The following is a 142521-nucleotide window of genomic DNA, read 5'->3' on the forward strand; positions in this document are numbered from 1 at the left end:
TTCTTTTTAAACACAGAGCGATACTGCGCCTGAATGATTTGCAAGGCTGCCTGGTGTGGACTACTGCCCGAGCACTTAATTAATGGGTTATTCATAGCCTTTTCGTCTGACAGTTCAGTGAACATGTGCAATAACCATACAGCACAGCACACCTGCAGGCTTCGCCTAATCACCAAACCAGATCGCTGGGGTACTCTTGGTGGGGGGGTCGAGGTCCTTAGCTTTGACTAGGGGGAGGCATGTTCTGACCCGCTCTTAATTGCCTTACTGGATGTGCTGAAACTGAAAGAAGTTCAGCCCGAGGCAGGATGATAGTGAATCAAAGTCCCAGACGAAATGAACTAAAAACTTAACAGTGCATATCTGCGGACAAAGGCAGTAGTCGCGGTTATAACACTACCACGGATCTGGTCGTACTAATTAATAGTAATAAAGGATTTGCAGGCGTTTGTCACTTAGAGCACATTGTTTTGAAAAATAGGCATCTTCTGTTTTCCAAGTAGCGTTTAATACGTGATGGAGTTGGTAGTGGTGATCTGCTAAAATCGCCCTTTGTTAAACCACAAAACATCTTAAATATTAGGCCTATACGTTGTAAAATCATCTGCGAATATGTCTTAGTTTATAGAAACAAATGCAGACGCTCCCCGGGTTACGATGGGTATGTTTATTCAATAAATTACATGACATATTCAACACTTTATTATAAATTAGGCGTTGTGTAAATGATTTTGTCCAAGTGTAGGTTAATGTAAGTGTTCTAGGCTATGATGTTTGTTAGGTTAGGTGTGCTGTATTAAAATACATTTTTGCCATACGATATTTTCGGCTTACGATTGATTTGTCTGTATATTAATATGGTATGGTACTCATTAGAAAGCCAAAACTACATCCAAAAGGCCCACACTGTGCACTGTACAATGTTAGCGATACCTGATGACGAGGCGGATATGGACATGTTTCCATACATTCCATATTCATTTCTCACGTTTTTATATGATCCAGGTATATAAGATTTTAACATTTCTGGATGCTGTCCAACCAGAGAGTTACAATATTAGTTCAAATACAAGTCCTCGTGGTCATAGGTGGAAAACAGAGGTAGAACATTTTAAAATGGATTTGAGAAAGAACTTCTTTACAGATGGTGTAGTTAGAGTATGGAATAGTCGTCCTGTTAGTGCAGTGAACGCAAAAACCTTGGGTTCCTTGAAATCAGAGCTAGATAAGATTTTAACAACGTTAAGATATTAGTTGAGTTCTCCCCAAACGAACTTGATGGGCCGAATGGCCTCCTCTCGTTCGTACAGTTCTTATGTTCTAATATCCACTACATGAAAACATAATTGGAAGTTTAGGCTGTTTAATTACCGCACACGATGCACCTAATAATAGTATGGAGCGACATCTAGTGGAATATCTGAATATGCGCAGATTTCCTATTACGTTTTCCTATCACCTTTGCAAGATACAGGTCGGCACTCCAGCCTTGTAGAGCAGCTTTCACTGTATTTCAACCCCTTACACGCGATAGCTTTGCCAGTATTTAACCCAAAATCTCAGGTGTAAGTTCTACGTTGATTAAATTCTGATACCAAACTCAGTATCTCAGGTATAAATCAGTCGTACTCTGGAGGGAAGTACGTGCAGGGATCGTCGACCTATATATAAACCATCTGCCTTGATCTCTCAAGCACATCCTATTGTGTTATTTATTTTTTATTGTATAATTTCAGAACATGGGGATTTAATCACTGAGCATATCTTCTCTAAGTACCCGAGGACAACAAAACCATTTGTTTCAAACGGAGAAATCTAACATGATTACATATTGACTTTTGGCTGCTGTGATTTCTGAAACACTCGACTAGACTTTCTTACGATGTGATTCAATCGGATTGTTTTCCTACAGAGTGATAAAATAGTGTCGCGTCCCTCTCTAGCTATAATTTTTTATGAGGGGCTGTTGCATGGCTATTTTTTAGTGTGCCCCCCAAAAAAACTATTCTTGAACCAGGTTTCAGAATCCGATACCCTCTTTATGAGAAAGGCATTGAATATGGGCACGAGGTGCCAACATGAGAGGTGAGAATGAATAATCAGATGAGTTTGAAAGAGAAAGATAAGGGGGGGGGAAGCACGAGGTGACAAACCTACGTAAGCTATTATTGTCGCTATCACCACTGGAAATACTCATACTATTGGGATATCTCATACCGTGGAAACTCACTGAGCTTGAAGTTGTTTTCCCGCTGCCTGTTCTCGATCAGGTGAGAACTGCCTCACAGCCCCCTGAAGCGGCAGATATACGTTTTCTTTTCTCCGTTGTAGTAGTTAATATTATACCAGCAGAGGGCAGCATTCTCACCACTATTTGTGTTCATTGAGGTCTCTCTAGAATATCTCACGCAGAAACGGCCGTTGGATATGCGTGTTTTCGCTGCAACTCCCTAATCAGAAGACTGATTGCATGAAGAATGCTCGCACCTGGGTTTGAGCAGCTGACCTAAAAGTTATCCCAAACATCTTCATACACACTGGCTCTTTACGGATAGGATGCCCACCCCTGGTATAGTCAGCATGCATTGCCCACCCTTAATATAGATAGCATGTATGCATGTATGTTATATATATATATATATATATATATATGCAGTATTGTCAGTACTGCCAGTTTCAAGAAACAACTCAAGACCTACATGTTCCAGGAATTCCTCTACTAGCCTGATGCCTCTTTACGTTCCCTGAATGTTCTTATTGCACTTCTCTCCCTGATTAGTCTTATTCGCTTCCCGCTTGGTTAGAAGCTGTTGTGCAGCTCCTGCTCCCATACTGCTTACACGTGTACCTGGACTTTCACTGGAGGATCAGCCGAGCTGCACTCCTGCCGATCGCCTCCCTGACAGCCGTATGTTTGTAATGTGCTGTTTGTCTGACTTGCACATCACTTTGGACTAAAGCATCTGTTAAATAAATGTAAATGCAAACATACTACTACTACTACAAACAATTGAAATAATAACAACAACAACAACAATAATAATAATAATAATAATAATAAAATTATTATAATATTCCCAGTCCCCCTGCAACCCCGATCGATGTACGTAGTATTATAAATTAAACTGAGGGATGAAGTAACTGAGGGCTAATGGAAAGAATATATCTATTAAGAAATGATGTAATAATTTTATAAAGAGTGCATTCTCTACTTCCCCGAGACGCCCCCCCATTTCCTACGCATTTCCTGTTCCTTTCCCGGGCTGGTGCCGAAACTCGCGGTTCCCTGTGAGACCGCATTGCACCCGAGACTTTCCGTCTGCTTTCTGAGCCAATGTACACTGTGCCGAGGCACTGTGAGACACCCGAGTAGCGACTTACTTAAAGCACCATGTGCGCCCCCCCTCCCCCCCCGCATCCCCACCTCTTCAATCCACGCCGCTCATCCGGAAGCCCTGTCTCACTTAAGAAGGGAGCGCTTTGCTTGTTATTCCGGGTCTCGTGATGGCATTTCAGAAATTTGCACATTCCATATTCTATCAGTCATATAGAAAAGTTAATAATACAATATTTCTATTAATAAGAGAACTTAATATAGAAAAAAATCATTCTCCACCTTTATATGAATGACTAATTTCAGGTAAATTAAGATAATCTTGACAGACCGGCTGACTTTATCCCCCCATGCACCCCCAACACTGTGCCTATTTCTTTGTATGGTAATGGCGGGGGTTCTTGATCCTTCAGTCCCCAAAAAGCTTAGGCTACGGCCACTTACATATCCATCTTTCCTAGCAGCCCCCCCCCTCCCCCGGATAATCTGGATAATCTGGTTCTGAACCCAGCGGCGAGTAATTGGTCTGAGCATAGGGCAGGGTGGGCTGAGTGATCCGTGAGGAATTTATGAGACGGCTGTGATGTTGACCATGCTGGACCCCACATGCGTCACGGCGGGAGTGAGCTGAGGCGCTGGCGGCGCAGCAGGCTGGGTATGGATTCAAGCCCCCGCCCTCCCCATTCACAAAACGCATGGGCGTGTCAGGAAGTACAGCAGAGGCTGAGGCCAGTGAGGTCGATGGTCAGCTAAGCATGAGCGATGTCATAAAAGCCAGATAAGCGTGAGTTTCTGTTACATCATCCGTGCTGTTGGAGAACAAATCATCCAGCATGCTAAATGGGCGCAGTGTCCAAGCTGATACATGAGCAAATGTGTTGGTCTTACAGCCATTGGTCTTACAGAGCAAAACATCCATGTTGTGATGGAAGAGAACTACTGCCAGGGTACAGGGTGAGGAGCCTCAAATATGCATCAAATAATACATTTTATTTTCAGAGGGGGTTTATTGGGAAGCAATTTGTCCTAATTTCTCCCGGGTTCAGGGTTCAGATCCAACCTCTTTGTGTGTGGTGTTTGCATGTCCTCTAAATGTGTGGAGTTTGCATGTTCTCTCCATGTGTCTGGAGTTTGCATGTTCTCCCCGTGTGTGTGAAGTTTGCATGTCCTCCCCGTGTGTGTGAAGTTTGCATGTCCTCCCCGTGTGTGTGAAGTTTGCATGTACTCCCTGGGTGCAGCGGTTCCCTCTCTCAGTCCAGTCACATAGGGTTAGTTGACTTTGTGTCGCTAAATGACCTTTAGCATGTTATGACATGAGTGGGTATGCAGCCTGTGATACACTGGCAGCCTGTGATGCACTGAATAATAAAGGCAGCTCTCAACTTACATGAACCCGATTTAAATAAATCAGATCTTACATAAAAAAACATCAGAGATACTTTACGTAAAAGACGTGCAAGTAAATTTACAATGTATCGTTCCAGCTATTGAATATGTGTTCTTTGGTAGATATTACTAGCATATTTTTGGGTTATGTGTTTTTTGCTATAAGGGATCCAGAATGGTATAGGAAGGTAGATCTGATTTACGTAAAATTTGATTTCTGTAAGGGATTGTCAGATGGATTAGTTACGTCAGTAGAGAACGCCGAATATAAGCCTCAGACTCACTGTGACCCAGTGTGGTTGGATGAGATGGATGCCTATTCATTACTAGAATATTTTGAAAAACACATTTAGAACATATCTGTAATAATATTTTAGAAATATTATTCCACGAGTTAAAGCAGCAATATAATACATGCGTATAGATTGTTATATTACTATTAAAAGGTCTGAAAAGAAAAGGCAGCTTGTGACTGATTAGGGGATCCTGCGAGATATACGTCAGAGTCTAGCGGTTTTACTGTGCTTCAGGGGCCCCCTAAAGAACTGTGACATCATAGGGTGTGAATCTGCTCCAGAAAAGGGAGGGAATGGACATAACAATAACTTACAGAGCCGAAGACGGCGTCTCAGTGTGATGTCTAGTTACACAAGCCTGCTGTTAGCACAGCCTTTCGAAAATGTTACTTTATCCCTCATGCTCAATGAAAACGGTCGCAACTGTAGTACAAGTATTAGAAGGTAGGTGTCTTTGGTGTGTATTTGTGTGTTTTTGGGTTTGTATAGATCACGTTTGTCCCCAAAGTGCGGAAAAGGGTTAAGGGTGTCTTGATTGAAATTAGGGTTTTCCCCATACAAATTAGTGATACGTCCACATTTAGAAAAGTACATGTGTGTGTATGTGTGTGTCTGTCTGGATGTTTTTAGCTGAAATAAATTAATCAGACTCCGAAAGGTTTGTATACATCATCTATTTCTGTCCGTTAGAAATGTTGACACAGACATGCCTAAAAATTATTTTTTGCAAAAGAATAATAATACAAAAAAAAATAAATATTTTGGGCCCCTTGAAAAATGAGGCGAACTAGAGCAACGACTGTTTCACCAAAGGTGAATACTGTACAAAACACGACAAGGTAGGAGAATTCACACAGAAACACATTTTGCTTTTCATTTCAACCAAAGCATTTGAAATTATGAGGTAAATATACAAAATATATGTACAGAGGTAAATATACAATATATATACAAGTATATTTCTACAGGTATGTGGTATAAGTTTTGTGCGATGTAGACACCCTGCCTTCCAGGAAATGGGAAGGGGAAAGTGTGGGGGGTGTGATTCAATTGCTGGAAAAGCTTGAATTTTACTGTTACTCTCAGATGGAATTCAGTTATAATTTTCTTAAATGTTATTACACAAACATAGGACAAGCACATTAACCTAAGTCCCTAAACTTTTAATACATATAATTAGCACAGACGCATCCTTTATTTTAATCACTATCTTTGTGTGCATATTTTTGAGCTTTTAGCCCAGAAATATGAGGACTGCCTGTGTCATAAAAGGCAGAAACATGGGTCATTCACACAAATGATGGGCGCCCTCTTCAGTACTGGAGGGCAGCTACACACAGAATCTTCAACCCAGGTAGGAGATGGGTCACATCCAATTCTTTCCAGGTCCTTTCCAGCCCAAGCCATTGTGGAACCTTCCAGAAGAGTGGCTGTCTTAGTGATCAAAGGTGTGAATGTCGCTGGGAAGGGTGGGGGAGGCTGAGGGGGCGGGACCAGGGCAGGCCACATCGCAGCGACACTGCTGGATCCACATGATGTCTCTCGTGAAGCCCCCACTCTTGGGGCCAGGGCAGAGGAAGTGGAGGCGTATGGTGCGGGTGACAGAGGGGATGCAGCAGCGCCCATCGTCACAGGAGCCACAGAACCGTGGCCGGTACTGCCGTGCCGTGGAGCAGCCCGCAAACGTTAGTCGGATGGGCTTCCGGGGTCTCACTGTCCGCTCACACTTCCTCCCCGCCTGTGTGAGAGCAGCAGGGTTACTTCGCAACTTTGGTTACTTCGTTACTACCTGTGTTAATTCATTAACCAGCTGCCTGCCTAGGTGATGAGTGACGTGATGCAGAGTTTGACAAGGCTTGTGTCACATGGCAGGGAGTCTCCCAGTTATCGTCTCAACCATTTTGTACTGTCAATGAAAAGTGAAAGTGAAAGTAAGGGGCACAGTGAAAGTGAGGAATGGAGTGAAAGTGAGCGACAGTGTGAAAGTGAAGTGAAGAACAGAGTGAAAGTGAAGAACAGCATGAAAGTGAAGAACAGAGTGAAAGTGAAGAACAGCATGAAAGTGAAGAACAGTGTGAAAGTGAAGAACAGCATGAAAGTGAAGAACAGTGTGAAAGTGAAGAACAGAGTGAAAGTGAAGAACAGTGTGAAAGTGAAGAACAGAATTAAAGTGAGGGATAGTGTGAAAGGGAAGAGCAGAGTGAGGGACAGTGTTTTTGTCCTTGAAGACTATGCTGTGTGCTAACTCGTAGCATAAATATAAATATTACATCTGAGTTTGAAACGAAGTTACCACATGTTTATAAAAAGACAGTTTAATGTGCTCATGAGCCTCTTACCCGGAGAGGTGGCGTGAGCTCCATATTACATGGCCGGACCTGGCAGAGACGCGTCTCTTTGATGAGTCTGCATGCCACGTTGTCATTGGTCACCCTGCTGGACACGCCCATCCCACAGGTGGCAGAGCAGGGTGACCAATCCGTGATCTGCGGGAAGCAGCCAGAGGCGAGCAGGGCATGGGATTGGGGGTCTGTGGAGAAGAGGGTGGAGAGAGCCATGAATGGGGAGGTGGGGCTACACCTACACAGACACATACACTCACAGACACTAGGGGGCAGCAGCATGTTATTAACTGTCCTGCCCCAAAGCAACCAATTAATTGAAAAATAATTTAGGCATAATATCCACCCACAGGATCCATGCCCAGCTCACTTTGCATGGGGGCTCCCACACTGAATTCCAGGGGCGAAGACGCCAGCAGCTCGTTGCTGGCGGGATCGGGGTGTGGCCTCGGTGCCGATGGGGCCCCCGGCCACGCCTCTGGGAGTTCCTCGGCGATAGCATTGTCGTCATCGCAGAGCCACTCCTCGCAGCAGCGGCCCGGGGGGCGGGCGAGACGAGGACGGGCGCAATGCCAGGTGGGCAGGGAGACGCGGTGGGGGCAGAGGGGCATGCAGCCCACCACGCCGTCCATGCAGCTGCACTGGTGCTGGCAGTTGGGCTCGAAGTCCTCGCCGTGCTGGTAGAGGCGGCCGTCAAACTCGCAGGGGCGTCCCTGCGCTTCGGCTGTGGGATTCGGGGAAAGGAGGGCGGCGTGTTTTAATCATGTTCTCACAGGATCAGACTTCATGCAGCTAGGACATGTTATATGTTTACATAGCCTGGGCTCTCAGAGGTTCTCCAAAGGGAAATTGTACACACAGCTCCAGTCCCTAAGATGAGGTCATGGGGAAGGTGACATCATCATGTGAAGGCCCCTCCCTGTTCTTACCCCGGCACAGCCCCCGCCCCGGGTCCCCCCCGGCACCCATCTGGCAGCGGAGGCCCTTGATGTGGTCGCAGGGCTGGTCGGGGCCACAGTCCTGGTTGAACTGGCGGGCACAGACTCTGCAGCAGCCGCAGGCATTCAAGACCCAGCTGACTCCGGGCGGGCAGGCGGGCGGGGCAGGGGGGCACGAGCACTGCTGTGGGCAGGTGCCGTCCACCTGGGGTGGGGGGGAGCGGGGAAGGACAGGCATCAGGGTCAGCGGTGTGCCCATAGGGGAGCCAAAACATGAAAGGTCAAAGTTCACAGTTGTATAGCTCATCATCAGCTGTCATTGGCCATATTAGTCAAATCTGATCTCATTTAGTACATTCTTATGAAGATTGCTAAGAAGTTATTATAAATAACAGCAAAGAGAGAGAGCGGACGGCCTGGTAAACTTGTCAATTGTCAAATTGAAAGAAAGAAGTAAGTTGGTCAATAGATGTTTGACGTCTCAGCCGGCACACGGCAAGTGATTCCTGCACTTACTGAAGAGAACCGCCCAACCCAGATGGGCGTGACATCATCAAGGGATGGCAGTCAAAATAATGCTTTATTTTATTGATGTTAACAAATCATACTGTCATTAAAAGGCAGGAATCTGGACTGAATTAGCAAAAATATGCATTTTGGGGTAAAATTAAATGAATGGGATGGATGGATGGAAGGAGGACCTCTGAGATAACATCCTTCCCAGAGCAGCACAGCCCATGAATCCATGGAACCTGCCCTTCTGTGAGCTACCTCATCAATCCAAGGCACATTTGGATCCACTCACAGAGCTGTGCAGGTTATTTAACAGCTTCAATTTGGATTTAATGCAGGTCTAATTGATAGCATTTCCTTTCCTTTAACATAACCGAAATTACCTGACAGACGCTACCTTTTGGACCGGAATGAGAAACAGGTATGGGTCACCAATGGCATTTCGGTACTCACCCCCAAGGCAGCGCAGAGCAGGAAGATCAAGGCGCAGAAGCCAGTCTGCCTCCAAAGCATCAGAGCAAACATCTTCGTAAAAATGCCCGGGAAAGAATGTGGAGTACTGAAATCCCAGAATGCACTCCAGCTGGTGTGTCTGACCCGTCCTTGATAGAGGAGGATGACAGCACTCGTGTGATTGGAAGCCAGGTACTCTGACCTCGTTCGTCTGTTTCGTTACTGTGGCGTCTTCTCGGCTCCTGTCGGAGTGGGGTGTCGCGGTTTCCTGCCGGCTCTCCCGTCGTCTAACACGAATCTAGCACACTTCAGCCTGACTGTGAGACTCCCAGCCAGGCCACACGCATTTATAGAGGAACCTCCTGTGGGGGGGGGAGCGAGAGAAAGAGAGAGAGACTGTGCGGCAGAGCACAAGGGAGACACAGGAGTGAGAAACACACACGCCCCGATAGCACTTCTGATGATCCGTAAAGGATGAACTCAGCTGTGGTTAATGCCGCCTCACCTATATAGGCCCCCCACCACCAGCTGAATAAACCCAAAACATCATCCTCCTTTTGTTTATCGCCCAGGACCCAATTTTCACCTGCCGCAAATTCAAGGAAGCGCAAGTTCAACCCACTTGTTTTCGCAGGAAAGAAAAACACTTCAGCGGTCGCGATTTGGAGATTTTGATTCATACTGTAGCCATTCGCATGAAAATAATAACATATTTTTCCTTTTGGTCCCAGAAAATCTCACTTCCTGAAGGGAAAAGTAACTTTTACACATGTTAGTTATGTCAGCCCAGTGAAGCCAAACTTCACTACAGGCTCATGTCTCTGAAGTACCGTAAACATTTGCTCCATCGCGGGCGTCCTTAGGCAGTCTGAGACATTGCATTCACATGACACATCTCTTCAGCGGAAGATACTTATGGACCCATCTTACATTCAAAGTGTGCACACAGGGCACTAGTTTGTAACATTTCAGTAGTAACTAACATGGCTCCCTCAACAATATTTGGAATGAGATGATACTGGGAGAAGATGTAAATGTTGCACAAGGAAAACGAGGCAGGAAAAATACCCAATGCATTGTTATGGAATGGTTGGTCTTTTTTGGCTTCCCTTGGTTTCTGGCTGATGAATGCAATCACGTGGCTAATGATGTTTCATCGATGTTAGACGGCTCAGAAATAGGGAGATGACGTGTGTCTCTTTGTGTCTCTGTGGGAACCTTCACGTAATTTATGATTCCTAACTGCAGGCCTGCAACACTGAAAATAAAAAATAATGGACATTTTAGGAAAGGGCTCCTCAAATTCTAAAAGAAATTACTGCCCCAAAGAGGCAAAACACAGAAGCTATGCCGACACTAAAACTGAGAAAATGAGCTTTTTGACTGTCCACCCATATGTGTATTAGGTGGGTAAGTGATAGCGTACCAAACCTAATGCTAATGCTAACTATGACAAACTTAACCCCTACCAAGCCCAGTTTTTGCATTTCTAGTTTTTTCATTGCTGTCACAGATTTTTATAAAATAAAACTGGTCCCCATAAGGTGAAAAAAATGGGTACTTATTACATTGCTGGGACATCTGGTCCCCACAAGGTAAGGTGTATCTGGACCACACACACACACACACACACACACACACACACACACACACTGAACACTGCTGTGTTGACTCTTACCTATCAGAGCCCAACCTGCTGCTTGAAGGAGCCCACGATGCGATAACCTGCCATATGTTCTGGGTAATTCAACGTGCAGCAAACAGAAAACTCCACGTCAGTCCCACAACACCTGTCAGGGGTGTACAGGACAGCCTCAGTGTCACACCTATAGGGCGGTGCTGATGATGGGGGGAGGGGGGGGGGTCCATACCAGAGGTTCTGCTGGAATCCTGCCAGCTGCTGTCAATCCGCTGCCCACCTGGGGAGCAGTGGACGGGATCTCACTAGTCATGTGACATATTTGGGCAGGGGCTGAGGTTTGGACACTGTTACCTCCAACCTGTAGGTTGAGCGTGTGCTTTAACAGAATGGCAATCTGTTAAATCCATTTCCAGCTCATGCGTAATAATGACCGTCTAAATGCTTCAGTATTGTTCAATATGAGTCAAAGTTTACGATTCTCGCCTCCTTCCTTTGATGAGCGGCACGCTTTGACAAATTAAATTTATTTGCATATCTGTGGTGGAATTTCGTACGGAAAAATACAGCATTCCTGGCATTTGTCTCCTTTACCAGGAACAAAATAACTTCCAAAGTGTACAAAGAGTATTGTGAAACATTGAGGGGGGCAGGAGGGGTATTTTATTGTGCATTTTTGCATGTTAATGAGCACCTTTCTGGGAAGCTGAGATGCGGCAGTTCCAGGGATCCGAGTCCCACTCTGAGAAATCCCCGAAGCCCAAATGAATCTCTCCAATCCCAGAAATGAGGCTCGCAAAAAATCGCTCTTTCTACATTTTGAAAATTCCAGCAACTGAGTGTACATCCACTGACCCCCCTGGGGATTCAGTGTACCGCATTGCTTGCACAATTAGTGTCACGGGCCAGTGCTGCGGTGTCATACAGCACCATGCCTGTCAAAAATGGTGAAGCATTTCAGCTTTCCACGCTGAGATGAAACCTGCACAGAGCACATTTGGCACTGGGGGGGGGAAACCCCCAAACCCCCTCAGGGGGGCTCAGGTAAGACTGAAATGATGAGACGCTGATATATTGTAATGTGGAAAAGTGATAATCTTCACATTAATCTTCATATTGATGTCAAACTATGATATGTCTGTCAAAGTTCATTTCAAAACCTCTTCTAGATATTTGCAGTATTTGCAGTAACTATTCAATACACCCAGTTATTAGTTGACTTGACCACTAGCACACCTGGTTTGACTAATCAGTACCTCATTGAGTTACTTAAGTTGATGAATTCAGTGAGCTGGTGGTGAAATTTAACAAATACATGGATTGGCTGAAGTGCCCTGAGCAGCTGTGTTCTTCTAACCGTCCAGTAAGACATCAGCAACCCTTAGTAGAACAGAGGGAATTCTTGTTATTTTGTATTATGTTACTCTTCATTTTCATATTTTCTAATGTTATTTTTCTTCCTGAAAAAATATACGCCTACTACTGAGATAAAAAGCTTTAAACATTTTCTTTACGGTAGGATCTCAGACTTCAGGCTCAGTCTCCATGACTTCTGAGTCAACGTGGAACACCTGGGAAATAGACCTTGGGGTCGCAAATGACGCAGCCCCATGCAACTGACGCTAACAAATACAGCGTCTCTCCGTCACTTGCAGAGCATAAGCGTGGTCAGAATGATGCTGAGAAGCTGTCTGTCGCATTCCTTACCTCTGCACCAGATCACTGTAACATTCCGCTATCCGGCCACAAAAATGCTTCCCTAAAGTGTCATCGGCTTCCATGGGTTTTAGAGTTCTTGCTAGAACTAACAAATGCATTAGTCCTATAATCATCCATTTATTCATCTTCCAAATGTTTATCCATGACAGGCCCACGGTGTAGTCCCACAACCCCACCTATCAAATTCAGGATGTAATACATTATTTTTGCCCCCCTCCCTCAAGGATGACATCAGTGAGTGCATGTACTCCGTATTGTACCTGATTAACTGCTTCAGTATTGCTTATTAATAAGAAGCTGTGTCCAAATTCAGGGGCTCCATAGTCCCGCAACCCCACCTATCAAATTCAGGATGTAATCCATCATTTCTGCCCCCCTCCCTCAAGGATGAGCAAAATCAATGAGTGCATGTACTCCATATTGTACCTGATTAACTGCTTCAGTATTACTTATTAATAAGAGGCTATGGCCATATTCAGGGGGCCCATCCTTCTACGACTGTTTTCAAAGACCGAATGCGTCACAGTGGTCCGATAAGGCTGTCCTACTTCAAAGGCTCCTTCAAATGCGGTCTAGAAATGCGTCTTTCTTTTAGCGAGTCGTAAAGGATGTGCCCAGTGAATCCTTTGCAGCCTAGCATATCAGAAGATTTATCGCGTAAAGGTAGAGTGGGCGTGTCCCGACTAGCCGGCAGGAGCAGTGATTTGTGACTTAAGGGAAAGGGCGGGGTCAGCTTGTGACGCAAACAGGAAATTTTCCGTGGGCCAGACCATCCCATGTGACTACGCTTTCTATCGGATCATCGAAGGCCGCAGCCTACAGACGCTACACCTTCATGAAGTTTTTTGTCCAAATTCAGGGGCACAGCCAATGAAACAGTCCGGCCTTCCTTTGCGGCCTCTTCCTTCTGGCCACCCGGCCTTCATCCAGCCGCTAATCACCTGGACGCAGTCGGCTGGCCCACAGGAGTGTTTAGAGCAGGGATCCATGCAATGAAATAACATTGTGCTCTCACACCTCTGCCTGTAGCTGCCTTTCTTTTAACCTCCCTGACTTCAACAGTTGGGTCACCATCATCCAAAAATATGCCTTTTTTTTTTTTACTGACCTATAAAGGGAGAAACAGAAAGAGAGGATGGGGTTCAACGTTCTTTGACTGTCCACCTGTATGTGTAGTAGGTGGGCAAATGATAGTGATAGAGCCAAAGAGCACTTTTGTATAGTCCCGCCTAACTCTTTTTTGAAAGACTTCACACCTCCTTATAACCGAAATGAAAATGAAAGTGAGGTACCCAGCTAAGATTGCCACGTATGGTGAGTAAGACTTAACGACATTGGACATTTCCAAGCAGATGGTCAACTGGCAGTCAATATGACATCAGCGAGTGGGCGGAGCCAACAGAACCAACAGATTATAGAACACGGGACAAACAGTGTTCTGATACAGCATGCCAGCAGACCCCTGAAAGACCACGCGTACGAGGCAGGTTCTCCTCCCTGTACCTCCCACCTTCATAGATATGACTTTTTACGTTAGTGCTCCTTTCAATATTTATTTCCTTTTGCATCTTTTCACCTGATTCCAAAAACCCCATATTGAATTACAGGTTCTTCCTGGTGATCGTATTTGAAGAACTAGATATATGAATTCAGATGTTTTGAAATGTGACGACTTTAAGGTTTCATTTGCTGTGCGGCTGAGTGATCGTGCCTTGACTGATGGGACAGGTGTTATTTAGAAACATGACACACACAAGTACATCAACACATGGGGAGCTGCTTATAATTCAGACTCCCCCCTGAGATATGAACAGCAGAGTCTTGCTTACAGAGCACAGACACCTGTGCATCTTGTCCAAAGGCCACAGAAAAGGGTTTTTGAGCCCAAAAACCAAGATCCAGGTGTGGCTGGGCCAACCCACCTGAGCAGACAATAGCCCCCGTTCAGAGACTCGTATGGAGGCCATGGTGGCCCCATCTCTCCGGCTTCCACCAGAGTGTCCTCCATCCACAGAACCAACCTCCACTGACCTTAGTGTGTTTAAAAAAAAAAAGCCCCATCTCTTGCTTGTTCCAGCTGCTGCCACCCCCATCCCCCAATTGATAAATTCCCCATTGTGCGACCAGGTGGGTTCAGGGTATAAATACATAATACATATGAAGTAATTTATGAATTATGTGTCTCATTACGCTAGTCAGGTGCGGCGGCCATATTGAACAGCACCAGCCTTGTAAAGGGGCAGGGAAGTTGCTGGAAGTCTTCAGGATGTGCAACAGATAAACAGATTTGCATATCCCAGCATGCCCATGGGCCATGTATACCGCCCTTGAATATGTCCTGTTAATAGTTGTTTGCATTTGTTAGTGTGAACGTTTGTGCTCCTGATTATGACCCACCGTGTGTGAGCCTCCCCGCATTTCCCTGCCATTCATGGTCTCACTGTGTTGATACTTGTGTGTGACCCTTTTAACGATTTGATATAAAGAGCAACTTTGATTGAATCCGTCGCTCCCCATCTTTATTCGCTGCCACCACAATGCCTCGTTCTGCCTGGTGCCAGAATATGTTAATAACAAACAAACAAGCAAAAACACAAAATGGGTAAAGTGATATAAAATGAGCTCAATGACACACAGTGTGTGTTCCTTTAGGTGGGTGTGTGAGTGAGCTCGCTCACTTTACCTTTCTTTGGGTTAGTGTATGTGAAAGCAGACTATCCAGCCTCCCTGGGCATAGAATAAAATATAACTCTCTAAAATTCCTGAAATTATTTCAGGGATGTGGCGCCGGGGGTGGGGGTGCTGTTTGTCCACATTGTAATATGGACAAACAAGATAAATGCACAAGCTTTGGTTTGTTTGGGTTAAACATCAGCTTGTCAGCACATGCATCCGCACACCAATCTGTTTTCAGAACCATGGTGTGAAGAGGGATATGTGGAGAGAACACAATGTGAGATATATAAGCCAAATGTTCCATGTCGGACCGGCCTTCTGCAGACCCAAGCGGCTTGGGGTGCAGGGTAGGGGGCTGGGAGAGACGGGGGGGTTGGGGGGCTGCGGCCATAGGGGATCAGCAGGATCTCCAGCTCCATCACAAGGACTGTAACGTTTACACTCCATTTCACAGAAAGCTCCTTCCCCGCATTCCTGCACGGGCCTGGAGGAGAGGGTGTGTGCAGGCTTGCACGTCAGCCCCCACGTCAGCAGGGGGCCATAGGAGGCAGAGTAGCTATGTGCTTTAAAGCCAGATGTGGGATTTCAGTCAGATCAAATAGGTTTGCGCCAGCAGTTGCTATTCCTCAATCTTTGCTTTCTCTCCTCCTCAACACCCCTGATCAGTTTGGGACTATATGTAGCCCAGTAGGTTAGGAATCTCATCCCATGTCCAGAAGGTTGTGGGGTCGATTCTTGTGGCTTCTAGAGTGATCATTTTATTGTTGGGACCTTCAAGAATGCCTTCCTAAATACTCCAGGTATCCTAAGTGTTGTCTTTCCTCAATTGTACATTGTTAAATAAGTAAATGTAAGTTTGGGTGAATTTGACTGAGGATTGAGATGGATCTGCTACTGTAGCCTGGATCCGACATTCACCAGTTATATAACCACAAATAAAAGCATGGGCTGAGCACTAATCAGAATACCTCTCATTTGCAGACAGAATGGGCTACTTATGTACCACGTGCGTGTTCCATCTGAATAAGTGAGGTGGAACAGACAGAGAGTCCATAGGATACTGCTGGTGAGAGGAAGGTGTGGCTTCCATTGTGAATACAGCCGTTCATCGCGGATGGATGGCTTTCTGCGGAAGAGCTCACATGCAGACGTCAGCAATGATGGAAGAGGTTGCTTCTCTGTTTGGTTTCTCCTTTTGATGGCGTGCTCAAACCCAGGGTCATCAGAATTAAACCTTACATTCTCAGTCCATCCATGATGGGCAAGGAGGCAGACCAGTGTTTCATAGAACCACAGCTGGGGTGGCAAGGGGGGGTGGGGGTGGTGGTTCCATGGTAACCCCCCAACCCAGCAGGACAACCTACACCCTGACAGAGACCTTAAACCTGGTATTCTTGAATTCTCAGTTGAAATGTTCAAAGTCCAAACGAACGGCACATAAAGAAGATGAACCGTTTGTCGAGGATTCACTTCATTGTATTGTTTTATTTGACACTTTTAGCGGAGCAACATGCAGTGGAGAGAAACGGGGCCAGCCAGCCCCCCCAAAGCAGTTAAGGGTCTCCTAAAGGGCTCAACAGTGACATCACTCAGGCAACCTTGGGATCTGAACCTTGGGATCTGAACCAGTCACCTAACGCACTGAGCCGCACATCATCCCTTCCATAATCTTACAATCACTTAAACAAAAAACTTATAGACTTATATAAGAAGATGAAAGAAGGAGACAAAGTAACGTGGGCGACTGATGCAGACGAAACAAATGCCAGGAAACTTCCTCTTATCGAAAATCCCAGCTAGGTAAGGCTAAGGACGCCAAGAGCGGCTGCGAGAATAACGTGAGCAACTGCGGATTGGACACAGAGTGCTTTAGGAAGGTTTTTTCTCACATTCGGAAAATTGCTAACAGAAGTGTAATCGGATTCATAGTTTACAAGTGAAACAAACCATTAAAAGACTCATACTTGAGGTTCCTTATCTCGTGTCTCCATGTGTTGCTGCATTTTCTTTTCCAAGGGGGAAGAAGACTGACCTTTGCTTCACCTTGACTACCGTTTCTCACAGTTTTATTTCCGCTTAAAAACAGCAGTCAAACAGGAGAAATGTATTAACAAATTCCCGCTCATCGTCAATGTTGAAACTGCCCCGATTTTCCTGTTCTGAATGAGCCACATATCTGAGACAGCAAAATTGATTAATGGAAGTTTCAGGAGGTCAGCGCGAGAGACAAAAAAGTAGAACTTAAATCTAGTATTTCGCTATAACCGAATAATTCACCATTTCATTAAATGCAAGCCATTCTATTTTAAACACTGTGATTCATCTTTTAAATTCCATATAGACGGAAGCCGCGGTTATCTCACTGTTTCTACATTATCTCACACCCTTTCTGTTCCAGCTACATTCAAAACTGGCTCCATTTTTACCCACATTTTCCTAAACTTCTCCTCTGTCTGCTGTGAATAAGTCAACGAGGACATTTAACGGAATGGTTTTATGTGGCTTGTTTCCATTGTGTTCCACAAATTTGACATAGGCTCAGCCCAGTTTATTTTATAAAATAATCTGGAATTTGATATTTCACTTTAGGGCTACAGATCAGTCCCCAAGGTCAGAGAGACATCAAAATAGGGGGATAGGCAGAGTCTCACGGGGTAAGAGTAAAACTCAGGAATGGCGTTTAGTTCTGAGCGCCTCTTTATAACCAGCAGAGTAACTGTGCCTGGTGGAAAACGGGGGGAAATTTTAGTGCATCCACCCAAGATGTGACTCCTACGGGAGCAGCCCCGAGAAGCAGGCACCGAAAAAAACAGCATGATAGACTGCAATGGCACTCCTACTTCACTGGAATAACGTAACGATTTTATGAGGCAGTTGCACTGCCAATGATGGCTTTCATTCTCATGTGGGGCCTGTGTTGTGCCTCACCCTCATTGAAAAATTGCACAATACCGAATGGCCCCACTGACCAGTGCTGGCAACTAATGAAATATCATGAGAGGTCAAAGGTCAGATGTGAGAATTTATTCATACTTTTCTGCACAATGACACCTGTTGGACACAGGAGTACATAAAAAAAAACAAAGTTTCTTCAAAAACGGAAAGATTCTGCATTTTTTATGTGACCAAATACTTTTAGTTGGTCAACACATGCAAATGCCTGGCCTAAAGAAATCCAATTTGTCAGTTATGATTAATGTTATTCTTTATTATATTAATACTATTAATCAAACACCATTTTATTCAATTTAAGGCAAATGCAGCTACTGTGGTTTTTGTTTTTAAAAGAAGAGGCCAAAAATGGATTTAATTTTAATTAATTTCTTTTGTCAAGGAACGTGTTCAGGGTCTATATCAAATAATTTTCCATATTATTAATCTTTCCTTAATTAAAATCATGAAATTGATTTTCTTCATAGAACAAAAGCACTTACTGTCTTCAAACAAATTACAGACAAAATGATGGAACCACTTTTGACATCTGGCGTCTGACACATCAAACAATCATTGTCCACCGACTGTAAGCACAGCACATAGTAGACATGCAATTAAATAATGTGATGTGTACTTTTATTCACAGATAATGTTAGCGAGATTTTCTTGTCATCCCTGTGTCATCATGGGGTTTCCTGTGGGCAGGGACGGATTACGGACCGGGCCAGCGGGGCCGCTGCCCAGGGGCACTTGGGGTGCAGGGAGCCCGTGGGGCCCCTAGCCCAAAACAATTTGCAACGCTTATCAACAATGTATTTTCGTTTGTCTATTTTAGAGGGCCTACATTCTTTGATCCTCTGCCTACAAGGGCCCCTGACCCTATAGGGAGGGCGTTTGGCTGCCAAGGGCCCTTGAATTGTGGTGGTTGTGGTGGTGGTGATGGTGGGGGGGGGGCCTCGCGAACGTTTTGCCCAGGGGCCCACACAACCCATAATCCGTCCCTGCCTGTGGGTGCTCTGGTTCCCCTTCCTTTGGTCTTCCAAAGACCAAAAACATGCTGAGGTTGACTGGAGTTACCAAACTGTGGAGAGAGTGAGAGTCAGAGAGAGAGAGAGAGAGAGAGAGTGTGCATGTGTGTGTGTGTGTTTGTGCCCTGTGATGGGTTGGTGCCCCATCCTGGGTTGTTCCCTGCCTTGTGCCCTGTGATGGGTTGGTGCCCCATCTTGGGTTGTTCCCTGCCTTGTGCCCTGTGATGGTTTGGTGCCCCATCTTGGGTTGCTCCCTGCCGTGTGTTCATAGGCTCCAGGCCCTCTGTGACCCTAAATAGGATGAGTGGTTACAAAAAGTGGATGGATCTGTGGTCAATCTGTAACAACCTGAAATGTCAGCCTGACATCCAAATATTATACTGAAAAGAAGGGGAGGTACTTGTCTCACCCCTCCAGCCTACACCCAACATATTTTCTCCCAGGGTCATTAGTGACACCTTGTGTTACTGAAGGGAATGATATCACGGTGAATTACTACAGTACAGAAACCTCAATCGAGGGGTTTATGGAGTTTTATTCAACTGCCTGAATTTAATTCATGTGAGCAGATGCGTACTTTACTGGCTAGCAAACGGAAAGCAGAGTGTCTTTTAAGCTTTGCAGATTACAGATGTAATTAGGGGACAGTCCCTAAGTTATTCCTTATAATTAACATTAACAACACAGATTATGGCATACATGACTAACTGCCAAAATCTTGATGGTACAGGAGACAGATAACAAGGTGCCAAAGGTGCAAGAGTGGGATAAATATATGATTTATGGATAAGTCTGGGAAATACAGTGCCTGTTGAATGTAGCACAATTCTTGCAAGAGGCTGGAAAATGTAGATTTTATATAAAGGATGGAAATAATTCTAGCCACCAAACCAATTCAAACCCAACAACATAAATTCCAACAGAATCGTAACCACGGGATACAGGAGTAACAATGATAAACATCTTATATCGTTTGATAAGAATCTTCTTACATTTATTTGTTCCGTGTTTGATGCCATATTATTAAAATATAAGAGAATGTGGGAAAGTCTGAGAACTTCCCAACTTGAGACAGAGTTATTGGTATCCAGAGAAATTGAAATTTTGCTTCCTCTCTGGAGACACGTGGAGGGGATGCATGTGTCTGAAAGAATTGAGGGTAATTTACATCAGGAAAGAAGAAGGAAAAAAGCAAAATGCTCTTTTAGTGCGGAAGGAAAACAAAACCCAAACCACACAGCAGCTATATGTCCAAAGGCCTTTGCGGCATCCTGTAGGACTGATTTTACTGCAGAAGCAAACAATACACATAAGCCCAGATACAGGAATGAGGGAAGGTGATGTGAATCATGACAAAGACTGGTGGTCACCTGACACATGGAAAGTCATGAGCCCCCCCTGCATCATGCTGCACAACATGAAGAAAATGAACCACGATGCTCATAAAGACCACACAGGCGTAAACGCTGCTGTTTTTACAGTTGTGCTTGATGTAGAGGTTACATCAGCATCTCCAACAAGACCCAGCGCAGATGAGCACACAGCTAAATGAGCAAAACATCTCACAAAAACCCGAAAGCACTAAAGTGCCCTTAGTATATTCGGCATGACATCACTCTGTTGCCATTGACTGAATGGAAAAGCACACAGTTCCCATGAAAAATAAAATATAAACATAAAATGTCTTAAAATTGAATCTTAAGCAAATGTAATTAAACCAAACTCAAGTCATTTGTATAAATGGCACTGCGAAAACCAATAAAGAAAAACCGCAAATAAGTACAGTGAACAGTGCTCCACTCTCTGCTGGAATAAAAAAATAATGCAGTGGGCTGTTTGGATCAAAAGAACAGATCTTTTCTTTCCCTAGAATTACAGGGATTCAGTTTCTTGGTTGCAAGCGGTTCAGATGTAAATAGTTAAACTATATAATGGTGGGGAGGCCACACACGGCTGTGTACTGTGAGCAAACTTGGGGCACATGCAAGGGATGCTTTTATTCTGTGAAAGCAAGGCTCCCGAGCTAGATAGGTGTCTGTGTTGAGGGTGAGTAGTCTTCAGCTGAGATCATGGACTCTTCTATTCTCTACAGCTCTCTAGGATGGGCTGCCTAAATTGTTCCACTCTGTATGCACAAAGACTGGAAGCTGCCAAGCCATGGGCTGTGGTCATTCCTAGAGTGATTCACAGTTGGCAGCTCTTTTCCTGGGAGGTGATGGCTGGGTGCTGTTATTTTGCCATGCCCAGTGGTTCCCCTTCTTCTGCACTGAGGACCAGGAGGTACTTGTGATGATGCCATACCAATCTCATGCTTGTCCATCATTAATGAATCATGATGCATCTGTTCTCTCAAGTAGCGACTATATTTGTTCATGATTTGCACTTCAGTAGTAACTAAGTTATTACTAATTAGTATTTGTACCAAATAATCCAATCTTTAAAACAATCACCCCTATCTTACTTCAAGCAAAATTACCACATCGTGATTTTTTATTAATGGTAACAAGCCATCAAAGAATCTAAATGCATTTCTGAAACACAAACAAAATGCTGATATCGGGAAATTGTATTAAATCAGTTCATGGATGCATTATAACCGCTTGCTTGGGCAGAAAGCATTTGCGCTCACATTCTTTTCTATAAAGAGACTGCAAACGACAAAGAGAATGTAAAAGATAAACTTAACATCTTTTCCTTTTTTAACTAAACTTTTTTAACGAAATGCTTTTATTCATGGGTAAACTCATACGGACCACATACGGTAAAACACGCCTCGTGCAAAACTTAAACACCATGTTACAGCGCGCCTCCTTAAGAGAAATTTGATCTGAGCATGCGCAAAGCTGTCCTCAGTTGCATTGTGGGATCGATTGATACCGTCAAGCACAGTTTTACAAAATGTATATGTTAATAATAATACTGATAAACGTAATCGATTTCAAATGTAGAAATGCACAATAGTACCGCAGGATGTGTCTTTTTTACACAGATGTTTTACACATTCTTGTTGCCACTGAATTGCGACAAGGGTGAAAGTTGAAAGGTCAAAACGCGCGCTGGGGCGCGAAAGGTCACGACTCGAGTGGATCGGAGTTACAGTGAAGAGAAGCCGAAATTTTATTTGGGACGTTTGTCTTACGTCTGTGGAGTATCACCGTAGAGTAATTAGTTAGGCGGTAATTTAAACACGGTTAAAGAACAAAACGTGGTAATTAATCCGCCTGTACACCCCTCGCAGAGCAGACATATATGTGTACCTGATACACACGCTTAAGCCAATATACAATACTTCTTATTTTTTAATCATTTTTAGTGGCCAAAACGGTGGAGTAAACCATGGCTGAGAGACCAGAAGACCTGAACCTTCCGAACGCCGTCATCACCCGCATCATCAAAGAGGCGGTGAGAGACCCCGCTTCATTTTTGACCTCATTTTTATACGATCTGCGCGAATACAAATTATACATGCATTAAAAACATTTAAAAACTATCCATTTTGGTTAACATTAACTGACCCTGGAAACATTTTACTCAAGTAGATTATTACCATCAGTCAGTCCTGTGTTTTTAATTTGAGAACATAGAATTTCTGTGAATCCGCATGCCAGTTCGTACGATATCAGAAACTATATTACAGTGTCGAGTGTAATTAAAGTCCAAGCTGAAATACATTAGTCGGACGTAAATGGTCACTTTGTGCTGAGGTGATTGAACACACTTTGACGCTGTCACTCTGTGTCGTTCTACTCGTCCAGCTGCCGGAGGGGGTGAATGTGTCCAAAGAAGCCAGAAGGGCCATTTCTCAGGCTGCCAGTGTCTTCGTGCTCTATGCTACTTCATGGTGACTTTTTCATTGTCCAGCATTTGTCTTTGCAAACTAAACAAAGGCTCTGTTAACTAACCTTAAGTTTGGTGTTTTTTTTCCTCATTCCTTCTTGTCTCCCATGGCATTAGTGCCAACAACTTTGCCATGAAGGCCAAGAGGAAAACCTTGAATGCAGCAGATGTAATGGCTGCCATGGAGGAGATGGAGTTTGAACGGTTTCTCCAACCACTGAAGGAAGCTTTGGAGGGTGAGCTTGGGATTTATGATGAGGGTTAAGGGCTGGGCATGAATTTAGCTGCGTATTTTGCTCTTGGGCAAAAACAAGCCTACTGCTAAAGTACAGTCTCATTCCCCAATCCTTAACCTCTGCGCCCCTCACAAACTGACTGTGCCACGTATTTTTCCGGGCAGGTTTCAAGAAGAGCCAGAAGGGAAAGAAGGTGGCATCTGAGCAGAAGCAGAGAGAGAAAGAAAAGAAGGCCGATGCAGAGAATGGCAAGGGCAAGGAGGAAGACAATGAAGATGAGGAAGAGCGTATGGATGAGGAACAAGAGGAAGAAGACGAAGAGGAGGTGGAGAATTGATGGTCGGTTACATGTCAATATAGTCTGCTGTCTGTTGTTGGACATTCACCTGTTATGGATGGTAATAACCATTATTATGACCTGATTGGTAGTTCCAAATGCGTATGAAAGTCATCTGACTTGGGTGAGAGAACTGGTAGGTCAGAATGTGGGTTCTCTATGTGTAGCATTTTTTTTCCTGAATGTCGTGTGTTTGGGATACGGAGGCAAAGGACCTGCCAAAACCTACATTTGAAATGGTGTTTATGATGGGTGCTTTGACGATGCAGCTAAAAGAGGCTAACCCACCTTTGCTTCCGGCTCTGTGGAAAAGGACCAAAAGCCTTTTGTACAACTGCCTTAACCTGGGGAGTAGCTGGATTAAATGGTTTGTAATATTGGCATACAGCTCAGGGAACTTACTAAAGGCACAGGCTGGGAGTTGTGCGAGGGATCTGTGCCGATACCTCCAAGAGGGCTGCATTACTGCATCAGCTACATTTTTTAAAGGCAAACTATAAAATCACATTGGAAATTCAATGAGGAAAAAAAGAACCTCAATTAACCAAACATAACTGAAGATCTGCATTTGTGATACCAGTGGTTCATAGGGACTTTATTCAACTTCCTTCAAGGTGCTTTTCCTAAATTTGTATATATATATGACTAAATAAAGTTTGATACTTTTGGAAATGTGTGATTCCTCTCGTTACAAAATCCATCCAATGCAAATGTGCCATGGGAGACTAAATCTGCCAAAGCCGAGGGGTGTATATCAAGCCAACTTGACCCAATGCTGCCTCATCAAAACGGCACCTGTTGGTGGTCTAATGCCAATTAAAGGAAGTGTACAAGTCCACTTCTACCTTAAATTTCCATGCTTCAATAATCTGAACACACGCCACATAATAAATCGTGTTACATGAGGGGTAGGCAGCCCTGATCCTGGTGTGCTGGTATCCAGCAGGTTTTCTATTATACCTGATGAGTAACTATCTGCCTGATAGGAGACCAGGTAGGACAGAAAACCTGCTGGTTATGGGCACTCCAGGATCAGGGTTGCCTACCCCTGTACTACTTCAGACTAATATATTGGTTCTCAATCTTGTTCCTGGCACCCCCCCCCCCCCAAATGTTTTCATTGCAGCCCTACCTTAAATCAGGCTAATTTGGTCCTTAATAGGCAGGAGGTGGCACCAGAACAGGACCGAGAACCACTGGACTAACAATCCCTGTTCTCACTGCAACAAGTGAGCAAAATGCTTGCCGGTGTCCACTGGTAACAGTTCATATCACCGCCCATTTTCACTTTAATTCACTCAATACTCTACAGACCAAGACCAGCATTCACTCCATGCCAAACAACAAAATGAAAGTTCTCATGAAGTTTCCTTTATTTTCACACCCCTATATTCCACCATGTTTACTCCTGCAAAGAAAGAAGAGAATTATTAATCAATCATGAAGATAAGCCAAAAGAAGTCACAACAGAGCAGCTAAAACACAGCAAGGCCACTCACAGAAGGACACTCCAGTCTGCCGCTGTTAATCTCGTCAATGACATCGTGGGGGGGGCGGCCGTCGATGGTGCAGCCCACAGACTGTGCAGTGCCCAGGATCTCCTTCACTGTTCCTGTGGACAGCACACCATGCCTTCATGTCAGTCACAAACTATGGGTTCCATTTTTGGGGTTCATTAACACTCAAGTTAAAGATCTTTGGAACAAAGGTCAAATTTAAAGTTGTGTGTGAATTTTTTCCCCACACACATCTAAACTGCTGAAACGGCCAGGCAAAATCTGGCTGAGTAAGAATTATGTTAAGACTTAGGACTTTGGTGGGTTGTATTAGTTAAACTGAACTCTTTCCTTTTTAAACCCCAACCCCTAGTACTTACCAGAAAGCTCTCTGGCAATGGACCGGTTCCTCATTTGGCGAGCAATGGTAATGATCTCCTCAAAGGTCACGCTGCCATTGTGCTTGACTGGGGGGGACAACAACCACATGCGTTCAGGTGACATTCATCAGAATGGGGGAGAATCCTCCAAATACATTAAACGCTATCCAGGGGGCCATGTTTAGGCCCCCGGAGCAGGCATGTTCCAGACCTTTTGGCACAGAGTTGCCCATCAGTTGGGGCAACCCTGCTTCCTAGAGCTGGGTCTATCCAGGCCCCCACTGGAACATACCAGTCACCATGCAGGCAGGTATAGTGGCGGAGGGACTATTCTATCACTCAAGTGGTGTGCAAGTTAAATTATAGAAATGTAGCCCAAGGAGTTCATAAGCAGCTATGGAAAGTGGATCGCACTCACTGTTCTTGACCTTCTTCCTGTCACGAGGAGGCTCCTTCAGTGCCTTGATGATCAGAGCCGACGCAGAGGGTACCACCTCGATCTGATGGAGAATGCAGATCCGTCAGTCAAACTGCACACTCGGAGGACTAAACATCTGAGCCGAAACGGTGGTCGGGCTCTCTTAGGACATACCGCAGCCTGCCTGTTCTGGATGGTCAGCTTCACCGTGATCCTTAGACCCTTCCAGTCACCGGTCGCCTTGGCGATGTCGTCACCCACTTTCTTGGGAGACTGTAAGGGGCGGCACATCGTTCAGTAACCTCAGTTTGATGTGTGAATCTGATTAGTAAGACCAAGAGCTAAAAATCGAGGTGCAGAATCTCCGGGATTGGTGGCTTGTTCCAGGTCTTTCGGCACAAAGCTGCCCACTGTTTTGAGCATCTCTGCTTCCTAGAGCTGAATAACTCTGTGTCCCCACTGGAATATGCCAAATCACTGGCACAGACAGGCATAGTGGCGGGGGACATCAGTTTGATCCCTTCCCTTTCCCCTTCCCTCACACAATGATGGTATTAAACACACACTTACCAAACCCAAAGGACCGATTTTGGGGGCCAGAGCTGAAGTGGCACCAACTTCTCCTCCTGTGCACCTCATGTACACTGCAGAACACAGCACACATTAAGTGACCTGAACTCATTTCTCAGTTGTTCTATAGCAGGGTTTTCCAACCCAGTCCTTCGGGGCCCATGGACATTCCATGTTTTTGCTCCCTCCCAGACAGTCCACTAGAAGCAGGGAGAGAGTAAAAACGTGGACTGTCTGGGTGTCCAAGGAGCGGATTGGGACTATTGGGACACTATTACACAATCTAAGCAGTTTTACAGTAACAGCAGCAACAAGAAACTCAAAAGCTGTCAAATCTCCAGATGAGCAGCTGGCATCAGAGGTAGTGTGTAGCTCAACAGCTACATCTCCATTTTGAGCCCCAGCAGAATAGCCACATGTCTCTGGGCCCTTCAAGGCCCGTCACTCCCCGTTGACCCTGTGCTTCATTCTTTTGACCTAAATACATCCTTTAGCTAAATCTATAAAAAAATAAAAATACTAACTAAAAGATGACCATTTCACATGAGACTTCCTTACATAAAACTGAACGTAATGCAGAATTCGCCCCCCATCAGCCTTTTAGTTACACCTGTGTTCTAGCAAAACACACCAAGCTCTCTTATGGCTACAGAACAGGAACCTTGTGAAGTCCACGTAATTTTGAAAAGTTCCATGATGTTCAGAACTTTTGCTGTATGGAAGTCCGGAAATCAACCTTCTGAACAGTTATTGCAACTTAAATTTAACCAGCCAGACTAGCTTTGAGACTCATTTTCTTGACTGTTACGTTCCACATGTAAAAGGCAATACAGCTGCCAGCACACCTGTACCGGGTATTCAGGGTTCTTGATTGTTTGGTTCAGGTGTGCTGGGAGGGAGCAAAAATGTGGAGTGTTGATACAACCAGTGGAGGGCATCACACTTCTGTATGCCGTACATTTACACATTTTCAACCATGATTAAGACCTTTAAGTACAAATTACGTTTTAATATTTGAGACCAAGTCTTAGCAAGAACAGTCACCGTTGCCCACTTACCTTTCAGAGCACACTACGCACACCGGCTGCATGTATCCCGTAAATATTAAAGGCCTTTTGCGTTTATAGATTGGGTATTGTGCGGAAAGCTTGCCAAGAAAGCAGGTTAGCGATCCACGTTTGAAGTACTGCAGTTACCGGTTAACTGCGATAACTAGTTTAGATCACGCCTGTGAAACCAGGCCGCTCTGCCCCCACGTGGGATTATTCCGGAGGGTAAAACGGCCGTACAGCCGGTCCCCCACCCCCGATGCGATTAGACAGCCACTAGATCCTCTAGGATCATGTACATTTTATAAGCTACTAGAGGCCTGGTGCTTAATGCTAGGCCTCAAAATGTCCGATATAACTATTATTCATATACAGAAACGCCGATTGTCACACCAATATTCAAATCAAACTTGTTACCTTACTAATGTAATATCCATCGACTTATAGAGGGTTATTCATTTTATTTACAAGTATTCAAATGCTAAACAAGCACCCATCAGCGAGCACTAAGGATATCCGTGGGATGACTGCAACATGAATTACACGTACCAATTTTAACTTCAGTCGGGTCAAACTTGGGAGCCATGGTGTCGCTGTGGAAGTTGAGCTCAGACCAATTTAAGACAGGTGAGGGTGTCGGATGAACCCGGATTCGGGACGACCGAAAAGAGTTGCACCTTCACCGCGTGTTACGAAAAGAAAGGAAGGCAATGCGGTCATGCTGTGCTTTACTTGCTTGCAAATGTCGCGAGAACAAAAGACGCCATCTTTATTGTGGCACTTCCACGTCCATTTAGGGCATACATGATGAGTGTGGTTCAAAGGTGTTTAGGGACGTATAATATCGCGGTGTCAACACTGAAAACGTGAGAAACCCGAGAGAAGGAAGCAAATTCTAATAATTCCGATGATCATTCCGGGAAGTTGAATAATAATACATTACCTTAAAGACTCGGTGTGCTTGTTGAATGCAGGCCCGGGGTGGCCGTATGCTTTTAGATTTCAGATAGTTTTTTTCCGGGTCTTCTGGATCTGTCAACTAATCAGGAGCAGAAAGAGGTACCGTTGCATTGTTTATTTGGAATTCAATAGAAAAAAATGTGTCACAGTTAGTACCAGTCACATTCATCCACATCAAAACATTAAGTTAGTTGTATTTTTGTTGTTAATTGTGAAGTTGATTTATTATCTTGTTTTTGTTGGCCGTCATACTATAATGGGTACAGCTGAAATAAATATTTCACGACTGCAATAAAAACAGATGGCTCAGACTGGACTGGTCTCACCAGGACGCGGCTTATCAGACTCGGACCCTGGGCTTGGACATGCTGCGATACTCCATCCACTGTCTGTGTTCGGGTGGCAACACCTTGGCGAATATAGACGGAGATATAGACGATATATCGCGTTAAAAAAATCACGGACATGGTATTTAAAAACGCAACCTGCCTAGTGGTTTTCTTAATAAAAACATTTTGCCAGGAACAGGATAACGATCGCTTGTGCCTAACAGACTGTGGGCGTTGTTGGCATTACGTTATCATTTAGAAAGAAATGTGATTCATCCTACCATCCTGAGGAAAAACAATAACACTGTTTCCTTTTTAATGCCTGTATATTTAAAAATGTTTGAAGACTTGCGCAGTGAAAGAAAAATCAGTTTAAGACGTTGCCCATCCCTCCATATTTTACGCCAATGGTTCTGGAAACCCATAGAAATTTATTTTGAATAAAGTTTGTTTGTTAAATATGTCAATGTCTTCTCCCCTGCATTAAGAGCTCCAACAGTTGTTGTGAGACATATAACCTGTCCACCAGCGCCGTGACACCCCTCGGAGGTGAGCCGACGGGACAGACTGCGGGGGTTGAGACGCAACATGAAACTCAACATGCCGCTGTTTTTCCGTAAGAAGAAGCCCAGCGATGACTCCAAAAAACGCCTGGAGTATCAGTTGTGCCTGGTGAGCCTCCTAACCTTACACATCTGCACTTGCGGAGCCCCACGTATGATTAGCGAATCCCACATCTTCCGAAAATCGTGTCATTCGTGAACTATACCTTATTTTAAGCAAACATTTAGAGTGAACGAAATGATCTCTGTCACCACACTGACTCGTACCTTAAATGAGAGATGTCTCGTCCACTACTGAGAACGTCTGAAGGAGTCAGCATGGGAAAAAATGGCTTAAAGTGCAGTGTAATATATATCTATGTGAAGTATGCAGGATTTTTTATAACGTACACACTCATCAAGTTAAGGTGTGCAATCAGTAAATAAAAAAAATGCTCAATTGTTTTAATGAGAAATTATAAAAATGTTTAAATAGACAGGCATGACGGATGCATCAAACTGTTATGCCTAGTAACGTAAAAGTTTACTGTGGGAAAGCTGGTCAGTTAATGCTGACATACTTGGGGGAACCATGGAGAGATTCGTAGCTGCTAGTCTTGATGTCAGCCTTTGATTTATGAAAAACTGTAAGTCTCTCTCTTACATCAGAAAGTCACTTCCACCCTCTACCTGACTGGTTTCTGGTCGTTCCCAGTGTCTCCAGCTTCACCTTGTTCTTGTGTACTGATGTCTTACAAATTTTGAACCTGGAAGCAACCTGCTGCTCGGTGTAGCCTTCTGCTAGCCAAACCAGGATTAATCCAGGATTTAAAAATCCAGATCCCTAAAAAAAATGGAGTAGTCTCTTGATTTTTCCAGAGCTGTTTAATATAAACATACCGGTCCAGATCTTTAACTTAACTGCATGTCTGCAAAGGTCATTTGTCTTTTCAAATATGTCTTTTACTGCTGCCATGTTCTGCCACACAGCTCTTCTGCTTCATTTTTGGGGCAATGTGTCTGAAAATGAAGCCTGGTGTAGATATTCATCCATATAATATTTTGGTGAATCAGTAATAAAATTCATCAGATACTTTATGACTCACTTTATGCTTTTACCCCTTTGCTGCCACTAAGCGACATTGCTTTACTTTTTGGGGTGATCTGTTTCACAGTTTAATCAGTTCCAATCTGCCGCCACCCACACAATGCCTCTGCAAAGTTTGAAAATCTCCATCAAATGCTTATTGAGTTATCTTCCTAATGGGATCAAGTGTCAAAAACTGTCCCTTTTTTGGCTATCACTATACGGCGCTGCTTCAGTTTTGGTGCAGTCTGTCTCAAAATTCAAACCAGTTTTAGTTTTTCACTGATACAACGCCTGTGCAAAGAAGCAGGTTTTAAGTAATTAGCTTGCATAACAAATTGTCTGTGGTGGTGGCGGTAGACTGCAGAATACATTTTCCTGTAACTTTTCTAGACAAATGGATGAACAGCAAGACATTATAGTCATAATTATTGATTAAAGTTGCTGTACGCAGAATGCGATGGCAATCTGTGTTTTTCCTCTTCAGACGGCTTCCTGTATTTAACAGCTTACCCCCCCGTGCCCCTTCCCATGAAAATCATCTGGTTCCACCCCCTGCCTGCTTCCTTAATGGAGGCAGCTGATGTTACATTATAAACAAAACTGATCTCTCCCATAGTGCATAGGACTTAAATGTGCTTTCTCTCTTACTGAAGTCTAAAGAAGCCGGGGCTGATGATATCTTGGACATATCGGACTGTGAGCTGACTGAGGTGAGCAGATCAGCTCTGTAATATAGTAGACTCTCTTTCCCAAAGCAAGAGTCATTGTGCAATGTGTTTGATTGTGAATAATGGATGTGGATTGAGTTTCTGCATTAAAAATCCATAGAGAATACCACAAAGAAAGTTGGCGTCCTTAGTATTGTAGGCATTAGATTTTGGTACACTGTTCGTAGATTGATGTTTACTTGATACCGTCTACAAACCTAATGTCAGGGCAGGGTTTCAGTTGTAAGGACAGCATATAGTGCAGCTTGTTGTACATATAGGGGTGTTTCTCAATATCCGTACTTGACCGTACTTGTGTTCTCGTGTACCTGTTTTATGTCATCTTCCATTGCCAAAGACCAGTTCCAATACTCAAGATCCCTGGATGATGTTCTTGCCGCACCCCAAATATCAAGGGCACATCAGTTGCATTATCATTGCCAAAGGAGATCAATCCCATGATTCATTGCACCCAAAGTTTCTTGGGAGGCAAGTTAGCAAGACTGGTCTTGCCAAGACCACAAGTACGGTCTTTGCATTTTTGGTATTGGAAAAACACCCCCGGTCTTTTAGTTTAGTGACTCTGTTGCGTCATTGGCTGGATGCAGTAATGTAGATTAGGGTCAAAGGTCTGTGCCTTACCTGGTATTGTTTGTATGCTCTCCCTCAGGTGCCTTCCACAGCCCTTTCCATATGTAAGGTCCTGCAAAAGAAGGTGAGGTTAGGGGGCCTTGGACAGAGCTTCTGGATTGTGGGGTTAAAAGTGGTCTTCTTTGGCTATTTAGATATTCAGTTTGTAATCTTCTGACACCATCTCACTATATGCAGGTCTTCATCCTTCATGGAAATGAACTGAAATCTCTCCTGCCCAAACGATGCTCCATCACGTCACTAGCCACCCTCAAGGTGCTTGGGATCAAACCCATTTTATTTACATTAAAGTTTCATATATTGGTATTCTCTTCAAGTTTGAGCTGAACAGTCCAAGGCGACTCGTATACCTTTGTATAGACATTTGTGTAGCTAGTTGAGACTACAATAGCTAATCCTTCCTGCTGAGACTCAAAACTTAACTTTATGATTTGCCAGTTTAATGTTAACAACCGGGGGCGGCATGATGGTGCAGTGGATCGCACTGTTGCCTCACACCTCTGGGACCCGGGTTTGAGTCTCTGCCTGGGTCGCATTTGTGCGGAGTTTGCATGTTCTCCCCATGTCATCGTGGGGTTTCCTCCGGGTACTCCGGTTTCCCCCCACAGTCCAAAACCATGCTGAGGCTAATTGGACTTGCTAGGTTGCCCGTAGGAATGCATGTGAGAGTGACTGGTGTGTGAGTGTGCCCTGCGATGGGCTGGCCCCCCATCCTGGGTTGTTCCCAGCCTCGTGCCCATTGCTTCCGGGATAGGCTCCGGACCCCCCGCGACCCAATAGGATAAGCGGTTTGGAAAATGGATGGATGGATGGATGTTAACAACCGGGGGCGGCATGATGGTGCAGTGGATCGCACTGTTGCCTCACACCTCTGGGACCCGGGTTTGAGTCTCTGCCTGGGTCCCATTTGTGCGGAGTTTGCATGTTCTCCCCATGTCGTCGTGGGGTTTCCTCCTGGTACCCCGGTTTCCCCCCACAGTTCAAAAACATGCTGAGGCTAATTGGAGTTGCTAAATTGCCCGTAGGTGTGCGTGTGAGAGTGAATGGTGTGTGAGTGTGCCCTGCGATGGGCTGGCCCCCCATCCTGGGTTGTTCCCTGCCTCATGCCCATTGCTTCCGGGATAGGCTCCGGACCCCCCGCGACCCAGTAGGATAAGCGGTTTGGAAAATGGATGGATGGATGTTAACCACTGTGCTTCCTACTGGCCAGACGCATGTTTCATTCTTCAGTAAGGAATTTACTCTCCCACAGTGGGAGAATTCTCATTTGATAGGTGTAGTTAAACACTTGTAAAATAAATTGATTGGTATGGTTCATACCAATCAATAAATCTACTGTAATGTAAGGATCTCAAAGTCAGGATTTTAGTTTCACACATTGCGTGATAGATTCACAAACACACATTCTAGGTGTCTTGTCTCCCTCAGTGGGTGTGGAGGAGTTATTAATCACCTGCTCATCTTTTTGATATTCTTAGGTTCTGGATCTCCATGAGAACCATCTGACATCGCTTCCAGAAGATATTGGACAGTTGAAGATGTTGAAGGTCTGAATACAATCTCATCAGGTTCCAGCAGCCAAAACAGTTCAACAATAAAGAAGGTGACGCCGATGACATGCTGAACATTGTCATCATTGGAGGCTCTCCTGTTTGTCATGATAGGTGCTCAATGCTGAAAAGAACCAAATCAAGGTACTCCCAGAATCCATTGGGGATCTTCGGCTTCTGCAGACGCTCAACGTGAAGAGTAAGTGCTGGAGGGACACGGTGCAGAATCTGAATAATGAAAAATGGTGGTCGGTCATGTTGAGTTGAGTCCAGCAAAGATGACATTTTATAGCGAGCATCACCTGTGAATTACTGACTGGGCATAGGGCACGTTTACAAAACAGATGGATGAATCAATGGATGAATGTCATAATACATGAAGGAAATGGGGACTGTGTGTTTTGAGCTTGATTTTCAGAACCGCCCCTTTCAAGCTTGACTAGAAGGACCTATAATGTCATTATACTTAATGGATCTCAGAGTTATGAATCTCCTGATCTCTTAAAATCACAAAGTACAATTTTCTTTGGGATAGTAAGTCTTCTGATTCTGATATTGGCACTTTGTTATCAGGCAGGCTTAGTTTTTCTTGAGGGCGGACCTTTAGGTGGAGAACCTGGATCAGTTTATTCATTTCCTGTTAAGGAAGCTTGCGGTTAGGCATGGATCATAGCAATCTGTTTTGGGATCAGTGTTCATGTCTGACCCCCTGTGTGCAGGTAACCTCCTGAGTGAGCTGCCCTCCGCCTTGGGTGGCCTGTCTAGCCTGCGCACACTGGACATCAGTGAGAACCACGTGCGGGAGCTGCCCACGGTGCTGGCGCACATTAGGACCCTGGAGGTGAGTTTTAATGTCTGGGGGGCGGGGCTTAGAGGAGGCGTCCAACTGTTTAAAGAGAAAGAACTGCTCCTGTTGTACCGAAGCATCACCTTAGTCTAATACACGGCTGGGAAACTCCCAGCCTGCAAGACAGTTTGATTTGGCCCTCAGGCATCTCAGAAATGCAGTTTTTAAAAATGTTAGATTTTAGAACCACTGTCTACCATGAATCTTTGCGTGTAACTTATTAATTAAATATCGATAGTGTTTTTTTTAGAATTGATACCCGTATCACGAAATATAATTCACAAGAGGTTAGAGTGATGTATGTGTTCAGTTAGCATGGCCCTTGAACGAAGTTCAAATGGTTCCCGATAGAAGCAAGGTTCCCGATAGAAGTAAGGTTCCCCATCCCCCTTTCTAATGCCTAATCTACAACAGGAGGCTTCTTTAAAAGTCTGGTAACTGACTATTAGTAAAAATCCCCTGCTGACTTCACTTACCCTCAGGGTTCCACTAACTGCCTCAATAGGAAGCTACAGTTAAATACTTGTGCAAGACACAACAGTAAGTCCTCCTGGGATTCATACAGGTAGGCGTGAGAAGGACAAAAGGCGTGAACATAGTAAGGCAGAAGCCAGCCTGCCAGGCTCCGAGCTCGGTGTGAGATACCCGGCACTATCATCGTGCGAATCGTGAAAACTAAGCGGTGCAGCTCATGCGACTCGCAAACAGACTGAGTTTGGACCTGTGCTGTGTGTCCTGGACAGTGCCTCACACTGGATGTTGCCCAGATGATGTTCCCACCCGTCTCCATCTGCGGCGGGGGCACTGAGGACATCCAGCGCTTCCTGTGTGCGGGTAAGGGCCTGGGAGGGGGGGGGGCTGGGAGGCTGGGCAGTTTTGGTGGGATGTCATGTGCCTGGTATAGCTCTCGTAGTCCTGGAGGATTACGGAGAATTGCTGTTCTACAGTCAGAGCGCTTCCTTGACTGGCTTTATATACAAGGGCGGAAAAATGACAAAATGATCAGACCTGACATGACTGCGTGTTTAGGAATGAACCTGCATAGATTTGAATCTTGGGTCTTGAATTCTAATGTGGCTTTGCAGTAGTGTTGTCAAAAGTATCGAAAGCACAGAAAGTATCAATTCTATTGTGTAAAAAAAAAAATTTTTTCAATGCTCATTGTTTGTGGTATTGATTTGAACAGCCTGCACTTCTGCTTCACTCTGACCACTGAGGCTTGTAGGTATCAATGCTCTTGCCTAGACCTGATGCAGTATCACGCACGGGTGCTTTGTCCCATTTTCCCCACCAAGTACACACACAGTTTGTCGACATCAGAGCACGACGTGCCTCCTAAGACGTTTCAGTTTAAGTGTTCAAAGTTGCATAACTAATGTTTACATAGTCTAGGCCAGGGGTGGGCAGTCTTATCCAGAAAGCACCGCTGTGTATGCAGGTTTTGGCTGCAACTCCCTAGTTAGATTACTGATTAGAGGGCTGATTGGCTGAGGAGTCCTCATACCCGGGTTTGAGCAGCTGACCTAAAGGTTATCCCAAAAACCTGCACACACAGCGGCCCTTTGCGGATAAGACTGGCCACCTCTGGTCTAGTCACTTGGGCTCTTCACAAACACTGGTGCACTTTGCATTTACGTCAACATGCGTCACCAGAGTGTGTAGGATCTCGGTGCGCTCGCACTTAAGGGGTCAATGGGACGAAGCCAGGGTGTTACTTAAAATCACTATTTCAGAAGCGGTTTTCATCACTGCACTTTGTGCTAAGTGACGGCGGTAAACCACAGGACATACACAGTCCGTAAACTTATCTCAACATTTTAAATCCGGATGAATTAAATCTAAATATTAATCTGTCTGAGCCTCTTATGTTTATAGAGATGTGACTGTTTTCTACGGGTTAAGACATTTTTTGTAGTTTGTTATATATTTTCACATTAAGACGACAGTCTGCAGTTATTTTACCTGTCAGTTGTGTTTGGTCTTGTGAGGTTGTGTTGATTAGTGCTGATCATTCAGGTGCAAGCTTTTTCACGTAATGGAATTGTTAGAAGTGTTTGTGCTTTGAGACACAAGATAAAACTGTGAAAAAGTAATATATTTCTGTTCTGTTATGCATTATAATAATTATCAAGTCAATAATTATTGTACAGGTACATAGAGAGACGAGATGACGTGGCTCCAGTTTTTTTCCAGTGCAGATGAGATAAAGACACGTAAGAAATAGGCACGTGGTAAAATAAATAAATAAATATACTTTTTTTTTTTTACTGCAACAAAATTGCAAGTGTCAAATGGTATCAAATTTCCATACCTTTCTTGGTATCGTATCACAGTTTGAATTTTGGTATTGTGACACTACTTTGCAGTCCTGCAACTTTCATGCATGTTTAGCATGAGTATTTAAATGCAGCTTGGTTACTGGGGTGTGATGTACAAATGGGTTCCTCACGAGTTAAAATGATTGTCCTCTTTGATCCTGGTTCGCTGGTTAATCGTCTGGGTCTCATTAGCAGCCCCCCAACATCCCCCCCTCCAATTCTGTCTGTCCACAGAGATCGGTGTGGAATACTGTCCCCCCTCTCAGTACCTTTTGCCAGTTCTGGAGAATGATATGTGGCTCCCGGAGTATGATTGCGTGGATGGGGAGCAGGACGCTTGGCAGGTGGGGGCCCATGATCCTGTAAGAATTCTGCCACCTGGGGGATTTTAATTTAAGATTCACTATTTCCTCTGTTTTTCTCTGTCTATAGAATAAGTTCCAGGACTACGCCAAGAGGAAGGTAGGCTTTCCGTTAATTAATAACACCTGTCCTGACTCCGGGCCTGGATATGATGTTCACTGAGTTCATGAAGGTCTGACCTCTGACCCCTTCCTTCAGGAGCAGAAGCAGCAGGAGAAGCTGGAGTTCGAGCGGCGGCTTGAAGTGGAGCAGCGGGAGCATGCACAGCTCCTCCACCTCAACAACTTCCGCAAGGATGACATCCTGCAGTCAGTCAGGCAGGTGAGCCCTGCCCTGATTGGCCCCACTCACCCCTGCTTAACTACACCCATCTGTAAATAACTCCACCCACTCTAACATATCCCCGCCCATTCCTCCTCAGCCCCGCCCCCTTTGCGCTGCCCCACTCTTCCAAGAATAGAATTATGAGAAGCTGCACTACTCTTGAGACATATAGTCTCCTACTCACATTGTAATGAAGTTTATATTGCATTAAGTAGTTAAAATCCTCCAGTGAAATATCCCGCTTCAGCTGATTAAGCTCTGTGCCCCCTGTTGGTCCTGGGGTCCGCAGGAGCAGGAGCGGCTGGAGCATGGCGTATCCCAACAGCAGAGGGCGCTAGAGGCTGAGAGGTTACGTCTGCTGGGACAGCTCATGTTGGCAGAGAACAGCCTCACCTGCCGCATTGCACACCTGCTCCAGGAGAACAAGAGGTGCGTATGTGTGCATGTGCATACATGTCTGTGTGTGTATTTGCTTGTGTCTGCTTTAGTCCCTGCTTTAGTGTATTGTTTCTCTTCTTGATCTCTAATGGCTGTTAATGTCCTATCAAAGTGTGGTGTTTTGCATGGTGGCGTTAATTATTGGTAGTTTATAAGATGGCAGGGAGTGGGGGGTTTTAAACACTGTTTTGTTCCTGTTCTAGTCAGAAGAAGAGCATGGAGTTCCTGCAGGCCCTGGAAGAGGACCGGTAAGAGGCTGAAGCAGGGAACATTCTAGGAGTTTTGAATGTGGGGATGCAGAATAGGGACCATAATTCATACAGACGGGTGAATGATATTGCATCTGTAGCCCCGCCCTTGAAGGGTGGAGACTGCCAAACCAATTCTGAGCTCTGACCTCAAACATTTAGAGATGCTTTGCAAGCTGAAGACCCCTCTCTCGCTCCCTAACCCACAGGATACGTTTAGAGCAGCTAACCTCCATCACCCAGGAGGAGGCCAACTCCCTACGCAAGAAAGAGGTGGCAGGTGTGCTCTTCAATCCCATAATGCCTTTGTGGGGGCAGCTTACTGTATATGTTTTATGATGCATGGGGCTCAAGTAGGGAAGTTTGAAATTTTGTTTAAGCCCAGAAAATAGTTCCACACAATCTACATGTTATGACTACAGCAAACTGAAAGTTAAATGAAGAATTATGCCTGAAATGTCTTCCTGGACTCTGAACTAGTAAGCTTTTAGTCCAAGTTCAGTCCCTGACCACTTTTATATCCAGGAAGCAGGTATCAATTACCTATATGCTTATATTGAGTTTTTTTTGTTGCATTTTAGTATTTTTATCCCAAAATAAGTAACATGAGAAGAAATGGCAGACTGCCAATTTAACTGCTACGCCATCTACTGGCCATCTGTTTAAGTCACTGCATAGCTTCAGATTCTCAGGGGGACGATATAAATGCATTGAACCTAAACTGGTGACTCTCTTTTTCCCTATAAACCCTCCTGTCCTGTAGCTGCGATGCAGCAGATGCTGTCAGAGAGCTACTCCATGCAGCTCCTGCAGGAGGCGAATGAGGCCCGCAGGCACAACCTAGTGACAGAGACATGCAGGAGGTGTGAGCCCCGGGCGGAGCTCGACCGGCTGAGCAGTTTGGAGCACGTAGCGTCTCCTGGAGCTTTGCTAGCTAACCCCATGTGACCAGCGTGATCGTCAGCCAGCGCTTATGAGCTCTGTGTTGCACTTCATACCACTTGTGGTGCATTAGATCACAGCACAGTGGGGTTGAGTGTAAAATTCACTTTGGGGCTGGTTATTGCTGGGCGTAACCCTTTATCTCAACCTGTTAATGACTCGCTGACCTCATGCGTGGGCCTCGGTGAGAGAGACATAAGACAGCAGGGTGCAAAATGAATCCCGTGACTGAGAAACCCAGCGTCTGAATTGTTAAAATCACGGCTGTGATGTAATGGACCAGGAAGTGATGTAATACAGAATGAGGTAACCGATGTATGGGCCAGAGAAGATCCCAAGGGGGTGGAGTCATTCTATAGCACATTCTCACTCTCACTGTCCACCTACTCTGCAGTTTGGAGAGTTTGGATAAGAAGTTTGACCAGGTGCTGTCCCTGCAGCAGCTCGACAAAACCAAGGCTATCGCGCATATCCTGCAAGAGGTACAGGCACAGATATACCGGCGAAACACACACCTTTTGGTCATTACCAGCCATGGGGCAGGCCTCCTGGTCCCACCTCTGTGCTGTGACAGAGGGCCACAGTCACATCATGGGGTGTGTTATTAAAATTGTACTTCTTCCCAACTATAACAAGCTAAACCCTCTTACAAATGACAGAAACATACTGTGGAACTGAAAAAATATTATGGGTGTGTCTGAAATCACATACTTGTTTGCTGTGTAGTAGGTGAAATATAGTATGCAACACTAACAGTATGTCTGAATCCAGTGGATACTACACTATCCCATAAGGCCACTGGAGCAGCAGCCAGAGATCAAGAACATTTCACACTCAGAAATTTGTTGTCAAGATGGTGGAGGAAGAGGCATCGCTGTATAGATTTAACTAAAAACAGTCTTAACAAAAGTCGCCTCGTATGTATTAATCCGTTGATAGTTTTTAATAGTTTTGACTTTTGGGGGTCGAAGTACATCATTGTTAAACATCCAGGTCAGGTAACATATGAGATAACAGCCGCAATGTGTCCAGTTGCATGCATACTGTTTTCATGAGTACTTACTGTCTATGTATGTACAACATTAATAGTTGAGTAGTAGGCTTCTGATGAAATCCAGTACCTACTGTATATGCGTGCAACTTCAGATGCACCCTATTACTATCATACTGATAGTAGCTTCTAACTAAAATGTCCCAGGCAACCAAAATAACAGTTTTGCTGAAATTCCAGGATCAGTTTTACTTATAAATGAAACAAATGGGCATCTGTCACCATGGTGACCGTGTCTGAGTCACATGTCACAGGATTCTGAATTATCGCCCCCTGCAGGAGGAGATGCAGAAGGCAGCGTTTCAGGCGTTGCAGCTGCAGAAGGACAGCATGCATGGCTTCATCCGGAGCCAGGTAGGCGTGTCATCCCTGCCCATGGGGTGTGCTGGGCGGGGCCCGATGGTCTGCACACAACTTGCAACATAATGTACGAGAGAATTGTCACGTCCATGAGACGTCTGGATGGGACAGTGACTATGAAGAGACGCCACATGGACCATGCCCATCCTCCCACCTCACCCGGGAAGGGAGGGGTCGGGTGGGGAAGGGGGAGGACCCATCCCCTACACCTCCACACATTGCTTATCAGTTCTCATCGGTGCCTTTTTGTTTTCGCTCTCCTTATCCCGTCAGCTGGTCTTTGCGGCTCCTCATCTCTTGCCTCCTGGATTTTTTACCTTTTGATACAGTTGACGGTCTTAGGGAAGCTTGTATTTCTGGCTATTAACCTTAACCCTGAACTTGGCAGATTAGCTTAACTCACAAATTTGATCACCGATGAATGTGAGTCTACAGTAGTTGCAGTTGCATCCACACCAAAATGTGAAAGAGTACATGACACTGCTATAGAACTTACCCTCCCTTTACAACAGTGCCCCCCTGTGGTCACATCAGGATCATTCACACCTTGTATTTTCATGTTTCTAGATTAGGCTAATAGAAGCTGAGTTAATGCAGCTGACTAAACTGGAGGTAAAGCGACGCAATCTGGATGCCGAGAATTTGCAGGTATGTGTTAGGGCGGGGCTTGTGGACTAGCCACCAATCTGTGTTCCCATTGGCCAAAGACTGGGCAGCACTGGCTTCCAGCTGCCTTACCTATATGGTTATGTGTGTTTCTCATAGGCAGAGATGAAGGTCACAGGTACAGAGGCTATCCATAAGTAGTGTAGGATCTCTATTACACCATCATAAACACATGGCAGGATGTTCATACAGAAAATCCTAATGTGAAGGTTCAGATTCTTGTGTTAATAAAGGTGCCAATTACTGTAATGTACCTCTGTGCCACCTAACTGCCCCACACTGTCCTTATTTGCTGTTCCCTGCTTAGCTGAGTGTCATTTTGCTCTCCATCACTGGCTACTCCCTCGCTCCATTGAACTTTTTCATTAGAACACAGGGGTACCATCATCACATTAACTGACTGATTCACCACTGGTGAGGGTTTCCATACCCCCAAGACTGGACTACATACACAGCCCCATGTGCCCGTCACCTGGGAGCCATGGTCGATTTTGTCCTTATAGCCCAGCAAACATAGGATGCTAGCCCCTTGCGAGATATTGTTTCCTGGCTCGTGTGCTTAGAGGGTGCCCGGAAGGGCGCCACCCCCTGGCAGCTTGTGGGATTGACCGCTGTCCACATGCCTGCCTGTGTAGGAGATCCTGTGTGAGCAGCGGGTCGCCCTGACGGACCTGCTGCAGCAGCTTCTCAAACAGAAGGACCAGCGGGAGATAGAACTCAGACACGTCCTGGTGAGTGGGGGGAGGGGCTGTTTGGGGTGGGACCGCACTGAGGTGTAGGGATGAGCAGATGAGATGGAAGGTGGGGGGGCAGGTACCTGATAGGGATTAAGGTGGGGGGGGTACTGTTTGTAACTAAGATGGCAGGTGGGCTGGACAGGAATTCTAAGCCAGGGAGGCTAGTGGGTGGGATTGTCCTTCATTATACTGTCAGTCAGGAACTGCTTTTACCTATTTCCTGTAAAAGAATTTGATTGTTACCTGACATGGAATTCCATGTTTCACGCATCAGGATCCCCGAAGCTCGAATTCTGCATGAATGTTTAATTTTGCCTATCAGCCGCAAGTTAATGCTGTCATTGACGAGTGCTTCTGCTCGGCAGGCGGAGCTGGAGATGAAGAGTGAGTCCAACCAGCAGAACTACTGGATGATTCAGTACCAGAGGCTCCTGGATGCCAAGCCGCTGTCACTGCGCATGCAGGTCGGTCCAGCACTGCCTTAGCATACTGATGGTCTGATGGCAAAATGGAATGTGTTCTCTTTGCTTCCACCAGAGGGCAGAGTTAACCTGGTATTATATGTATTTTTAGATACCCAGATTTGGAACAGTTTATATGTGATTGATTGCATTTTCATTGAGCATATGAGTCTGCAGCTAAGGTAAAAGTACCATTAGCTTCTTGGTTAAAGAGTGATTTTGATTCCAGACAGCCATCCAGTGTTATTAGAATAGTGTTGCTGATATGTCATTAGATTTAACCTCTCCAACCCTAATCTTATTTTTTTCTTTCACACTGACTTACCACTTAATCCCACCTGACCCCGTGTGCATCTCTTATCGGATCTCGCCTCCGCTGCACCCCCAGGAGGCTGGAGTGGAGCAGGAGCTGGTGTCTCTGCTGTGCAAGCTGTCTGCGGAGCACTACCTCCCGGTGATCGCTCACCACCGTCTGACCGCCGAGGCACTACGTCACATGACCGTGGCCGACCTGGCCAAGGTGCTGCCTGCGTCTCTCTGCATTGGCGATGCTTATGATGATGAGCATGTTACTGTTTTGTTGCTTTTCTGTGGTACCTGCTTGCCTTCTCTGACACCTTGGTTATGTCTGCATCTGCAGCTGGGAATCAGAGAGGTCGGGATCCAGAAGGCTCTTCTCAACTGGTGCCAAACACAGGAAGTCTCTCCCACTAAAGGTACTGGTTAATCCCTAGTTATCCACCAGCTCAGCCACAGGAGAGGCTAGCTTCCCTGTTCTCCTGGTGGCCATACGTATTGGGGCGGTATGTGTATGTTTGTGTGGCTCGTAGCTCATGTCGTGTCGACCTCACTCTAATCACCTTCCCACCCTACAGCTGCCCAGCCTGCAGATGCGGGTGCCAGCTCCCTTGCGCCCAGTGCCCCCCTCCTGTTTCCAGAAACCCAGGTGCCGCCGTGTCTCCCTGGCCAGGCGGTGGCGGTGGTCCCATCGGCCCCCAAGCCCCAGGATGAGGCACCCGGGAGTTCGGAGTGTGTTGTATGCATGGAGATTCAGGTAATGTCAGACGGGGCCTACATTCCCACCAGCCTGAAACCACAGCAGAGTTTGACATTATTAACAATGACCAAAAGGACACTTCATGAACCATTGTGGTATTTTTTTGACCCCCATTAGATGGTACTTTTGGCTTGCTTTGCGGCATATTTTGAGCCCTTTTGTGAACAGACAGCACCATCTAGTGGGGTAAAAAACATACAGCAAATGGTTCATTTTACAGTAACTCTCTTCCTTGGTTGTGAAATAGCTTGGCTTCCCTGGGACTTGAATTTTTGTTTTAATTATTGCCTGAATAATTACACTGATAAAGTGATTAAAGGGTGATGCAGACAGGGAATGCAGCCTGCGTGTGGTCCCTGAGGTTCTCTGCTTGTTGGTTGACTTGATCTCTCTCTCGCTTGCATCTTCCCAGTCCCAGGTGGTCTTCCTGCCTTGCGGCCACGTGTGCTGCTGCCAGACGTGCAGCGATGTCCTGCAGAACTGCCCCCTCTGCCGCAGCCATATCTCCCAGCGCGTCCGCATCTACCACCATTAGGGGGCGTTACATGTGCCCCACACAAGCTGCTTGCCATTCTGCTATGAGGAAACTGCTCACCCAAAGATGGAATTATTCTAAAAGAGACCCCTCTTATGAAACCCAGCAAGCTCTCAAACCCTGTGCCTTTCCCGTCATGTAATAATCTTACTGACTGGTCAATGTGAGTAACATACTTCCTAATGAATGTTTCGTGGTTTTGCTGGCCTGGTGAATTCTGCGGCCTGGTTCCAGGGACTGCCCTCGCCTCTCCTGGATCTGGGTGGTGCTCCCCATCTCAGCAGCATATGGTCTGCGGAGCACTTCCCACCTGAACTTACTGGGATGGAAAGCTGGCTACCTGTTGGATGGTCATCACAGCTGTTGGCCTGGCGAATTCTCCCGCACAGCCATTGCTGCCACCTCTACACATCTCAGAACTCGTAGGAATTTCGCTTGTGTAAAGCCCCTGAGCTGTGTGTTTTCCATCCATGGCCCAAGGTCCAGGATGTTTCTGGTCAGTGCATCCATAGACATTTTCACAAGTGCATACTGCATGGAAACCATTGAATCGCAATGAAATATTTATCACAGCAAATAATGTTTCACAAGTCTCTGTTACATTGCCGTAAGTGTCCAAGTGGTCCAGTCTCTCGCGTCAGTTATTTAAACAGTGCCTGATGGTGAATGTTGATAGTACCATGCCGAACTCTGTCTTCTCATTAAATATGCAAACGTACTCCTGATTGATATGGCATGCACGTGATTGGTTTCAGAATAAAGACATCTCTGTGTGGTGTGTTGTGGTACTCTTTTGCTGTGTTGTTTTGGTGGCCATCTGTACACTGGACATGATTCATTAACCTTTCAAACATGAAAACTAAATAGTGATAAATTTTCCACATTAAGAAAATGGTGCATCAGTCTTGACCAAAGGATGACATGAGCCAGACACTGGTACACAGAAATGCTTTATTAACAACGGTCCTCAATTAAACATCCCATAACACAGGCTTGAGCTACTAAACCGGAAAACCAGCTTTGAAAGGCTACTCTGATTGGTCAAATGCTATTAATGTCATGGCTCCTTAACTTCAGTCAGCTGTGGTATTGGCTATTCATCCCATGTTCCAGTTGACACTGCAGCACTCTCTTCTTCTGATTGGTGTTTTTGCCCATCCATCACCTGGATACAGCCCTTGCTCGTCTGAGGGGCCTGCAACTTCTCCTCGGTCTCTCCATCTGCCTGTCGACCATTCAGACTCTGCTGAGGGCCGCCCAGGGCTTCCTGATCTTCCTCTGCATGTTGATGCACCTCCTCAGAAGATTTTATTCCCTCCTCTTCCTCGCCAGCGATTTCATGACCTGGTGACTCCCGAGTGTCAGCCAGAACCTGCAGTGTGACACTCTGGGGGGAGACAGACATTTGACACTTCTACCAGACAAGGAAACAACGTGCTGATCGCAAATAAACTGTCATGAGGAGATATGACCCTAAGAAAGCTCACAAAATAGTTTCAAAGAGGAAAACAGCTTGTGGCAAAGAGATGGACAAAAGCAACAGGAAAGGGAGCTGGAGTTGGAATTTAAATCTCCCTGAATTCAAATTCATTTCCAGTTCTGTTCCCCATAGTTTTTTTTTCCAATCCCAACTCCTGTTCCATTTCCTGAACTGGATTGGAATTGACGAATGCATTCTGGAATGACCCAAACCCTGGAAAGCAGGTATCTGGGCTGTATTTCCGGTGGTTTTCTGGGCAGTACCTTGATGGTGTGAGCGACAGTCCCCAGCACAGCTTGCCCACTGTAGGTCTCCTGGGGGTCAAACTCCCACCGCAGGCCGCGAAACACACTATTCATCACACACTTCACCTGGCCAAGAGGGAGACAGAACCACAGGGACAGCGATAAAACATGTGTGTATGCCAGCTCACTACAGAGTCAACATATCAGATTCATTTATGTTGTTTTGTCAGGGAAAAAAAACTTTGATAAAAACGAGCATGTTAGAGAGTACCGTGTCCCCCAGTCTCCAGAGCTCTGTCCCCAGCGCTTGCTGCCGCGGCAACTGCTCCGCCAGCTCACACTCATCACACACCTCCTCCTGCTGGTCAACGAAGTGCTTTTGTTCACTAGGGCCAGTGGTGTACTAGCAAATGAGGGGGTTAGGGTTAGAGTACAATTGCCTTCACAGGCTGAATCACTATCTCTTTATTTACTTGTATTCATTTATCAGACGATTTTACCCAAAGCAATTTACGATTAAGACAAAGATTATAGTTGGTGTGTGCTCCCTGGGATTCAAACCCACAGTCTTTGGACTGTTTGCATAATGCTCTACTTGTTAAGGTACAGGAGCTCACGACACATGCCGAACAAGGAGGGGCCGGACCACATGATGAGTGGATTCCCAGCGCACCTTTTCCAGACGCAGCCTGTCCACCCTCAGCCCCTGTAGCTCCGCCTCTAAGCCGCGCACCCTGCATTCCGCCTCCAGGTGGCGCTGTTTCTCAGCCCAGTGCTGTGCTCGCGTCAGTGCCACTCTGTCTTTCAGTTCTGCAGACAGTAGTATGGGATCTCATAAACTCTGACATGTGACCACTTTAAGGCACAGCTTAATTCCACAAACCTATGACCTGCTCCTCTAGTGAGGCAAGCTGAGTCGCATTTCTATCGTTGTCCTGCAGGGCGGCGCTCAACCTAGCCTCTAGCTCTGCAGATTTCTGTTGGTGAACTGTGACCTCCTGCTGCAGCTGAGACAGGCGTAAGGTGGAGGATGCCAGCTCTCCTGTCAACCACACCTGTGCAGCAGCAACAAACAGGAGACACACACAGACCATGAGTACCGAGTGCCCCGTGTGTCTGACATGAGCTGCCCCCCACCCGTTTTACCTTGTCCCTTTCAGCTTGCAGCAGACGCGCCCGACCCTGTTCGCTGGCTACCTGAAATGACTTGTTCTTCTCCTCCAGCAGCAGAATGTTCTGCTCCAGGTACCTTTGAGGGCATGAGTGAGAAGGTATGGAGAGTCACACCAGTAACCAAGCAGATCTATCAGATATGAAAAGAGGTGATATTTCAGAGCAGTACTGTGGCTGGCAGACAGGGTTGTATACAAGGGGTGGGGCCACATGGGGTGGGGCGGCATGGGACCCTGGTCCATCTGAAAGTCGATTGGACTCCTGGAATCACCCCTGCTGATGGCGGTGATTCTTTGCACAAGACCCTTAACGCCAATCACTCAAAAGATAATGGATGCTAACTGACCCCAAAACCATAAAAACAGTGGAGACCATTTTTTTCAGCCCCCAACAAGAGGAAACTCAATTTTATACAAATCTGGGACTGCAAGCAAAAAACTACAATACTAATAAAGTTTTGTATTTTGTTTGGTTACTTATGGATACGGTTAGGGCTGTGTTCAAGTTAGGGTTAGTGTTATGCCCATAAAAATGAATGGAGAGTCCCCACAATGATAGGAATATATGAAACGTACGTGTGTGTGTGTGTGTGTGTGTGTGTGTGTGTGTGTGTGTGTTTCACTTGCCTCTGGTTCTGGTGGATCAGCTCCCTGATCTTCATGTTCTGCTCTGTGATATGCAAGTTCTTCTCAGACACATCCTTCTTCAGACCTTCATTCTCCTTCATGGGACACAGGGAGGGTCACATCTCAAGGTGACAATTGCTCATTCCGACGTGGGGACATCCTCACCCCCCCAGGCATGGGGTGGGGTGATATTCACCTGGATGATCTTCTGGATGCTGTGCAGCAGTGCAGGCGTCTCCAAGGAAACAGCAGGCATGCCTAGTAACAGGCTCCTCTGCTTCTGAAGGCTCTCCACCTAGCAACAAACTGGGTTGAAAAACAGCAGAACAGAACCGGACTGAACAGTATGAAAACCAGAGCGGTTCTTAATCACAAACCTTTGAGGCCAACTGGTCAATTCTGTCTTTCACTCTCCCGACAGCGTGTCGCATTTCTGTGTTCTGTTGCCAGGCCTCAGTTATCAAGAACGAAGGGACACTACAAGCTGTGGGCAGGTAAGGCATTGACCTTTAGGTTTAATGGAACTGTTTACTGGAAAGAGGTCTTTGCTCGAAGGTGCTGGTGACAGAACAGCGATATGCAGTGCGCTTGGGGTGCTCGCAGAATTCTGTAAAAACGCTACAAATTTTCTTGTTTCATAAAAAAAGGTTCTGTAACAAGCAGTGTTTACTACATCTGCACTTATTTTCCACACAGACATTTTCATTTTATTGCCAGTTTTCTGACTGACTCATTCAGTTCTGTTCTGGCCATTTTCCTACCAACTGCAATCATAGGCATTGCCTCCCAAAGGGGTACTAAACACTGTTTGGTGTTTTATGTTATTGCAAAGGTGTTATTAATTAAAAAAGCCACCCGATGAGACCACCTGTCAATTAAATTTTTAGCTCAGAACAGTTCTTTTAGAACTATAATTCGGGTTTCAATTTATTGCTACTTGAGTTGAATGATTTACTTAAAGCTACTGCTTCTAAAGTGATACATATTTTTTTTTGTAAACAAATGAATAAAAGTGAAGATTTTTGTTATAAAACCAATAAATGTACAGTGTTTTAATGAATTACGCAAGAGTCCCAAGACTTTGGGGACGCTGTACTTACCTTGGTATGGCAGAGTCTCTGTGGGGGGCTTCTGAGCCCCCAGAAGGCATGGGGGGTCCATCGGAGCAGAGTGGGGACAGCTGGAAGTGACCTGTGCACAAATCAATAGACTGATTAGTGTCTGGGCCTTCCAGCACAAATCAGGAATCTTTTGACACAAAATATCCATTTTTGAAGTCATGATAATCTAAAATCTGTTTACATCACAGCCTCAAGTCGTAATCACAATGTCTGCAAAGGTCGAGTGATGCAATTCTCATCAGCCGAAACCACATGGTCACCCGCTACCGCAAACGCGTGCCACCAGAGTTTTGTGCCTGCACTGACCCGTGCACGCCGGCTGCCCACGCACAGCAGAGGTGTGGAGTCTTCCGGCTAAAAGTCACCCACATCTATACAATCCACCCGTAAAATTAAACAAGGACGCCCAAATGTGTGCCAGTTTGTGGCGTGAGATCGATCAAAAAGTTAAGAAAAGAAGCAGCATTCTGCAAACAGAAATGGAAATTCCACGAACATGTACATCGTAACCCTTTCCTATACCGTAGGATGCTTTGGAAAAAAGCATCAAGTAAATGAATAAAATGTAAATGAAAGTATTTACGAGACCGATGCCACTGTTCATGTGAGGTAGGCATCCATGTTCGCTCATCTCCGTTTGTCTTATAAACAGAACTGGATTCATACCTGCTATCCATGGCCGGGCCCGCAACTGTATGCATTCGTTGAGTATAAACAAGGCTTCAGTCCTACACTGCGGTCAGCGGCTATGGCACTGAACCCCCATCGTCCTACCTGGAATGCAGGATTAGCACCAGGAAATTCAGGCTGCGGGTCGGCAAAAGCAGGGGGCGGAGCCACTGAGGATGCAGTCGCCATATTTGGAGAGTGGGAAGTCACTGCCAGTACATGTAGAAATAACTTCCAATCAGGATGGTCAAATGCTTAAACTTCATTAACATTTCCCTTTATTTACAAGCTACCCCAGACCCTTCCGGCTCAATAACGTTTAGTTCTGTCAGACAGATCCTCAGCTTCGTTCACTTTCCATTAAATAACCAAAGCTTACTCCAAACAAATCCACAGGACGCAAAACAAAAACAGCAATTTGGCATTTACAGTATATTTCACAATACCGTCTCTTCAAAGTAGCCAGGTTCAGACTACAGTGATGAACGAGTACAGGTCGAGGGGCTGTGCACGGGAGGGGCCCATGTGTGAGCTCACCTTGTGAGGAGGTCAAGGGCTGCGTGGAGAGCCGGGCAGCCTGTTCTTTCGGGCTGGGATCCTGGGGAGATGGAGCAACAGCAAGCAAAAGTTCACTACTGAGGCTTCACAAATGGAAACAGAGATAACTTCCTCAAACAAAAGTATTTAAATGTTCAGTACAATGTCACCCCCCCCCCCCCCATCTTCCATAAGATCCTATGTCCCTGCCATCTTAGACATCAGATCTGTTGGGAAGTCACTTCCACACTGGGGCAGGTATGGGGGCGGGGCCACAAGCCCCAGATGAAAGCTGATTGGCTCTGTAAGTGCCCCAGTCCTTGTGACTCACAGATTAGAAACATATCATTGGTTAATAAGGTGAACCCGTTTATGTGAATTATGGACACTTCCCCAATACCCACCACTGTCCTGGGGTCACTGAGTTTTGTCAGGGTGGATGTAGCCCCCATGAGAGGTGGCAGAATGGGCTGTCCCACCCGGGCCACACGTGAGATCAGGTCACCCTTGGAGGCAGCAGGGTCCTAGAAGACCGAGACGTCAGCTTGAAGGAGATACACTAGACTGTGGCCACATTGAGCACATTTCGGGAAAAACAGACTTACGATTAACTGCTCAGTTTGGGAATCAAAGTCTGCAGTCAGGGGGAGGTGGCTGAAAGATAAAACAGTAGTCAAGCCATTGTCAGGTGTGATCAGGGTGAATAGAAGTTGCACAACTACTTGCACACCCCTGTATGGTGGAGAATGCGGCTGTAACTGGTATAAACCTTTCACAGTCAAGACCATCGAAGGCAGAGATCAGGGCCTCTCCAGGTACCAGACCCGGTCCATTATCCTTGCCAGACTTGATCTGAATATGAGAGAAAGGAGTGAATTTGTCAACAATATCCAACATAAGCAGGGTATCAACAAGGTCCACCCCTCCCCAAACACCGAACCACCACCTCACCCGGTGTAGCTTCGTCTCGAATATCAACGTGCTGTTGGCAGGGACCAGATTCGGGATCCCCTGCGACCCATAGCCCAGGCTTGGGGGCACCACCAGGAGGCGTCGCCCACCCTTCTGCAATCCCAGAATGCCCTCCTCCAGACCCTGTATCAAAGAGCGTTGGGTACTCAGTCAGTCACTCATCCGGAAGATTTCCCTCTCCGTCGGGAGACAAAAGCAGGCGCACCTTAACTGCTTTCCCAGCACCAAGCCTCAGCCTTAGTGGCTTGCCCCGCCCGTGGGTGGAGTCAAATACCTGGATGGAGACAAAGGCATAGCACTTAGTGCCTCCATCCCCTGCAAACTTTCGGGCAGGAGTAGAGGGTGAAGGTGTCCAGCAATGCCCAGGAAAACCGCTAACTTAAAGGACAGGATTTTCGCCGTCTACCGATCTGCTCATTTACCATGTTTTAATGCCTGTCTATGTGGACTTGTTATGTACGTCTATGCCTGTGTTGCCTATCTATGTCTGGGTGTGTCAATACATACATGTCTATATGTCCGTGTTAACGTTAATGTTGTGTTATTGCTTCACTTAGAGACAAACCTATTCCTCACCTGTCCGACAATGTGGTTCTGCAACAGACAGCCAGTGTAGGACACCTCCAAGGAGTCGCCACGCTCCACCCCGCGGCCCTCCCCCAAAGCCAGGTCCTGCAGCACCACTGTGTCCAGACTGGGGGCGCTGTTCCATTTCGCCAGGCACACCTGAGTGTGGGTGGCGGCGTGTGCATTCAGATTTGCAAACAGACGATATTTCAGCCCGTGATTCTGGCTTATTCTTTAAGCACCTGTTTGCTGAAGTCCTCTGTGGCCTTTTCAGACTCAAACATCACTGACCAGTTCTGCTGATGATCATCATAAAAGTTGCCATAGTTACCAGACTGGAGCTGTTCAGCACGGTGGTATAGGAGATAATGGACACACATGGTGAAACACAGAACTATACAGCTGATCTGATATAGTATACACAGTCATGTTTGGTCATGCACGGTCAAGTACGGTATCGTGTGGTCATGCATGGTCATAATCACATGCCGCAATTAGAACCAGGCATGGTCATTGAATATCATGTTTGATCAGATGTGATCCAGCAGTCATGCGCACTAGCTCACCGTGAAGGTGAAGCCTAGGGAGATCCTGGCAGAGGCGACTTCATTCTGCTTGTTGCCATAGAGCAGGACCTTGTACTGGAATGGAGTTTGGGTTTAGTACGTTTGCATTCTAATTTCCACAACATAAGATCCATTAAGCAGGATTTTTCTCAGCATAAAAATGTAATATTCTGCATTACATTGAAATATCAGGTTACAGTATGAGATCATAAACGTTCTTTATTGTCCGCGATGAGAATTTATATCCTTTGTCAATCATAGCAGGGCTGCCATATTTAGGCTAAATGAGGCTACAGAAGAGGAGGGGAAGAGCAATTTTCTTTCTACTGAAATTTAAATAAGTACCGAGTTTATATACAACTATCCAGCAACACAGAACAAGCCCTTGGTTACTCGTTACGTTATGGTTAATGAACATATAGAACCATCTCAGTCAGATACAGAAACTACACATGCAGTCACTGGAAAATACAATTACAGTAGAGTGTCGTATCACATGACCTGGTCACCTGACCTAAACAAGAAATGGTTTTGAAGGAGTTTGACCAGAGAGTGAAGGACAAGTGCCCAATGAGAGCTCAGCACAAGTGTGACCTCCTCCAAGGCAGGTGTAAAAGCATCCCAGGAGGCCACCTCGTGAAACAAGCATAGAGGAGACAGTAGGGTCACCCAGTCCCTGGAGCAATTGGGGTTAAGGGCCTTGCTCAAGGGCCCAATGGTGGCATCACTCTGCTGACCACGGGATTTGAACCAGCAACCTTCTGATTCCCAAACCACAACAATTTCTTCTTTTTTAATATTGGTCAGTGCATAGTTCCATATATGTTATTTGTAGAGTACAAATAAGCCATTCTGTGGGAAGTTGTGTCCAAACGTTTGACTGGTTAGCTGTTGCTTGAATGCCCCTCCTGACACTTAAATTTATAACTCAGATCACATGACCCATTTCCCAACCACCGGTCTGTGTTCTGTGGCTCATGGAAGCAAGGTCAGGCAGAATCCCTGACAGTGCAGTCCGGCTCTCACCTCCCCTGTCACATGACTCCCCAGGACAGCGGCTCCAATCTTCCCCACCTTTATGTGCTGACCATCCACACTGTGGGCCCCCCAAAACACACACATGATGCGGGTTGATATGGTCAATTTCTACATAAATGTATACTTGTGTATGGTTTAAATTTTAAATATAAGAGCTGTCACATATACATATATATACACATATACACACACTTCAGTGTTTCCCAATCCGGTCTTTCAGGACCCACAGTCGGTCCATATTTTTGCTCTATCTGAACTCCTTGCCACGCAGTCCACATTTTTGAGGAACTGGGAGGGCCTCTGTGGGTCCTCAAGGACCAGACTGGGAAACCCTGCTTTACATCTACACACAGCAGAAACACGGCAAGTCTTCATGACCAAGCATCCCAGCTATTTTTATGGGGGTTCACACTTACTATCTGAATGCATGGACTGCAGTGGCAAATAAAACGGTGGGAACTTTGTGGGGAGGAGCTAAAGTCTGGGTGGGTAGGCCTGTAATAGAAAGGCAGAATTACTGCAAGCATAGGAAATCCCATGATGTCACATCCTGTTCGTCTGATGTAATGATAAAAACTGTCAAGGGTTTGTTTAGCATTTTATAGGTGACAGGTAATGTATACAGAGATAATACTGGTGCTATCAAACTGGTGCTATTATTCCTTAAGCTGAAGGATACATCGTTCTTTAAGAACATTTATTTAATGGTCCTGGGAGACACGTTGGTGGGCATGTTTTTTGATGTTACACCAGTTTCAGCACCGTGCTGCCACTACCTGGGTTAGGACAGCTGTTCCTGGGCTGCGTGGGGGCCTTGAACTGGAAGGACTGGTTACCCTGACTCTGTGCCTGGTCCAGTTTAAACAGCATGGCCAGCTTTGTCCTGAAATCATACACAGACACACACAATTGTAATTATACCTTTGTGGGGACTCTCCATTCATTGCTATATAGAAACTCTAATCCTAACATGACGGCCTTAACCTCTACCCAGCCATAACCTTAACCATAAGTAACCAAACTAAATACAAGACTTTTGGCATTTTTAGTTTGAGGCAGAATTTAAGACTACCCCACTGCCACATACAGACTGAGTGACATTTTCATGTATAACATTTTCAGAAGTTAAATGGTATTCAGCAAAAAATATATGATCACTAGTCCTCTAAATCGGTGTTTCTCAAACCAGTCCTCGTGGAGCTCCGGACAGTATGCGTTTTTGCTTTCTCCCAATTCACTGAGAAAATTATCAGTTCTCTCCCAAATTTATCAACAAGTGTGTTTTGTTTAAGTAGAAATCACACTGCTAATCCCATGGCTTTAGTATGCGGTCAGAAGGCCAAAGTGATAACCTGAGTGATAGTGTGACAGTGTCAGCATTATCAAAAATGCCTGAAGACAAGAAACCCGTCCACACACGTCTGCGTTACATAACAAACTCCGCATGAGACGACTGACTCAGATGTAATGCTGTTTCTCTCGGCTCCCTTTTCCCTCCATTTAGGGGAATTTAAAGATCAGTTTCAGTCATACATTCAAATCCAGGAACAAACACTCAGAAAAGAATTCAGAAAAAACAGAACTCGGAAAAACGGAGCAAAGAAAATACAATCAGCCCTTCAAAGTGTGGGAAATGATTGCACAGTGGAATCTTCCAGAACCATCATCAGTGCAACTGCCATTCATAAGAGGCTGTAATGTAACCTTAAGTTCACTTCGAATATACCCGTTAAAATGTGAGCATAAAGAAAACAGAACAATACTTTTCAGTTGTGGGTAGGAATGTGGTCAGAAGGTTGTTGGGTTTAGCCCCTTCTCACCCTTCCTGTTTAGAATAAGGCTTCAGTAACATGACATAAATGGTCATGAAATTTCACAATATGAATTACCTTCAAACAAGACTGTCAAGCTTGCTAAAAGAGAACTATTTAAAATGATTTTAAGATATTTAGACTCTTAAAAACAATTAAGATTAGTAAAAACACACCCATAAAGACACACACAATACGCATACAAAATACTGACGCCTGGGTCTCCCTCCACAGGTAATCGGTGGTGTCCCAAACCGCAGGAAAGGCCACCACATTCACGCCTCTTCTCCTGCGCAAAGTACGGTCCATCCCACCTTCTTTCTTCAGCTCCATTCTCCCTGGGTTTCCTCCTCGCCATTCATTTATCTCTCTCTGCTGCTCCACAGGCAGGCCCCTCATCCTCAGCAAACCAATCAACCAATCAAATCAAAGCTGAGCGAATAGCCATAGGTGGAAAGGTTGGGGGGGCGTGTCCTCAGCCGCATTATCAGATATCTTACAGCTGTGATTCACACCACCAGTCTTCGGGGACCACCAGAGAGTTCACGTTTTTCCTGGTTTGTAAAACACTGTCTTACAGGTTATGTTTCCCAAAACCTGTTAGCAAACTACATAGTTGGAACCATTCAGTTGTTAGCAACCACGTTATTGGGAAACGCCCCCCAGGTTTACATTACGAACACATGTCACTGACATATGCAGCACTGGAAACATTTAATGCATAAAACAGCCAATATTTAACTGCTGTTCCATATATTAAGCTAAGGATTATTGTCCAGTCAAATAATTTTGTCTGCAATAAGATTTAATATCAATTTCATTGATAATTCTTTGAAACATTCTTAATTTGTGATGAATCTGCACTTTGATCACTTTGCCTAACAATTTAAGTTTCAGTCTTTCAATTAAATTAATAAATACAATATTACACGAAACCCAAACCTTTAAGTCTTACCGTACCGGTTTTAAGGAGTACTTAGAATAATCTCATCATCTCTGACATATTTCATTCAACGTCTACTTAAAGTTTTGGGATATCAATCTTCTATTTGCTTTACCCAAAACTATTGTTTATATGCAGTTAATATACGTGGTATTATTGACATTTGGCCAGGAGAAGAGCAAACAGGCTGAAAACAGCTGCGATATTAGGAAACTTATTTAGCGCCCGTTACACATAAAGTGCCGAATACCTAAACAAGACCGTCTACCGGCCAGCCGCGTAACATACTGCGGACGCCCCTCCCACTCGTCGCATGGTAAATCATTTAGCCAATAAGATATTGTCGTAATGCTGCCGCGACGTCCAATCGGAACAGAGTGCCGTAAAGCGTGGCGACCCGGCACTGTAGTCTGTACAGTAACTGTAATGTTGCGAATCATACACAACACTGGAGATATAGGAACTGTACCCTCCGAACTACTGGATTCGCTTGCTGACGTTCAGATTAACATACAACGTTGAGGTATGTAGAGCTTTGCATGCGTTTTAACTGTAATTTGGAATCCAACGGTATTTCCACTTAGATGATCGTTTGTCCTTGTAACGCACACTAAGAACATACACAAAACGTTCGCCAGTGAAACTGTTTCCATTTGTACGTGCTTCTGTTGATTTTATGTCACTGTTATAATTATTTATCATTCTGCAGTATGTCAGTTGTGTATAGCCTTAAGTGTGTAAATAGTCGAGCAGTTTCTATGTACAGATCCAGCTGCATTGTATTAGTGGTTACTATTGAAATAGGAAGAAAAAAAACAATAAAATCAATATTAAATTATATAGGAATATAGCTCTATGTAAGATCTATGGCTAAGACAGAAACTTACGTTCCTTTTATGTTTAGCTAAGCCCAGATGTTACAGGGTGGCCAACTTTTGTCAGATAGCTAGTGAGATTTTCAGTTCAAGACGAGTCTGCATACACATGCGCACAGATTTACGTGTCTAACGGATTTATTACCTTGTAAATAGTCTTTGCGGTTTACAAACTACCCAACGCTATTAATGTAGCTAATTTTATGTTTATAATGGAATAATATAGATTTTCCGTAAGACTTATTGCGTAAACGTGAGTGTCACGCCAGATGCTTGAGAGTTGGCAACCCAGATGCTGTAAGACGTACGACCTCCAAGTGCTGTGCTGCCTTGCTCCATGCAGGATGTCCGATCACACCCTGCTGGTTTTGTACGGCAGCCAGACTGGGACGGCCCAGGACACGGCCGAACGCATCGGGCGCCAGGCTCAGAGGAGACACGTGAAGGTCCGGGTGGAGGCGCTGGACTCTTATAATGTGGTAAATGCTAAAAGGGCGTGTTCCGCAGCTTGGCTGATAATATTATCTGTAGCTTAACAAGACTCGGTTCTTCAGTGAACAAAAAACGTGGCGTATTGGTCTCTGCCTGCATGAAATTCAAATCTTTATAACACAGCCAAGGTTTTCCAGAGCCCCTAAAGAATTTCACAGGGTAATGAATTTCCGATACAAAAAGAAGTACTTCTGCATCTTAAATCGTTGTGAACTCTGCAGACCTTATGTACTCCCACACAGGCAAACCTGATCTCTGAGTCATTGGTGGTGTTTGTTTGTTCCACAACTGGCCAAGGTGATCCGCCAGACAACATGAAGGTATGTGCTGGTTAGCCAGTCAGATCAAAATGTTTGATAATGCTTGATTGCCTCTATCGCTTATTCCTTTGCTTGTATATGTTTGGTGTCTCTGAATTCCCTGTATCTGAATGTGCATATTGGGTTCTGCCATGGTCTGCCTCTCTTTTACATCACCTGTACCATTTCTACCTTCATATATCCATGAATATATTGACTGTAAATATGCAACTTGTGTTTTTTCATGTAGAACTTCTGGCGGTTCCTGTTCCGGAAGTCTCTGCCCCTGGGTTCCCTGTGCCGCCTTGACTGTGCTGTGCTGGGTTTGGGAGACTCCTCCTACTCCAAGTAAGAGCCCCCCTCCCCCTCCCCCTCAGGGGTTAGCCCCGCCCACCACGATCCTAACCTCGATCACAATAAATTCTCCTTAACTAACCACTTGTGATCAGCAAATCAAAACACTTCTTGGCGTTTATCAAAACCAAGAATGCAAAGATGCAAAGAATACTTGTGGTCTTGCCAAGAGCGATCTTGCTAACTTGCCTCCCAGGAACGAACTTGGGACGTCGTGAATCATAAGATTGGTCACATTTGGCAAAGATGCAGCCAATGTCTCCTTAATATTTGCGGCGGGGCATCCGGGGATTTTAACCTCCCTCTGTACTTGAGTTCTTGAGTATTGGAAGTGGTCTTTGAAAATGGAAGATTACGTAAAGTGGGTACACAAGAACACAAGTACGGTCAAGTATGCATACTGAGAAATGCGGTGCTGGGAAATGTTTGCATTTGATGCACATGTTTGATCGTAGGTTTAACTTCGTTGCAAAGAAGCTCCATAAGCGCCTACTGCAGCTGGGGGCCAGCATTCTGCTTCCTGTGGGACTGGCAGACGACCAGCACGACCTTGGGTAAGCACGGTTTCTGGAGTGGGGGAAACAGCCCTTCACCCCCCTGAGCTGAAACGGCTACCGTTTCCCTCTTCATACTGGAATGGACTATAGACCGAAGCAACTACAGCTTGTGGTCATAGTTGGGCTCTCAGATCGATCGTACCTTTGTGTTTCACAGTCCCGATGGAGTGATTGACCCCTGGCTCACTGCATTCTGGGGAAAAGCCTTGTCCTTGTATCCTCCCCCTGCAGGACTGAAGGCGCTCAATGACACAGAGTTGTAAGTCTGGGATTTACCATGCAGTTACTCCACTTTAACATTTCAGATACACCTGCTAATAATCATTTCACTTCCTTGGTTTGCAGACTCCCTCCTAGGTACACTTTCCACTTTCTGGATAATGCCACGGAGAAGCCAGCTAATTGGTCCCAGGACATGACACTTGTGGCCAGTCGTTCGCAACCCCGCCCCTTCATGGCACAAATGACGTCCAATCAGAGGGTGACACATCCCACGCACTTCCAGGACGTACGACTCATCGAGTTTGATATTACGGGGTCAGATATAGAGTGAGTACCACGCCATCCCACAGAACCTTATGTAAGGTTGCTGGTTGACATTCTAGAAGGTGCATCATTGAGAAATGTACATTCTCCAGCAAAATATCAAGCTTTATAACTGTGGGTAAGAATTTAAGTTAAGCAGCAAAATAATAGCAATTTGTGTGAGACCCAAACCTGAAATTCACGCGAAATCAGAGCTTTATCATTGGAGGTAGAGAGTTCCCAGGTAGATGTGTCTTCAGATTAATTTAGGTGTGAGTTATGCTGCCCTTCTTCTTGGTGGAGACGTGAGGACAGTGTGTCCACGTCTGTACCCCCCCCAGGTTTAACGCCGGAGACGTGGTGCTGATACGTCCCCAGAACTCCCCCGAGGATGTGCAGCAGCTGTGCCAGCTGCTGAAGTTGGACCCGGAGCGGCAGTTCATCCTGATGCCAGCAGATGGCGCTGCAGGTTGGGGCGGTTTCATATTTTCAGAAGCTGCTTGAATTGTTTTCTGATGTTTGGATAACCTTACCTTATGACGTATGACCCCTGTGCCCATCAGCCCCCGGGCCTGCCCGCCTGCCCCAACCCTGCACAATCCGGTACCTGCTGGAGCGTTTCCTGGATGTGGCCAGCGTGCCGCGCCGCTCGTTCTTTGAGGTGCTGGCCTGCTTTGCCACCAACGAGCTGGAGAAGGAGAAGCTTGTGGAGTTCTGCTCTGCACAGGGCCAAGAGGAGCTATACAGCTACTGCAACAGGCCCCGGCGCACAGCCTTGGAGGTAGGTCCGTGGGTGGGGTCTTAGGTACCCTTGTGGGCGGGATCATATTGGACACACTCCTTGGAGGCAGTCCCATGGAGGACATGCATAGTAGGTGGAGTCAGTATGAATACATCTGACAGGCAGAGGTATGTTGAGTAGCATTGTGGGCAGGGTCTTCTTGGACACGCCCTCAGGGGCGGGGTCATGTAGACAATCTAGTCCAGAGGGAAATAGGGAAGGTGGTGTGTGAAAATAAAGTTCCTCTGCTCTCTTCCTCTACACCTCCCTCCCTCTCCTGAAGGTGCTGGCTGACTTTCCACACACCATGAGCACCATCCAAGTTGACTATCTGCTGGACCTCTTTCCAGAAATCCAGCCTCGCTCCTTCTCGATCGCCTCCTCGCTGCTGGTAGGCATCCTGAAAGCTCAGGGGTGGGGTGTGTGGGCGGCAGGTGTGCCAGACGTACTTCTGATTATAAATATGCTTCCACGCTGTGTGTGTACCACGTATCCTTACTTGTCCTCATTGTTGTGCATCTTACCTGTTCGGTTTCAGCACGTTTGTCAAAGGTCCAACAGTTGAGCTTTTCCTAGCAGCAGAATCAACCTCCTTTTTGTGACCTTAACCACAACCGGAACTCCCCTGTCGTCCAGGCCCATCCACACCGGATCCAGATCCTGCTAGCTGTGGTACAATACAGGACTCGCTTACACAAACTGCGCAAGGGCCTGTGCTCGTCTTGGCTGGCCTCGCTGGACCCCACGCAGGGTGAGTAGGTGGTGGTGGTCACTGGCCTGCCTGCTGCGGCTATATAAGCTGGGTCAAAAGGCGTCATGGTCTGCCAGTGTCCTCACTGTGGAATATACCACTCTACAGGGATGGTGTCTGTCCCTCTCTGGGTGAAAAAAGGGGGGCTGAAGTTCCCTATTGATACGAACACCCCCGTGATCATGGTAGGGCCTGGGACTGGAGTGGCACCTTTCAGGTCTGCTGTACAGGAGAGAATCGCCCAGCACAAAATGGGTGGGTATTTTTCTATCCCTGACATAATAATCAATCCCCTTTAAGGTACAGTGTAGTTTTATCTAGTATCCAGTGTTATACGCAGCTCATCTTTGATGACTCTCTGGTTTCGTGCTCTTCCTGCTTCAGGGCCTGCTTTACTTTAGTATTACACGGTATAGTGCTTTCATTACACTGTAATATTACATTCTCTCTTCCAAATGCCTCCATAACAGGAAATGTGCTTTTTTTCGGCTGTCGCTCTGAGTCCAAGGATTTCTACTTTCGCTTGGAGTGGGAGGAGCTGGAAGGGGCCGGTCAGCTGACCCTCTTCACAGCTTTCTCTCGGGACCAGGTGGGCCCAGAGCACCTTGCTCGCAAACGCACAGACCTACACACACACGCACACAGGCCTGCTTAGTGTGGGTATGTGTTCGCGCCCACAGGAAGACAAGGTGTACGTGCAGCATCGCGTGACGGAGCGGGCCGCCCTGCTGTGGGACCTCATTGCGAATGAGAATGCGCATTTCTACATAGCTGGGTGAGTCTGACCTCTGGTGGAAGTACCCGGTAGTACAAAATCCGGCTATGGCTGAGGTTTACATGCAAAAGGCTGTCCGAGCCATGCGTGGAGAAATCAAACATGCAGAACAGAAAGAACTAAAGAAAAAGGCTCATTCCTGGATTATCTTTTACAGCTGCAGCCCTTCCTGGTGCTGAATGGCGTCTATGTACAAAATAATCGTTTAAGAGCATTTTATTTCCCCCCCATCCCCTTTCCCACCCTCCTCACACCAGCAATGCCAAGCAGATGCCCACAGCTGTGTGCGATGCCCTGAAGGGGCTCTTCCAGAGTGAAGGTGGCATGTCCGCCTCCCAGGCTGAGGAGATGCTGGGTGCCATGGAGAAGGCGGGCCGATTCCAGAGCGAGACTTGGTCCTGATCCAGCTGAGCTGACAGATGGGCTGCGGGTCATGTGACCATGTGACCAGCCTATGTGCCAAGGAGCCCGTTATGAATAAGGCTGCTGTTCGGTCAGACGGTACTTTAAAGCTTTAATGGCGTTTTTAGCTTTGGGCGAACTGGACGAAAACAGGCCTTAGCAGTTTTCTGCTACCATTTGGACTGATGTTATTATTACAGTCACAACTTAAGAAAAGGTGACAAGGCTGCAAACTCCTCCCCCTTGGTTATTTCCAGGGGCTGGTTACAAACCATTTACCAGCTGATGCTAGATAAAAACACTTTCCGGAATGGTCACCGCAGACTGTATCGACGTGGTCAGTCATTAAAGCACTGAAAATGGGGGCTGCTTGTTGTGTACAAGTAAATAAAATCACATTTGATTTTCACATGAGCATTTCACATGAATCTGATTACATGTCTTTTTGTAGTTATTAGACGTTATGCGTATATTTCCAGTATGTGGGGTTTGGTTACAATGTGTTTTCCGTGTAGCTCATATGAGAATAATTCAAGATCTGAATCTAACGCATCATCCATCCATCCATTTTTCAAACCGCTTGTCCTACTGGGTCGCGGGGGGTCCGGAGCCTATCCCGGAAGCAATGGGCACGAGGCAGGGAACAACCCAGGATGGGGGGCCAGCCCATCGCAGGGCACACTCACACACCATTCACTCTCACATGCATTCCTACGGGCAATTTAGCAAGTCCAATTAGCCTCAGCATGTTTTTGGACTGTGGGGGGAAACCGGAGTACCCGGAGGAAACCCCACGATGACATGGGGAGAACATGCAAACTCCACACACATGTGACCCAGGCGGAGACTCGAACCCGGGTCCCAGAGGTGTGAGGCAACAGTGCTAACCACTGCACCACCATGCCGCCCCTCTAATGCATCAGCACCAGGGAATAGGATCCCACAACCTTCTGGCCCCAAGGTGCTGCCCTCAGGACTTGAGTTTGATCGTTTTAGATGCCAGGAAGGTCTCTCCTTCAGCCAATCTCCCAATCCTCCAAAATCAGAACCTCCACTGCAGTTCTACATACGGCTGTCACACCTGGCTGGCGCTTTTTCTCCGAGTGCTAGAACAACATGTGCAGCGTGAGGCTAGGAGCCTGCATTGTTATCGTGACGTCTCTCCCAGAATGCACTGCATGAACGCCAGTCTGTCAGACAGAGGGCAGGACTGTCCCCACACTGCCCACTGTACTGCACATGGCAACTCCAGTGCAGCCGGACCATATCCAGCTTCTGCCGGGCACTTCCAGAAACACAAGTGGTCGGGGTGGGCTAGTCTATTGGTACTCCAGCCGAGACTCCTATTTACCGTCAGAGTGAAGGATGAGCAGTGATGATGGATTTCGGTGAAACCAAAGGGATGAAATTCAGACATGTTCCATGCTTTTCATGATAAGTTATATTTTTTTACAATTCATCTCCAAATTTGAGAAGGCCGACTGGCAGAAAAATCATGATAAACACTCATCTGCGACAAGGAGACACAGTGGTCATTATGTCATGAGATTGACCATAGCCCTCAACCCCGACTTCAGCTTAAAATCCAATTACACCCCTTTCATGCTGCTAATTTACAAACCCAGAACCAGATACTTCATGTAAAAGTGTCCCGATTCAACGTCCGACACAGGAAAAACGAAGGTACCACAAATCCTTCGAAACGTCACCTTGGCCAAACCGTGACCGTGTTAAAAAGCTTTCTGTGAATGAGAGCCTCCAGTCACACTAAAAAAACTGGGCTGGAACCTGTAACATGAACAGCAATCAGGTGCGTCCTGCAGATGTTGGAGATGTTCAACACAGAACTGGATTCAGGTTAGGAGTCTTGACACCTTCCATGCGCCTCCTTCTTTCATGCACACCAGTTTATGTGGACCCAGCCCAGCCTACATGGACACCGATTGGTTGGATGCCCAATAGAGGTGTGGCTGGGAGGAGGGGCGGAGCCTGGAACACCTCACCCCGCCCTCCTATCTAAGTGCCAGCGTGAAGACCTGGTAGATCTCCTCAGGGAAGTTCTCCTGGCGTTCCTCGCGGATGACCTGCAGACCGGCGCGGCGCACCAGCTCGCGCACCAGCGGCAGCTCCCGACACACACTGCTGTCCACTTCGTCCAGCACCACGCCCTCGTGCGCCACGTTGTCCTTCACCACGATGAGCCCCCCTGGAGAAAGGCCGGCCCGGCAGCGCTGCAGGAAGCTCACCAAGTGCTCATCTGTTAGGTGACCTGGGGCAGTCCACACAACATCAGCTAACATTACCACTAGGTTCCGGTTAATATTTTCTTTCCATTTACATTGTGCTTATTATCTAAAGTTTTAAAAAAAAACATATTTACACAACTGAATATTGTAATGGAGCATTTCTTGTTTCTGAAGACCATACATCTGGATGTAAAGCATCAACTTCAGTGCTAAAAATGTGAGAAGTCTTGCTCAAGGGCTTAAGAGTGACATAATTACACTGCCAGCCACAGGATTTGAACTCATAACCTAATCCGGACGTGGATCGTGCATGTCACCACGACATGGGAAGAACATGCAAACTCCACACACAAGCTACTGCAGAGACCCAGAAGTGTGAGGTAACAGTGCTAACCACTGGACCGCCATAGAACTATTTATATTTAAGCTAAATTTTCAATGGTTGACTAACTGTAACATGCACGCTGCAACAGAACCCCAGCTGGACTCACCGATGACCCACTGGATCCAGATGACATCATAGCGGCCTGGCTGAGGCTCGAAGTCCTGCAGGCCACAGCAGAAAAAGTTCCCCACCCTCTTGCCCTCCTCGCCCAGGTAGGAGCGCGCCTTGTCCAGGAACTCCTGAGTCACATCCACCAGGTCCACCGTGCGAAAGAGTGGGAGCAGCAGGCGCTTGGTGATGCGGCCAATGCCGGCACCACAATCCAGGGCACATCCCGTGCCCGTCTTCCCTTTGCCTTCCTGGTGGAAGGGGAGAGAGATGCCAGGCTCTCAGGCCTGTTCTTGGGCAGTGGCAAGCTCGCAGAAATTTTACTTAAACAAAAATGTTCTGAGGGTGGAACGAAAAATGTTTGGTTCCGAGAGATAACCAATCAGATTGTAGAGGAGGTGGGTCCAAGCAACTAGAGAAGGCGAGACCAAAACATCTGATTGGTTGCTCCTTATGATCCTTATAAATTGGTTGCTCTACAATCCGATTAGTTATCTCTTTGAACCAATCGTTTTTCATTTTGCCCTCAGAACTTTTGTGTAAGTAAAACTCCCATGAGTTAAACATCAAGGCAGCTCATTGAACAGTGGTGTCAGTGATTTTGCTCATTCAAATTAACATCTGTGCGTGTGTATCTTAATAGTTTTCGCTCAATTTATATTTATTTTGGAGGTTTATACAATGCTATATAAAACTTCACAGCATAATTAACAGTTTACTGTTATTAAAAAATGTGAAAACACTGCACCCAGATAACACTGGATATCCCCATTAAGAGAACTAACTACCGACACAGGAAAAGCTGGACATAGTAGTTCCTTAACCGCTATCGCACCTGCATATCCGTCGCGTTAAGCAAAGATGACCCTGCCACTCACCCCAAGGAATTTCTGCAGGAACTTCCTGGAGCTGTTGATGTCTATGGAGGAGATGCTGCCATACCCACCCAGCATGCCGTCTACCGTCGGCTGGATGTCATGCCAGTACTGCTCAGCCTTGGAGTAAAAGGCTGTTTCGTCCTCCACCACATCAACCATCCTGCATACAGCACAGCACAGCCCCGCTGTCTCATGAAAATGATGAGGCTTAAGATTGTACATTCTGTCATTTTAAATATCAGGTTAGTTTAGTTACAGACTAACAGCCACTGAACACAACCTAACAAAAGCACCAATTTAGCACAACACTAATAAAATATAACTGTTACTCAAGATCATTAACAGTGTTTTACTTTCACGCCTTAATGATGAATTCATTCATTCATTCATTCATTAGGACAATGTTCCTCAAAGTGTGCAGATGTCTATTTTTGTCTTTGTCCCCTGATCACAAGGCTGAAGCCAGTTCATGATTGGCCATTGTGTGATTCCACACTTCAGCTGTCGTTGAGGGGGTTAGAGGTCAGAAAGAAACCTGCCAGGCATCTAACCGCTAAACTTGCCTGGCATCTAACGCAAACAACTGTGTGACAGACTGACTGGCTACTGAGAGCTTCGCCCTGAAGCCCCGCCGTGAATTAATGCGGCTTTGGGAGTAGATCCACAAACCTATCGGAGGCTTCAGACACCTGGGCGGCTTATAGCTGCCTTATTCAGAGTGACATTGCCGATGGCTTCAACATCACAGAATCGGGGAGACGAATAATTGCGTCCCAGACTGACAAAGGCACCCAGTACTGCGGTCGTCTGGCTAGAAGCAAACCATATTACACCACCCCACGTTAACGGCTACTGATTCACATGCATAGTTAAAACAAAGAGTGATATAGGATGTAACTTCAACTGTGCGATTATCCATGCAGACTGTCACGCTGATAGAATATGAACTATATAAGGAGTCTAGTTTGGACTATTTATAGAAAGACATTGTGCTGCGGCGCATGGAGGAAAAGTGCAGGGCGCCGTTTCAACCCACATGCTTTCCTCTCTCTCTACGACCAGCACACACTAGTCATTATAAAAATAACTGTGACAACTTACCTCGCAGCAGCGTCAGTTCCCCCTGGTAAACCCTAAATGCTGTCAAACATGACACGAAACGTGGACGATGTCTCCCACTACCCCGGCGTCTAGTGCTTTGCCGGTGACGCCACTTCCGTGTTGAGATGGCGCATGCGCAGCGCTTGGTTTTGGATGCCGCCACCACGTGGCAGTGAAGGGACAATACAACGCTGGGGTCTAATGCCGCAATGCAATTTAGCAGTTCTCTGGAAGTTACGAGTCTTTCAGGATTCTTCTGAGTTTGTTTGAATAAAACAACACACACTTTATTATGTATTTTATTTACTTATATTTTTTTTCATGGCACATTTAACTTCAATTATTATTATAACGACTGAATGAATGTACCTTTTATGGACACCTGGCCTTTTGCAGCTATAACAGCTTCAACTCTTCTGGGAAGGCTTTCCTCAAATTTATGGGGTGTGTTTCTGTGGGAATTTTTGCCCATTTTTCCAGGAGGGCACGTGTGAGGTCAATCTCCATTCTAGTTCATCCCAAAAGTATTTGATGGGGTTGAATTCAGGGCTCTGTGTGAGCCAATCAAGTTCTTCCACATCAAACTCACCCAACCATGTCTTTATGTGCACTCGAGTACAATCATGCTGGAATAGAAAAGGGCCTTCCCCAAACTGTTCCCACAGAGTTGGAAGCATGGAATTGTCCAAAATGTCTTGTTAGGATGAAACGCTTCACTTGAACAAAGGGGGCTCTTCCATTTCCTGAAAGCAGCCCCACACCATCATCCCTCCTCCACCAAACTTTACAATTGGCACAATGCAGTCAGGCAGGTAACATTCTCCTAGCATCCGCCAAACACAGACTCGTCCATCAAGACTGCCAGACAGAGAAGTGTGATTCGGCACTCCACAGAATGTTTCCATTGCTCCAGAATCTATTGGCGGCGTGCTTTACACCACTCCATCCGATGCTTGGCACTGCACTTGGGGATGCGAGGCTTGCAAGCAGCTGCTCAGCCATGGAAGCCCATTCCACGAAGCTCCCAACGCACAGCTTTTGTGCTGCGGTTAATGCAAGAGGAAGTTTGGATCTCTGCAGTTACTGAGTCAACAGAGCATTAGCGACTTTTACGCACTATACTATACGCCTCAGCACTCGGCGCCACTTCATGGCTGAGTTTCTGTTGTTCTTAAATGCTTCCACTTTGCAAAAATACCACTTACAGTTGACCATGGAATATATAGCAGGGAGAAATGTCACAAATTGACTTATTGCAAAGGTGGCATCCAATGACAGAATCATGCTTGAACTCACTGAGCTCTTCAGAACGACCCATTCAGTCATAAACGTTTGTAAACCTAACTGCATGGCTTGGTGCTTGATATTATGCACTTTTTACAATTCAATGATTAAAAGGTGTGTCCTGACACTTTTGTCCATATAGTGTATGCATGAAGGAAGAAACTGAAAACAATCATCATTTTAATCATAGTGCACTCAGTTTTGCCATAAGACAATGCATAGTGAGAAATTAGGTATATATGTATATATAATTCATCTGTGAAAGAAATGTAGGCCTACTAATGAATTAGTGCAGTTACTCCCCAGGAACGTAACGGGTGCATCCATGTTTCTGAGTAGCGTTGTCAGTTTTCATGGTTATGAAACGGAGAAATATCAAATCTATTTTTATACGTAGATATTTCATTTGCATCGATCTCTGTGTGATCACATATGTAAATAAAAGTACGAAATAACATCCTTCCAGTAACAAACGGAAATTATAATTTCTGTCTGGAACAAATATGGATAAAAGTTAATTTTTCTTCTTCTACCACCCCTTACCCACCCCACCCCCCCCCCCCCCCCCACCCCACACCTGTCCACTACTCCTCTCCCCCACCGTATCTCTGTCTTCCCCTCTCTTCCTTTCCATTCTCTCCAGTGGGGCATACAGGGATGACTCGGTGCTGGACAGCCTGAAGCCAGTCGATATTTAATCTGATCTGCTCCCCAGCTCCCTCCATGCCCTCCTCCCTCCGTCTGTCATGCTTGACACTCCTCACCTCATTAGAATCACAAAACAGCAGGGGAAATGAAGTGAAAATCAACACTTTTCAGATAACCCCTTACTCAGCGTAATGCCACGGGCTGGAATCGAAACCCCCAACTTCTGTTTTTTGAGTGCTCACTTTCACCGCATGCTGCATGGTACCTTCCCCATTCCCTCTCTTTCCGCATTTGTACAACCATTCTTCCCATCCCCTGAGAGTTTTTCCCACTTATTTGGCAAAGCACACCACAAAAATGATGGGCAGTGTTTAACAACATGGACCTATAATTCATCTCAGAGGAAGCCCTTGTATAATCTTTTTTTCCCTGAAACTTACTACACCAAAAATGGTTCAGTACCAACTCTCTTATAAATGACACTCTTTGCAGGTTGTTACAGCATGGCATGATGGAAGGGATGATCCTGGGTTACACTCAGTGATAACAAGGGGTTTTATTGAGAATGGACTAACTAGCAAACAACAAAAGGGACCACAAGGCAGGCATATATGCACAATAACTGAGACTAGACAAGAAACAGGTGTACACAATTCACATTAAAGCAAACACTAGGGTTAGGACTAACAAGGATTAGGTGTTTGTCAGTAACAATTATGAAAGACAATAAGAATAGTTTGGCCAGTGACACCTGCTGGCCAAGCAGGGAAATGGCAGACTGGACAGAGCAGGGACTGATCCTGACAGCTGGTCATTTAATGAAGCTGTACTATGTGCCTGAAAGACTAAAAAAGGTTTACACCTGATAGACAATGGGAAAAGCCCATCAATAATCTCGAGCCCTTTTTGTAAGTAATATTTTAAGTAATTTTTAAAGTAATATTTCTCAGCGCTTCCACCTGTTGTAAAGGCCAGTGATTTAGACAGAGACAACAGAAAATCACAGAGCTCAAATCCTTCCCCAAGGTACTGATAGGTGGCTACTGAACCACAACTCAATTAGGTCATAGTTAGACATGCAGGTCTGAATGAATGAAGGCCATCACCCACGCGAGCATGAAGTTCATGAAATCTCCACTCATTAGCATGCCCAAGCAGGGTCACCTGCAAGACCATTGTCCCAGGAGATAGAAATCATGGATCGGTGTCCAGTAAATCAGCTACATGAAAAAGCAAACTCTACTGTCTGATGCCCACTTTGTACCCAGGAATAAAAAAGGATTCATGGTCACAGCTGTTGTTATCTTCTGCCCTGTCTTCTTGCTCTTGATCTCTCAACATGGCGTCTGCAATTTCTGGGAAGCTGTTGCCAAAAAAATCAACAAAGAGTCCAAACACCTCACCCCTGCAACCTCTCTCCTCTTTTAAAACACTGAGATGCCAAGTGAAAGTCATTAACAATGCATAATTAGGATGGCGAGGCAGTAAAAAGATATATACACCAGCTAGTGTACTACTGAGGGCAACTGGCAAATATGATCAGGCATATTGTACCAGATTCTAACTATTTACCGATTTCCATCAAGATACTAAATATATTCCATTCTGTTTATATTCCATCATGAACCAAGGGAATGTAAGAATCTATAATGGTTCACTTTTGACCACATCACTTGCATACTAAGTTTCAGTGTCTTAAGACAGAAAATGTGTTTTTTTGCTACAAGATTTTCTGTTTGTCTTACCATATTTGAAATTCAGATTATTTGTTTGATAACTCAATAGGCATATTTATTATATAATCACAGAGCTATTTTTTTGTAGGTGGAACTAAATGGTAAATGTTAAATACATGCTGCTATTAGTGTTTAAAAATACCAACAGAGATAACCAGAATAAGCATCCCACAATTACTTCCACGGGATTCCCATTTTCTAGATGACCTTCTTCAGTCTGCAGAGCTTCCTGCTCACTATCCCCACGCCTTAGCAATTCCTCGAGGTGTCTGTTGGCCGGTTGCCCGGCGCTGGGTGTGAGGTTATCCGGAAGCAGATTTCACAGGAATCGCATCAGGACTTTCATTTTGCTGATGCTTGCACAAGGTCGTGGCCGGTCATGGTTGGCCGTCTATTTACCATATTGTTCCCTGCGAAAACACGTTCAATACACTGAAAGACCATCGTATTTCCTTACCTTATTTGTTCCATTTAATTACACTTCTAAATGATGGAAATATGCATCGTATTGCAATGTGTCTAAGTTATTTTATCTGTATTCTTCTACATGCAGGTACCGTCGCCATTAAAAACTTGGGTAGTAGGTTTCATAGATTAATTACAGGAGGAAATTATTCACTGAAGAGATTAAAATTACAAGACCTGAAATTGAAAGCACCTGTTTATACATCTTTACAGTTCAAACCTTTTATATGAAGTGATTTTAATTAATTAACTAGGCTTACATATAAAAAGAAACGCGCAAAAGCGTGCACACACCTTTTTGGGTTCTTGGTGGAATTTAACTTAATGATTTTATAATTTCTATGATTACTTGTTTAACTTCGTTGATGGAGGAACAAAAAATCCAAACAACGACGAAGTCGCCCAGCGAAAGATCCACTTTACTTTAATTGGCACTGACATAGCTGACTGCAAGTGGTAAACGATCGATTTTTTTTTTAGAAATTGTCCATGACGTTAGAGGGCGATGTTGAGCTGCGAGTGGCACAACCAATGCAATGCCATTACAGTGAAAAAGGCACATTTCAAAATCTGCTTTGGCTAGAGAAATCAACATTTGAATGAAGTGTTTTTAAACCACTCAGTAAGGAATGTAAGGTTCTGCTGTGAATGGCCATGAAATGAAACTGCGAAATCAGTTCAAAATTCGTATCATTGCCTTTAAAAATAACGACTTGAAATTTCTGCTACAGAACCACCATCGGGAGCATGCCGTTAATTTGTATTCCATGTATATATAACAGTATTTTAAAGCCAATGTATTGATCTGTAGATTTTACTTCATTTCTTTACGATTCCGTCAGACATTGTTAAATGCAGTTTACGGACAGCCACATTTCTGTAGTTTTCGCTATCAATAAAGTGCCCTCGAATATCCTCTTGGACTAAATACGTGATACTGGGTTTAGTTCTTCTTCAGTAAGTGGGGCGCTGGTCCAGCAACAGCAACAGGACGAATGGCTCTATGTGTAACGAGCGATGAAATGGGCGCCGGTAATAAAAAGCAGAAACGTGAAATGGGATTCACCCCACGGACGCGGTGCGTTTCTTTAATTCTGCCACGAGAGGGCAGCGCAGCTCAAGTTGAGACCCGTCCCGATCGCCTGCGTGTCATATGCTGGAGGGCTCATGAATCACATATGCCGGTTACCGTTATAAGATAGTGTATTTATATACCATTTATACAGGCAAGTCCGTTGGAATTCTTGCTCTCCATGAGGCACCTGAGTGTTAGTCAGTGTGCAGCATTCCTGGAGCAGTCAGAGTTTAGAGCCTAGTCGTGATATAATTACTCTGATTGGCCACAGGATTCGAACTCTCAACTTTTCGGACACAGATCTATAATCTGCTGAAACAGTTAATGTAAATAACTTAATCCTGTCGAAGTGTTTGATATTAAGAGTCATTTATGTGTTATTCAATATATAACTAAATGTTCCAGAATCTCTTCAAAGATATATTTTTTAATCTGGACTAGTCTACAGTGATTCAATAATTATTTAAATTAGGATATATAGGCTACTTACATTTTTGTTAGTATAATTCAAGCTTAATTTAAAGACGTTCACCTCACCTTTTTAAATTTGAACGAAAAGAGCATATTGTACATCGTGGCGATGCTATATCATCGCTTTACCCGGTTTATGCTGGAACTATTTGACGTATTTCATGGTTGTTCTGGTCCCATACATGTTTAAGATTGTGTGTGTAATTATGCGTAACTGTTATGTGGTCATCAAGTGAGAAGCTGGAGCTATTAAATAATTCACACGTCCTTACATCAAACGCAGTGCAGGGAGCCCGGCTGTTGTGTGCTGCTATGGCGGCAGTTAAGGGTGAAAATGCCGTAAGCGAAGAAGGGAAGGACCTGGAGTTACACTCTGAGGCCTCGCAGTACTATTTTTCAGCAGGATTGTGAGGAACACCTGCGTTTTACCCTCAGAGGCGACTTTATGCCATCGATTCCTGAGGGATCCGTAGCAGAAGGCTGCCAATATTTCATTATTCGAAGGATCCTTTCATTTACCCTCTTAGCAAATTCCTACCCCTGTTGATTTATGTCTTCTTTTTTTAAATTCATATTACAATGAGTTCGGGGTTGCATTTTCTAAAGAAATTGTTACTAAATTCTGGAAGACGGAGCATAAAAGGAATGTTCACACTGGAACTTAAGGGGGTGGATAAGGAGGCTAGTGGGCATCCAGATGGCTTAGGGTCATGCTGCCTGCGGGTCTTTGCAGAGGCGCTATATGAAACCTATCACTTATTTTACAGCAATATAGGACCGTATCAGCCGCACACGATCACAGCGCTGAAGCTGTGCAGAAGACAGTAATGGAAAATGACCTCCATACTTACCAAGAAAGCCTTTTATACGGGCACAGCGATTAATGATTGAAATGCTGAAAGACTTGAGTACGGTTGGTATTTATCACACCATTGGATCAAGGCCTTTTTGACATGCAATAGCTGATGCTGCCATACCAGAAAAGGAAATCTAAAGTTTCAGTGAAGGGATCAGCGCTGGAACATTGAATATTCTGAGCAAGAATCCAGAAAACCTGGATGTGATAAAGATGGAAGTGATTCACATTGAAATATTGGCTATTGAGGGCTGTGTGGCTTAGTGTGCTAAGCCTCTGTGCCTGTGACTGGTTTGGGTCCCAGCCGTGGAAGAACAGTGACGTGGTAGTGGGCCATTGAGCAAGGTCCTCAGATCCAAAGGATTTATTATTCCAGGGATTAATAAAGCGTCGCAATTCTATTAGTAAATACCACCTGCGATTCAAACTAGGTCCTGTCCAGTACTTGGATGGGAGATCAACTAGGTAAGCTGGGTGGCTCCTGGGAGAGGTGTTGGTGTGGCCACCAGGTTAGCCCATCCTGTGGTCTGTGTGAATCCCAGTGCCCCAGTGCAGTGATGGGGACACTGTGCTGTAAAAATGGTGCCATCCTTCAGATGAGATGCAAAACCAAGGTCCTGACTGTCTGAGGTCATAAAAGATCCTTGGGCATCTTTGGAAAGAGTAGATGAGGTACCCTAATCTCCGAGCTGAAACTGCCAACTGTGGCCCTATCAGATCTGGCCTCCTAATCATCCCCTAGATCTAATTGGTGAATTCTCTCCTCCCCCTTCACCACCTTAGTTTCTGTGTGGTGAGTGTACTGGGGTAGAATGGCTGTCATCGCATCATCCAGGCGGTTGAAGTGGCTCCCCACTGATTCTGTAAAGTGCTTTGGGTGTTTGAAAAAGTGCTATATAAATGTAATCTTCTTTCATTCATAAACATAAATGAACCAGAAAAGGACTATTTCAGCACTACTAATGAAATGGACAACAAAAATGGTGTGATGTTATAATTGTTCAGAATATGGTATTTTCTTTGTCTCCATATGGATGTGAAAGCTGGGAAATTATGAAGCAGGACAGGAAGACTGTTGATGCCTTTGAACTTCTGCTGGTGAAGATGTTTTTAGGACGCTGTGGACCACAAGGCAAACAAACAAACAAGCCTAAGTTTTTACTTGAAGCCTAAACCTTCAACATATTATGAGAAAAATGGATGCTTTGGGAAAGAGTATAATGTCTGAAAATCATAAACGAAGAGGACAAGCAACAAGGCAGATGAACTCAATCATAATGACAATGAACATGCCATCAGCAAGACCATGTGATCACCAGCCATGGACAAATACTGTGCTCCATTCACCTCTAAGACCCACACTCAGGGGTCTTGCCCTCCAAGTGATCAGCCCTAGGACCCACACTTAGGGGTCTTGCCCTCCAAGTGATCAGCCCTAGGACCCACACTTAGGGGTCTTGCCCTGTAAGTGTTCAGCCCTAGGATCTTTATTCAAGAGTCTGAGCTTATGGGTAACGTGATTAGAGTTGTTGTCTCCAGTTTGAGAGACTAGGTTTCAAGCTGCAGGCTGCACCATTGCGTTTGTGTCCGGTTATGGCAGCGATCGAAGGTCTGATCTGAGTGTGTTTGATGCCCTCACTTCTGCGTGTGTTTCATGTTTGAAGTGGGTATGTTACTTCATGGCAGGATCTCATGTGCACCTCATGTGTTTGCGACATGCGTCATGTTTGTGTATCTGCTGTGTAGCGCGGACTCTGTCTGCGTGAGAGTCTTTATATCCTCACATGAACGCGTGTTTCATGTGTGGGCGACTACAGGTAGTCAACATGCTCTGTGGAGCACCTAGATTTATATCAGCAGAAAGGCAGAACCTACATAAACAGGAGAAAAACAAGGAAATGGGTGACATATAGCTCTGGGGTAGATGGTTTCCGGTAGATGGCTAAATTGTAGCAGGTAAACACTTTGCTCCAAATCCTGAGTGCAGTGTTTAGGTTTTTACCAAATTGCAGGCGAAAGACCCCCTGAAGACCAATACAATAAAGGAACATGTGAAAGTAGGAAAATGATAGTTGTGTTCATTCGAAAAGGTGGGAACCAGCTACTTAAATGCTACCTGCATGTCACCTTCTTAAATCCTTCTAAGTGCAGCGTTGGATCAGAGCTTTTAGCACCCAGTGCTTGGGTATGCTGCTGTGTATTACATCACGGCATGTGACCTTGTATACAACCATATTGCACGAGCTTGAGACTGCGTCCTCGACCACTGACACGGAAGCCCCTCCCCCCTCCTGTGTGTAAACAGGGGCCCGAGCTGAATGGAACTGGGTCACGGAGGATTGTCTGCCACTAGACCTGGCGAGCCTGGATTCCACAAAGCTGGGCCGGGTTTAGAGAGTAGGATGAGGTAAGGATGGGTAGCCGGCCTGATGTCGCTGTGCTTCGTGGTACCGCTCCGTTGCTATGGGACCTGGGAAGGTAGCAGCAAAGTCCATCATTAATATGAAGCCGTTGATTTGCTCACACTATTTAGAGTAGCTGCTTGGCTAATCCAGTGGGCGTGGTCTTTGACGGTGCCATCGATGCCGTTATTTGCCTCCACCTAAGCTGGCTTCGGTGTAATTATCTCGCCGCTTAGCTTATGTTTTCCTCTGATGTTTTCTGGGTCAGGAGAAGACTACCATAGAGTCCTGCATGCATTTCCTTCATCGTCTTTAAGCACCACGCTCCCCTGCTGTAGTCCTGAGACGATGCCTCAGAGCATCGTTAAAAAAAACGAGCCTCGCGAATCTGTTTAAATCACCAGCCGTCGGCACGTTAATGTGGCAAATGGGTGTTGGGGTTGAAACTATGGTTCAATGACAGGATGACTGTCTCTGAGCACATCAAGCTCTGCGTACGCCCCCCCCCCCCCCCCCCCCCCCCCAGGCGGGCCACACTGAACAATCCTGAAATTCAGCTTCAGTGCTTCCAACTGCCCCTGCACCAGTAAGAAACCCTAAGCATTAATTACTGGGAAAACCAGGACAAGACAGTGAATCATGTATTCATTTCATCTGGCTTTAACTAGGTGGGAATGGAGGTAAGAGATGCAAGGATGGCCGCTGCGGCCGGTTTTAGATGGAAATGTGACGAAAGGTGTGGCTCATATTTTTAACTGAAAGCTCGGTTTGAAGGGGACATAAGAGGGGCCATAATTCATGCGTAGGGGCCAATGATATGTTTTGAAATGGCGAGTGACAGGGGATGGGGCCAATCAGCTTACAGCTGATATCTGTAAACCTCACATCTGTCTTGTTTTCCTCTATATTTCTCTCATGTTAAATCAAAATGGCAGCCTTTTGTATTTTCCCCCAATTTGTAAGACCTGAAACCCAAACAAAGATCCCATTCCTTCCATCCACGTGTCCAGGATCTGATTGCCATCGCAACCAGCAAAAGCCTCACAGAGACATTAATGGCTTCCACATGCGCTGAGCGAGAGACCGCCAATGCTCCAGGAGTGTACAGCGCCATGGCATCTGGCCCCGTCGTGCGAAGCAGGGACGAGATTCAGGTTATTTGTCCCAGGGCGAGACGCGAATGTGTGTCTCCAAGTGTGTGTTTCTGAACAGTCTACTGGGACCTCCAGACAGTTCAGATTTTCGCTCCCTCCCAGTTCCCAACACACCTGTACCAGGTATTAGGTGTTCTTGATTGGTTGACAGCTACGGGGGAGCAAAAATGTGGACTGTTTGGGAGTCCCCCAGGACTGGGTTCAGAAACATAAAGAGAAACGTTAGCCGTGCATGTTAAGGCAGTGAGCCAGATGTAGGAACCAGGCTAGAACAAACCCTGGGTCTGGAGAAACCAGATGATCCTTCCTTGTGAGATGTCACGTGCAATGAGTTGCTCACTTCATCATAGGGTGAGCTGATAAGCCAGGGACAAGCAAACACGCAACGAATCGTGCATGTTACAACACACGCAAATCGGCAGCTCCAAAGCACATGCAGAATCATTACATGCGGCACAGAAACTCTGAGATGAGATGAATATTGTGTTTAAACAAAAGCTGTGTGCATTTGTGCCTTACTTTAGGTGCCGGTCGGCTTCGGCACCACGCTGCACATTAATATTCTGAGCCTGGAGCGGACATGTATCCTCCTTTTTGGACACGGCGTATCTTGGCTATTGCCGCGTCTTTTGTGTTCTCGGTGCAGCTCAGAAACTGCAAGTATTTTGGCTTTTATCCTGCTATTGTTTCATTGAGTTGTTTTATTTCTTCGGATCATTCACAGCCCATCTCTTTGGATGCGATGACCCCGATGACGCGCACACACACACACACACACACACACACACACACACACACACAAACACACACACAAACACACACACACACACACACACACACACACACACACACACACACACAGCCACGCAGATCTCTGGAGTTTCCATAGGGAAATTTTTTGGGGATCAAAACAACCAAGTTGATGTTACAAAGCATCACTTGCAAGACAGTTCACTTAGTATTTGCTATCTATCCATCCATCCATCCATCCATCCATCTATCTCCAACCAGCCTATCCTGGTCACGGTTGTAGGGATGCCGATTTTAATATTTAAATTCTGAAAATTACTTTGCTTGCAGGTTGCCACAGGAGGACTGCCTGTACGTGAAATTGGTTATACTGAATTATGCTCAACATGAATAAACGCCAATGATTTGTAGTTCTGGGAAGGGCAGGGCTGAGATCTTGAGGGCCGGTCTCCCATTTTTGGACTGGGAGAGCGCTGAGCAGTAGGGATTTTAGACATGTCAAATTAGACGTGAGAAAATTGGATTTCGTCTCACGACATGAGGGTAATTACTACGCAGGTTATTCCTGCCTGGGATTGTGACACGTGCTTTAATCCAGCTCTGCAAGGACCGTGCAGCAGATCTGTGAACCAGCACATTTGACGTGGCTCGCTTGCTCGTGGTCTGAGATGAGTCTGAGCAGGAGCTACTGCCATGGAGCCACCAGGGAGTTTACCAGCCCAGCATCTTTTCGGCGTCTTGAATGCAAGCTACCCTGGGGTCACAATTACCTACTCCCGAACCGCTGCGCCACCTGCTGCCAACTTGTGCTCAGTTCACTCTCTTATAAATCCGTCCGGCTCCATCGCCATGAGTATGGGGACTGAGGTGTTTGAGATGAGCTCACCAGCATCTCTGAGATCAGGAGTTCTCCTGGGGCACAGAGCAAACATTTCCTTAGGGGAGCTTCCGGATCTGGGGTCACCATCCCACCTGTGATGTCCGTGGTTTTGACGTTACCCCACATGCTGCCCTCTTTCAAACCTTGTCCTCGGGTACTTGGGGTTCGTCCAAAAGACCATCCGCTCCAAATATTTAACCGGTAGAAGGAGGCAAGCCTCAACTGACAGATTCCTTTCAGTGTAACGTCATGCCCAAAAGTGACCTTAGCCAGTGACCTTAGCCAGTGACCTTAGCCAGTGACCTTAGCCAGTGCTGGGCTTCGCTACCACTTTTCTTCATGGCTTCACTTGTGAAAATGTGAATTTTATTTAGCTGACGCCTCACAATTGACGTGCTGTGCCTGTTCTCTTGTGGCCAAGGAGTGAAACTGGTGTGTAGGACACTGTGTGTGTGTTTGTAGATTAAATAGGACAGTGTGTTACACAAGCCTGTGTGCAACGCCCTGGTTGCTTGCACAATCATACTACCCTTGTGTAACTCTTTGCGCTCTCTCGCTCTCTGTCTCTCTCGCCCTCTCCTCTCTCTCCATCTCGCTCCACATCGCCTCCTCCCCCCCCCCCTCACTCCCTCCTCCCGTGTGATGCGGCTGGCTGTAGCCCAAGTACCTCACCATCTTCCAGGCTGTGGACTCCTTATTTCTAGGTCGTAAGCCCAGGAAAGCAAGCAGAGGTGGGAGAAAGCGGGTGCAAGTAGGGGTCCGCTGACTGCTCCAGTGTGACGAGCTGGAGACTGAAGGATGGCATAGGGAATGGGGGTGGAAAAGAGCAGGAGGGGATGGGGACGACAGAGAAGGGAAATCTGGAAAGTCTGGAAGCCCCTCTGCCCACCCAGATCCCCCTGAAGTCATGCACTGTCACACCCTCGAGCCCATTCGTCCCCCTGTAGTTTCAGGTCTGAGCCATCCAAAGCCAAACAACCACTAGGTGGCGTAGTAGTTGAAGTACATTGTCCAACCAGAGCATTGTGGGGCATATCTTATCCTGGGTTGGCCCATTTGGAGCATTTCAGTGGGTAAATAGCAGGTGGTCGTGGCGCACTGCTTTACGGAAAACGCAGGAAGAATCCTCGGGGTAAAAGCACCTACTCTTCTCAGCAGCAGTGACCAGCCACACTCCGGACAACCTCGCCATCTGTTATTGGTGCTTTTGTCTGAGGCAACCTGCAATTGTCGGCATTTATACAGCTGAACACTTTAAACCGGAGTACTTTGCTCAAGGGCACAACACCGAGGTCATACCACTCTTCTCCCGCCCAGGATTAGAACCAGCAACCATTCGGGACCTCAAGCTGACCTTCCGTGCCCCACCCACAACCGTGAGACCATTTCGACGGGGTCAGTAACTTGCTGGGAGTAAGGAGGAGGGGGTAGACAGAAAACAGAGAGAGGAGATGACTTGAGAAGGATGTAGATAGTTGAGGCTGACAGACCGGGAGATCTGGTATCGGAGGAAAAACTGGAATTTGGAGGGGAAGAAAAAAGAGTAGAAGAGAATAAGGGAACAAAAAGCAGGCCGATGCAGCCAAGGAGGGTGGGGCGGCAGTCAGCCAACTAGAGGGTACGGGCAGAAAACAGGAAGGAAGACAGCAGTGAGAAACAGACTGAGAGAGAATAGGTTAGAGGAGTGAGAGAGGAGGTGAGAAGTGGGTGGAGGGAGTGCCTCTTGCTCGGGGTCGGGCAGATAACGATACGTTGTTAGCGTCGCTCTCCATGCTCTGTTAAATTCCATTTATGTTTGGGGGGGGGGGGGGTATGGAGACCCGTTGTAAACACGTCGGTCATGCCAACCCCCAGACGGACACATGGCCCATTTAAATCTGGCACCAACCCGAAAAAAAAAACCCCACAAAATAATGTGATAAAAAGAGCTAAAGGTACAATTCTCATTCAAATCCACCATGTTGAGTCTTTCTCCACTTGTTTACACGTACACACACATCTGCTGTTACTAAATACCACATTTTGGAGGAAGTCTGAACACCCTACAACACCCCGAATCAGTCAGAAGCCTTTGAATAAATAACTTTTACTGGTATTTGCTGTAATGATGCAGACTAGTCCCACAGTACATAACCCTGCCTTATGGGGGCAGCATGCTGTTGTGCTCCTAAGCAGGGTCCTCAATATGAATCTCTTAAGCATTCTCCAGAAACAGATAAAGAAACAGATGAGGTGTGGAGGAGGAAAGGGTTTTGTAAGTAATAACCATAATATTAAACACTTATTACATGTTAGCGCTCTCTGTTTTGGCCTCTGCGGGCGCCTGGTACTCCGGTCCTCAGTCTCATTCTCTACACCCCCGTGGGTTTGGTGAATGTGTGGCGAGACTGAGCAGCCTGTTCCCAGACAGACAGAACGCCTGGAGGCGCTGGCACTGCTCATCTCTCTCTCTCTCTCTCTCTCTCTTTCTCTGGAATGTTCCCAGAGTCAAACAGCGGCAGCCCCTGCTCACTGGCCCCACCTACTGTTAGGCAGTGGGAAGTGCAGGTGGCTACTCCACAGCATCAAGGGATCCTCTGTGGACAAAAGTGTCTGCCTCTGGGGAGGGGGGCCCGATCCCCTGCCATCTTAGCACTTAGCTGCTGGCAAGACAGCCACGTAGAGTCAGAGCATTATCGACTCCGATGCATCTCAGGCATGCCAGAGTGCAGCAGCAGGTGAGTAATCGGACTGGATGCCCAAGCAACGGGAGACCGACCCTTGCTCCGGCTCCGAAGCTGTTCCATCCGTCAGCGGGCTGCTCTTGAATGCCGTCCCTGTCGTTGGCGTGTGGATGGGCTTCGCAAACGACGGGACGAGCCTTGGATGTGACACTGAGGCTGTGATTTTAGGACATACCCAATCTGACACACCTTCCTAACAATCATCCCCCTATCACTCATTCTTTACCCTTGTGTGTGAAATCGGAACTGGTCACACGACCTCAAGTGAACCAGGATTTTGTAAGTATCTATCTGTCAGGGCACGCCGGGACAAGGGTGATGGGGGAGGACCGGAGCAGATATTCTGTGCAACGGGAAGCCATGCTCCTATAACAGGAAACGTGTGGTCTTGAAGATTCATTTCTACCTTAGCTTTGTCTACATGCATCTCTAAGTGCAGTTTACATGTTTCTATAGTTTTAAACACATGAATGGTTGCTATGGTAGTTTTTATCATTTGTGTATGTGTATGTATGTGTGTGTGTGTGTGTGTGGGGGGAGGGGTCAGATATACTTTACAATAAGGGGACCAATGTCCCCACAATGTGATAAAAAACCCATTTTTTTGACATTGTGGGGACCAGTTTTTGGTCCCCACAAGGGGAAATTCATTTACAAAATTTAGGAAATTTAATTTTAGAACAATCTGTGACTGCAATAAAAAAGTAAAAATGCCAAAAGTCTTGTACTTTGTTTGGTTACTTATGGTTAAGGTTAGGGCTGGGTAGGGGTTAAGGTCATCATGTTGGGTTTAGGGTTTTGCCCATAGAAATGGATGGACAGGTCTGTGTGTTTGTGTGTGTGACTGACTGCCATCCTGTCCAGGTTGCTTCTTGGGGTTGGTTTCATACTTGATGTGAACCTGTGAGAATAATTTAATAGCATATTATACTATAAAGTACATACTGTACAATACTACTGTGAGTACTGTACTGTGAGTGTACTATTTAGGAAATATACAGTATCTGTGGCACATATAGCAAATATCAGTTTAGAAACATAATCTTCTGCTCATAAAAACAGCAGCAACTACTGAGACTGAAAGCTGACTTTGGATAAGAAACCTAATCTACAGCGTTTTGCGGGTTGTACGGCGAAAGCGTTCAACAAGCCAGGGAATAATGCAATTAATAACAAATTGTAGCGAATGCATTTAATTTGAGGCTGATGTATGATATCAAACACAATAAGGGTTCTGCTTTATGGGGGGCTGACCACGAGGTTCTCTGCCTGAATCTCAAGGCAAGCCTTTGTGCCTATTGATCGGGCCATAGGTAGCCCAGGTCTTCGGAGGCAGGAGGGAGGCTTGGGGGGTTGGGGTGGGGGTGGGGGGGGGGGGTGCAGGCCGTGGCTATTCAAGCTAACTTGTTATGTCCAGCCCTTATTGGAAAACAGTCCGACTACAGCTCAGCACTGAAATTAGTTATTGATCTCTCCCCCAAGCTCAGGGGCTGCAGAAAAACCCCCTTCTGCTGATTCCTTCTCTTTTTCATTTGTTCTCTCCCTCTCTTTCTCCTCTCTCATTCTTTCATGCACCCCCCATCCCCCAGCCCTCCAGTCCATCCATCGCCCTCGGGTTCTATCTCCACCCCCTACTCCTCCGTACATCACCCCAGCTGTCTCCCTCCCTCAGCCGTTACCCCTTTTTCTCCCCCTTCTTTCTGCAAGCTCTTTCTCCCCCTTTCCACCTGTCAGCCACCCCCCCCCCCACACACACACTCCTTATTCCCTCATCCTGTGCTTCCATCTTGTTTCCCATCTCAGTGTTGCTTCTACACAACAGCAGTCAAAACAGGCTCCGGAAACAACAAGACACACACACACACACACACACACACACACACACACACACACACACACACACACACACACACACACACACACACACACACACACACGCATACACATGTTTGTATTTAAATCTTTCATGGGGACTGTCCATTCATTTCTATGGGGAAAGCTCTAATCCCAAAAATGACCAGGTTAACCCCCCCCCAGCCCTAACCTTAACCATAAGTAACCAAACAAAACACAGGACTTTTGACATTTTTAGTTTTTTTCACAGATTTTTATAAAATTGAGTTTCCCCTTGTGGAGATGAAAAGGACAGCATCAAAATAGCAGTATATTATCATATTGTGGGACATTTGGTCCCCACAACGACATAAATACACCCCCCCCCCACACACACACACACACACACACACACACACACAAAGGACAGCAGAATCCAGGTTGGCTTTTTCGGAAGTGGGGGGTCTGAGGACTATGGGTGGGGTCCGCTTGCAGAGCACCGGTAGTCGCATTAAACGGTGACTCTAAAGGCAGGGCCTGGCAGCCACCCCTCCCTCCCCCATAACAAAACAGATCTGCATGTGAGACACCTGTCCGCAGCCCTCTCCGCCCCCCCGGAGCAGATGATAAACTTAGAGCCAAAATCAGGAAGTGGTCTTCTGCTTGAGGACCCAGACTGAGCAGACAGAGGACCCAGACTGAGAAGATTCAGATGGCAGAATGTGGCAGGCTGTTGTACCTTTGGGGAGGGGGGGGTCCACTTCTCTGCTACATCACAAGGAAGCTCCCATAAGGTCGGTTCAGATGCAAGCGTTTGCAAAGCAAATGAGGAGACGCATCAGCGAAGCTGATCTAACTGGTTACCAGTCTTTCATAGTGGAGAGGAGGTGGAGCGCAGCCCGGACTCTCCATACACCTTACAAACAGCTCGCACCCGCAGCCAGGGGCCGAGAGGCACTCAGGAATCTCAGTGGCTTCCATCAGAAGCCAGTAATTACATTTTAAATTGCATCTGATCCTAAACAATGAGTCTAAATCAGCCTGACCGGAACAGCAGCCTGACTGTATTTTTATGGACAAAAACTAGCATACAATCCCAATCAAACGGTCCCCAAGTCATATAGTGTCAAAACCAATGATGAAATACAAGTCTTTGTTCAACAATTACACAGGAAAAAATAAAAACCTAATCTATTACCTTTTTGCCATATTTTGAACAAAAAAATGCTATTCCTCTAGATAATTAATAGCTATTTGTTTCTTCTCATTTTGGAAAATGAATGTTCATCACATGCTGTAATTTGCTCGATGCTTTCTGAAAGAGAATTGTAGTTTTAAAAATGGATATCAGGATATGCCACTGAAGGAATTCACAGTAAGAGCAGCAAAGCCCCTGCACCATCGGATACCAACCTGAAACATTTCAGTCAACATGCTGCTCTCCCAGGCCACATATCTGGAAGACCGTATTTTTCCCGAGGAGCTGATTGGTTGCTATGCATCTGTCAGTCAACTCAGGTGTTATACCACGTGTTTCCACCAGGTGTCGCTATGCAACAGTTGAATGTACCATAGAAATGAAGCTTCTCTTCTCAACTTATGGTACAATCTAAATTGCAGAAAAGTATGCCTGTTTTTACCTCACAGAAACTAGAGTGAACTGAAACCGGACCTTTATTTTTTCTACAGCACTAGCTATGAGTAGATCCACACGCCTGCCCTTGCGATGTTCAGGATTTCTGAATACCAAACGGTTCATAAAACCCTAAAACAACATCCCAATAAGGTTTAGGTCTGTCTTGCCAGAAAAAAATCCTTGTCTGTTCAGGAGATCCTACAGTAAGAGGTGAAAACACTAAGACACAAGTTAAAACAGGCAAGAGATCTCCTAACTAGGCAACAAGGTTATATAATCTTTTTTTTTTTAAACCGAGTTACTTCCTTGAACGCAATGAGTCACACGGTTCGTTTCAGAGCGTGCTCAGTTCCATGGGAGCAGTCACGGCCTCACCGTACACTGCAATTAGCATAAGCACTGTACCGCTGGCAAATATAAGCTATCAAAACCCGTAGCGCAGGCGTACGAAAAACAGTTTTTTTTTTGTAATTTCCGATACAAATGGACTCAGTTTTTGTGTTCGGGTGGGCAGAGGTGAGACGGAATGGGACTTTTCGGAGGTTCTGGGAATAAACGCCGCAATAATTATTCATTGGAGATGTTCAGCAGAGGAATTTGGGACGACTCCTCCGCGCGCCCAGGAGACCCTCATTCACGCGGGAGCGCCACCCGTGTGCCTGTGTGTGCGTGCACGCGCGAGCGGGAAGGAAAGTGAGCGGGAACGAGCGAGAGCGAGAGAGAGAGAGTTGGAGGAGAAACTCATTTGGGCTGTAATTGTCAGCACCGACAGACCTGTTCATGCTCAGCCCTGGAACACTCTGCTCCCGTCAGAAGACGGCAACAGCGCAGATCCCTGTCGCATGTTTGAGGTTTCAGTTTCACAACGGGGTTGAAAACACACACATGCATGCATGTGAGCACTACCTGGAGACACAAATGCATATACGCAAATACAAAAATGCACAAAGACAGACAACCGCACACACACACACACACACACACACACACACACACACATGCCTGAGCACGCTGCATGTTCCAGAACAGGGTGCCTTATGCGGTGGTCCAGCAAACCATGACATGACCAGCAGTTCTGATGGACTCGTTTCGGCATGTGGATGCCTCACAGGGATGGACACGCTTCACCCGAATCGGCCACATCTCCAGCACCCATCTGCCCCTTCTGCCCGCTGTCTCTGGGTTCATGGACATTAATGCCCGCGGAACACCAGACACAGATTTTAATTAAAGTTGCTCAGATGCCAGGCACTGGAAACAAAATTTTGAGTGAGAAATCCTGCTCAGATGCAGGCATCGATTCATATAGCACAGATCAGAATCAGAATCAGGTTTTATTAGCCAAGTATGGACGCGTACAAAGAATTTGACACGGTATGCTTACTCCTAGTACACAAACCTAAAAAAAAAAAAATATTATAACTAAAGCCAAACTAAACTAAGCTAAACAAAAACTCGGGCAAACTGAGAAGGAACAGTTAGAAAGACAAGCATGAAGATAGAAATATCAAAATATATTCTCATATATATATATATATATATATATATATATATATAGTGATATTGCCAGTGAAGTGGTAATGATTGCTGTGAGGCCTTCAGCATAACCGTAGCGTTTCTCTCTCCTTGGGGCGCTTCTCCCAGCATTCCAGAGGCCGGCCTGGGAATCCCCGAAGCTCAGCTGCTCCCAGGTATTGACTCCCTATGCTCTTCTCATGGGGCTGTGGTCTCTCATGTGACGATCAGCCGTTCAAACGGCAACCAAGCCTGGTCCATGAATGGCCACCTCTCATACGCCACCCTCGACTCCCGGTAAACCCCCCCACCCTACTGCCGCCACCCTCCCCAGCTGAACAAAAGGCACATTCTGAGCGGCAGACAGGAAGTTGCACCGGCCCCTCCCCTCAACCCCCCCCCCTTCACTCACTAGTGTTGCTTGTGTTTCTTTCTCGCAGGCTGTGGTGGGAGAGGGGCTTTGAATGGGGGTTGGGTTTTTTTTTTGGAGGGGGGGGTTTTAAGGGAACAAAGCAGGAATTTAAATAGCACGCCACCACCACCCACCACCTCCCTGAGGCTGCCCCCACCCCCTCCCCAGTCCCTCCCTTTCTCCCCTTTATGTGTTTGTCAGACCAGTCTGGGGGGGTCGCCGGCAAACTGTTCACAGCCCTGCTGGAGATAAGAGCTGTCATTCACACCGGATGGGGGGGGGGGGCATGTTGACACTGCAGTCCAGCAAACCCCCAAACCTGTGGCCCCCAGGCGTGCTGCACTGTTCCATCATATCTCTGTGATAAAACCCATACACCCCCCCCCCTCAGCCACCATGATTTTTAAATATGGGACCAATTGGAGGATTTCAGCTTATTTCATTTTTCTTAATCCACCTGTCCATTCCTCTGTTTATCCAGTTGAGGCTCTTCTACTTCCGTTAAGTTGTAACTCTCAATCATTCGCTCTTGTTGGACTCGAGATTTTTGCAACTCGTAACGGGACCCCGTATCACCCCACGAGACCACCCCCTCCCATTCGTGGCTACTCACTCGCACGCGCTCTCCCAACATCAAAGCCCTGGGGGGCGGCTGGCGAGAGCCATGGCCGCACGTGTGGTGTTTTCCCACATTGTGATGACCTCACAGGGACACACTCGTCTCTTGGCTCGCCGTCCCGCGACCCCAGTCGCCGCTAGTCCTGCGGCGAGAGACAAGGGCGCCCGTTCTGTCAGCTGCTGATGAATTAATTAAAATCCTCTTTTCCGTGTAATGGGACATTCTCTTATTCCGTATCTTGTGGCGTTTGACTGTAAAGACAGACACAGAAAGACCTACTTGGCAACATCTAGTACATTCCCAGGTAATACTTCCGGAAAGGTCTTCGCATGTTTTGAATGTTTTTTTTTTTTTAAAGCAGGCACTTGCATCCATAGCGCGATACGTTTTTGGGAATTGCAGGGTCAGACAATCGCTGGAACAAAGAACGGACCTTGATCAGAAGCCCAACTTTATCGGGTTTGGGATCTGAACTAGCGATTTTCTGATCACAAGGACAGCAGTCAAACTCACTGAGCCACACACAATCTTTGAAAGTGTACAGACATTTGGAAGAAATATTTTTAAAAATCAGGATGTGAACAATAATCTATGAGCATTACCCACAATGTGAATAAAAACAAACTAAAAGGACACCGAAATCTGTCAAATCTGAAAATATGCTATACATCTGCCAAATAAATAAAGTAAGCATGTCTGAAACACTTCGAGAGCAAAGTTTAAAGGTGAATATTGTTCCGGAAACATTTATAAGAGCCATTACTAATGCCGAAGGAATGTTCTAAGTCTGGTGGGGTTCTGAGAACGTTCTGTGTCTGGCGGGGTTCTGGGAATGTGCTTTGTCCTTTGGGAATGTGGGAATGTTTCGTGCCTGGTGGGGTTCTGGGAATATGCTCTCTAACTTAGGGGAGTGAATACTGCCATAGAGAGACTGTTTCATAGATATCGGTTTTACATGTTTCCCATTTTTCACTGCCGCATCTGTCACGCAGCCATTCAGCAGGACCTCCTTCAAAGGTCCAAACTCACTCCTCTGCTGGGGCATTGCTTTGCTGCCTGCTCTTCATGCGTTCAGACAGGTGGTCACTCGTTTCTCGGCCACCAGCACAACGGTTTTGGGTTGTAGCGGACAGCTGTTTGATTCCGGCTGACCCATCGAGGAATCCGACCCAGATGGAAATCAACAACACAAAGAGGCAAATAAATAAACAAGCTGCCTTGAAGTTCAGTGCCTCAGCCAGGACAACCGTACAATCACCTGGCAACTAAGATGAAGTTTGTCACCAGTGTGAAGCTGGGGATCCCTTTGAAGCTGAACTCCATCCACCCCTGGATCACAGCGAGCCATTCAGGAGAACGGCGGCAAAAACGCTTCAGGGGGAAAAGGCCATGATTCTACTGCGGGTCAACATGTGGTCATTGTGATGTGGTCGGACATTAGTAAAAACCCCGTCTGGGACCGCAGCTGAGTGGCGTGTGTTTATGAAATGTGAAGGCACTCAGGGCGAAATGGGTGACAGGGGCAAAGAAAACACCGCAGATTTCATTTCTTGAAACATGATATCTGTCCCTGATTTCATTCTGTTTCCATCTGAGAGCCTCACGAATGCACACACAGAAATAGAAAGTGGGTCAGCACGGGGCAGCTTTTCCATGTTTCGAAGCTCTTCTGTGTAGTTACTTATGTCGTCCTGTGGTGGCGCTGTTCCTTTCAGCTACACGCTCTGCCGCCGTAACAATAGCAGAGTAAAGAGTCAGTGGGGGACACTGCTCTGGGTAAGGTTATAATGCCCACTACTTTTTAACTGAGATGGCTCATACTAAAGTTCAGTAAGTGACATCATCATTTCATCACTGCAGGGTTCTGTATTTGATTCCGTAACAAACCATATGCGTGGACCCCAGGGGTGTGGCTACAGGTGGACCATGCGGGTGGGCAGTGCCTGCCCCTCCCAACAGAGACAGAGCAAACTGAACCAATTCCAAATAGAATTGTCAAATTGTTAAGTTAATAACTTTTACACCCCCCTCTAGTTTCAACAGTGGTGCCCCCTCAAATGCCCAGCTCAGGATTGCATGCGGGTAACGCCATCAGTGGACCTTGCATGTCCGTGGGTTTTCGCCCAGAGCGCTGCTAGTTTCTCTGTTGGAGACTGACAATATGGTGGCTAAACACCAAAGACTGGGGGACAGAGCAATTGCAGGTGACCCCAGGACCCTGTCATCCTTACAGAGAGGCGCATCTCCACCGACTCCTCGCCTGGTAGGTAACCACCATAAGAACAGGGATGCTGCCGTAGAGGAGGACAGCTTGGTTTGGCGTGAGGAGAAGCTGGCAGGTCTCTGCCTAGCAACTTCACATACTGCTGTAGCTTCGCTAACGCTTCGGTTTTTCTGGAAAACATCAGCCGTCGCCTGCTGAAGCAGGGTCTGTTTTTAGCACCAAGCTTGCGCAAGGCCAATACACTCGTCTCCGGTACAGACTTGGTTTTAATTGCTTTGGTTCCCTTTAAGAAGTCGTGAAGCCCGGCAGTGATCGGTGAAATGACGTTGGACCATTAGACGCACAGCACCTGGAGCGTCAGGCGAAATTTTGGCTGGTGACATAATGTGGTAGCCAGACTAGAACTTTCTGGAACAATTTCACAACTTTCTTTCTTTTTCTTTCTTTTTCACTGGTGAATTTGTGAAACAGGCATCTTGTGGGCCACCTGAAAAGGGGCCTCTGACGACCTGGAGAGTGAGATCTGGAGCAAGCCCGGTAGACTGGTATCACATGACTGGAGCAAGGGTGCAAGTGGCTTTTGGAATGGTGAGGGATAGAGAGAGAGGCCAGCATGAGCTGCAGTACTGGCCTCGGGTCCAGCTGTGGTCGGGCACACAGGGTGTCTTTTCGCTACGAGCGTTCCGATTCAAATGATTTTGTTGGAAAAAAAAACAAAAAGTGGAAGAAAAAACATCTTTCCTTTTCCGTTCTTTCTCTCTGCCGGCAAGGTCGGCTGCAGCGATTCCCTCTCCTCTGCCTCACCTCTGCTCTCCTTTCCGTCTCTCTCTCCCTCTCTCGCCCTCCCTCTCTGTTTGCAGATTAAATGGGCGCGCTGCCAGTTTTTCATATTTCCTGGCAGCCAAGGGGCCAGTCGACTTCCTGGATGGGAGGGGCTTGTCGAAAGGTCACATTTGCACAATGTGCCTATGGAAAAACACAGCGAGAGAGAGAGGGAGGGAGGGGGGTGAGTCTGTGGTGGCTGACAGGCGGAGGGCGGTGGGGGTTGGGAGGAAAATGAGAGAGAGAGAGAGAGAGAGAGAGAGCGGAGCTGGGCTAAGCTACTCTAGTGCTCTGCTCCGCCCGGCTGATGGGGAAGACCTCCAGGGAATATTCAGCACGCTGGAATATCAGGCTGCGGTTCATCATCGCAGAGCTGGCTCTCTGTGCTTCTGCCTCCTTTTTCTCTCTCTGTCCAGGGTGACCCAGGGAGGGATTTTGGGGAGGTCGGTGTGGGGGCCGAGGTGCGGCCGGCTCCTGCATTGGTTGGGTACAGCGCCGGCCAAGCCGCCAGGACCCCGGTTTGCTGTGCTCCGCCACACGTCCCGAAACACGCTCCGCCACACGCTCCACCACACGTCCCGCCAGCTTGCCCCACCTGTCCTCCGTCTCACACTGATTCTCCTGCACCTTTGTCTCCTCTAAAGGTCTTTTTCATTTAATTCTGAACCCCCCCTCTCCCCCCACCCACCACATCAATGGATTCTCGTACCCATTACAATAACTTGCTCCTGCTTTCCGGAAATAACTCCGAAAGAACATTTCTATGTGACGATTTGTGCCATCTGCATCTAAGAGTGTTGTCAATAATCTCAAAAACAATGACGGTCCGCGGCACCAGGAACCATCCGGAAAGATCCGTTTGGAGCACGATGACTGACCAACTTCTTCATGATGACAGACATCCGCGATGCAGAGCCATTTGAACTGAGGAGCAGGGCAGACCCAAGCCCAGTTTCTGGTAACTTCTCTACCTGCATGTAGACCTTTGCAGGGAGGGGTACTTACATGTTGGAAAACCATAAAAGTTGATTGTAATTATTGATTCAACAGCATGGTGCCCCCTAGGACTCGACTGGGAAACTGCTTGACTGTAGGTTTCCAGTCCGACTGCCACAGGTTGAACCCGCAAGGCTTGCTTGTGATTATTCATAATGCACTTTTTAAAGGACACATACCTGCTTAGAAAACCAGATTTAAAAACAAGGAATTAAAAACCTGGTTGATTTGGGGTAACCATGTCAGGACCTCCAAGTATGACCCTATTCTGTCACAGACCACGACCCCCAGTATAAGCAAAAAAATTATAATTAAATGATTGACTTTCAGATATATTTAATATGCGGATATGTAAAAGATGCAGCCCTTATAGCCCACTGCCCAGTCGCAGCCCATCCATCCATCCATTTTCCAAAGCGCTTATCCTACTGGGTCGCGGGGGTCCGGAGCCTATCCCGGAAGCAATAGGCATGAGGCAGGGAACAACCCAGGATGGGGGGCCAGCCCATCGCAGGGCACACTCACACACCATCCACTCACACATGCACACCTACGGGCAATTTAGCAACTCCAATCAGCCTCAGCATGTTTTTGGGGGGAAACCGGAGTACCCGGAGGAAACCCCATGATGACATGAGGAGAACATGCAAACTCCACACACATGTAACCCAGGCGGAAACTCGAACCCGGGTCCCAGAAGTGTGTGGCAACAGTGATAACCACTGCACCACCATGCCGCCCCCAGTCGCAGCCCAATTAATATTAATTACTTTGTTTTGATAAGAACAGATAAATATTTTGCATTTAATGGCTTGACCCAAAGTGCTGTTCATAGCCTAAGTTTGCTCAGAAGCCTGTGATTATCCTGCAGGATGACTTTTATCAAAGCAGTTTTGGGAATTCTGTTTGGGTCAGCTGCAGAATATTCCAGAACCTAGGCCCATTACAAATCCAGTTCCCCTTACTGGAGTATTAACTATGCCCATTAGCCACTGTGCTACCTGTGGCCTTGGGAGAGGGCAAAGGTTAGGCAGGATGCGGAAGACCTCTTACTAAAGTAAGTTTACGAAAGGAGTAACGAAAATGGTCAATATCCTCAAGAAATCTAAAATATAATGTCAGCTCTGCCTTCCCTTTCATTTTAATCTGTTTTTAATGGAGACAAGATTGGAACTCTCTCCCTCTTTAACCTCTTCTTTATTTTGCCCCCCCCCCCCCCCCCCGGCCATGTGGCCCGGTTACTTCTTGTTTGTGTGATTGTGTGTCTGTGTGTGTGTGCCTGTGTGTGTGTCTGTGTGTGTGTGTCTGTGTGTGTGTCTGTGTGTGTGTCTGTGTGTCTGTGTGTGTGTGTGTCTGTGCGTGTGTCTGTGTGTGTCTGTGTGTGTCTGTGTGTGTGTATGTGTGTGTGTGTGTCCCACAACCAGACACGTCTAGACTGTGGCAATTACAAGCAGGACTCCGCACATGGGTCTGAGACGTCAGAGCAGGCTGGGACAGCGATGAGGGGGGGTTGGGGTTAGGGGAGGCAGAGACCTGGAAGAAGGGGCTGAGTTAGGGGGACACTAACAGGGTTTACAGCCCAGGTCTTTTAAGGGGGGGCAGGACAGGTCAGTGTCATTTAATATATGTTTACCATGTCTGACTCCGCAGTCTGGCCTGTCCATATAGTTGTTAGAACACGGAAATATGGGAGAGACTCTGAGAAATAATGCAGGATGATTTAATAAAGATTCTGAATGTATTTCCCAAACAACTTAATCGAGCCATGGCAAATTTAAAACATTTTTTTTATTAATTTCACTTTTTTAAAAGGAACCAATCAAAAGGACCCGCCTCCTCTCTGATGGCAGTGGGATATTAAGGCAGTGCATGCTGGGAACTGAAGTCAGGGCGGTGCAGGGGTCACCTTAATCCCGTCAGGGAAGTGCCGGTGTCTGCAAAGTGGGGAAATCTCGCCTGCATATGAGGCACAGACGATGGCAAGTTCCCCAAGGTGAAACGTAGCGTCCCTACAAACAAGCGACTTTACAAAACAGAGACACAAAGGCACCACTGCCAAGACTTTGAGACTTTGGACGCTTTGAGATCCCTAATTGGACTGTCCGGCTTACAAAAAAAAAAAAAAACAACACACACACAGGTGGGAAAGTGAAAATGTAAGGCCCTGCCTGCACAAGCTGGCGGGCAGCACTGGAACAGAAAGCCTGCTGTCAGTGATCTTTACTCACAGAGGACCCGACCCGGTCCGCAGCGGCCTCGCCCACCGCCCGCTACTTTGTGCCTGACTTCTCCGCTCAGCTATCGCTCCTTTCCAGATGGCCGCCGTCAGCTCCAGGAATAACGTGCGAGAAACAGACTGTCCCTCCATCGATTTTCCGAGCCGCTTATGCAAGGGGGGGGTCGATAAAAGTACATGCAACTTGCAGAATATATAAGCAAGGAAACAAGAGTAAAATGACTGTAAGCTTCCATATACAAATGTTTACTCTATCAGGAAGCAGAGTAAGATAGATACAGACACACATTCATATTTGTTTTAGGATGACTAGGTAAATTGCACTTGTCTTTCAAATAAAAGCCTTGTGTGACATCTTTCTCTCTTGCTAATTACCTTTGCCTTAATCTCTCCTCCTTTCCCATCCTCTCCCTCCCTGGCTCTTTACATTTATCGTCTTCTTTCATTCTTGCTGCGCCTCTCCTTTACTCTCCTTCTCTGTCCCTCTGCGCTTCCCCATCCTTTTTTTAAATCGCCCTCCGTCCACAAGGTTGGATTTTCTTTATTTGGTAGCTAATCGGCGCTTCCGGTGGGTTCATTGCGTACCTTACAGAAGAGAAAACGCAGACCTCTTTCGGGAGACTGAGGTTTTGTTTGGCTGAGCGAAAATGACGATCGTACATAAAAATAGATGCATGAGGGGGAAGGAAAGTCGTGGAAATGTTTAGAGAACAGAGTGGATCTGGAGAACATGCTGGCTCTACTTTTCATAAGGTGCGGAAAAAATGTGCTTTTGAAAAAGCATGGGGTGTTGAGCATGCTCTGTGCTCTGTAGCTCCAGAGAAAATCATTCTTCATTTTAATTACACAGGTTCAGATATTATGATCTATAATTTATTGTTAAATTGTTTGTTGGTGTTGTTATTTCTGTTGTTATCATTTTCTTTTTTACGGAAGACATTTATCTTTAGAAATGAAAGCCAGGAAAGATAAAGGTGAAGTTTTCTTGTCCTCCGTCTATCTGTCTCTCCACCCTCCATCTCTCCCCTGCTTTTGTAGACCTTCTTGCCCTTTTTTCAATCACCTTCAGTTCCTCCACCTCTTTCTCACTCTAACCCCTGTAGTTGCACCCCCCCCCCCCCCCCCCGCAACACACACACACACACATAAACATTCAGTCACACACTTACATAAACACAAAAACCGGAGCTGACACATACACACACACACTTGCACATGCATGCTCTCACACAACCAAACACACATGCATTCCATTCAGTCACAGACCCACTCCCTGGTATTAAAATTCACACACAGTGACACGCGCAGACATGCAGACGCACACGCAGACGTGCAGACGCACACGCAGACGTGCAGACGCAAACGCAGCCCGGCATGGACGTGCAGAGACAGCTGTGCAGACAGTGCTGGACTCCAGTTGCCGCAGACTTGGTGACTTCACTGGGCAAAAATGCAGTCCTCTCCCTCTCTCCCCGGGCCGGCACTCACGCTCCCAGCCTCGCCGCTCCCTTTCCCCCTTCACCTCCTCGCAGATGTGCATCTCAGTGCTTCATCGGGGACCGTGGGAGGATCTGCGCTCCTCCTACCAGCTGCGTCTTCAGCAGTCAGTCTGGAAGCAGGCACACAGGCAAGGAGCCTCTTCGGCGAGTCACATGTTACATGCCTGTTTTCGGGTGACTTGAAATGGCTACACACTTCACACTGTTTCCTCCCGTGGATGCTGTAACCTTCAGCGGCCAGGTCCAGCCTCCTAATGATCACGTCGATGGTTGCACGGTATCATCAGGGAGGGCATTCACCTTACATAATAAATAGGACACCCCCCCCCCCCACCCCCGCCGGCCCCCGCGCACCACCTTGTGCTTCCCATGCCACATCAGGACCCAGTGAGTCAGCTGTCATCTTTTCCACCACCGGGGCAGACGCAGTGGTCACAGCTGACCAGGACACGTTACGTAACATTGCGCACATTCGCTCTCCAGCTGTCTCTGTACGTCCATGCGGGCTGTGTGGAACTGGCCAGTTTTAGCTACCGGCTTCTCCCCAACTCACCCGACACGCAGCAGTGTGAGCACGGCCATCCTTAATGGAGCTGCTGTTTCGGCCATAAGTGCTGCCTTCTCCCTGCGCCCCGCCCGTACTGTGCTGCAGAATGCAGATCCCACGGCATGCGGATGGAGGTGCAGCCCCGAGACCTGGAGATTACCGGCTCAGCTCCATGAGTCCCTGCTGTTACCCTCCAATAAATATATTCACCCAGCGGTGCCGCTCTCTAAATAATGTTTACAACCGAGATTTGAGAGAGATATTTTTAGACACCCGCGTGCTTATCAACACGCTATATATAACACGCCTCCCATGGATGGCATGTTCGCTGTACACGTTACCATCCCAGTGGCTCAGAGGGGAGCTCTTGTGGGGGCGGGGGGGGGGGGGGGAGTTTGCATGTTTGCATGGTACAGGGATATGCAGTTTGAATACTTGGTGATGCTAACTGTCCCACAGTGCATGTGTCTTTGTCCAGTGATGGACTGACATCCTGTCCATAGTGTATCACTGACTTGTGCCCTGTCATCTGGAATAGGCTCCAGCCCCCCTCTTGACTCTGCCCAGCATCATCAATCCTTTGAAATTTATGTCCTAGTGAGGTGTGTGTATATCTGTGTTACTGAAGAGCGTGCAATATCTCTACATTCATATGGTGAGAGTCCAGCTAGAGAGAGTGATGTATCACTACATTCAGATGGCCATAGTCCAGCTAGAGGGAGTGATGTATCACTACAGTCATATGGTGATAGTCCAGCTAGATGGAGTGATGTATTATTATATTCAAATGGCGATAGTCCAGCTACAGAGAGTGATGTATCACTAAATGCATATGGTGATAGTTCAGCTAGAGGGAGTGATGTATCACGACATTGAGATGGGGATAGTCCAGCTAGAGGGAGTGATGTATCACGACATTGAGATGGGGATAGTCCAGCTAGAGGGAGTGATGTATCACTACATTCAGATGGTGATAGTCCAGCTAGAGGGAGTGATGTATCACTACATCCATATAATGATAGTCCAGCTAAAGAGTGTGATGTATCACAACATTCATATGGTGATATTCCAACTAAAGAGAGTGATGTATCACTACATTCATATAGTGATAGTCCAGCTAAAAATAAAGATGCATCCTAACAATTACATGGTAGTAGTTCTGGTAGAGACTTGGTGCACATAGATATTTACGAATGTCCAAATGTATCAAAAGTTAATGCTTTTTCTGATGGCATCTCCCATATTTCACAGATTATCGAGGTCTACTGTTGTAATATTAAAAGCAAATGAAAATGAATAATATTATGATGGCAATATGCATTAATCGGGGTAACATATGCTATTACTTAAGTATTAATTGGCCACAAAGTAATTCTTGGTTATGTACTGATCGCATGTTTGTTCATCATTAATGAATTGTGACACATCTCATATCTCAAACAGTTACTATATTGATCACAATATTTGTTAATTCTGTAAACCTATGCAAACTACTGAAGGAACTACTGAAGGAACAAGTAATGAATAACACAAGTTACATACTGATCTCATGTTTGTTCATCATTAATGAATCATAACATATTTTTCTATGTCAAGTAGCAAGTATATTTCTTCATGATTAGTGCTGTGGTAGTTACTGAGTTACTACTAAGTAATTTTGCCCCCTCAAGTGAAATGTTACTGAAAATGTACCATGATATATCACTTAAGGAAGAGGAAGGAAAATCATTTCCTTTTTAATGCGAAGCAAAGACCCAAAAGTAGATGTATAATTTTTTCAGACGGGTTAGAAATAAATGAGGTGGCAGTTTGCAGTGGATATTCGAACAAACGTTAAATTCTAGTTTGTAGGAATATCTCTCCTGCTTACTGACAGTTCATGCCCTTGTTTATGGGTAAGTCACCAGAGAATTACCAGCCCTCCCGTTGCCTCTATTGGCCTGGGTAACGCTGGTTCTGGGTTCGAGCAGCGTGATAGAATACTAAGACAGAATGCTAGAATACTCCTTTACTGGAAGCATGGCTGCCTAGCCAACTTCCAGAATGCAACACCACTCAGTACCCAACATACAGCTCCACAGATATGTGGGCAGGAGGTGCTCCTAAGACAGACCTGGACATTGGATCCAAGGCCTTGTTCTAGCAAATAAAACATATTACAAAGTAGGAGGGCTATATTCACCAGTCTTCCATCTACCTATCAATCTATCTTCACCAACTGCTATCATCGAGTTAAGGTAGCAGTGACCGGGAAACCATAGGGCTCAATGCGGGCTGAGTGCCAACATGCCATCATTTCAATATTTAATAACTAGGTGTTGACGCAGCTCCACTATTTCTACCTTAAATGGCTGAATCTCAATGCAGTGCCTTAACTATAGTGAAAGTGTATTCAAAACTCCCTCTGGTCTTTGTATAAAGACATGTTTTCAGGTTCGGGTATAAACAGGTCACTTTGATAATTAAAATGAGGTGGTTCTTGTGGTCGACCTTATCTATACCACTCAAGATTGTGTGTACTTGGCTCAGTTGGATTTCCTAGAAACTAAAGTGCTTCTAACCTGTTCTTTCCTTGCAGCCCAAACAATTACCAATGTTGATCTCTGCTCAAGAGGCTCCATTTTATCAAAGAGTTCAGAGTTGCTCAAAACAACAGTGCTATAGAGAGTGTTGTGGGTGAAGTCTTGTTGGTACCACCTCAGCTACATCCTTGCTGATCCAAAGATCCTGTTTTCATTTTGATTGCTTTATTGCAGCACCAGGGTAAGGTTCTGTAGGCATCTATGTGAGCGTCTAAATCCTCCTCAGAACGTGATGTTACTGGCCCAGTGTCCCATGTATAGTATCCTAGGTATATAGCTTAAAGACTATACATTTCTCTGCATTTATCTTTGCTGAATTTCATTCTCAAGCGTCTGCCAACTTGTATAAATCTGTGTTGCATGCTAATTTTCTTTCATCTGAATATTTGTTCTGTTCATAAAGTACAACAGAGTATGTAACGTTTACATAAACTTGAACAAGTAATGGTCTTGATACTGAACCCTGTGGTACTCCATTGATTAGACAGAGAATGATGTCTTGCTTCCTGTTTGCTGGCTAAATCTTATATCATTTTTGTTACACTGGACATGATTAGCTTTGGGTCTTTAACATAAAGCTTTATCTTGATGTGTGTTAATAAATTTGGCTCACTTAAAACCATTCTTACTGTCAGCCTCTGTCAGTTGTATTCTCAAAATAAAGCTATGTTTTGTTTAGACAAGATGTATCCTTCAAAATAGACATCAACAATTCCTTATAATGTCATTGCTCAACAAGACATCAGATTTATAACTGCAATATACCTGTAATACGAATAAAAGTAATTAGTCTGTGGTTGGGAAGATTGGGTTTTATTTTATTGGCTGAAGCTACATTAGCCATTTTCTGATCATTCAGTATAAGAATCATTCCTGATGTTCTGATTCTCTCTTTACGTTGCAGTTCCCTACTGGTCCCAGTTCACTGGAATGAGCTTTTCTTGCAAGTCACTTCCCACTCCAGCTCTGGGAGTGACATTCCTGAGTTGTTCCAGGCAGTACCCCTGTGAGTGTTCCCATTAACCTTCAAGAGCTCCACCCAATGGCAACCAGGTGGTACAGTGCAGAAGGATCCCTGCAGAGATATCCTTTCCTGCAACCAGTCCATGGCTTGATTGCCTGTAGCTGTACTTTGACTCCCAGACAATCAAGCTATTGACATATAGCGCTCGCCCATTAAAGGCAATTGCTTCTTTTGCCTTTTTTGGGGGGGCCCCTCAGTCTCTAAAATACTTCCAACAGGCTGGTCCTCTTTCAGGCTTTTCGCAGAATTGAAACCAGGTTCCCACAGAATCTAAGGGTTGATGGATGTAAAAGCATAGAACAAAGAGGTCAATATCCCAAAGACGCCCAATGACACCCAAAGCATTTTCTCAAACGCTGAATATGTATATTGGTTGAACCGGTGTTGTACATTTATTAGCTTAGCTGCCACTTTTATTCAAAGTAATTTGGGGTTAGTACAGCAGGATCCCTGCCAGGCAAAATGGTTGAAGATTCTTATCTGGATAAAACCAGGCCGTGATTAACAGCACATGATAATCCCACACTCCATGTAGTTCCAGAGGCTTGTTTCTTAGCTGGATGACCACTGGCTGTCTCAGCAGTGTCTGCGGGGCGGTGTCATGTGACTGAGTTTATCCGTATTGATTTGTTCTGTGTATGTATTGGAACGTTTCATTTTGCTGCACCCCAGTAACTCAACCCCCTGTGTAACTCCAACCCCAAACCCTGTAATCTCCAGATGTTCATTCCATTCCCCGTTTGACCCCTGAAGCATCAAGCCGACATGTTTATTTTTTGGTCAGCCCAACCGAACCCAACCCAGCTCCTCCAGTTTTGCACGTAGGTTTGTGGCGTGATCCTGGCTGCTTAGTCACCAGTTCTATCCCTGAAAAGGGAAAATCTGTCATTTGCCAGTTCCTTGCAGCAAGTCCTGTTGTCAGGCAGCTCTGTTCACCATTCCAACCTGAGGTCACATGGTCGTCATTTGGATGACCTTACAAGGCAAACTTCTGAGCATGAGAGCATGAGAAAATGGTGGTTGCTATGAAGGATCCATGACGACCATCTAAAAAGCCAATGCTCAGGATCAGATATGGGATCGTATGTGGGATTGTACCCTTCCTCATGTGTCAACATCTTTCTCCAGATAGGGTCACTGTCTGTGTCCTGACCATGTACACTCTAAATTTCACCTTTGCAAATAAGTGCATGTAAAAGATAAAGATAAAGATATTGGGATTAAGGTATTGGGATACTTGCATCTATTTTGTGCAGAAAACATGACTGCAAAATATATAAAATGAAACAAGAGTGAATCTGTATGAAATGTTTGAGTATTATATCTGTTTTCAAGCTGGCAAATTTAACAAGAAATTTACGAGCAACGGTGAAATGAAAAGAGAAGAGAAATACAACAGGCAGTTCTGACGTTGCTGGAGAAGCACCTTCAAATCACTGCGCTAACAGAACATCTGCAGTAGACCCAAAAATGGCACAGCCACCCCGCTTCCAGTGGTCACGGCCCCCAAACCACGCCGGGCTCTGAGCAGCCTGTCTGCGGGACTTCCTGCGACATCCGTGTCCGCCAGCACGTTCACGGACAGGCAGCCTAAGCCCCGCCCCCCGAGGCCTGTGAGCCGCGCTGACAGAGAAGGCGAAGGGTAGCTGCACACAAAAATTCACCACCTCCTCAGAAAGCAAAGATATTTATTTTTGTCCTTATCAGACATTTCTATTATAGGCAACAGCTGACAATTGTGTATGTTCAGTCAATGATAGAACTGGATACATATATCTGTGTGTGTGTGTGTGTGTGTGCACGTCTGTATGTATTGTCACTGTCCAACGGAAAATAAGCATCTGCAAAAATCCCGTTATTTCAAGACTGCAAAAAATTCATTTTCTCAGAAACAACTTAACAAAATAACCCTAAAACAACACAAAGAGACACCTTTATCACCATGAATAGAAACATTTACACAGCCAAAAGTGAATTCAATGGTTTAATGTTTTAAATGGACATGGATGATTATCTGTGACCAGATACAGAATAACCTTGTTTTTTATTTGCAATTAACAATGATGTTAGCTAGCTAGCTATCTAGCTATCAGTGTTAAGCTGTTAAAACTAGTGATATAAAGTACTCCGTAGAAGTCCATCACAAACACAAATGTTAGCTAGTACAAATATAAATGATAGTTAAATAGATGACTTCATGAAACATTTTCTCATTGATCAATTCGAGGTCAGAATGAGTGCATTACATCTATAGTACGAGTCACAGTCAAAAAGTGTATGTGCACGGTTTTCACTGGACAGCAACGATGCTCCGAGTGGCCACTTTATTAGAACCCCCACATAGTACCATGCAGAACCCTGCTTTATTTCCTGAACTCCTTCAAACGTTGATAAGCTGTTCGTTCAGAGAAGCCTTCCTGCACACCGCTGTTACACGGTGCTGTCATTTTTGCACGTGTGGCCTCCCTGTTAGCTTTAACAAGTCCGGCCAGTTCTCCTCTGACCTCCCTCAGTAACAAGGTGTTTTGGCCACAGCGCTCTCACTCTGTTTTCTGTTTATTACACCAATTCTCTATAAAGTCTAGGCACCAAAGTATGCGAAAATTGCAACAATTGTTCTACATTTAAAATCACGCATCTTAACTGATCTAAAGCTTAGTTGAACCATAACGGAGCATCTTTGCCCCTGTCTGCGTGCTGCATATACTGAGTCACAGTACAGCCACATGATTTTCAGTTTGGTACAAGCAAAATGTTTGCCTTTACAAGCATATGAACCTAATAAAATGTCCAGTGAGTATGTGTTTGTGTGTGTGTAATTTCATTGAATTATTCTGACGGGATTCAACATCAGGCCATGTGGGACTTGAACAAAGCACATTATGGCACAGATCCAAGCGATGAACTAATTCATAGCCACACTGATCAGGCAGCTCCTGTCGCCACCGCTGGCACCAACGCAACCGGATAGTCGAATCTCTGAGCCTGCTGGGACGATTCATATTGCGCCTCTTTTTCCAGCTTCCCAGGGAAGTTATCACCGTGGTCTGAGCGCCGCATTAAGGGTTAACGTCGGCTCTCGGCCCGGGCTGAGAACGCTGGTCTCCCTTCAGCTCCGTAAAATCAAATCCATTCGCCATCCTCAAAAAAAAAAACGGAAAAAAACAAGTTGACTATTATCTGTTAGCCTTATAGCAACATTCAAGATTCAGGATTGAAGAATTTAATGTCTGCTTGTACTTACGGTGAGGTACTTTGACACAGAAAGATAACCTGACCCCATATGGGACTGGGCCAGTCATCATTTTAGTCTGTGGTTATAAAATAAAAAAATAAAATAAAACAGGAAAAAAAAATCTTTAGAGCTGGAACACTGGTGTAATTTGCTTCAAAGTAATAAAGACCAGTGATAAAATGTTTAATCTGCCTGGTTTCTCTGCGCTGCCTTTGAAATAACAACCTCTCCCGTGCTAAAGTCAGGCGCGCACACACAGGCACCCACCCACCAACACGCACACACAAAATGACACACATAACTGCACCCCCCACACCCCCCTCCTTGTGCTGTGCTTCTATAATTCAGATCCTGTCAGGCTGGTTCCAGACTGCTGGCGCCAGTCTCTCTCTCCCGGAAAAAAAAAAGAGCGAGCGACAGAGAGAGAGGGGAAAAAAAGTCAAGAAAAAAAATCTCTTTCAGGGACAAAGCTGTTGGAGCCACACACAGGCAGAGGGAGAGGAGCAGGGGATGAGAGTTTCTCCAGAAAGCCTTGGGTTTTTTTCCCCTCTCCCAACATTTTCCGCATATTCTCTCTCATTTTCTCTTTATTAAGTTTTTCTTCCTGTTCATTTGCTGATGTTTACCATTTGTTTCACCCCCCACCACACAGGCAGCATAAACTGTATCTTAATTAAGTATGGGAGCTTTATGAACTTTTGGTGAATTCGACAAATTCTTCGAAGTCTCAGCTCTCAGCGTACAGGCCAGTTTGCCAAAAAAAAAAATAAAAAATGAAAACACAAAATGTAAAAAATTTCATTGTTATACTAAATGAAAATGAAGCCAGTGGTGGAAAAAGGAGTTCGAAGACAGTCAGAAACTGCAGCAAGTTGTCAACATGTCCTCTAACGCTAAAAATATCCACAAGAACAAATCAGTTTATTTCTGTGCTAATGGACGGGTTAGCTGTGCGACGCTAACGCAGAGGAGCGGTCCGGAACCTCTCCTAGGTCCTCGGACTCCTTTTTGTTCAGCCATTGGAAACAGTGTTATGTCTGTGTCACGGCAGTGATCGCCTGTTCCTACGTGACAAAGTTTTTTTCTAAGGTTATATTCATAATTTTTCGGTGTAAGATTCGTTATTTTCTAGTTAAAGTGTAGGGGGCGCCCTCTGGGGTCAGATGGGAAGCACACCAGGTTCATCCTGGTATATCCACGTAATCTGCTCCCCCAGTTCACTGGACATAATGTCAATGTGACCATTATATATCCTGACACAGCCCCCAACCCCCCATATATAACTCTTACTCAAACCCTGCCTCATTGCAGGGGTTATTACTTCGACGGGTGACAAAAATGCAGCACATGATGTCCTTATGCATTTATCTGGGGTTGCAGCATGGGATAAATCTGCATTTAGGCCCTGCTCTCTCAGAGCATGCATGAATTGACAAGGCTGTATCTAGCGCGGCCCTGCTGGACATTGCCTGTCACCACACATGACCGGCACATTTTTTTTAATTCCACGTCAATACAGCTGATGACCTCTGTTGTCGTTAAGACCCTCTGAGCAGCACGCTGACATAGTAGCACACACCACGAATTACACAAATTACCATCTTATCAGTCTATTCACATATGCGTGGAGCAGCTATCGTCTTTCGGAGCCCGGTCTAGAGCAAGATCGCCGACGGTTTCTCCCAGCGTGGCCTGAGCTCACTGTCTGGCTAACTGGCTTGAGTTTCACTATGGAGGCGGATTTTTTTCGACTGCCGGGGCATAGGGAGTGTGCAGAGAGAGTGGGAACAGCTCTGAGATATACATACACATAAAGAAAGAGCGAGAATCTACTCAGATGGAGCTGGAAGAGAAGCCTGTGCTCTCACCAATGGGCATGGAGCAGGGGTACAGGCCTTGGGTAGGGAGGAGCAGGGCCTTTGGCAACAAACCACCAACCATCCCAGGGCCTACATGAGGGAGACAGGGGGGCGGAGACTGTGGTCCCCCTGCACCTGCTCCAGACCGGACACCCGCCTCCATGCTCGATTTGCATACCGGGCACCCATTGGGCGGCTTCACCCACAGGAAGCCACTTGGAGAGCCGGTGTCCTTCCTGACAGATGTCTGGGGGAGGGACCACGGCCCATTTCCATTCCAGTCTTTCTTTGTGTGTGTTTTAATTTTTTTTTACGCCTTCGTCTGTTGGAACCATCCAGAACCCAACTGCCAAGTTGCTCTTTATTTTTTATTTTTTCATGAGTCAGTGTGGCTAGGCCTAGCTGCTGCCGAAGCCTGAGCTATGGAGGCTGGTGTGGCCCCCATCCGCTGGCTGAACGATCGCTGCGGATACAGGTGGGCTGAAGCTTGCCAGTTTGAATCCCAGGAGGGTTACGACCACATGCAGACCAAAAGAAAACAATACCAGAGTATCCACAGTAAAATATGGGTCTGTTTAGATGGGAGAATACTTCAAGTCATTTTGGATTGATGTGTAAGCTAAGAAAATAAAAGGCGTGACCAGTGAGGGTTGCTGCTGCTTGTGGTGTATAACTACATAACATCCCTAAGCTAAGTGGGAACGTTCCCAGAACTTTAGCTACCTTTATGTGATGGTCTTCTCAAAGCTGGCAGAGAAAGTTCTTACTGCAACATTAATGGAACCTTATTTCCACATTTTACATCTTAACAAAGGTTCTGTCAATGTCAGCACAATAACATTACTACCTGAACACCTTTTTGATGCGATCAATGTTGAAAATTATAGTTTTATAATAAAATACTGTTCTGTGAAAGTGCTGTACATAAATACTACAAGCATACTGCCAGCCCCGATGCCACGATCTCCGATGTACAGCGACAGTCTTCCTGCTGCTCTACCACACCCTGCATTTGCTTTATATTATTACTCTTCGTAGTGGGATAATGTTCTGGGCACCAGTAGGAAACTGGACATTTTGAACGTTTCCATACCATAATTGTAACGTTCAGTAGACATTCCTAGTATGAAAAATTGTTAAGGGGGAAACAACATAGTTACAGATGGGGATCAATTCAGCTTTGATTGCACAAGTTGCCAAACAATCCGATCACATGGGCAATCTGCTAACCTGTATCTCTCTCTTTCTCTCATCCCTCCCTCCACACACACACACACACACACACACACACACACACACACACACACACACACACACACACACACACACACACACACACTTGGTGTCCCTATCCAAATCACAACACAACAAAAGGGAATTACAACGCAATAGTGATACTTTATTGATTTCCATGGGGAAATTCTCCCTTCGCCGACCCCATCTTGCTCTCCATGAGACACCTGCATATATGCAGGTGAGAGCAAGCTTGGGGGGTCAGAGCACAGGGTCAGCCCTGTGTACAGCAGCCCTGGAACTGGGGCTTAAGGGCCCTGCTCATGGTCCCACAGACACGTGAGGTCGGGGCTCAAATTAGCAACCTTCTGATCACATTTTTGTAAACTTAATGCCTTAGGTGCAACTTCTGTGGTACCAGCCCAGGTAACAATCAGGACTTACAGCATTAAATCAAACTTTTGCCTCATTTTTTTTTTTGGGGGGGGGACATGGTATCACTGCCATAGTGGTCTCACACTTCCTCTATAAGTGATGGTGCACAGGGGTTACATGGGGGCTGCCTCAGCAAGGAGCTGAGCCCTTCCGATCTAAGAAAGAAAACTGTGATTCAGATTGCGTCACCCTCCATCTTGGCTCAAGATCGATCGCCATCTTGGCTCAATGGCTCAGTCCCAAACCGGCAGAAATTAGAACCTTCAACCCATCCCATCCAGAAACATCCATCAAAATCAAAAAGCTGACACTGAAATTTACTCTGAAGAAAAATAATTCCAGGCAATTTTCTTTGTATGAACTCCTTCTTGATCTGGCACATCTGGTCCTGAAGGGAAACCAAACTGAGACGGCCGGGGAATCCTGGGGGGGTTAAAAAACACACAGGCGGAAAGATCTGCGCTCCCTTATACTTTAAAAGATTGTGATCTGAAAGCGCCGGTGTAGAAATATCAATAAATGAAGTCTGTTTGCAAGGAGAAAGTGAAATTCATGTCAGTCGTTTTTTTTTATTATTTTATTTTATTTCTCTGGGTAGCTCTGCTCAGCTGAAAAAGTCTAGGAAACCTTTTGGCTAAAGAGATTAGACTGAGTATGGAAGGAGAAATTTCAGAGTGGATGCTCCTGACTCCGAACACACGGGAGAGCAGCTGCTGCCTTTCCCATCCGTTTACCGCCGTACCAACGGGAGACCGTCCTAGTGAAAAAACGAAGCGTTATTTTAGACCTAAATATATTCGGCTTGCCAAGGGTAAAACAAGACTTAATGATAGTTTTGTTGGTCTTTCTATCTGCGATACATGTAATCGATTACGTAGTGATGTTACTCGTACGTAAATGCTATTTGTCGATTTACCGTTAATTAAAAAAGGAGCGAAACGGGCAGAGACATCCAAACCCCGGCTTAGCAATAAGAGAGCACGTTAAATGTTCATTATTTCCGCACGTCTGCTCGGCGAAGCCAAACACACCCTCTGATGTGTCTCAGATCCCGCAGCCTTGTGATGTTTTTTAAGAGGGGCGGCAAATTATCAACAGTCTAGTTTGATTCAAATGTAAAGGGGTGCCGGGGACAAAGCTGACTGTTGGAGAGGCGGTCTGCGGATCTCTTTCTCTCCCCCAACGGCTGTCGGGGCTCTGCCTGCTCACCCTCCCCCAGTTAGCTTGAAGAGACAGCCGAGAGAGGGAGAGAGAGAGGGAAGGAGGGAGAGAGGGAGTGAAAAACAGCTCAAAACGCAGTAACACAAAGGCAACGCTAGCTTTCCATCGCTGGCTTACTAATCGGACTCTTTGTTGTGCTCCGTGCGTGCCTGTCCCTGTCACATGACTGGGTTTCCATGGCGACCGAGGTCTGAGTAATCATTTGCGCAATGACCTTTATTCCCCTGGGGGGGATGGGGATGGGGGGGGTGGAGGCTGGAATGAAAGCGAAGCAGCCATAGAAGGGAGGGAGGGAGGGAAAGTGAGGAAGATGGGGGACGTGGGGAGGGTGGAAGGGAGGAGGGGTGGAGAGCAGTGGAGCGAGGCTGTAGGGACAAACAAAACCAAAAAAGAGGTTCTTTCTCTTCTCTCCGAGCAACTGAGAATCTGTTGGGTTTACTTAGATAACAGACAGAGCTTGTTAAAAAAAGGAGCCGTAGAATAGATCGAGCGGCAGAGTGAAAAGACCGGCGAGGAGACAAAGGACCATTAGAGGGACAGAGCCTTGGTCTGTACCCCGTAGAGGGTGGGGTTCGAAACAGCACACGCTGGCCGCCACGGTGATAGCTCCGAGTGATCAGTCGTGGCATGGAAGAGAGACGCGGAGTGGTTAGTCATTAGCCATGCACCCAGGGATGATCTCCATTTCCCTTACAGAAAAACTGAGAGCCGGGGACAGGACAGGAAATGGGACAGGACCCAGAATGCTTTGCGTGCAGCTGCATAGATGACATATCCACAAGTCGTGTCACTGGCGAGCAGTGACCCATCTGCGAGGCAGCCGGAGAATGTTCCCCCTGACCCCCGTGCTGTGCTACAGCAGTGTTTCCTAACGTTGTCCTTGGGGTCCCCCAGACTGTCCACATTTTTGCTCCCTCCCAGCTCCCAGCCAATCAGAAACACCCAATCCCTGGTACCGGTGTGCTGGGATCTGGGAGGGAGTAAAAATTTGGATTGTCTGGGGGGCCTAAGGGCCCCCAGACAAACACAGTGCTATTGACCAATGGAGGGCAATCTTATCAACAAAGGGCCAATGTGTATGCAGGTTTTTAGGATAACCTTTAGGTCAGCTGTTCAAACCCAGGTGTGAGGACTCTTCAGCCAATCAGTCATCAAATTAGTAATCTTATTAGACCAGTGCTGTAGATCTGACGCCACCACTAGGGGCTCCTCAGAGCTCTCTTAGTACCAGAGGATAACATTGGGTGCAGAAGGTAAGACCCCAACCCATAACTTGCCCAGGTTCCAGCTGGCCTATCGCGCAGCTGGAACATTCCCGCTTCATGACGACCTTCAGGAGGAGCTTTAAGATGCTGCTCTGCATCATCCGTGCTTTCGCCTCATTCGCTGCACGTCAGCTGACGGCAAACGTGGGGGTGCCTTGTGTCCAAAGGTATAAACGATGGCCCGCAGCTGGGATTCAAACAGACAACCCCGCGGTTTGTGAAGCTCCCTAACTGCTACTCTCTGTGGATCAGCTAATCTTGGCACTCCCTCTGAGGTAAAAAAAAAAAAAAACAGAGTGCGAGAGAGAGCGCCGATGATGAGTCATACCAGCCCATTCCAGAAAATGCCTGACCACAGACATCCTGCTTCTCTCTGTGCATGTCCCCTTGTTTCTTCCCCCTCTTCCTGTCACCTCCCCCCTCCCCCAGGTGGCCTCGGCCCCACACGCCACTTCACTTCATGCCCGTGCATATCAGCATGCTTTCTACTCATCACTAAAGGTTAAAGAAGGAACAGATCTGAGAGGCGTTAAGATGTATGTTACAACCTTGCCCCGAAATTAGCCCTTGGCTGAGGATAACCCTTGATGAATCTGTAACTTGGTTAAAGTGTGACACAATTCTTTAAAAAATATCAATCCATTCCAGTTACCCAGTGTAGGGCTCTCGGTGAACCTGGAACCTATTCCAGGAACCACAATGCTCTGAACACCCATGAACAGAATGCCAGTCCACAGGGGTGGCCCCAGAAATTTTGGGCCCCCAGACAAATTGTTAACTTGGGCCCCCCGTCATCCAATATTATGTATGATTTTATATATTCGAGGGCCTCTGTGAAGTGCTGGCCCCCCTTTATCTGCCAAGGTGTCCATGCCCCCACCGACGCCCCCTCCAGTCCATGCTGGACAGACACACGAAACCTCACATCTTTAGACCAATGTTTCCGAATCCAGTCCGTGGGACTCCCCGACAATCCACATTTTTACTCCCTCCCAGTTCCTAGCACATCTGAACCACACAGTTAAGCAACCAAGGACAATGCGATACCTGGTACAGGTGCGCTGAGAGCTGGGAGGGAGCAAAAATGTGGACCGTCTGAGGGTCCCTGAGGACTGAGTTAGGAAACACTGCTGTGGACGATGGAGGAAATTTACATAACCACAGGGCCAGCAAGGAGACACCCTCTACACAGAACCAGGGGAAGGAATCGAGTCTATACACCTGGTAGTATGAAGCCACAGTGATCTCCTGAGCCAATGCGCCACCCTTCACCCAAGATTAAAAAGTATTTTTCTTACTCATTCTAGATAAAACAACTTGTGACCAGCTGTGGCACCTGAGAGAGCCTAAGCACGTGTCATGTTACTCTGGATCGAGGTTTAAGAACTGCCTGAAAGTCCGTTCTCCTTTCAGCAGCTGAGATGAATTTAGCGAGTGTTCTGGAATGATGAACGAATTCCAGATAATTTAATGACTGACAGTTTCAATTAAGCATGTGTAGCTGCTGCAGGTGATGTCCCAGTGTGGCCCTATTACTTAGAGAGAAATCGCCAGGCTGGGTTTTATTGCATCCTACTTTAGCCCATCCCCCAAGCCAACAAAGACCCATCTTCAGAGAATTATCCGATGGGGGTGGGGCAGCGGCTACCTTGGGGGCTGGGGGAGATCCGGGTAGAGCATTGGTCTTTTGATGCCCCAGCAGCTGCACTGAGGTACATGGAGGACCTGGCCACGGACATGGGGGAAACTCGGGTTCACTGGGGACAGTGTCTCCGCAAGCCTGCTGTGAATTAGGGAAAGAGTATTGCTGGGACAGAGTACAGTGGGGACAGAGTACAGTGAGGGCCGAATACTGTGGGGACAGAGCACTGGTAGGACCGAGACTGTGGGGACAGAGTACTGTGAGGGCCGAATACTGTGGGGACAGAGCACTGGTAGAACCGAGACAGCGGGGACAGAGTACTGTGAGGGCTGAATACTGTGGGGACAGAGCACTGGTAGGACAGAGACTGTGGGGACAGAGTACTGTGAGGGCCGAATACTGTGGGGACAGAGCACTGGTAGGACCGAGACTGTGGGGACAGAGTACTGCAAGGATAGAATGGAGTGGGGACAGAGTATTGCTAGGACCGAGTACTGCGGGGATAGAGTACTGCGGGAATAAAGTACTGCGAGGGCCAATGTACTATGGGGACAGAGCACTGCGAGGACCGAGTACTGCAGGGATATAGTACTGTGGGGACCTCCTGCTGACACTTAATGTCTTAGCACTGTGGGCTAAGTGGATCTTTGAATGCTGATTGTGGGATCTGAGCTTGGCTCCAACCTCACGCCCCCACCCCCCACCACCAACCAACATACACACAGCAGCTTATCCTACTTCCTGCACCTTTATTTCTCCTCTAGTGCCCCCCCCAATCCCCATCTCCTACTCACTTCCCCAACCCTCATCTTTTCCATCCTCCACCTGGGTTGGTATGGCAACCGTCACTGTGGGAACACAGTCCCTAATGGAAAGGCAGCTGGTAGCATGGTGGATAAGGACATGGGCTTAAAACCTTGTGCTTGGTTCATGTCCCAGGAGGATGCGTGCTGCTGGTAACAGTCGCTGGGTAAAAGCAGCCAGCTAAGCAGCCAAACAATAAGAACTAATTAGTGTCTCTCTGAGCCCCGCGCACCAGTTTCGGGGCTCCTGATTGGCTGGGGGGGATGATGCCGATGTCCTGTGATGCCAGCGTGCCTTTGGGACAGAAACAATGAGTCCTGAGACTCGGGGTTCTGAGGGTTCTGATTCCTGAACTGTGCGACCCGCTCTAAGCGTACTCAAGCTGCGCTTTCGAAGTCTGTGCAGGACAGACACCTGGGCAGGGCGCGCCTGGAATGTTTAATCTGGGAATGTTTAAAGTGCCTTGTCAGTCACCCGATGTGTTCTCAGGTTACGGATGCCACCGGGGGACAAAAGACACGACATTCAAAGGACATACTGTACTGTGTCAAAGTGTTAGGTAGTCAAAGGACATGCTTAACGCTATCTGGGAAGCAAGTATTTATTTGGTCAGAACAAAAAACACAATTTAACATTAGAACAGATGTGAATTAAGAGTAACACAATAAAAACTAACAAGGATTTCTACACTTCTCCAAAAAGTTACTGATCTCTTATTAAATGGCTAGAAGAACACAGCTTTGGTTCCCAGACTCCCCCTCAGGGGTACAGCAGCTGTACCATATACAGACGCTCCCCTGGTTACGATGGTCCGTGTTGTGATATTCCTGCTTTACGATGGGTATTCCAGTTCCATTCTGTGTTTCACTTTAAATACATTATTCAATAAATTACATGTAATATTCAACACTTTATTATAAATTAGGCGTTGTGTTAATGATTTTGCCCAACAGTAGGCTAATGTAAGTGTTCTAAGCATATTTAAGGTTGGCTAGGCTATGATGTTTGTTAGGTTAGACGTACTGTATTAAAATGCATTTTCGCCTTACGATATTTTTGCCTTACGATCGATTTATCGGAATGGAACCCCATCTTAACCCAGGGAGTGCCGAGATTTGTTAACTTTCACCACCACCTCACCTGATTAACGAAGTTAAGTCAGTTTTAAAACTCATGGAGCCATTATCCACTCAAAAAGTATGTGGTGTATTGGATGGTTGCTGCAAATATGGGCACCATTGGATCTGAAATGGTCAAGCTAAGACACTTTGACAGGTTTTTATCGTAACATCATTTATACATCATTTTCATGGACTGCCTTTCGCAAAATGGTAAAATCAGCCTATTTAACTTTATTTAGGTCCCAATAATGTATACATAAAGTATATGAACTCTTTTACATTGGTGAGCAGAGCTAAGTAAAACATAACCCCAAAGAAGACCCCAGAGATGGAGATGGGGGTTTCTAAAGAGTCATTTCTAAGAGACTGTTTATAGTTTTCCTTTGCATGCTGTGATGCTTTTTGGAGCACATTAGTTGAGATTAATTCATTGCTTGGCGACCGCTTTTATCTTAAATTGTTACACTCGGTTGCTTTAAGCTGAACCCCTTTGCTCAGTGACTCTGGGCCGGTGTCTGGCCCAAGGGTACAATAGCACAACACCTCGATGGATCGAGATCCAGCACCTTTTTTTTTTTTTTAATGTACCTTCAGCGTCTTCACCACGAGTCGTAAAGAGCGAGTAAATTGCGGGCTTCTCCCCCTGGTCATGACAAGGGCATTTTGCGGGGTACTTTTAGACCCCGGCAAGGACGAGCACGCCTCACGGCTTCACAATCCGCTGGTTTCACAGCCTCCCATCAGGCCTTGGGTTTTACGTTGCAGGTTTACTGATACCGGCTCAGACCCTTTTATTGGAGCCTTTTCAGTGCAAACGACCTTGTTAACCATTGTGCTATCACCTGGCTATCTGCTCTGTGCCCCAGTGGCCCTGAAATAAACTGAGGCAAGGTGAACCAGGGTTCTAGTTGGGGGGTCAGCACATGTGTATGGCAGGGAGGGGGTGGCTGTTGTATGGTATCATGCATGCTTTAGAGACAGGAGAGAAATTGGGTATGTAGGAGTGCGGGACGTGCCCTCTGCTGGGAGACCACTGGGCTCGGATCAGGGCGGGGCCAGATGGAGTGTAGTTCAGCCCGGTAGATTGGTGGGTGGGGCTGATTGGGTTGGGACGGGATTAAGTGGGGCGGGGCAGGGTTGGTGGGACTTTCTAGATGGAGTCACATGGGTTGAGGATCAGACGACTTTCCAACTACGCAAAGGTGTTCGACTCAAGACCTCGAGCCACAGTTCCACCGTTGCCATGAATGTTCCCACCCTACACAAGAGTGCAGCCCTTCAAGGAGCAAAGAGGGGAGATGAGGGGGTGGGGTAGTGTGTCTGTGAGGGGGGCGGGGGGCTGTCAGCTCAGCTGTAGATCCAGGGCCACCTTGGAGAAAGAGCAGGTCGTGACAGGCTCACACAGACACACACACACACACACAGAGCCAGGCCAGCAAAATCTGCACTCCGGCTAATGTCGTCTTTTTTAGACAATTCGGTTTTGATAGTGGGGAAAACGGGGGACAGAGTGAGAGAGGGAAAAAAGAGACGGACATTGAAGGAGAGACACAGAAAGGGGCTAAATAATGAAGAACCCCCCCCCCAAACCCCCTCCATCTGCCAGGTCCTGAGTTCTGCTGCTCAATCCATCCAGGCCACAGCTGTTCATTTCTCCCTCCCTGACCTCCCCCCCCCTGGCTGGAGGACATAAAAAGACCACCCCCGCCACGTGTCTGTTGAATACAGCCTCCATGCTGCCCAACTCCCAGGACAGCTGACACCACCCGGCCCCCACCAGTCTGATTAACCCTGGCTCTGGCTATGGGTCTGTGTGCTGCCTATATGTGGGGGGTCGACACTTTTGTCTCCCCTGCTCCCCCCCCACCCCTTCAGTTCTATCCTGACACACACAAGAGCTTACAGATGCTCAAAACAGCTCACTGTCATACACTCTTACACAAACACACTCAGAATAGCTCACTGACTCACACACACATGTTCACAGAATACTTTCATTCTGACACACACACACATACACACCCAAAATAGGCTACGGTCAATACACACAAGCATGAAGTCAAAAACAACGTGAAAAACTTCCTCAGTGTGAAACAAACGCATACACACCCTCATATCCAGCTGATATTCATAAAATCAATATCACCCACTTTGATGAAAATGTCATGCTGGTTTATATTTTAACAAAACACACGGAAATAATCAGGACAGTCAATAAGATAATGTTGAATCAGGAAGCAAGCACTACATATTTACACGTAGTCGAGGGCGAGATGAAACTTTCCGTTCACATATTTTAATATGCCAGATCCTTTGTTCTTGGCTGCTGTTTGGCTACAGCAGTAAGCAGAGCTAACAGCAAAGATCAGCAACGCACGTGTGAACAGCGGTCCTGGAGGACCAGATCATGACACCACACTGCACTGGTTACAAAAAGCAGTGTGTGTGAGTTACTGAAGATTTGTTTTATACAAATCTATTATACAATATTCCTCAGATACCACACTAACAAAAGCTGAAACCAGTCACAAGAAGGAGGGTACAGCTGCCAGGGCAGAGGAGATGCTCTGAATTCAGCGAACCATGTTTGTTACCCAAACACTGCACATTTTAACGACCGATGCTTCAGTTTTGAATCACATAAGTTGCAATTTCATGCAGATAAAGGCGAGGACCTCTTTAAAGATGGCTGAATCAGTCTGAGGGCTTGATGTAAGCTTTCCTTGATCTTGGCTTTCATCTATGAGTGGATGTAGACCGCTCTCAATGTGATGTGTCACACTTGGAATGCCTTACCCATCCCTGGTATTGTTGGGTCATTATGATGTCATGCTCTTCATTCATGGATTGAACAAAGTTAACCTGCTCCTAAGGGCAGTGGTCAATGGCTTTATACCTGGGCACTGGAGAATGAAGAGGTGGACTCTAGTGTGGAAGAGGAACTGTAGAAGTATAGTCCTTTTGATCGGCTATGGCACAAATGCAGGTACATAGGAATTGGTCTCTTTGCCTACCCCATTTTGCTCTTTATAGTTGGGGGGGGGGAGGGGGTTACAGCACAGAGTCAAACATCCTGTGGTGGTCCCTAGAGGTAGGGGTTAAGGGCCTTGCTCAAGAGTCCACAGTCATGTAACAGTTCTGTAGAGGCCAGGGTTTGAACCAATGCCCTTCTGATCATGAGCACATAGACTTAGCCTGCGGAGCCACTCATCACCTCCCTCAGCAAAGCATCGTTAAGCCACCAAACCCTGTGTCAGACGTGAATGTTGCCCTGAATGGTTTTCATAGTCTGTACCCCCTGCTAATCTTCACCTGATATATCCCAAAGCAACCCCAACCATCAATGAGGGACTATCACAGCTTCTCAAGGGCCTTCAACTCAAGACCTCAAACCACAGAGGGACTATCGTAGCTCCTCAAAAGCCTTCAGCTCAAGACCTCGAACCACAGCGCCACTGCTGGCATGAATGTTCCCACCCAACGCAAGATCATGCCCAAGGTGTTCAGATGGTGTTCAGGCTCCCAGCCATCGAAATGGAGCTTCTGTACCTGAACGAATGCAGTGAGGATAGAGACTCACAATCTGCTTTAACTGCCTTCATTCTGACATACTGCAGATTGCTAAATGGAAGACATTTTCAGAGACGGGGAAGTCGATCGAGGAGCTCGATTCATAAGTGTGACTACAAACGAACAGCAGGTTCTAAAGCTACGGGACCCTGAGAGGAAAATGCCAGCTCATTACCCGGAAATGCAAGCTGCCTGCAAACTACAGCAACTGGGAGATGGTGCTGACCGGAGACATCAGCAAACAGAAGGCGACCGAAACAGGAAGGGAGGGACCCAATTACTTGCAAACTCAGAATCAGGTTTACCGGCCAACTATGTTGACACACAGGGAATTTGTCTCCGGGTTGTCATTGGCTCTCATACTTACGATAGATACATACGCTGTTCCGGTAAGCCAAGATCATGGTCACAGGCAGTCCAGATGATATATACAATGTCTATGTCTGGTTGATAAATGTATAAAAAGTACAGGAGTGCATGTCAGTTCCAGATATAGTGAAATAGCTACAATATGTACGAAGCAAAGTAATTGGTAAAACACAATTACTCTGAATGCTGCTTTGCTTGGAAAGGGGAAAATGCTATGCTACATTTCTGGCTATTTTATTATTCTGTGTATTTCTAGGTTTGACACTGTGATGGACTGGTGTGCCATCCAGGGGGTGCACTGCCTTACATCCTGTGCTTCCAGATTCACCGTGACCCTCAATTAAATAAAGGTTATGTTATGGATGTATGGATGGATGGATGGATGGATGGATGGATAGATTTCTGGCTTCAACATACCAGTGTTACTCCGCAGTGTAAAATCTGCATTCTGTGTATGTCTTTCGGTATGCTGCATCGTTATATCTCCCCCCCCATTCTGCTCCACTACCCTCCCTCCATCTCTCCAGCAGCTCCTCTCTCCCTCCTTCCCTCCTTCGCCACCTCCTTTCCTGCTGGCAGACCGGGTTCTGCTGGGAAGTGCCATGCCGGACAGCGAACGCAGGCCTCAGCAAAAACAGCACTGCTATTTTCTGCTCCTTCCTGTTTCTCCTTGCCCGCGTTGCCACGGTTACCAAATCAGCCCACAAAACGAGAGCTGCCTCTCGTCTCCGTGGCAGCGCTGGTCCGGCCGGCCCGGCCCCTCTCCCTCTCGCGCGCTTCGCTCCTCAGTACCCCACCCACAGCTGCTCCCTTCCGTTGCTTCCTCGCAGCCCCTGCGTACTCGCCTGGGCCTTCCTTAGAAAGACGGCCCGATATCACTTCTCAAGTTTATATCTACAGCACAAAGACAAAAATTGTGAATTGCGGATGTGAATTGTTATAGCTAAATGTAGGGGGGAAGAAACTATGCTCTATACTTGAAATGCTATGACTTTTAACAGGCATTTTTCTTCTCCAAATGTGCTACTTCATCCATCCATCCATTTTCCAAACCGCTTATCCTTTTGTGGGTCATGGGGTGTGCTGCTTCAGACGATGGCAAAACTATATGACATGCAAAAACTCAAAGTATCTTTTATTGTCAGCTTGGGATATATGATGCATGGGGTCACACACAAAATTAAAGAAATTAAACGTTATGGTAACACTACTTGAGGGGACACAAAAATGTAGTAGTACATGCTTACTTTATGCATTAATTAATCATTAACTAAGTGTTTATCATTAATCAACTATGACAGTTCATGTATTCCTGCAGGAACTATATTAGTTAATTATTAACTAATAAGTTATCTGTTAAATAAGTTCCTGAATTGAATACATGGACTGTAATGACTTATTAACGATGAATGAACATGGGATTGGTATGTAACTAACACTTAGTTACTGGTTAATCATCGCATTAAGTAAACATGTGCCACTACATTATTTGTGTCCCAGTGTTATCGAAAAGAATATTAACAGTTTAAAACAGATATATATACAATTACTTTCAATATCGTGCAATTTTATTTGTAGTGAAGAAAGGCAGTACTGTATCACACAGTGTCAATGTTATATTGTACATAACCACCTAATCAGAGGGGAAAGATGATACAACTGATGGAAAAAATAAATGACAAGCTCACCTGAACATGCCTTTAAAGTCACAGCTGATGAAAACGCCAGATGGATGTTTTTCGCTACCCAGCCCTGCAATAGACAAGCTGATGGCCGGACTTTACTGGTGGGGCAAGATGGTTCCCCTCGTGGGATGCAGAGCTCCTTATTGTTAACATTAGAGCAGAAGCTCCAGCACATTCCTTCCTGAGTTTGACCTGAACCTGACGTCAAAGCCCTTGGTTCTTCGGAAGTTTAAACTGGGCCGCAGCCATTAGGAGGAGTACGAATAAAATAGCAGTATTTTATTCATGCCTGCAGGGAAATTGGGCAGCTTTCGCATATCCATGAGAGGCACAGGCAGTCGAGTGTATTTATATACATGTGAGAGCAAGTTTTTGGTATCAGAATTCCGGGTCAGCCAGCATTCAGCACCCTGGAGCAGTTGGGGTTAAGGGATTTGCTCAAGGGACTACTGGTGATACGATTACCCTGCTACAGAATTCAAACCCACAACCTTCCGGATATGGGCAAGGATTCCAAACCCACTGGTTCCAAGCGGATCCAGGGCCAGCCACTTGCTGGCTCATATCTCACGCCACTGTGGGAGCAATGAGTAAGAAGCCTAACCCATCCAAGGAGTGCGCTGAGAGAATATGCCCCAAAAGCCGGAGATGAGAAAAGAAAAAGGAACGGGACCAATCGTGTCATGGTTTGACGCAAGTGCTGACCAGGTGGAGTCGAGCCTCCAGCCTTTAATTTGGCACATGAACACAGGTTCCCCAGAAGTACCTGTAGATGCCTCCAGGGAGGTCTTGCTGATCAAAGATGCCCAGTTACCACTTAGGGACAAAGGATTGGCCAAAGCTATTTCACTGTTGACCATGTTACTTGACCTGAATGATTATGAACTTTCTGCAGTTTGCATTGTTATGAGTATTAACTATATGAACAATTGTGTCATGAGTCATTCCAGCGTCTGATGTCGATAAAGGTCTAGGGTTGTGAAATCCTAACAGAAAGCCCAGTGAGCAACCTGCCCATTCCACCTCTTTCACCAACACACCCTCTTGCATAAGAAGCATCTTCAACTGGCTAGAAATCCAGTGGGGGTTTCAGGAGAACCAGCACCCACGTGGTTTGGTGAGGTCCAGGAGACCGGCCAGTTCAAATAGGCTGATCTGGGAGGGATTGACCCACTGCCCAGGATGAGTTAGGAGCTGTTTTGCATAACAGTCTAACACCAGCACTGTGAGTCTCTACCAGAGGCTGAGAACGCCAGTTTGAGTATGGTGGCCTTCGTTCATGTAGCTATGGAGAAGCACAAGGTTCAAACTGAGAAAATCATTGGTAGCACTTTACTTAGTGGTAACTCAGTTCCTACTGTAGTACAAGTCATGAAAACATATAGTAGCTCCTTAAGATAAAAGATGCATCACGGTTCATTAATGACAAACAAACATGATCAATGTTTTACTTGTGTTATTCATTATTTGTTCCTTCAGTAGTTACTCAGTAGTTCCTCAGCAGTTCCTTCAATAGTTTACAAAGATGTACTGAATTAACAGATATAGTAACAAATATAGTAACTGCTTGGGCTGCATCACGATTCATTAAAGATGAACAAAATAAGAGATCAGCATTTAACTTGTCTTATTCGTGATTTGTGCCTTCAATAGTTCACAATGGTTGACAGAACTGACAAATATAGTAACAAATACAGTAATTACTTAATTTGTGGTTAATTAATACAGAAGTAATAGCATAATTCTATATTACTTAAGGCCCTTCAAGTAAAATGTTACAAAATCATTTTATTTTTGCTTAAAAAATCTGTACAACCAACTAACAGGTGACAGGCATTTACCATATCTGCATTTAAATAGTGCCAAGATACACACATGCTGATACCAGTTAAACAAACAAATAGGAAACAATTTAAAGAACGACAACATATGGCAACTGCGTGAACTATAACGGAATCAGAAATATAAAGGTTCCTTTCAGCAAATCTGGAAAATAATTCAATTAGAGAAGCAAATCTGGTAACAAGTTATTGCTTGGTAAAATGTACACAATCACGCCGGAGAGCCACTGTCTACGCTAAGGGTAACGTGTGCACATGTGTGTGCGACAGCACGTCTGCATGCGCAGGTGCGAGCAGCCCTACACTTGGGTAATGAACCAACCTGGAGCAACATCATATTCAAGACCTCTGATGCCTAGGTTCTCCTTTCATCTCATTCTAGCTGCCCCCCCCAGCCCCCATGGGACTCCCTTGCACGTGTCACTCCTCAATAGATGTCACTCCATTGGGGCATAATTCCTAATTGACCATCCCACTCTGTTGTCTAGTATGTCAAAAGACCACCAGTCACTTGATGCTGTTATTATTATGGTATGGTTGCAATCACTGGGAGGCAACATTCTGATTCCTATGCAGTCATGCATCGCTTAATGACGGGGATATGTTCTGAGAAATGCGTCGTTAGGTGATTCTGTCCTTATGCAAACATCATACAGTGTACTTACACAAACCTAGATGGTATAGCCTACTACACAACTAAGGTATATGGTATAACCTAAATCACAATTAAAAAGTACAGTTTAGTATATAAATAAACAGTAACATAGTTGTTTATTATCATTATCAGGTATGTACTGTACGTAATTGTATGTGCTACACGTTTACATGACTGGTAGGATAACAGGTTTGTCTACACCAACATCACCACAAACACGTGAGTAATGTGTTGCGATACGATATTACGACGGCTAGGCGATAGGATTTTTTTCAGCTCCATTACAATCTTTTGGGACCACCCTCTACTATACGGTCTGCCAATGACCGAAACGTTGTTGTACATCGCATGACTGTAATATGTTTCCAGTGACAGCAAAGCTCCTGTAAGATATTTGACACTTTTCACCACATGATAACATACGGGGTCGTTTTATTGGGGTTTCCTTAGCATTTAGCTGCATAACTGTTTACTCAAACGTGAGATTAATTAAATGCCTTGAGGAAATAGTAAAGCCAAGTCGGTTAAAATATTCCAGTATGAGCTAAGTGAATCCTAACTATAAGCATGAGCAATATATTTAAGCCGGAAGTAATACACAGAATCCTGGAAAGAGAAACAATGAGTTTGATGGGTTAAGGAACTGAAGACCCACGAAGAAATGCAATCAAACCTGAGCTTTGATTTCAGAGATTGATGTTATTGCTGTAGTGGACTCACACACTCAATAAGGCTCCCAACACGCACTTGGTTCACAATTGTCATTGGGTCTACAAGGCCTCACTTCAGCAGTTCAGCCAGATGAATCTGACCTTTACGGATGATAAAAACAAAAAATGGGTCAACAGTCTTAAACTGGGCCTAATGAACAGAACCCGCATTTCAGCAGTTAGAGAGCCCAAAGGAGACCGCGTGGAACTGGATGAGCCATGCGGTTTCCTCAGCCTGGAGCTGAAATGCATGGAGGCAGGTTGTTTTGTTTTTAGGAGGGAACCTGTCACAAGGTATTTGCTCAAGGTGCATATGGGAGATCTGCTGGCTGATGAGAGCCAGGTGGTAAATAACCTTTATCTCCACAATGGGTTACAGCGGTGGGGTCCCTAGCAAACTGGGTTGTCCTCAGACCCTGAAATAGAGAAATTCTAGAACTTAGTGTGACATTTATTCATAACAGGAGACTGTACCATATGACAGCTTTGTGGTTAAGGAGACTGTCTTGCAAGTCTCAGGCAAGCCTTGCTGTTGTACTGTTGATGATTGTTTGATATTTAACTTGACACCCAGTTGTGCAATTGAGTAAAAGCTGCCTTAGATCCATATACGGCATCATATCGGATTGTCGCATTGTTACAATCTTCTCAGTGCGAATTCTGTATTTATTCATTTTCCCCTACAGCTACATTATCAGCGTCTTCAACGTCATCAAACTGCTGGGTTTCTTTTCCTCTCGGTTCCCTGGTGTGCCCCCAACCCATAGTAACGAGGGCACCCTGCAAGGTGCATGCCTGCATTTCCACTATGGAAAACGTTCCCTCTACCTGGCCCTACTTTCAGATCCGAGTGAATCGCAAACCATAAACGACGTTCGGAGAAACCTGTTAGTGCAGGTAACGACAAGAACTCGTCTGCAGACCTGCCCTGCCCACATGTTCTCCTACTCAAGCGTGGTTTTCTGCAGCATCACACAAGTTTTTCACCGTCCTGCGGAGCACAGCTGCAGCCGAACTGGAAGCTGGGATGTTGTACAGAGGAGATTCAGTATAGTCTCATAACCACACATCATAACAATGCCTCTATCCCAGCCATATCACGGTCAACCAGAGCTTAAGATGTCAAAACGAGCAAACCAGCGTGTGGTCCATGGGGTGAAGGATAAGGACGGTCTGAAGAAGCCTTCACAGCACCCATGGAGGAGCTCTTGTGTGATCAGTTCTCCCCCTTCCCCCCACCCAGGGAGCAAGCGAACGAGGGCTGGGTGATGATTAGGACAGGAGGTGGCAGGTGGGAGGGGAGCAGCTGAATGGCATCCCCTTGGCTAGGGAGCAAAAATACACAAGAGGCTCCGCCTCCTCCCTCCTCCTGGTCCTGGCCTCCCAAAGATGGATATTCGTTTGGCTGAGTGGCTGGAAGGCAGGTGGGAGCTCGCAGACTCCCGCGTGGTGCTCTGACAGCTCGCTTTAATTAACGCTTCCACTTCTGTAGGGGGTGGGGCAATGCTGGGGGTTATGGGGGTGGAGGATTGGGCTACTGATGACGACTGAGGAGTGGGGGGGAGAGGGGGGTGAGCTCAGATGGTCCTGGAAATTCTTTTCTCATTTATTCATGAGATTACACTACATGTATACTCTCTCTCTCTCTCTCTCTTCCTACTCTCTTTCTACCTCTCTGCCCTTTCCTCTCCATGTGTGTTTGCATCCCTACATGCATGCTCACGACACACATTGGGTCCATCTGATTCATTTGCCCATGATCCAGGGTGATGTTAGTGGTTAGTTAGTGGGCTAGTTAGATCATTGTATATAGACTGTTCTGGTGCATATGCTGTCCACAGAGATGAAAAATTTCCTTTTAGACTATAGTGGGAAAATCACAAACTAAATGCACATTAGTGACAAAATCGGGGGTATTTATAATTGCTGTTTATTCGGGACATTAACGAATGATAAAGAATTGGAAGAGCACTATAAGAATAAAAATATACAATCAATCCAAAAACACCCCTTGTACGCAGATGTAAGTAGCACCCTGAGGTTGTGGGATGTGGGTGGCACTATGCTGAATTCATGAACTCATTTTAATGAAGGTTTCTTACAATGAGTGTCATATATACAGTCGATTTTGTGTTTTTTGGATAAATACCCAAATGTCAAATATTTAGGACAATGGATATTATAAATATTTAATTTGTTGGTTTGCACAAGTGAGGCAGGAATCTTCATCTCAGTATTACCCAGTATTAAGTAGTATTCAATATCAGGCACAGTATGTTCTTGGTATCAAATCAACTATGTACCCAGTATCTTTCAGCATAAAAATAATTCAATGCAGATTTGAGTCTCACCTGGAAAGGGAATTTACCTTGTTTTTTTAAGGCTGGATTCCAGAAAGACTGAGGAACAGGAGACATCAATGCCGACTCATGATTGATAATCGAAAAAACCAGAGAATGCCAGAAGGAGGTTAGCTTGTGCTTTATTGATTACAAGCCTTTGACTGTGTTGACCAAGTCAAATTCGGGAATGTTCTCGGGAAAAAGGTGTTCCAGAGCATCTCATTGTCTTTGTGAAGAATTCATACACTGCCTGTACAATCTATAGACCGACAGGATAGGCTGCGCAGACACTGAGTGGGTCCAGATAGCAGAAGAATTAGACAAAGATGCATACTATCACCTCATCTATTCAACATGTACATGGAATATATAATGAGAGAAGATGGTCTAGAAGAAGACAGATGGACCCAAGATTGGAGGGAGAATGGCTAACAACCATTAGCAACAGAGATTATGACTTCAGGATTATCAGCGTTCGTTATCGATGATGGTGAAGACATGGAGAGTCTGACTCCTTGGAACAATTATCAAAAACAAAGGATGCAGGAGTCAAGAAACATGGTGCAGACTGGCAGTTGGAATGACTTGTGAAATCCATCAAAAAGGCTGAAGATCAGAATGGCTAAGAATAAGATACCTTCTCTGACTCCTCAAGGAGTTGAAGGCTGGACCATGTAGGAGCAGGAGAAGAAAATAAGGATCTTGCGATGTTGCTTGTGAAGACTCACGAAGGCCATGGAGCACAAAAAAAATAAAGAAGGGGGTTCTTGACCAAATCGAACCTGGACTTTTACTTGAAGGCTGAATTCAACCAGATTGATGCTGCCTTATTTTGCGGATATACTGAGGAATAAGGGGTTGGAAGATAAATTTATGGATCATCATCATACACAATTTCTGTCTATTTTGTTTTTCTTTAAAGAAATAATCTCACAGTCTATTTCCAGGATTCAGGGCTACTCTCAGTTAGGGTAACGTCCAGTAAATAAAGAGTAGAACATTTTCCCCTACAGCTGCATTATCTGCACAGATTGGGTTAGAGTTAATAAAATGAGCCCCGTAAATTTGATGAGCTTTGGAGTTTAGTGAGATATGAACTGCTTACCGGGGTTCACAGGAGGGCCTAGAGCCTATCCCAGGCAGAATAGAGCGCAAGGCTGGGGTGCACCCCGGGTGGGATGCCTGTACATTGCTAGGCACATACACATAGTCACAGACAATTTGGTGTAATCAAACAGCCTATCTATATGTCTTTGGCACCCATATGGATGTTTATTTGTGATACATTCTACAGAATTGTGATTATTCTTGTGTGTTTTAGAAAACAACTAAAACAACTTCAACTAGCAAAATTATTGGGCAATGCGAGTTAATTTATGGATGCAAATTCTTATAGGCACCCATACTAACAGGTGTCACACAGTAGGAGACATAAAACAATAATCAACATGGCAAAAGTACAGGGGTCAGTAGCAGACAGTACAATAGTTGAGGCTGCAGATCTTCATGTGACATGAAGACTATTGGCTACTATTTTAACACTGGCACCACTGTATTCCTTATGCTCTTCGTTTCCAAATAGGATTCCTATACTAGAAGTTGACTGCATTTCCCATGAACCCTTGGTACTATGAAAAAGTAAAACATAGCCTGGATGATGGTGAAGTGTTCACTGGGAAATGTAGTAAACTATCAAACCTAAACCGCATATTATGTTCCTTACAAAAAGTGCCATGGTTAACTTCAGGGCTGTATATATTCGCATGTTCCCTCCGTATTCTCCCAGTTAGGCTAATAAGCATCTCTAAATTTCCCATACAGTACGACAGTACGTTCCCTGTGTGTGTAAGTTCACTGCAATGAACTGGCATCTTATCCAGGGTGTGTTTTATGCTGATGCTGCCTGGGATAGATTCCAGGCATCCTAGGGACCCTAAGCGGTGAGAGAATGGTAAAAATCCCACCAGTAAATGTCAGTAACAGCATATGAAACTGTCAGGTAGATAAAATTGCTTCAGTGGACATCCTGGTAAGTGAAGATGGAAGTCTTGGAATTCACTTTGGAGAAAAGCATGCCAGGCTAACGAGCAGCACGCAGCATCGCGCCGACGTCATTAACGGCTCGTTAGCCGATGGGTCGTCACGCCGACGGGATGCAAGACGCGTCACGTCTGGGGTCCCTGATTCTACTGGCCTCCTTCCACTGGGATCCTGAGCCACATATTGTCTCTGCTGACAGCCCGACACCTCCAGGCCTGACAGTCTATGGGGGGGGGCACATGACCTTGAGGAGCTGGGGTCAGGAGTAACGAGCACACAGATGTGAGTGACACACTCAAGCTCTCCTTACACCGTGCGCTGTTTTTACGCGATCATTCCCCAATCACTGTGTGTACACATACACACACATCGAAAGCTGCACATACCAACATAAAGACACAGGGGCACGTGAAAATATATAGTCAGTGATACAAACACAGAAGAAAAACACATTTATACAGACACAGACTCACAGGTCTACATATGCACAGCCACACACACAGACACACACATATACACACAATTATACATACACATAAATACTCACACCATCTGTCCCCTAACCCTATTATAAACAAGTGCCAACCCCTCACACCCCCCCCCCCCCCAACTGCCCCCTCTTCTCAGGGATATTTAAGACTATGCGTGTGTCTTTGAGTACACACGTACGCTGTAAATCTGCTGCTCTCCACACTAAACACACAAAGCAGGTGAAGTGAGATCACAACTCCAAAACCCCTCCATGCCCTCCACCCCCGCCCCGATGAGGAGGTAGGAGCCCACCCAGTGTCTGTCTGAGCAGAGTCAACTGCGGACAGCAGGGTAGGGAAAGTGAGAGGTCTGCTCTGCTGAGAACATCTATATATTAGGTCCACATGCCCTCATATCCAGGTCTAAAGGCGCATTTCTGCTGCAACCAAGCACCAGAGCCGTACCCACACTGACATGGAACTGCGTACTAGCGGGGCTGAAAGTCTGACCAAGCCCAGTGGGTTGCATCACCACTGATCTGATTGATGGAAATGCACGGAGATACCGGTGTTCTACGCATGGAAAAATTTTATTCATTATTAGTAGTATCGCAAATCGCAATTTACTGGTGCATTCCCGATAACTCGAAACTTGAAAATTTCCAAACTCCTTCCTGAAAACGCATGACAGAACAGCAAAACGGAATGTATTCGCAATAAAAAATTATGCAAGCGAATGCTATTTCCACTAGCGTGTCATACCAACACCAAGATGCCGATTCTAATGGACTTGGTCATAGAAGTGAGCACACAGTAGATCATGACGTAGACCATGTGAACAGCGCGTAAGCTCCACTTCGGTTTTACGTCGCTATCGCTCCCCAACCCGGTCACGCCTATTCGGAACAGCAGAAACTGAAGCAAGATGGAAACACGCTATAACTAGTCTCTGTGATGTCTCCGGTGCTGCTGAGGTCTTGTTTTCCAGTAGAAAGGGGCCACAAGATGCCCCCCAGAGGTCAGATTACAATGGAATGGTCCATCTTTCTCGCTGCTGCCAGCCCCAGTCAGAGCTGATCTCTAACCTGCTGCTTCCAACTAGCTCTCCTCATGCTTCATGACCCCTCTCCTCCTTTTCATCGCCTCTTTGCCAACACGGTTTACCCCCTCAGCCCCTCCCCGCCACCTTGCTTTCCACCATACGACCTCCCACTTCCGACGCCCTTACATGGGTGAGGTCCCTGACCTTTGACCCGGCCCGCCCATCACCCCCAGCCCTGAGTTGCGGACCAGCCACATCAGCAGTTAGCGCTTCCCTGCGGCTCCTCTTCCTCTAGCAGTCGACATGGTTACTTTTGTATGATGGATTATTAAATAAGTGATGAAGTAGATTTAAAGATGTAGGGAAACGAATTTGAGTAAATATGGGGGATTTAAAAAGTGGTGGAAAAGACTGACGGCTAATTGGACCAGTTGTGTTAGTAGAAACGTGCTGGAATGGAAAGCAGAGAAGATGGACTCTTACAAGGTCTGGGCATCCTGGGCTCACCTGCTGCATGAACCTGGCTGCTTGTGTGTTTTTTTGCACCTGCTGTGAGCGCTGGCTACAAATCAAATGCCACGACACAACTTATGGTTTCATTCTCTGCCATGATTGGTCCTGATTCAACCCCATGTTATGTTGCATTTCTTGAATTGTTTTGCTTTTTGTATTTTCTATTCTTATATTCATACAGGGGGTGGCATGGTGGTGCAGTGGATAGCACTGTCACCTCACCCCTCTGGGACCTGGGTTCAACCAGGGTTCCGTGGGTGTGTGGGATTTGCACATTCTCCTCGTGTCATCATGGGGTTTCCTCCTGATACTGCAATTTCCTCTCCCACCGTCCAAAAACATGCTGAGGCTAATTGGAGTTGCTAATTTGCCTGTGAGTGTGCCCTATGATGGGTTGGCACCCCATCCTGGGTTGCTCCCTGCCTTGTGCCCATAGAGTCTGGACCCCCCGCAACCCTGAATAGGACAAGCAGTTTCAGAAGATGGATGTTTATATAGCCAAATGCTTTCAGGGGAAGTTTGGGTCTGTTTAATGAGCATGTTAACATTTTCTTATTGAGGTTCCACTGTGTGCTTCTGCGTGTAAGTCCAGTGCTCTTAACCTGACCACAATCACCCAACCATCAGCTCTCACACTGCCAGTCCCCCAGTAATTCCCCCCACCCCACCCCAGGGAGGATCACCCCCCCAAGGAATAGAACCTGCTGTCACTTCATGAACAGTCCTAGTTCTGGGCCATGTGGGTTGCTGAAACAGGAAGTATTTTCACTTCAAAATGGCAGGTTGGTACAAAACAAACTTAGGATGGTAGAATATTCATACTGCTGTTTACAGGGCCCATTCAGAGACACTCACACACCTTTGCAGCTAATTCCAGGAAACCCACCCCTTTTTCCCTTGAAAACGCTGCCCCCCCCCCCCCCCCCCCCCGCACTCACTGCCCTGTCTTCCGAATCTCCATCCCAGCGAAATCCCAAAGCCTGCCTGCGAAGGAGCCTCAGAAGCCGGGTATGCATTAATCACTCGCCAACTCAGCCTCAGAAGTTCAGGCTGAAGCGGCATGGAGGCGACTTTAATTAGGGTTTAAGAGAGGCACAGCACACACACGTGCACGCTCGCACACACACGTGCACGCTCGCACACACTCTCCGCTCTGTGAGAGGCGCTCTGGAGCAGCGGGGCTCACGGCCTTCATTTCCATGAATATTCACAGGCGGCGGGATGAGGATCCTCTGTTCACGAGCCTCCACATGCAGGTCTGTGCAAGTGAGCTGGGGCGTCGCCATTCGTCTGAAAGGGGGGCGGTGTGCATTGGGTGGAAAAATGAGAGCGGGGTCCTAACTTCTCCACTTCCTGCCTCACCTGCCACAAGGTCAGCAGTAACAGAGGGCCAAGGTCTTCGAGGGACACGTGACAAATGACACCTGAAACACTGAGGTGGGGAGGGGTTTCATATACTGCTTAACACTTATTACTGAACACATTTAAGATGTGCGACCCTGGACAAAAACTTACACACCCACTACTCTCAAGCGGCATGGTGGTGCAGTGGTTAGCACTGTTGCCTCACACCTCTGGGACCCGGGTTCGAGTCTCCGCCTGGGTCACATGTGTGTGGAGTTTGCATGTTCTCCATGTCGTCGTGGGGTTTCCCCCCACAGTCCAAAAACATGCTGAGACTAATTGGACTTGCTAAATTGCCTGTAGGAATGTATGTGAGAGTGAATGATGTGTGAGTGTGCCCTGCGATGGGCTGGCCCCCCATCCTAGGTTGTTCCCTGCCTCATGCCCATTGCTTTCAGGATAGGCTCCAGACCCCCCGCGACCCAGTAGGACAAGCGGTTTGGAAAATGGATGGATGGATGGATGGTTGAACAATTACAATACAGATATTCTATTCTATAGTGACTGCTTTCCAACTGTTTCAAAAATGTTATCATTATAATTATTCATTGTTCCAGTACTCTGATGTACTCTAACTCTAACAGTACTCTAACGGCTTGGTCAAAATTTCTGTACAAGTTCAAAACATGTATTTGTACAAGATATTCACTAATATCTTGTATCAAAAGTATAAGACCAGTGTGGAACTAGGAAATGTGAAGCGAGTTCCTAAACCGCTCTTATGAACTCTTGGCCCTGTTGCAGTCACCTTGTGAATGAAAGAATATGTATCAAATTACAATGCAAGTAAAATCTACACCTGTGCGAATGATGCATCTGTTATTCATCCGAATAGTTATGACTAAGGCTGAGACGTTACACACCATGACTTGGAGTCAGGAAGACCTTGACCGCATTGCGTAATTCATTTGGTTATACGCCATTAGTTAAAGCCAGGACCCCCACACCCCCGCCCCCCCCAAGACTCAAATCCACAACCATCTAGTCAAGCAAGAAAGAAGAAGGAAGAAATGAGATGATGTCATTTGCATCGCTTGAGAAAATGAGGAACATTGCTCCAGCGGAACGTCATTGTGAAAAGGATTTCAATATTCTCAGTCCTCAAAAATCCTCCATTTCAGTGTAGCCCTACAAGCATCTTCAGCAGGACCACAGAGATGATCAGGAGAGATGTAGAAAAAACAATTTGAGTTACTGGAACGTCAACTTAATCGCCGGAAACACTCACGTGCATGCATGAAAAAGGCCAAAAAAATGGGAGGTATTGTAATTCGCCCCACATCCTTACAGGGAGCAGAAATGAGGGGTAGTTAAATTGCTGATGGTGGTTATACATTAATGAGACTGGAACGCCTGAGAGACAGCTGGGAATTCAGGAGCTGTGTGTGGCGGATGGAGTGGGATGGGGGGGGGGGGGGGGGGGGGAATGTGGCCTCGAGCCTGGTGCCAAAACACTACTCAGGTAAGGGGAGGGGCCAAAGAGCTGCTTCGCCCCGTGTCCCGGCCGACAGAAAAACCGAGGAAGACTAACCCTCCCCACAAGGAACAGGGTGGTGGGGGGGTCGGATTACCTTCACCCCAGGTAATCGAGCTGAGCGTGCCGTTGCAAATCCACAACGCTGTTCGGGAACCGAATCACCTGCCGCTCCCGGGCCACCCTCCCCTCCACCGATGTCTGGAACGTTCTCTAATTCTGATGGATTCTGACACATCGCCAGATTCGCACCTTGCTGGAGAAAAAAATAAAAAAATATATATATAATAAAGAGTGGCAAGAATCCAGCAAGTCGCTCTCTATAAATTTTAAATAAGCCTTTACGACAACAGGCAGTACACCCCCAAAAGTATGCCTCCTTTATTTCAATATTAAAAACGGCAGCCACATTGAATTGTTATGAAGACACCGGCCCCATTTCTTCAACAACCCCCCAAACCTGTTTTCTCTCCCTCCCTTTCTCCCTCCCTTTCTCCCTCCCTTTCTCCCTCTCTGGGCTTGCCGAGGAATCTGCATAATTTCCACCGGCGTATTCCGATGTATGCGCGTGAATAATGAGGCCAGCACGAACGCCGCGCGAGCCTGCCACTGTTCATTACCGCGAGGCGCAGCCAAGGCGGGGGCCTCGGCGGGGCAGCTCATTAGCTATTCCTCCGCAGCGCCTGATCGCTGCAGTTCCACTGTGCCGCCACGGTTGCGTGGGGGCGCCCTTTCTCAGACAGCGAGAGAGCTTATGCAAACCAAGAACCGCTGTTCTGAAATCAGGCGGCATACGGCGGGTGGAGTTGCTACATATTTGGACCTACCTCCCCGTTGATCCTTACAATAGGCTACAGCTTCATGCTGCTAGTCTTGTTTTTCAGCCTCCCCCCATAGCATCCTGCATTCAAGACACTTAATTTTATTCAAAAGGAGAATATGTTCCTGTTTGAGGAATGACTGATGAAATGATTGAGAAATGGTGAATGTTCCGTCAATCCACACACCCGGCTGGAACTACCCGACTGTCACCATTTCACAAGCGGAGTTCACCAGGGCACAGGACCATCTCCTCACCAGTCCAAAGTCTTCCAATCACTCCTACAAGTTTGCCTGATGCTTCCATTACAACTCTGACCACTGAGCGTCACTATGGTAACCTCACTGCAGTAACTCGCAGTGCTAGGCTACACTGTCTGCTGAATTTATGGTGCTTCAACGCAGTGCACACGGGAATAAAATCTATTCTGTGAAACCCACTGGGGGGGGGGGCAACTATGTTGAAATTATTAACACAGCATTAATACGATTTTAGCATCAAAAGACAACAAAACTACGTAACAATCGGAAAACTCAATGATTAATTTTCATTCCTCTTGGGCAACACAATGAAATAAAAATAAATAAAATACTAAAGGACTTTGACATCAAGGCTGATTTGTTTATTCAAGGACTCTTAAAACCTATTTACAAGTTAGCTGGAGAACTATCATCAGACATTGTGTGAGGCTGGTTTAAATATCAACCTGTAAAACTATTAAAGGCCAGAGCGCAGGAGCAGGGCTAAGAAATATTGGTGTGTTTCTGTGTTTTTTTTTCCCACTGACACAAAAATGAACGAGGGACCAAGACGGGTGATTATTCAAATGATGTTTAGATAGCCTCTCTAGACACTAAATGCCCTTTGTTTTCAGCCTTGCTGTGAAATTCCCTGCTGCTGATTGCTCATGTTACAATTCTCCCACTTAAATCAAATTGCTTATGTGGAAACGGTTAGTATTGCTGGAACCAACTTAAGCTGCGAATCATCAAAGGTTACGAATATCCAGGTTAGGACATGTTACAAGGCTGATTGCGTGTAATAAGAAAAGGGGAAAATAGATCAATAGATACATGGTTGTCCAGGGTTGTGCGGAGAATACTAGCCAAAGGACTTCAGTGATCTTCCCCCTCTGAGGATCACATGAGATCGTGATGCTTATTGGGTTTTATTTGGTCCATAATCAATAGCATCAGGTTTGTTTTCTGCTATTTTTCCTTTTAAACTCTCCATGTCATTTAAGACCCTCATCGAAGTAATCAGTGGAAAACAGGTAAATGTGCAGGAATTGTGTGAACTTCTAACTCAAAGCTAAGAACTTGACCTATCCCTCATAAGACATCCTGAAGATATCGGTCCAGTTTTTCCTTATTGAGAAGGAGCACCAAGCAAGCTTATCTGAAGCTTTCATCAGGAGGAGCGCCTGGTGGATGGGGGGGGGGGGTGGGGGGGGGAGCTGTCTTGCAGAAGATCTGCCCTTCCATGAAGTTTTTGCCTTCTCTGAAAGACGACGAGGTTGACTGCTTGGGAGGTCTTACAGAAGTCCTGCAGAAACCCAGCCCAGAGGTTTCACAGCTTGGAGACCCTCTTGCTCTTTGGTATTCGAGGTCTCTGAGCCTGTCCCCTGGTTTAACTTGGCCATCCCCTGGGGATGTGTCAAGACCCCCCTGTTATTTGTTTGTTTTGGGCCTTTGCAGCCTGGCCAGCCCATTGCTGACAGATGGTGTAAGAGGATCACAGTTATCTATTGTCCTCCGAATATTGTCTGCCTGAGCACTGGAACATCTAACTTCCTGCTTTGTGCCTAGCGTACCAGACAGACTCACTGACAATCACGCCTAAAGCTAAACTGAAGAAATCTTGCAGTCCATTATATCTACTGGGCTACAGGGCGAGCTACATGGACAGCGTCAATAACCATCAGTTTTTAAATAGCAATGAATCTTATTATCACAGCCTCTGACAGGAGACAAAGTTTCTGTGTCTTCTTGTAGCTTTACAACACTAAACCAGGCTGTCAGACAGTGGGAGAGTCTTCATCAGACTCAATGTTAACGGTAAACCTTGCCTGTACCACATAAGTGTTAGAAAGGACAGAGAGATCTTCCCTGAAACTGGTAAGGAGCGATGGTTTGAGCACTTTCAGCACAACAGGCATGCCGGACGCCCTTTGTGAGGGGATTTCGCGATAATTGTTCCTTCAGGGTATCAGCTGCACATGGCATGTGGACTACACCAGCCGGGATATTAATGCATGTGCGGTATATGATCGATAAACCCCTAGTGGAGGTGAGTGATTCCTGAGGTTCCCACCGCTGCATCTGTATTGAAAAAGCATGTTTAATTGTCCGTTATTAACTGATCCCCACTGTGCAAATGCAACTCAGAGCCATCCACAGGCTAAACACTGATTAAGGATTCACTGGCTCTTGCTTTTTGCCTCTTTTTTCGCCTCCCTGTCTCCCTATTTCTCTGCTTTTTGGTTCCCCGAGTCTCTTCCTGTGTGACTCTCTCCTTCTTGCTTGTTCACTCCCTCCCTTTTTTCCCCCCCGATTCTGCACCAGCGCCTTCGCTTGCTGTCTCTCTCCCTCTCTCTCTCTCTCTCTCTCTCTCTCCCTATCTCTCTCCGCTGTTGTCAGCAAGTGTGGAGAACCGGGAGACCCGTGGGAACGTAACCATGGCAACGCCTGCCACTCAATCCCATCTCGGATGCAAATGACCTCGAATTTTATTAGCGCGCAATTTCCAGCGATCTCCATATTTCTTCCTTCTTCTGGCTCCTTATAGCAGCTCTCATTATTCTCATATTCCACTGGATATCCTGAATTTATTTTAACCCAAATGAGAGCAATATCATGCAATCTACATGCTTTTTATACATTTATTACTTTACCATTTTAAATAAATGAAAAACTCCCTGCAGGTGATCAGGATCCCATTGCTGGTGTACGGTTCTTGCATGTATAAAAGGTTGTTGGTTTCAGAAGTGTTTTGAAGTGAACACACTCACGGACACACACTCAACTGACAGTAAATAAATAATGAACACTGATGTCTTAGAAAAACAAATTCATCATTTGAAATGCTCTTCAAATTATGCTTTAGAAGCTTAACCAGGCTGATTATCACCAGAACAATTGTCTTTGCAAACATATGGCTTCTTTTCTCTCTAGCTCTAGCTCACCCAGTGCCCACAGACCTACAGCTCCACACCAAACACCATTCACATATATAGGAAAAAAAACCTAAATATAATCTAGTTACTTAGTGCCACTCTCCACAGTCTTGGCATATTAAATCATAGTCCCATATCCACTAGCTTCACTCTTCACAGCTTTTAGCTGCATTAAATTTAGCATCAGAACCTACAGCACATAGACTCATAGCCACTAGCCTTAGTCTTCATAGGCCTTAGCCTCTTAGCCCTTAGCTCCACATTCCATTGCCACTATCCTTAGTCTTCATAGACTTTAGCCTCCTAGCCATTAGTTCCACATTCCACAGCCACTAGCCTTAGTCTTCATAGACTTTGGCCTCTCATCCCTTAGTTCCACATCCCACAGCCACTATCCTTAGTCCTCAAAGGCTTTAGCCTCTTAGCCCATAGCTCCACATCCCGCAGCCACTAGCTTCACTCTCTGCATCTTTTAGCCTCCTAGCCTCACCCCCTAAAGCACTTAGCCCTATCGTAACCACCCCCACTTGCCTGAGCCCCAGTTCACACTTTTGACATCCCTTAGTTCCATAGCTCCACTCATCCTATAGATGCTAGCACAACTCTCAGCCTCAATCTCCATAACATTCAGTTCACCTCCACTCTCAGTGGCTGCTGCCTTCACTTTTGATATATTTTACCTCAGTAGAGCCTAGTCCCCCAAGTCCTCACATCTCCATACCTATCAGAAGCATTCCCACAGCCTGGTTAAGACCCAGCCTTTCCCAATACCGATGCTTAGCTTTTCAGATTACCAGGCTAGAACTCCCGGTTTCTGTTGTATGGCGCAATACTTTGATGACCTCTTAGATCTCCCAGAAAAAAGAAAAAACAGAAGGCTTCAACCTGGCATAAAATAAAATGCAATGGCTCTCTTCAGCAAATCTTTATTTTGAAGATATGCGAGCGGGTTTGTCTGACCAACAGAAGGTTCCAGAAAAAAATGACTGGTTCAAGAGAAATGCAAATAAAACCTTCTAGATTCCACCGCCGTTACACAAAACAGGGCCCTGTCTCTGCTCATAGTCAGCCTGCTTTCTGATGTTTGATTCATCTAGATCTCAGTTGTATCGTATTATAAAGCCAACACCCCCCCCTCCACCTCCGCCCAAACATCCCACAGGTAACCAGATCTGGTCTTTAGACCCACCTCTGACATGGGGGGTGGGAAGCTGAGGTTAAGAGAGTGTAGTTATATTTTAACAGGAAATACTGTTATCCACAAAGATTTACTTGCCATGTTATGTTATGCTTTTATGATTAATCTTAAGCGCTAACTTAACCCATAATTTGCCACTTAATATCTGTTACTATGGCATAATTCCCAGCCAAAATTAGCTTACGGGTTTTGGTGATCGGTGTTTGCTCTGATGGAGCCCGAAATCTTCCCAGGGTACCTCCACCATTTCCCTTGGATGAGGTAACCAACTAAACATCAAGTTTAGTTATCTATATTACATACGAACGAGACAGCTCATTCAAAAATTTAAAGCAATTTAAAAATGAAGAAGACAAAGCAGATTCTAATCATTTCTTTATGTTGAATTACATATCTTGTGGAATAAGGCATACATATCATATTGCGGGACTGGGCAAGTAAGCCATAAGGATCTGCCGATTGAAAAAAAGCAGTGGGATGCAACTAAGGGACCACTGGCTAAGCAAAATGTCTGCCTTTCTTCTGGTTTACTCTTTCATCCCATCTTTTCTGTTCTTTCTCCCTTCCTCTGCAGTCACCCTTTTTGGATACTGTAGCTGTGCATTAATCTCTAAATTACACGGGTGATGCCCTAAAACAGAAACTACCTCACTTCTCAGAGACGTAACAGAAAGAAGCCAATCCATATCTAGCTGGGTAGAGCCCTCTATAAACTAGGTAGCTCAAATCATTTGTTTTTAAGCTTAAAAACAACGCATTCAATAAAAAATGTATTGGCTCCATGTTCATCTTTCCCCGGTTGTTTATGTATATCATTAGCAAGGAAGACCCAGCTAGCTGACCATTGGTATTTTGCATTTAGTTATAATTGTAACTTAAGAAAATGCACCCGCTGCAGACAGTTGATAAGAGGATTAAATGCGTTGTAAGAGTTATCATTTGAATTATTTGATTTCAGTTTCAGCCGGCGGCACATCAATGCGGGGGCCAATGAGAAGACACAAGTGGGAAAAAAACAACTTAATTCACTGTTACTGATGCCCCCCCGCTAATCATCTTCCTACCACCACTGCGGTGCTGGGTTTGTGTTCTGAACTTTGACCAGACTGCAAAAGTCGCACTTTGTCCGATGGGTTTGTTTCCACAATCCAAATACGGAAAACAACACACAGAAAGACAAACACAAGCAAATTCGACAATAGAATACAGTGTATCCAATATACGTCACATGACCAGGGGTCCAATCTCAGACGGTGAAAAGGTTCTCAAAAAGCAAACACAGCTTTACAAAAATGTTTGGACCAAGTTTAGTGGCTTGGTTTGGCATTTTTCTTTTCCAAAACAAAACTCTCTCGTGGAAAACAGCATAAGGGTCCTTAGCTAACGGGTGGTAGAGGGGGGTCCGGTGCAAGATGAGTTTGATGGGCTTGTAAACAAGCAAAGGGGATGATGTAAGGAGTCTAGGCCGAGAGGGTTACATCACAGCTCGGAAAAAGGCAGTGGGTTGCTAGGGAGCAGCTGCAAAGCTGATGGTCAGGCTGATCACACAGACCTACTGGGACGTGAAAAAGAAAGAGACACAGACCTACCGGGACACGAAAAAGAAAGAGACACAGACCTACTGGGACGTGAAAAAGAAAGAGACACAGACCTACTGGGACACAAAAAAAGAAAGACACACAGACCTAGCGGGACGCGAAAAAGAAAGAGACACAGACCTATTGGGACACGAAAAAGAAAGAGACACAGACCTAGCGGGACGCGAAAAAGAAAGAGACACAGACCTACCGGGACACAAAAAAAGAAAGAGACACAGACCTATCGGGACACAAAAAAGAAAGAGACACAGACCTACCGGGACGCGAAAAAGAAAGAGACACAGACCTATCGGGACACAAAAAAGAAAGAGACACAGACCTACCGGGACGCGAAAAAGAAAGAGACACTGACCTATTGGGACACACAAAAGAAAGACACACAGACCTACCAGGACACAAAAAGAAAGAGACACAGACCAACCGGGACACGAAAAAGAAAGACACAGACCTGCTATGGCAGGGTCTGTCTGTAAGACCAGACAGGCCTGAGATTTACCCCAAATGACTATCACTCTGTCTCTGCTGGTACTTTTTGGGAACTCGTCCTTGATCAGGCAAGCTGAATCACAGGGTCCAGCTTTTGAATACTTGGGAATCTAGTCCAAATATGGCCGAAGCCGGGTGTATTGGATTAATCAGCAGCTATGGACGTACCATGAGTGTTATATGGTCACAGATCCCTAAGCTAAGTTTAAAACGTGCACTGGATCTTCCATGGGCGCTACATTTCTATGCTCCGGTATTTTCTCCTTGTATGTTCAGTGTAAAACATCAGAAGGATTGTCTGTTCCCATGGTGGGAAACTGCATTTACCTCCTAGCTTCATGAACCTTCATGTAGCACGAAATGACATATTCATTGGCGTAAATTTGTGATGAATTCATCCATCCATTTTCTATACCACGTGTCCTGTCACGGGACAGGTGAGGCTCCTGGAAGCAACAGGCGCCAGGCAAAGAACAGTCCAGCAAAGGGTATCCACCAATTGCAGATCTGTCATTTCCAAAATATTCATATTTATAACAATGCAGGTCGGGGGTGGCATGGTGGTGCAGTGGTTAGCACTGTTGCCTCACACCTCTGCGACCCAGGTTCGAGTCTCCACCTGGGTCACATATGTGCAGGGTTTGCATGTTCTCCCCATGTCATCGTGAGGTTTCCTACAGTTTCCCCCCACAGTCCAAAAACATGCTGAGGCTAATTGGATTTGTGAAATTGCCCGTAGGAATGCGTGTGTGAGTGACGGGTGTGTGAGTGTGCCCTGCGATGGGCTGGCCCCCCCATCCTGGGTTGTTCCCTGCCTCGTGCCCATTGCTTCCGGGATAGGCTCCGGACGCCCCGCGACCCAGTAGGATAAGCGGTTTGGAAAATGGATGGATGGATGGACAATGCAGGTCTTCGTTAATTAGCACAGCAGATCACATCTGTTAGCAGATTTGCAAAACATACAAAGCTGAGAGTAAATATCTCCAAATTAACCAGGAAGACCAGTTAACTATGCTACTTCAAGAATCTAGATAGCCACAATACCATGAAAAAATAAGAAATTTAAGTGTGGAAAAACAGATTAAAAATAGGGACATAATTAAGTTATTAATTAGTTATAGGACTCAAACTATGGAAGTTTTAGAATTATCTTTAATGGGAGGGGTGATGGCTCGTGGAAAAAAATCAGCAACCCAGAATAACTCTGACTTTCATGTTTCACATTTTGGGTGTCGCTTTAAAGTAGAAACTCAAACAAAGAGTTTATACCAAAGGGTGGGTGCAGAAGGTTCCGGAGCCCACTGTGACTCTTCCGCTTGGACTCACTAGGCTGCGACATGCCTCGTGTGCAGCCCAGCTCACTGTCTGCTTTCTCCCAGTCCCGTCCTACACTAAAAGATGGAGAGAATCGGCAGAGAGAGAGAATCCCTTCTGCCTTTTTTCTCCCCCCTCACTCATACCTTCCCAGACCATTAGGGGAGTGCTATACTGACAGTTTATAGTCCTACTGACGTGAAAAGATCCACCGCTGCACTCTCTAGTGCCCGTTCCCTCTCATTTTTTTCTCACCATATAGATCCTGACTGTCAAGAACATAGATCGGCACTTTTTTAAATGGAAGGTTACCTTCCCATAAAGCCACAGTACGCCCCTGCCCATTGCTCTAGCATCAAAACAGGCACGATTCTGTAATCAGAACAGCCAATATTAAAGGTTTGGGATTACTCTAGAGGTTACATGTAGAAGTTGACCCGGCGTAAATGCTATATCGCACTAGGTTTTCCAAAGTGGTGCTGCTCTTGCATACGTTTGATTTATTTTAGCATGTTGCCGCTGCAGCGATGCTGTTTCTATGGTTGCGTTTGCCAAGCTGGGCTCATCGTGCAAAAAGGGGCAAGCTAGCAACATCTAGTGAGAAAAAGAGACAAAAGCAGACGCTACGTTCCACCCCCCCCCCCCCCGGATCCCCCTCCCTCCTTCCCCCCTCGGTCTCCTCGCTCTCTCTAACACTGCCCCTCTCTTCCTCCCCCTCACAAACACACGTTCCCCCTTGCGTGTGAGGGCTACAGCGGAGCACACTCCTCTCTCTCCCTCGCTCTTCCCTTCCCGTTAAACAGGGGAGGAAAGCAGTCCTGTTCAACCTTTCACTGGTGTTTAAATAGCGCATCCCTAAGTCTCCCATAAACCCCCCGCATATAGACTAACAATCATTTTCCTGAAAATCCAGTTTAACGGAAAAACTGGAGCGTGGCTGTCGGATAGTCAGTTTAAATCCCCGTCCGGGTGTTATAATGTTACAGAATTTCTCCTTAGGTTTGTGAGAAGAATCGCTTCTCAGATAAACATAACAGATAGCTAGCTGCCATCAGTTATAATTGAGTTATTTGTGTGTGTGATTTGTTATTATGGCCAAAACTCATTCAAGTGTGACTCTCATGATGGATGTACTTTTCTGTCCATCACAGCATGTTTGGCTGTATAACTGTCACATTTTAATTGCTTGAATATGTGGGGCGGGTTGGTATCAGTGTCTTTACTTTTATATATGAGTAATTAGGGAAATCATTGGTTTATTTGAGGCTAATTCCTCTGTCAAACCAATTAAGTATAAATTTTGGTTAATCTTCTCGCAGTTTCATTTCTAAAGGCATGTTTAGTCGTGAGTGGTAACTAGTTTCCCGATCGTCTGGCAGTAACAGACCATTTGAAAACACTCCTATCGTTAAAATTAAACACACTTTCCCACTTCATCACAGCATTTGTCGAAGTGCGTGAAGATTTTACATCGAGTGACCCAGGGAGACATAAATCTTTCCAGGCACGGCAGCTGAAAATGCAGGCCGATTCTCACTCCTAACCCATTTTGGGAAGGCTTGGTCCATTGTGCACGCCTGCTCCATTTTCGATGTGGCACGGAGAATCTCAAAGGGACAGCGTCCAGACAGAAAGCCAGGGAGATAAAAACGGAGTTATTTTGTTTGCTATTCCGTGCTTCAATCTAGCGATGGATGAGCAGGCACTGGGAAGATAGCAGGGGCAGGGACGGGTCACAATCGCACGCACACACCGTTTGAGTTTTCCTGGACTCATGGGGACTTCCCATTGACTCCATTTTTAATAAACGAATCGTAACTCCACCCCAGCAGAACTCAAAAACAGATGAAAGGTGATAAGAAGGTCTGGGACGTTTTGGGACTGCTGCTCTCTTAAAGGAGCTTTGGTGGGGGGCTGGGGGGAGCTAACCTAGCTTGGAAGCATCTCACGACTCTACAGGTTCCCAGAAGGTCAGCTTTTCAGTCTGCACGGCATCAAGGATGGGAAAAGCAAAAACACACACACACACACATACAAATACTGGAACAGAGACTCGCATAATGCCTGTGCTTTTCCAACCTCCTCCACGCATTTGCTTAGTCAGGTTCAGCATGTTCTTGTCCAGGATCTACTTTCATGGCTACGGCCAGAAGTTCTCAAGAGATCTCAGTCAGTAGCACCCTCCCCAGCCCTCCTACCCCCTTCAAATCCCCGAAATGCACCCATTCACAGACACCGTTCTGTCAGATGGGCAGTGAGGACCCACTGTAGCCATCACTTTGAGTTTTCATTCCGGTTCTCCACAGAACACACACAAACACACATTTACAGCAGTAAGGCTGGATTCATGTCCTTTTCAGGTTTATTGGTAATTTCGTCCCTTATTTTTAATTCCCAGCTGTGTAACTTGCCATGTTAATTTAGCCTCTAAGCCTTCATTCCTACCTCAGGTCCACGTAGAACAAATGCAGGTTATTAGAACACGGAACCGTCCTTGCCACTGCCGATGGTCAAGACTAAATTGGGCCGCAATACTTCCAGATGTACTGGCAATTTTTTGTTTCCAAATTTGGATCCCACCACTGGTTTTGTAACACAAATTAAACCAAACTGTCTATGCTTAGATTATGACGGTAGGAAACAGCAATGAGTTATAGCCACTGAAATGTTTATGTAGTGATTTGCAGTTATTTGCTGCCCAGTGTTCTCCAAAGCCCGGTCATGCTGATACGGTTGTTGGTGGTGCAGATACATAGGCATCCAGAAACATCTGGGTACAGACACATAGATTGGTCATGGTTAGCAAACCAGAGAGCCTGTCTGTGCCTTTCTATAGACAAGTGTAACTCGTATTGAATCACCAATATGTGTACATAAGTGTGCGTTACAGAGACACAACTGCAACAAAATCCAGGTCTGTCCTCCGAAATACTTTGCAGAAAGTCAATGAAAAGCTCACACTAGTGTCAGAATTGAAGATATATAATAAAACATTTATACACTAGAATGTAAAACAGTCATCGTGAATTCGAAAGCACACAAACATTCTGTCTCAAAGAAACAAAGAACCTAAAACAAAATCTTGACTCAGTTGCCCCGAAGGCCTTGCCTAATTTCTTAAAATAACTTGGTGTTGTAACAACAATGGATCCAGTGGCCAACTGGGAAAATTAGCAACACCACAATGGTAAGAAATTGAACACAGCCAAAAGGTTGCAGCATTATGTTCTGGCACTCCAAGATAGAGAACCTGAACATTTAGTAGAATATCTAGTTAGTTTAAACTGATAAAATCCATTGATAAAATCCAAACTCTCAGATATGAAGGCTGGAGAGCATGGTTGTCATGGCATGGAGCTTGGGCAGCACAACCTTGCAGATGTCCTTTTGCCTTTGACAAGATAACCGCCTGCCTCCCCAGGGAAGATGCCCCACCAGATCAATGCGCTTGGCCTTCATGCACGGCAGCCATAAGAGACAATCACCAGCGTGCTACACAGAGCCCATCTGCTGCCCGCACGCAGGTCTTTCGACCAATCAGCTTCCTCTTTCTTCCTCTTGGAGGTCTATGGCAACATGAGTAGAGCCAACCATTAAACATTAACAACGTGCGATCCACATCATAGGTTGAGCATAGTCAGGGCTTCCAAGGTCTATGGTGGTAGACTTAAAGGGGAAATTTCAACACGACAAGTGCAAAGTGTCTTTTTTTCACCAAACCTCATACATCACCCTTAAAACCATACAGCGTATTTGAATGCAGTACAAAAATTGAGTGAAAGTCATTTAACGTGGTGTCGCACATTAGCTACTAAGTGAAAAACAGCCGCCAAGCCACCAGCAGGGCCACAAAGGCAAGGATTACTCAACCTGGTACTAAAGCGATAGTCGCAGAGTACGGGATATGTGTCGAGACTGCATGTGTCCACACATGCTGTGCAGATGTAGGCCTGTTTAGGCTGCATAGCGCATCTCAGCGTGCACGTTCCTCATTCGCCGATGTTGGAATCGGCTGTGCTTGTGCGTTCTAAGCTGCTTCCCAGTTACCCTGGGTGCAAACAAAAAAAACCCATCCAATTAATGACGACCCCTCCAAGCGCGAGCCTCCCCGTAAAAGGGAACCACGAGGCTGGGCGCCAAAACTAAATTACCGCCAACGACGGCAAACGTGAGCCTCTGATTTCAAGTAAAAAAAAAATACCCAGGCAGCAAATTCGCAGCACTTCAGCCGGCAGCAGAAGATGGAGGGAAGAATGTTTGATCTTGTCCTCCTGCTGTCAGTGAGCGTCCTTCTCTTACTCCCCTGAAGCACAAACAAGTGTATCCATCTCTGTATTGGGTGATACTTGCAATCCCCCCCCCCAACACATACAAACACACACATACCATCCTCTGATCACTGGATTCCCTGCTGAAGAACTTCCTTGGGCCAGCATTAATCCATAGTTCTGGTGAAGAATTAGGCTTCCTGCAGACCTCATCCATCGAGCTGTTCGCCACAAAGTATCTGGTCAAAGGATCTTTTAACACTTGAGCCACAACAAAGATGTGCAATTCCCCATAAAGGTACTGCTGTT

The 142521-nt window shown here is 45.9% G+C and overlaps 7 protein-coding genes, 2 long non-coding RNA genes and 2 other non-coding genes across 16 annotated transcripts in view; 3 read left to right on the forward strand and 8 right to left on the reverse strand.

Moving 5' to 3' along the window:
* Positions 1-5707: 5707 nt before the first annotated feature.
* ccn1l1 (cellular communication network factor 1, like 1) lies at positions 5708-9575 on the reverse strand. The gene is made up of 5 exons (XM_049020768.1): positions 9263-9575; positions 8288-8501; positions 7729-8082; positions 7356-7546; positions 5708-6754 (listed from the first exon to the last, which is right to left on the reverse strand). The coding sequence occupies exons 1-5, from the start codon at positions 9332-9334 to the stop codon at positions 6452-6454; spliced, it is 1134 nt and encodes a 377-aa protein (XP_048876725.1). The 5' UTR covers positions 9335-9575; the 3' UTR covers positions 5708-6451.
* A 12723-nt stretch (positions 9576-22298) lies between these two features.
* Positions 22299-24340, forward strand: pole3 (polymerase (DNA directed), epsilon 3 (p17 subunit)). Its single transcript, XM_049019482.1, has 5 exons — positions 22299-22466; positions 22572-22660; positions 23014-23099; positions 23213-23331; positions 23496-24340. Exons 2-5 carry the CDS (start codon positions 22595-22597, stop codon positions 23666-23668), a joined length of 444 nt encoding a protein of 147 aa, XP_048875439.1. The 5' UTR covers positions 22299-22466; positions 22572-22594; the 3' UTR covers positions 23669-24340.
* Positions 24341-25023: 683 nt separating this feature from the next.
* On the reverse strand, positions 25024-28300 carry rpl12 (ribosomal protein L12). Its single transcript, XM_049019481.1, has 7 exons — positions 28131-28300; positions 26533-26606; positions 26137-26235; positions 25963-26044; positions 25545-25631; positions 25168-25280; positions 25024-25076 (listed from the first exon to the last, which is right to left on the reverse strand). Exons 1-7 carry the CDS (start codon positions 28165-28167, stop codon positions 25071-25073), a joined length of 498 nt encoding a protein of 165 aa, XP_048875438.1. The 5' UTR covers positions 28168-28300; the 3' UTR covers positions 25024-25070.
* Positions 25743-25867, reverse strand: LOC125746929 (small nucleolar RNA SNORA65). The gene has a single exon (XR_007399105.1). It is a non-coding gene; the product is annotated as a small nucleolar RNA SNORA65 (small nucleolar RNA).
* LOC125746930 (small nucleolar RNA SNORA65) lies at positions 26339-26465 on the reverse strand. Its single transcript, XR_007399106.1, has one exon. It is a non-coding gene; the product is annotated as a small nucleolar RNA SNORA65 (small nucleolar RNA).
* A 199-nt stretch (positions 28301-28499) lies between the features above and the next one.
* On the forward strand, positions 28500-44545 carry lrsam1 (leucine rich repeat and sterile alpha motif containing 1). The gene is made up of 25 exons (XM_049019480.1): positions 28500-28640; positions 29359-29542; positions 31156-31212; positions 31880-31924; positions 32038-32115; positions 33339-33407; positions 33525-33609; positions 34130-34251; positions 35001-35091; positions 36810-36919; positions 37008-37037; positions 37137-37259; positions 37552-37691; positions 37904-37948; positions 38158-38228; positions 38712-38811; positions 39285-39372; positions 40221-40295; positions 40869-40949; positions 41603-41698; positions 42070-42168; positions 42554-42685; positions 42806-42881; positions 43041-43219; positions 43635-44545. The coding sequence occupies exons 2-25, from the start codon at positions 29459-29461 to the stop codon at positions 43755-43757; spliced, it is 2199 nt and encodes a 732-aa protein (XP_048875437.1). The 5' UTR covers positions 28500-28640; positions 29359-29458; the 3' UTR covers positions 43758-44545.
* Positions 44546-44590: 45 nt separating this feature from the next.
* LOC125746001 (FK506-binding protein 15-like) lies at positions 44591-55764 on the reverse strand. 4 transcript variants are annotated; one of them, XM_049019477.1, is made up of 24 exons: positions 54777-55764; positions 53528-53634; positions 53168-53246; positions 52740-52809; positions 51714-51788; positions 51390-51488; positions 51157-51306; positions 50786-50854; positions 50560-50703; positions 50378-50460; positions 50214-50262; positions 50013-50132; positions 49609-49669; positions 49177-49280; positions 48382-48472; positions 47659-47765; positions 47478-47576; positions 47282-47376; positions 46629-46731; positions 46366-46537; positions 46156-46292; positions 45754-45885; positions 45501-45608; positions 44591-45144 (listed from the first exon to the last, which is right to left on the reverse strand). In XM_049019477.1, exons 1-24 carry the CDS (start codon positions 54959-54961, stop codon positions 44851-44853), a joined length of 2733 nt encoding a protein of 910 aa, XP_048875434.1. In that variant the 5' UTR covers positions 54962-55764; the 3' UTR covers positions 44591-44850. The 4 variants fall into 4 exon arrangements, with proteins under 4 accessions (XP_048875434.1, XP_048875436.1, XP_048875435.1 ...); XM_049019479.1 differs by having other exon boundaries at positions 45754-45840; positions 50339-50460; XM_049019478.1 differs by having other exon boundaries at positions 45754-45843; positions 50339-50460.
* A 120-nt stretch (positions 55765-55884) lies between these two features.
* Positions 55885-61725, forward strand: ndor1 (NADPH dependent diflavin oxidoreductase 1). The gene is made up of 15 exons (XM_049020994.1): positions 55885-56028; positions 56724-56859; positions 57115-57192; positions 57422-57519; positions 57981-58079; positions 58240-58341; positions 58428-58631; positions 58949-59076; positions 59171-59388; positions 59672-59779; positions 60025-60139; positions 60248-60394; positions 60610-60728; positions 60820-60914; positions 61172-61725. The coding sequence occupies exons 2-15, from the start codon at positions 56725-56727 to the stop codon at positions 61314-61316; spliced, it is 1791 nt and encodes a 596-aa protein (XP_048876951.1). The 5' UTR covers positions 55885-56028; position 56724; the 3' UTR covers positions 61317-61725.
* A 1009-nt stretch (positions 61726-62734) lies between these two features.
* On the reverse strand, positions 62735-66150 carry ntmt1 (N-terminal Xaa-Pro-Lys N-methyltransferase 1). The gene is made up of 4 exons (XM_049020995.1): positions 66035-66150; positions 64934-65093; positions 64054-64306; positions 62735-63585 (listed from the first exon to the last, which is right to left on the reverse strand). Exons 2-4 carry the CDS (start codon positions 65090-65092, stop codon positions 63329-63331), a joined length of 669 nt encoding a protein of 222 aa, XP_048876952.1. The 5' UTR covers position 65093; positions 66035-66150; the 3' UTR covers positions 62735-63328.
* Positions 66151-92239: 26089 nt separating this feature from the next.
* Positions 92240-95037, reverse strand: LOC125746754 (uncharacterized). Its single transcript, XR_007399043.1, has 2 exons — positions 94824-95037; positions 92240-94380 (listed from the first exon to the last, which is right to left on the reverse strand). It is a non-coding gene; the product is annotated as an uncharacterized LOC125746754 (long non-coding RNA).
* Positions 95038-141044: 46007 nt separating this feature from the next.
* LOC125746269 (uncharacterized) overlaps positions 141045-142521 on the reverse strand; it is a 3248-nt gene continuing 1771 nt past the window's right edge. For all 3 annotated transcript variants that reach the window (XR_007398906.1, XR_007398904.1, XR_007398905.1), the window contains 2 exons: positions 142331-142433; positions 141045-142247 (listed from right to left, as the gene is read on the reverse strand). This is a non-coding gene — a long non-coding RNA (uncharacterized LOC125746269). The remainder of the gene's footprint in view (positions 142248-142330; positions 142434-142521) is intronic.

The sequence above is a fragment of the Brienomyrus brachyistius genome, chromosome 7 (assembly GCF_023856365.1).
Source record: "Brienomyrus brachyistius isolate T26 chromosome 7, BBRACH_0.4, whole genome shotgun sequence".
Taxonomy (NCBI): Eukaryota; Metazoa; Chordata; class Actinopteri; order Osteoglossiformes; family Mormyridae; genus Brienomyrus; species Brienomyrus brachyistius.

Bases quoted from the DNA above. Each gene is read 5' to 3' on its own strand.
- pole3 (XM_049019482.1), top strand. From the start codon at position 22,595: ATGGCTGAGAGACCAGAAGACCTGAACCTTCCGAACGCCGTCATCACC. The intron at 22,661-23,013 runs GTGAGAGACCCC...CTACTCGTCCAG, and splicing joins CCCGCATCATCAAAGAGGCG to CTGCCGGAGGGGGTGAATGT. The intron at 23,332-23,495 runs GTGAGCTTGGGA...TTTTCCGGGCAG, and splicing joins ACTGAAGGAAGCTTTGGAGG to GTTTCAAGAAGAGCCAGAAG.
- rpl12 (XM_049019481.1), bottom strand. From the start codon at position 28,167: ATGGCTCCCAAGTTTGACCCGACTGAAGTTAAAATTG. The intron at 26,045-26,136 runs GTATGTCCTAAG...ATTCTCCATCAG, and splicing joins TCCAGAACAGGCAGGCTGCG to ATCGAGGTGGTACCCTCTGC. The intron at 25,632-25,962 runs GTGAGTGCGATC...TGTCCCCCCCAG, and splicing joins CAGGAAGAAGGTCAAGAACA to TCAAGCACAATGGCAGCGTG.
- LOC125746001 (XM_049019476.1), bottom strand. From the start codon at position 54,961: ATGAGGGGCCTGCCTGTGGAGCAGCAGAGAGAGATAAATGAATGGCGA. The intron at 50,855-51,156 runs GTGAGGAATAGG...GTCTCCATCCAG, and splicing joins AGAACCACATTGTCGGACAG to GTATTTGACTCCACCCACGG. The intron at 50,263-50,338 runs GTGTGCAAGTAG...TTTATCTTTCAG, and splicing joins GCATTCTCCACCATACAGGG to CCACCTCCCCCTGACTGCAG.
- ccn1l1 (XM_049020768.1), bottom strand. From the start codon at position 9,334: ATGTTTGCTCTGATGCTTTGGAGGCAGACTGGCTTCTGCGCCTTGATC. The intron at 8,083-8,287 runs GTAAGAACAGGG...CGAATCCCACAG, and splicing joins GGGGCGGGGGCTGTGCCGGG to CCGAAGCGCAGGGACGCCCC. The intron at 7,547-7,728 runs GTGAGCTGGGCA...TCTTCTCCACAG, and splicing joins TGTGGGAGCCCCCATGCAAA to ACCCCCAATCCCATGCCCTG.
- lrsam1 (XM_049019480.1), top strand. From the start codon at position 29,459: ATGAAACTCAACATGCCGCTGTTTTTCCGTAAGAAGAAGCCCAGCGAT. The intron at 35,092-36,809 runs GTAAGGGCCTGG...GTCTGTCCACAG, and splicing joins CCAGCGCTTCCTGTGTGCGG to AGATCGGTGTGGAATACTGT. The intron at 38,229-38,711 runs GTGTGCTCTTCA...CCTGTCCTGTAG, and splicing joins ACGCAAGAAAGAGGTGGCAG to CTGCGATGCAGCAGATGCTG.
- ntmt1 (XM_049020995.1), bottom strand. From the start codon at position 65,092: ATGGTTGATGTGGTGGAGGACGAAACAGCCTTTTACTCCAAGGCTGAG. The intron at 64,307-64,933 runs GTGAGTGGCAGG...CCCTTCCACCAG, and splicing joins TCCTGCAGAAATTCCTTGGG to GAAGGCAAAGGGAAGACGGG. The intron at 63,586-64,053 runs GTGAGTCCAGCT...GGACTGCCCCAG, and splicing joins CTGGATCCAGTGGGTCATCG to GTCACCTAACAGATGAGCAC.
- ndor1 (XM_049020994.1), top strand. From the start codon at position 56,725: ATGTCCGATCACACCCTGCTGGTTTTGTACGGCAGCCAGACTGGGACG. The intron at 57,520-57,980 runs GTAAGAGCCCCC...GTTTGATCGTAG, and splicing joins GGAGACTCCTCCTACTCCAA to GTTTAACTTCGTTGCAAAGA. The intron at 58,342-58,427 runs GTAAGTCTGGGA...CTTGGTTTGCAG, and splicing joins GCGCTCAATGACACAGAGTT to ACTCCCTCCTAGGTACACTT.